Source organism: Rattus norvegicus, chromosome 2 (genome assembly GCF_021556685.1).
Source record: "Rattus norvegicus strain SHRSP/BbbUtx chromosome 2, alternate assembly SHRSP_T2T, whole genome shotgun sequence".
Taxonomy (NCBI): domain Eukaryota; kingdom Metazoa; phylum Chordata; class Mammalia; order Rodentia; family Muridae; genus Rattus; species Rattus norvegicus.
Genome location: NC_141535.1, coordinates 193,275,761 through 193,381,132, shown reverse-complemented (window position 1 = coordinate 193,381,132; position 105,372 = coordinate 193,275,761). Strand labels below are relative to the sequence as shown.

Genomic DNA, 105,372 nt, shown 5'->3' with positions numbered 1-105,372 from the left:
CAGGAGTCAGTCAGGAAAGGCTCATGGCATGTAAAATCTGAGATTTTTTAAACACAAAAGGGACTTAACCTTAGAGTAAATTAAAAGCCAGTCGTAGAGTTCTGGTGAGATAGAGAAAAATGAGTAATTCACAACTAAAGCTTGCTTGTTAAGCAGGATCTGTTCAAAATGAGGCCTTGGGTTTCTGGCCAACCAAGCAGGCATGCTCATTCAGTGTCTTAATATTTCTAGGGCCAGCCCAACATGGGGACTTTATGTTCTCTAAACAGTCAAGAAGGAAGTTTCTGTGAAAATATGCAAACGAATCTGTCCTGTGGGATTGAACATTTTGTTAATCTTGGCTCTCCAGGGAAATGAACTTCCCCATTCCCAATGGTAAGAGGAGAAACTCAAACGACTTTCCTTAAAAGGTATTATAGGATAGTCTAGAAAACATTTTGTTAGGTGAAGATCCAAAGAAATCAAGGAGGTATGAGTGAGGTCTAAACAATATAACCGGTAGAAAGGCCTGTTCTAGATCTATCTGATTCCTGTTCACAGGACACAGGTAAAAAAAAAAAAAAAAAAAAAAAAAAAAAAAAAAAAAAAAAATCCATGGTGGTAGAGAGTCATTTTTGGGGTTCAGACTGCTCCTGACTTTAGTACCTGTAAGATGGGACACATGAATTCTTTCATTCTCCATCTCCTCCTTTTTCTTTAAGCCAGGCCCTCACTGTGTAGACCAAGCTGGCCTTGAACTCACAAGAATTCTGCCTCCGGAATTCTGGGATTAAAGGGCTATACCACCACACCTTACTCTCTAAAACTGGTCCTCATTTTAAGAACCAACATTTTACACAGCGGAAGGCATATCAAGCCCCACAGAATCTCTTGAGGCTGAGTTGGCAACTGTCTACTAAGATAACCTAGTTTTCTGTGTCAGTTTTCTTAGAACATTATGCCCAGAGCCCTTTCCGGAATCCACCGCCTTTCTACCCTCTGTGGAGGTAGGAAAATTTTTGTTTACTGCATGCATCGAGTAGCTGAGTTCAGTTAAGTTATTTTATTTTCTAACAGATTCCACGACGGGAGCGCTTGAGCATACGGAAGCATCTAAATTTCTTATGTTGCCATGAAATCGACATCGCAGCAAACAGTTGGAGTATAAACCGAGATAATTCTTCACCCTCAGGGTCATCTCCAGTCAATGTCTCCCTGCGCTGCCCAATCGCTGGGATGTGATTGGGGTGTTGGGGGGGGATCACACTGGTTTGGGGTGATGTCACACTAGCTGAGATGACATCTAACTGCGAGAAACCCGACCGCCACCAAACGCCAGTTAAACCACCTCGGAGGCTGCTGTGCGGAGAGGACTGGGAAACCGGTCCCCACACACTGTCCACGCTGGCTCCCAACGGAGGCCCACCCACACCCGCGGCCGGCCGCAAGATGCAGTGATCACAGCCCTCCCGCTCCTCCGCACTTCCGCCTCAGTAGGTGTCATGGCGCTAGGTGGCTGAATGGTTCCGGCGAGGCGGGGCCGTCGGGATGAAGGCAGTTGCTCGGGGTTCCACTTGTCGGGTCTGGTGACAACGGCGGCTGCGGAGCGAAGGGCCGGGCCGTGGCCCCGGACCGCAGGGGAGGCCGAGGCGGGAGCGCTCGGCGCTGAGGCGGCAGCGGGAAGGGGCCGGGTGGCAGGGCAGGCGGGAGGCTGGCGAGACTCCGGCCGCAGGACGGGCGCGGGGACGGCTCCGGGGGGCGGGGGCCGGGGCCCGGGCCGGCTCGTGCGGGGGGTATGATGACCCGGCGGCGGGGCCCCGGATCGCCTCTCCTCCGCCGCCTCCTCGCGGCGGCCCCGACTCGAGGCTGAGAACTACACACACCGGCGGTGAGTCTGGCTCGGCGAGGGGCTGGGGCCGTGGACTGCGGGGATCGGTCCCCCGAGGTGGGACGGGGAGAGCCGCGGACTCCCTGGGGTAGCCGGCTTGCGCGGGGCGCCTCTCTGGCCAGGCCCTGCGCGGCCCTGGGCGCCCCGTCCTGCTGCCTGGCCGCGAGCGGCCGGACAAGACTGCGTGCCGGGGAAAATGGGCAACTCCCCCTGCCTCCTGCCTTTCCCTCCCGATCCTGCTGTTGTCCCCAGGTGACAGGGTCCGTCTGGCATCTCCCCATCGTACGGGTCTCCATCCCAACCGCAGGCTGCGGTGGCAGGTTCTCTGTGTAAAGCTTATGCGTGTGCATGTCACCCCACTGCCTGTAGCTGTAGTTCGGGCGTATTTGTGCCTTTGGGAACTGTGAAACCGCATCTAGAGAAAATCGTTTTGGTCGGGTTGGTATGGAAGCTTTTCTGTTCTCTTGGTTCGTGTTCTGTAATCTTTGAGTATATAATTTGTGATGGTGGTAAGGCTATGTGGGGACAAGTCCACCTATATGTTTATCTCTGCAAGGCAAAGCTAGAGGTCTTTTTTCAAAGGGAAACTTTTGCAGCCCGTCGTTACTTTAAAAGCCAAGAACAACAAAATCCAAAACATTAAAAGAAAAGATGGAGACAACCAAAAGTCTTTGCTTAGGACCCACACTATAAACAGTTCTGTAGGGCAGAGTCCCCCTTTTGTGTTTGGCAACCGAGACCTGAAACTTGGTCTCCTGGAGCGTTGGTCTAGCCTCCAGTTTGTTGTGGTGACGAACCGTGAGCAATGGCCTGTGTGTTTATGCTGGGCGCGTTTTCTTTCCTGTTCGGGGATGGCTGCTGGGACGGGAAGCGGGAAAGGGGGGGTGGGGGCAAGCTCCAGTAAGTAAATCTTTTTTTCTACATAACCAGTGACTCAGTTGTAGATAAGATGTCTCTTTAGTGACACTTTGAGAATTCTCAGTAGTGTAATGCTGCCACATACTAGTTTCAAGTGTAGACTCGGTTGCCCCAATCCGCCCTTTATCTTGTTTCCTAGTAACTGATGAAAACAGCAGCGCGGCTTCCTGCTCTAGATGGAGTGGGGTTAAATTAAGTGGCGGATGGCCTCAGCAAAACCTACAATTTTGCTCTTGCTTGTGTAAAGCTATTTTTGATTCATGGTCTGTAGGTTTTGTTTTTTTTTTTCCCTAAGATTATAGAGAATGCAAACCATTGCCTTTTTTTTTTTTTTTTTTTTTTTTGGCTACTTAAAAGCCTAAAGCTTCCTGCAAAACATTTAAAAACCTAACAACTCATTTTACCTAATCATTCTTAATCTGCTTGTTATTTTGAGTCTTTTGCATGTAATTTTCTCAGGATTCTGTGTTGCAATATGATGGAGGCTTTTAGATACTTTTCTTGTCATCACAAGCATTTAATCCCAGCACTTAGGAGGCAGAGGCAGGAGGATCTGAGTTCAAGGCCAGTCTGGGTCTACAGAGCAAGTTCCAGAACAGCTAGGGCTACACAGAGAAACCCTGTCTCAAAAAAAAATCAAACCAACCAACCCCCTGACCCCCCCCCCCCCAAAAAAAAAGAGATACTCTTCTTGGCTTGAAGGATATTTTGGTAAAGTTTTTGAGATTGAAGCTAGAGGCTGCCAAACCGGTAAAGCAGCAGACAAAAATGTTGGCTCTGGTTGCCAGGTCGTTTGTGATAGCCTCCTGATCAGCTGATCTCTGGATATTGTGTTTTACAGATTTTAGAGCAAGCTGATCGGTAATGAGATTTAAAATCAAACCAGATCTTCCTCCTGAAAAAAAAAGTCAGAGTTCACATTTCTCCGGAAAACAATTCTTTCCTTCTTTGTTTTTGTTTTTATAAGCACGGAACTATTGGTGGTTTGTTGGTAGAGATCAGTGAGCCAAACCTGCCTGTGAACTTCTTACACTTGGAACTTGTGCAGCTTGTTACTTTTGTATTTTAATTGGTTCTTTTGCAGTTTGAATAATTTTGTAAGCCTGAGCAGCCTGGTCTGTCAACTGTCCTTTTTTGACTGTGACAACAATCTGTGTTTTTGTTACAGGCCTTCCCCCTACTACTTCCTAGCCGGTTTCTTCTCTTACAATTCATGCCATTTTGGACACAAATTATTCAAATCATTTCCCTGAACTAACACTTAATTTGATTTCTTTTTGTTATTTGTTGTGAAGAACACAGGCTAATGCTCTGTTGACCAGGCTTGGCCTCACTCCTGAGCTGAAGGGGTGGTCCCCCCTCAGCTTTACTGAAACTCCATGGTGCCTGGTATGGGTCTATTTTTGGTTTTGATTTTGTCTTTTTTTAGTTGTAGAAATTCAGCTAGTATATGCAGCATAATATATTTCTTAGTAGTGTATTACAGTGTGTGTGTGTGTGTGTGTGTGTGTGTGTGTGTGTGTGTGTGTGTGTGTGTGTTTAGGAAAATTGCAGGAACTGGTTTTCTCTAATGTGGGTCCAGGGGATAAACTCATTCTTTTAGGTTTAGCAGCAAGTGCCTTTATCCAATGAGCCATTTTGCTGGTCCTCTAGTGCCTTTTATAGTTTCATTTCATTTTATCTTGTTTTCTTTTGGGTGCCATATCACTTGAGCCTTCTATGGGAACTGTGGATATTGAGGGTACCTTTGGATTCTTTTTTTTTTTTTTTCCGGGGCTGGGGACCGAACCCAGGACCTTGCGCTTCCTAGGCAAGCGCTCTACCACTGAGCCAAATCCCCAACCCCATACCTTTGGATTCTTATTTGAGAACATTGTAGCTGTCTTCAGACACACCAGAAGAGGGTGCCAGATCCCATCACAAATGGTTGTGAGCCATCATGTGGGTGCTGGGAATTGAACTCAGGACCTCTGGAAGAGCAGTGCTCTTAACCGCTGAGCCATCTCTCCAGTCCCCCCACACCTTTGGATTCTTTAAAGGCACCTGGTTCTATATTTTCTTTGTTACTTAGTGAAAGGAGCCAGCATTTTGTTCATTAGCTCTGGGTAAAACTAATTTGGTATTTTTGAGTTTTCCTTTTTTCCACTTTAGAATTAGGGATTTAAGACTCTTTTAAAAGTAGCTATAAAAGTCCAGTATGGTTTTGTTTTTTTTTTCTTCTACTTTTTCTCCAGTCAAATACATTTCTTTCCTCTACACAGTCACTCATTTTCCATATCCCCTGCAGTCTGGCAAAATTCACCTCATTTTTTTTTTTTTTGAAGATCCTGGGTGTTCCTCCATCTGCCAAACCATTGTTACCTCATTTAAGCCATGCTTCCTTTAGATCTTTGCTGGCTGATCTGAACAGGGCTCTCACTTGGTATTATTTGTGTTTTATAGCAATCTCTACTTGTTAATTTGATTTTGCTCTTAGGCTGGAAACTCTTAGTGGTATCATTTTATTTCAAACTTTATAAACATTGTTGACCGTATCTTATATACATAGTAAAATAATACCTTCTCCTAATACTCTTCTTTTATTGCTATATATTTGTTATGCAGAACCAGTCTAAGCAGGTATTGAAACTTGGGAAACCACCTTGCCTGGAAGGAAAGCATCCTTTAGTCGGTTTACAGAACCATCAGAGCACTTTTTAAATGGCTGAAGGTACACAGAGCTATAGATGCTCTCCTGGCAGCTGATGCCACCTCTCCACGCCCAGTTTGCAATACCAGTCGGGAAACTCGCTGGTAACACGCAGGCCCACATGAAGGAGGGGGGTACTGCAAGGGTGGCAAACCTGTTATACAAATGCTGCTCTTCAGGGTTTAAGTCTAGTTTTTTGCTTCTGTGTTACTATGTTAAGAACAGTAATATTTTATTATAGACTGAGATTCCCTTACATTTATGTATGGAGCAGTAGAGTGATCTCTTTATAGTCAGTCATATTAGGAAGTAGTTGGCACATACTGTATGGCATCCATTATGATGGGAACTAGTGCTGCAGAAAAGAAAAAGAGAAAAATAACTATAATATCTCACTGCCCTGCTATTGAAGATTATACTTACAGAATTTAACCTTGAGAAAGAAGCTGGATTTTGCATTTTAGATTATTTTATACATGCACGCACACGCATACACACACATACACATACACACATACACACACATAAACACACATACACACATGCATGCACACACACATACACACACACCCATGTCAGCGGACAGCTCTCTTCTACTGTGGTTCTGGGGATTAATCTGCTCAGCTATCTCACTGGACTGGAAGTCACTTTTAAAATGTTTTCTTTCTTAGTTTTATTTGTATCTCAGTGTTTTGCTTGCATGTGAATATGTACCGTGTGTATACCTGGTACCTGAGGAGATCAGAAAAGAGTGACAGGTTCCCCACAACTGGAGTTACAGATGGTTGTGAGCCACCACGTGAGTCCTGGGAACTGAGCCTGGGGCATCTGCAGGAGGAACAAGTGAGCCATGGAGCTGACTGACTTCCACATCCATCTCCAGAAGTCAGCTTTTAAATAACTAAGTCTGAAGAGAGGCCCACAAGTTCTGGAAACTACCCCTGCTTGCCTCTTTGGGTTCTGCATCTGCTTTTTCCATTCTTGTGTTCTGTGTACTAACTGTCCTTGGCTATCATTTAGATCTTGGTTTAAATGCCAACACCATATGAGTATTTCCTTGACCACCATCTCTACTATAGATTATATTGTGTTTTCTTCATACCTTATCACTAGTTGCATATCTCAAATATCGCTGTGTCTCTTGTGTCTAGAATAGTTCCTAGTAGACAGGCAACCAGGTCCTCGATATATGCTGGTTAAGGGACTAAGTTAAACAAACAGGACTATAGAAAGTAGTCTGAGCTGTGGGAGTCTTTCAGGAACCTCACCTACTATCAATTAGCCCTAGTGAAGACTTCTCAGATTTTTGTCTGGCTAAATAATCTAGTAGGAGAAAACTGGTTTGTTTTATGTAACAGCCTAATTGTGAATGTTTTATGTCAAAGTGGTATCCCAGCTTACTAATCTGCTCTCTTGCTGCGTGGCCACCACTCACAGACCCGTGCTTCCTCCAGCTTCTACCATTACTTGGGGGTCATCTCAGGGTAGAAGCTTGGATCTCTCATAGCCTTATTTATGCATTGTTCTCAACTGGTGAGGAAGGCTGATCAACATAGTCTAGCCATGTGCCTCATAAAGGAGAAAGTAGATTTTTATACAAATTAACCAGCCCTAACACACTCAACTGAGATTTACATGGGACCTAGGGAAGGTAGACATTAGGAAAAGCAAAGGCCAAGAAGGGAAGTTCAGTTCCATTCGGGAAGAGCGAGCGCATTACATATGGAGTGACTTGGGCTGGAGAAGTCCAGGCCCACACATTCTTCCAAGCACTGAAACTCAAGAGAGGGTGCCCTGGGAAAAGAGTGGATAAAACAAATCCACAAAAGTAACAGTAGGTCAGACCTTAGAAGGTCTGCTAATAAAAAAAGAGAGAGCGCGCTTTCAGACTTTATCATGAAGGCTTAAGGTGGGACAGATGTTTATTATTTTTCCAGATGTGCATTTTTAAAGCAGCCTAGGAAGTGAAGAATGAGTTGGAAAAGCGAGCACTGACAAGTGCTTAAGAGTATAATTTGGGGAATACAGTTAGGCTGTTAGGTAGTTTGGAATTTTTAAGTTTTAAGTTTTAAGCAAGTAGTACAGGCAAGCGGGAGGAAGCCAAGTGCAGTGAAAGGTAGTTAGGTCTCTAGCAAAAGGATTTTCAAGATAAATTTTTATTTACTTTTATGTGTGTAGGTGAATGCACCCACAAGACTTACAGCTCACCTTTCTTGTTCTTTCTGACTTCTGGCTGGCTGGTGAGCTTAGCTATTCTGCCTCCAACTCCTCTCCAAGCTGACTGATCCAATCTGGCCCGTCTCTCTCTTGACCTCTGACCTCGGCTTGACCTCAAACTCTAGCAATCTGTTCTATCTTCTGGCCCCTTCTCATTCTCTGCATATTTTGTCTTTACCTGTGTCTGGCTTGTTCAGCCTGTCTTTGTAAAACTCCTGGTAAAACAGCCTGCCTCCTCTCTGCACTGCACTCTTAAGTAGCTTCCCTTTCCTTTCTTCTTGTAAGAGTTGGATTTATCCTATTCTGACAAGTCTTTCTCTGCTCTGCAACTCAATTAGACACCACTTTCAAACATCTCTGCTTGCTTCTACACACTAATTTGACCTTCATTGTTTGAGATTAAAGGTGTGTACTAAAGCCCTGTCTATCTTTTTTTTTTTAAAGATTTATTTATTCATTTATTATATATAAGTACACTGTAGCTGTCTTCAGACACACCAGAAGAGGGCATCAGATTCCATTACAGATGGTTGTGAGCCACTATGTGGTTGCTGGGAATTGAACTCAGGACCTCTGGAAGAGCAGTCGCTGCTCTTAACCGCTGAGCCATCGCTCCAGCCCCCAGCCCTGTCTATCTTACAGCCAGAGGGATTGAAGTTCTGAGCCACACCACGACTAGAAACAGGTTTTTCCAGTAAACACCACAATCTTAGTCTTCACAAATGTGATCAAATATCCTGTAATATACACTCACTAATAATATAAGTAATAAATACATTAAAGCATGTTCTTTTTCTTACCTGTCTAATGTTACGAATGTGTATCAAGTGTATATTGGAGAATATATACTTCCTGAACTAAGCCAGGACAGATGACTGGGAGAACTCAAAATAAAGTATTGGTTTTAGGTTATTTAGGTCATCGGTTGTTAAATTGTGCCAGAGGGGAAAGATAACATTGAACAAAAGCAGCATGAATTTATTATAGGTACATGGGGGTGGGGTGGGGGTGAGGAATGGAAGTTATATATGCCTTTAATCTCAGCACTTGGGAGGCAGAGGCAGGGGGATCTTTGAGTTTGGGGCTAGTTTTGTCTACAGAGTGAGTCTTAGGACAATCAGGGCTAACACAGAAGAAACCCTGTCTTGATGAAAGAGGACAGAAGCTTTGAAAAGATTATCTTTGCTGTGGTACCAAACCATTCCATGCAGTGTTATAATTTGTTAACTCCTTGTGGCAGGATCACCTACCTATAGTAATTGCAGTGTGGAGTATATGCCACAGAATAGAGAAGCTCTTAAATAACCATGTCTGAAAGCCTTTCATCCCAGCACGGTCCAGCTCTCTTGAGTAGTAAACACACACACTAACCAGTCTTGGCCTGTTAATTCTAGTTGGGATTATTTCAGGGAGCAAATTTGTTATTACATCACATCAGTTGTTATTGGAGAGTAAATTTTGAAATGAAACTTTGTTTATTACTAGATCCAAGAGGTGATACATTTTGGGAAGTTAGAAATAGCATTTGATTTATTGGGAGCTACCTTCATGTGCATTGAGAAGTTTGTGGTTTGTTTAACAATGCATTCTACACAGAAAAATATCCACAGCTGATAATTCTGCCCCATAGTTTTTGGGAAATCTTACCAAGGAAGAGAATTGATTCTCATTTGCAAAGGCAGATTTGTGGGGCAGTATCTGTGCCTAGAAATGGTTTAAAGTCTCATTTCAGAGTGAGTATAAATAACAGTGTTGGTTTTTCTAGGCCATTCTGATTCTGTGTTTTCTTCTCACCTTGTTACTGAGGTCTGAGTGAGTGTCAGCTACATGGAGTCTTGGTGGTAAAAAATATGTACCTGTGACAAAAGCTAGTGAAATTCTGGTTGGGTTTTTTTGTTTGTTTGTTTTTGGTTTTCTTTCGTTTGTTTGTTTGTTTGTTTTGCATTGTTTTTGCCTTGCATGGATTAGGTTTGTTTTTCTGAGTAAGTTATATTCAAAATGTCCTAGAACATGTTCTCTTTCCCTCTCTCTTTCTGGTGATGTTGAGTGAAAACTCGAAGTCATTAGTATTTGCAATTTTGTTACAGGGTCAAAAGTTGGTTATAACATCATTCTAAAGATGTAATGTTTTTAAAAGGATTTATTATATATATGTATACAGTAGCTGTCTTCTGACACACCAGAAGAGGGTACCAGATACCATTACAGATGGTTGTGAGCCACCATGTGGTTGCTGGGAATTAAACTCAGGACCTCTGGACGAGTAATCAGTGCTCTTAACCATCTCTCCAGCCCCAAGGTGTAATAATTATTAAAGACATTACAAAAAACATTACAAAAAAATTTGGCCAAGAGTGGTGGTGCATGCCTGTGAATCCTGCATTCAGAAGGTAGAGGGAGGAGAAACAGGAGTTCAAGGTCATCCTGGGGTACATTGTAAGTTTGAGGCTGGCCTGCACTCTGTGAGAAACTGTTTTAAAAGACGGAAACAATAAATAAAAGGATATTTTGTGAGTTCTATCCAGTATGACTTTATGGCCTTGTCATTTTTCTTTTAGGTAGGGTCATAAAGCCTATGCTGGTTTCACAATGATCAAGGCTAGCCTTGAACTACTGATTCTCCTGCCCTGCTTTTCAAGTTCAAGGATTTTAAGTATGTACTACCTAAACCTCTGTCCTTTTGTAGTTGCTGTAAACTGTAAATTTTATATTGCATAAATGTTGTACTCCATGTTTTGGTTGAATTGTTAAATTTCTATTTCAGTAGGGAAAACAAATTGGATGATTTACCTACTTTTTTATGTCTGGCTCAATTTTATGATGGCATGCAATACTTTGCATGTATTTTAATAGGTAAATTTAGTAAAGGAACTACTTGGTTTCAGGTTTTCTTTTATATTTGGGTTTATATAGGTGATGTAAGTAGGCCAAAATGCTTTGCATATTAATGGCCTTGTAAGTTGAAGTGCACTGGCCTTAGCTTTTAATTTGTGCTTTTTTTTTCTCCTTCAGGTTCATATAAATTATGGAGCCTCTTGCTTAGAGTAAATCCTTGCACCATTTTAAACATTGAAGGTTGAAGACATTTTTTCTTTGCAGCTGACTGACTCCACTGCAGAGAGCTTTAAGTTGTGATCAGGCACAAAGAAGTGCACATTTGCCCCTCCCCCCTTCTTCCCTATGTGCAGTGCCAGGGATCAAGTCCAAGGCCCTGTGCATTCTGGGCAAACGCTATTCCAGACCTCAGCTCCAGCCCTACACAGTGCTTTTTGATGTTCTGTAACATCCTTTGTCATGTTTCCTTCCTTTCCAATTGTACGTTTATTTTCTTATGACTTGTAAAATTGTACCACGCGGGCTGAGGCGGACACTTCACCCATATCTTAAGAACCATGCAAATGAAACAGAGGACAAGTAAAGGGGAAAAACCAAAGCCAAACATTTGGAAATACTACAGTTTGCATGAGTGACGTGCTGGTAATGAAGTTGGTGGCAGGAGTAAGTCTCTTCCAGCAATATTGTGTTTATATTACAGTGATAGCCTCTGGGAGGGTCTGGGTGATGGAAGTGAAGAGGCAAACAGAAGGACTCTATCCTCTGGAATTTATATTGTGACAGTAAATTTATAGTGGGAGGGATGGCTGTGGTGGCTGTGGGTGGGTGAGATGTTGGGGTGTGGGGGTGGGGAGAAAGAGAGAAGGAGGGAGGGAGGGAGGAAGGGAGGGAGGGAGGAAGGGAGGGAGGGAGGGAGGAAGGGAGGGAGGGAGGGAGGAAGGAGTTTTGTGTTAGGAGCCTGATGTACAGAGGACACGGAGTTGCTTTGCGGGAACTAAGAGGATAGTGGCATACATATGCCTGTAACCTCAGCCCTCCAGAGGCTGAGGCAGGAGACAGTCAGAGTGGGGATGCTGGTGAGAAAGGACATTTTGAGAGGTTTTGAAGAGGGTTTTAAGTCTGCGTGCACATTTGTGTGTTTGCAGGTACAGGTGTGTGCATGTAGGCTAGAGGTGGCTGTCATGTGTCTTGCTCAGTTGCTCTCCATCTATTTTTTTGAGACAGGGTCTCACTGAACTCAGTTTGCTGCTTCAGCTGGACTGGATGGCTACCTCAGGAGCCTGGCTCCATCTCCCCATGTTGGGTTACAGGTGCATATTGCTGTGCCTGGCTTTTTTATGTGGGTGCAGGGGGTCTTAACTCAGGTCCTCATCACCCTACTGATGAAGCCATCTTCCTAGCCTCTTGGTGAACATTTTTATACCCAGGCCATGTATCAATGCTTTGTACATGTTAAGCAATACAAGCTAAGCTCTCATTCTACTGCTGAGCTATATCCTCAGCTACCGCCACACCCACCCTTTTCTGTTAATGTCTTTCAACCTTATTATAAATCAGGGTCTCTCTCTAAGTTACTCAGATTGGCCTTAAATTCAGCCTGTAGCTTGCCTTCACCTTGTGATTCTCTTGTCTCTTAACCTCTTGAGTAGTTGAAATTAAAGGCCTGCACACAAAATCTGTTTTGAAGATCTTTAGATTTAATGCCCAAGTAATGGAAAACTTCTGGGGAAATGGAAGAGATTAAGAAGTTAGGAAAAGACAGTTATCTAGCCTGCTGCTTAAAGCCACGAAAGCAACGATGTCAAAGCTCACGCCCTCCGCAGCTACATACAGAGCAAGTTTGAGGGCAGCTTGGATGCTAAAGGTCCTGCCTTACAAACAAAACAGAAAACAGCCCCAGCAACAAATAGCAGCAAAGAATCCCTTGAGTGTTTCAGGCAGTTCCAAGAGGCAGCTTGCATTGTGAACTAGCATGGTGGCAAAATGGCTGACTTGAACTATACTTAGTTCAGCCAAGTAGTAGTTTGTGAAGGAAGGGAGAAGAGTGAGTCCCCATAATGAGTGTGTGTCAGGAGCTGCCACTGCGCCTGTGTTACATAGCTGCATTCTCCCAAGACTCTGAGAGATGGCTATAGCTGTTGCGATTGACTGATGGGGAAGCAGTTGCTCCCTGGTTTGTGACTTTCGTGACTGGGTGTTTGGTGTATTCCATAAGTGACATAGAAGATTGAGGGTGGAGTGGAGGCTTGTACATTTAATTTTGAACATGCTGAATTTAAAGTGTCTATTCTTATAATCAAGTGGGCATAAGATAAGATTTGGATAAGATTTGTAGATTTGGTGGGAAGGGTAGATAGAAAAAGGAGGCTAGAAGAGGAGTCTGGATTTGAGATAGAATTTTTTTAGATTTTTTTCTTTCTTTTTTTTTTTTTCTTTTTCTCTTTTTTGGCAAATGGCATGCTAGGTTATACTTACTGAAAAGAGGGAAAGTGTAGGGCTAGGGAAGGGGTTTATAGTTGAGCCTCAAGGTCTCTGAAGGTCCTAATGACAAGAAGAGAGCAGATGAGTGTGTGTTCTGTGCTGGATGTTTGGACTTTATTCATTTAATAGTCTTTTTGGCTTACTGAACTTGGCGGGATGTGTGGGATATTCAGGACAGTGGGACCGTTCTCACTTCCTCTCCCCATATCTTCTTTACAGCTCGTGCTCTCCCCCCCCTCTCTCCATCCCTCCCTCCCTCCCTCCCTCCCTCCCTCCCTCCCTCCCCCCTCTCTCCCTTTTCCTTCCCTCCCTCCCCCTCTCTTCTTTGACTCACTGTGTAGTCCAGCATGATTTCACATACCTGATGAGTATGTCATGGTGAGACTGTGGAGGCCATAGGACAACTTGTGGGAGTCACCTGTCTCCTTCCACCATGGGTGTCTGGGAAGAAAACTCAGGTTGTTGGGCTTGTCAGCAAAGCACTGAGCAATCCTACCACCGGATCCCATCTTGTTCTAAGAGTAACTTTCTGTAGAAAGTTTTCTTCTTCAGAAGATAACTCTCTACCTTTGTCATTACCTGCTTGATTTCTTTTGGTCAGTAGTAATCTTTCCTAGCATTGGAGAACAGAACGGTATTTTGTTTTTGAGAGGAGAAAAACTGTAATATGAGCTACACGTGTTCTCATATGCTGTTGGTGAGCTTTGCATCTTGAGCCCGTGTGGTCTCATTCTTCCTTTCTTTCCACGTAGGTATGGCATCACAGCTGCAGGTGTTTTCCCCTCCATCAGTGTCGTCGAGTGCCTTCTGCAGTGCGAAGAAACTGAAAATAGAGCCCTCTGGCTGGGATGTTTCAGGACAGAGCAGCAACGACAAATATTATACCCACAGCAAAACCCTCCCAGCTACACAAGGGCAAGCCAGCTCCTCTCACCAGGTAGCAAATTTCAATATTCCTGCTTACGACCAGGGCCTCCTCCTCCAGGCTCCTGCAGTGGAGCATATTGTGGTAACAGCTGCTGACAGCTCAGGCAGTGCCGCCACGGCAACCTTCCAAAGCAGCCAGACCCTGACTCACAGGAGCAACGTTTCTTTGCTTGAGCCATATCAAAAATGTGGATTGAAAAGAAAAAGTGAGGAAGTCGACAGCAACGGTAGCGTGCAGATCATAGAAGAACATCCCCCTCTCATGCTGCAAAACAGAACTGTGGTGGGTGCTGCTGCCACGACCACCACTGTGACCACGAAGAGTAGCAGTTCTAGCGGAGAAGGGGATTACCAGCTGGTCCAGCATGAGATCCTGTGCTCTATGACCAATAGTTATGAAGTCTTGGAGTTCCTAGGCCGAGGGACATTTGGACAGGTGGCAAAGTGCTGGAAGCGGAGCACCAAGGAAATTGTGGCCATTAAGATCTTGAAGAACCACCCCTCCTATGCCAGACAAGGACAGATCGAAGTGAGCATCCTTTCTCGCCTAAGCAGTGAGAATGCTGATGAGTATAATTTTGTCCGATCTTATGAGTGTTTTCAGCACAAGAATCATACCTGCCTTGTGTTTGAGATGTTGGAGCAGAATTTGTATGATTTTCTAAAGCAGAACAAGTTTAGCCCACTGCCACTCAAGTACATAAGACCAATCTTGCAGCAGGTGGCCACAGCCCTGATGAAGCTGAAGAGTCTTGGTCTGATTCATGCTGACCTCAAACCTGAGAACATCATGCTGGTTGATCCAGTTCGCCAACCCTACCGAGTGAAGGTCATTGACTTTGGTTCTGCGAGTCATGTTTCCAAAGCCGTATGTTCAACCTACCTGCAATCACGCTACTACAGGCAAGTACAAAATACTGGAGATGTGTCCTTGTGTTTAACATGCAGAGCATAGAACTGTAACTGTTCTACCCAGGAGTCCATCTCTTTCTGGACTCCAAGATGGCAGCAGGATTTGTTTCCACTTACATGTATATGTGGAGTTCCTATAAGTAATGCGCTTTCTTACTGGAACTATTTAGTACTAACAAATAATTCAGATTAATTCTGAAGGTTACTGGCTGAATTGTGCTAGTATCTGGTTCATTCTTGACAACCTTTATACCCAACTTTCCCCACTTGAAGGACTGTACAGAGATGATCAGTCTCCACAGATGCTCTTGCTTTTCCTCAGCTCATACCTTTGCATGTAAAAGGTTTTGGGAATATCTTTAAGGTTTAACCTTAGAAGCAGTTTTCTGTTTTTTTTTTTTTTATTTTTTTTATTTTTTGTTTTTTGGGTTTTTTTTTTTTTTTGATAGCAAACATTGTATTAGATGACTGCTGCGGTCTTCTGTTTGAACATTCTCTAAGATTTTAAACTTTAGTTATCCTAGAATAGCTTGACCTAAGTACATTAGAGATTTTTATTTCTAGATTAATATTTCTAATACAAGGTCCTTTTATTATATTAAAATTCTTGTAACAGTACTTAGATGTTGTATTCACAGTTTTGCGTGTACTATAACCAAGGCTTTAAAATATATTCTCATTTTTCAGATCTTTATTTTATTTAGTTATTCTTAAAGAATCTGATATTTAATTTAATGTATAAATTGAATATTGATCGTATAGTTGGCTATCAAGAAAAGAGTGTGTGTTGGGGTATGTAGTTCAGAGATACAGGGCTTGCCCTGCCTGTGTGAGGCTGAGTAAGTAGTTAACACAAAAGGCTTTCTTTTCTTCCTTTGAGGGAGATGTCTTTTTTGGAGACAAGGCCTCACTGTAGCCTTGTCTAGCCTGGTTCTATACAGACCAGACTGGACTTGAACTCAGATCTGCCTGATGTTTGGATTAGTAGATTTACTATCTGTTTGTTTTTTTGTTTTTTGTTTTTTGTTGTTGTTGTTTTTTTTTTTTTTTGTTCTTTTTTTCGGAGTTGGGGACCGAACCCAGGGCCTTGCGCTTCCTAGGCAAGCGCTCTACCACTGAGCTAAATCCCCAACCCCTGTTGTTTTCATTTTTATTTTATGTTTATGGGTGTTTTGTCAGTATATGTGTCTGTGTACCAAGCGTGTATCTGGTGCCCAGAGAGGCAAAATCCAGTCCTCTGACCCTGGAGTTACAGATGGTTGTGAGCTGCCATGTAGATGCAGCCTCTGGAAAAGCAGCCAGTGCTCCCAACCACTGAGCTGTCTCGCCAGCCCCATCCCTAGACCTTAGGATTTTGAGATTAATCTATTCTGTAGCACTTATCAGGATGCCATTCCTTCTTAGGTAATGTTTCATTGTGTATTTACCACATTTTGTTTATCCATCGTTGATAGGCACTTGGGCTGTTAGCACCTTTGGTCTTTGCGAATGATGCTGCTGTGAGCATTGCTGCTGTCCCTGTATTCTTGTTTTCAGTCCTGTGGAGTGTGGGCTAGGTTTGCTAGACTGGGGAATTGTAGTAGCTTTGAAAATCTACTAGACTTTTCCATTCCTACCAGCAGCACATGAGAGTCCCAGTTTCTCTATGTTTCCTCCAACACTTGTTATTTTCTATGTATTTTAAAGTAGTTCTCTTTTGAGTATAAGCGGTGTCTCAGGTCGTTTTGATTTACATTTTCCTAATTAGTGATACTGACAGTTTTTCGTGTCTTTATTGCTACCTTATACTTTGTTTGGAGAGATTCATTTAATTTCTTTGACCAAATTTCAGTTGGTTTTGTTAAATTTTAGAAATTAAATAAATCGTTAGACATTAATAGATGTGATTTTGAGATATTTTGTCCCCTTTTATAATTTTGAACCCGTGGCTAGTGTGTAATACACAGGTGTTCTGAATCTTGGTAAAGTCTGGTTCGTCTGCTTTTTTTCTGTTGTTTATTCGTCAGGTGTCATTGTTACAAATCCACCATCATGTAGTTTAACTCTGTTTGCTTCTACAAGTCTTGGACTTTTAGCTACTGCATCTAGCTATTTAATTTTGAAACAAGGTTTTGCTATATAACTCTGGTTGGCCTGGCACTCAGTAGCTCAGGCTGGCTTTGAACTCAGCACTTCTCTTGCCTTAGCCTTCTGAGTGCTTGGATTGCAGGCATGGGCTACTGCACCTTGTTCAACTTTTATTGTTTAAGTTGAGGCCGAATTTAATTCTTTTCCATGTGATTGTTTACTTCACACAATGACCTTTGCTCTAAAACTTGTTTGTTCCCTCATTGAATGGTCTTGGTACCTTTGACCATATATTTAAGAGTTTTTTTTGAGTCCTTTATTTTCTATGACTGTCTATAGGATAGATTTTTCTATTTTTTTCTTCAAAAAACATCAGAATTTTATAATAATAACATTGACATTGCAAATTTCCTGGGGTAGTACTGGTATTTTAATGATAGTCTTTTAATACATTCTCACTTCAAAAAATCTTCATAGTTTTATAAAACTATGACCTGTTTTACTTGAAAGGAACTTGGAGGACCTGTGGTTTCTGGTTTCATGCTGCTCTTGGCCACCTAGGCTAATTTTGAAAATTTCACTTCAGTTTATTTATGGCTTGGGATATTTAGGCTCCAACTACATTTGCTTCTGATCCACTCTGAGTACCCCTCCCCCATATAGTACAAGTGCACCATACGCTTACTGGTGTGTTGAAGGGCTGGTGCTGCCCCACTCTCTTGACTGGGGAGGTGAGAGGGACCGGCTGTGGCAGGAGCTTGTCAGCTGAGTGTTTTCTTTGTGTGTGCAGGTGTTCAGTAGCTGTCTGTCCTCTCAGAGACAACCGAGCAGCTTTAAAACTGAAAACGGCAGAGCAAAAGGAGATGCAAGTTATTTTTTGGCAGGATTTTTACATAAAGACTCAATGATTTGTGGGACAGATTATCCTGCACAACTTTCTCTAACTGGCAATCCATGTGACTAATTTTCAGTTTTAGGTTGCTAGTCTTTGGGCCTTTTTCCGTATTCTTTTAATTTGGGCTTTGATTTTATCAAAAAAAAAATGTTTCCTAAGTTTTAAAGTGTTCTTCAAAGCGTCTTACAAATTTGACTGTTGGCTGTAAGAATACTTTCAAGAGGAAGTAAGTTTACTTCTTAAAAGTTGATTCTGTTCCCACACCGTCACTGCATGCAGCTCAGCATGTGTGACTGGGCTTGGATTTACCTGCATGCTCTGCTGTCTCACAGTCATGTGGATACCAAGGCTGAGGCAGGTGGAAGAGTGGCTGTGCAGGCAGCCCTCGCTCGCACCTGCTTCTCCTCAGTGGGCTTAAGTGTCCTCATGTCTTTGTTGTCAGAGTTCACTAACACCTTATATTCTTGTCTTTTGCAAATCTCTGTGTAACCCTTTGGGGTGGTGAAGCTGCCTTCAAATCCAACCTTCCTACGCTACTTTTAAGTTTAGGCTGCGTTGTCCTGATGAAGTATGCTCGGCTATACCGTTAGCCAGAGGCATGGCGAAATGATCCAAGCTCTAGAAATGTTTCTCTAGTTACTGAATGTACACTGACTGCTCCAAGCAGAGCTCCTGTCTTTGGGGCTTGCGTTTTAGGGACCAAAATTCGCCACACTTAACAGTCCCAGTGCTTTTCTCTTTTAAACAAGCTAGCTAGCATTTATTTCAAGCTCAGATCACTTTGTTATTTATGGGCAGATGCTGCCTAGAAGAGAAAAGTATAGCTTAATTTATCCTATACAAACAATCTAATTTCCTGCAACAGTGAAACTACAGTTTCAATTTAAGCCACAGATGCAGAAAGTCGGACTTTATGTAACAACTCTAATCTGGTAAATAAGTAGGTTTGGTGCCTCAGATGGGAAGAAAGAAACTGAGTGTTCGTGAAAACAGCCAGAGAATGATTTGTGCTCAGCTTGCTCTGGATGCCAATGAACTGGAGCTTTCTGACCTTGGAGGAGCTTTTCAGTAGAAAGAAGTTGAAAGTGAGATGAACTGCAGGGCGGCTGGTTCTGCCACTTGGCTCTTGCTCCCGTGTTAGTACTGTAAGCATGGGGTTGTACCCCTAAGTTCTCAGCCTTCCTAATGCTCTGACCCTTTAGTACATTTACTCACACTGTGGTGACCCCAACCGTAAAATTAATTTTCCTGCTACTTCATAACTGTAATTTGCTACTATTATGAATTGTAATGAAAATATCATATATGTAAGATCTGATATGAGATCCCAAGGTGGTGATGACCCACAGGTTGAGAACCATTGCTCTAGGGGTCACAGGACAATTGATGGTATTTTCCTATTGAAATAAACACCATCTTGTTGGTCGCACCTCTAGCTTTCTCCTACCCTTGAGTAGTCTTTTCTTGCCTTATGTTTATTACAATTTTAGACCCGAAACAGATGAGAAATTAACTCTTTTTTAATTTAACTTTATTTTCGAGACAATTTCGGATGTAGCTGGGCTGGCCTTAAACTCACCCCTCCTGCTTCTGTTTCCTAAGTGCTGGGACCTCAGCTGAGTGCTTGGCTCGCCCACCTTATGAGCGAGTAGAACCAGGACCTTCATGTCCATAGAGGGTTTTCCTAGTGGTAAGCATCAAATCAAGGGCCTTGTGCTTGTTAGAAATGCTCCCTTCTCACGTCCTAGTAGTTAAGGTGAGCATTTTTATTTTTAGGTCCAAGTGATGAAAACACCCACTGAAGCTTTCTTTTTTTTTCTCCCTTTTCTTATTTCTTTGCCTGCCTGCTTGCCTTCCTCACCCCTCCCCAGTCCTCTTTTATCTGTATACCTTTTCATTAGCTAAGTCCAGAGGTTTTCTTTAGTCCTTGCCTTTGTGTACGGGAAGTGTTGCTGTCTTTGTGAGGTCTCAGAATCCTTAGCTGCTTTTGTCATTCCAGAACCAACCAGAACCTGGAGACTGGATGATTCCAGATTCCACCTAATCTTCCTGTGTTTTGTTGTTTGAAAAGCTGGAATTACTGTTAAGCTGTGTGTTTTGGCCATTCCCTCCTGATCTACTTTTTCAAACTGCCTTCTTAAGAGATGGGGGACTTAAAACCTCCCGCTGCTCAGTCTGTGCTTCAGAATGTTCTCAGCCCAGTTTTGTTTTGGCGCCAAGCCATGTCCATTTGCCCTGCCATGTCCATTTGCCCTGCCAGCTATTTCTGGTGCTGTCATGAACTTGGAAATTAATGTTGCTGCACACTGAAAGTAAGACTTTTTTCTTTTCAGTTTTAGAAAAGCTTTTATATTTTTTCTGGGTACTCTCATTTTTGGCTTTATTAATGTTCCTTTCAGGCTTGTGTGATCATAAAAACATAGTATAATGGTTGGAATTTAATTGAATTGTGAAATTCCATCAGTCGTAAATGGCTGCAGTTACTTGCAACATCACACACCACTTTTCTCCTTTGTTTGTTTGTTTTTGTTTTTTTTTTATAGACAGGTCTCAGAGCTACCTGTAGACCAGGGGGGCCTCACACTTGCAGTGACCCTCCTGCTGGAATTACAGGACCGCACAAGCGCGCCCAGTAGGGGATGGCTATGAGAGTTGGTTCGTTGTTTGTCTTTTTGGTTTGTTTGTTTGTTTTTGGTGAACAAAAAGTTCATATCAAATGCTACAGAAGCTGATTTTAGCTGTTCTACTCTAGCTGGCTAGCAGAATGAGTTTGAAAGGCCTAGATTTTCTACTATTTCAAAGTAAGGATCAGAAAATGGCTTAGAATCTCTGGAGTCTCCCAATCTACCTGTTTCCTAAAGATGTTGATATTTAAGTGCTTGTAGAGGATGCCTTTTGGGAAAATACTCTAGGCAAGTCATGGGGATGCATGCTGTAGTCCTAGCACTTGGGACACCAAGGAGAATCCCAAATTCAAGGTCAGCCTGGGCCATAGAATGAGTGTGGCTACGTAGCAAGACTGTTTCAAAATACTAAAACAGTATTCAACCAAAACCCAGCCACACTAGTAATCAGTGGATCTTTTACTGTTTACTTTGGCTGTTTTGTTTGTTTTTCCAAGGGCTTCCCTGTGTAGCCCTAGCTATCCTTAGAACTTGATCTGTAGACCAGGCTGGCCTTGAACTCACAGAGATCCATCGGCCTCTGCCTCCTCATTAATTGAGATTAAAGGTGTGTACCACCACTGCCCAGTGGGAGTTGAGATTTCAGTGGTTTTATTTGTTAGTTTTTTAAATTTGTACCTGGGGGAAACATGTCTATGGAGGTCAGGGACAACTTGTGGAGGTTGTTTTGCTCCTCCTCCGTTGTGGACTCTGGGCATAGACCTCGGGTATGTGACCTATGTTCATGCCACCATTCCAGATACATTTATGAGGATGCAAATATAGATAATTTTTATTTATTGAAAGTTAGCATGGTCTATTTAATTCTGGAGTGAGATTTCTTTTTTTTTTTTTTTTTTTTTTGGTTCTTTTTTTCGGAGCTGGGGACCGAACCCAGGGCCTTGCGCTTCCTAGGTAAGCGCTCTACCACTGAGCTAAATCCCCAGCCCCTGGAGTGAGATTTCTGAGTCACCTTTATCAATTATTAACTGTGCTTGTGCAGTTTCCTGCTCTATCAGTGGGAGCAATAACTTTATTTCAAGTGTGTTTGCCTATAGAGAGCTTTTAGTTTATAGGTTACTGTACTTGAAGCATTAATGAAAATGAAATTCCTAAAAGTACAGTTTCAAGACTCAAAATAATGGTACTCTAATAATAGTTATTTTATACCTAACATTTACATATGCTTATTATGGGCCAAACCCTTGCCCAAGACTTTATTAATTTACTTAAACTTTGTAGTGACCTTGAATGCTACTGTCTGTATTGTCTATCAGGAACCCAAGGCACAGAGTGGAAGTTAAATGGTGACAGCTAAAATGATGAGCTTAGCTTCAAACTTTCTTAGGATGGCTTCTGAGTCTGCTGCAAGCATCATCTTTTCAGAGATCATTGTTGTTATGAAGATATAGTAAGGCAACAAGGTATTCAGAGAAAAAAATTAGGATCTTTTATTTAGAATTCTAATTAAAAACAGATATTAATGTGTTCAGTTATGTGGAACTGTCATGAACTCCAGTGGGATTATAGGATATGTAGATTATGCTTTATATTATCTTTCTGCAGTTCAAAACTTGTGGATTCTGAAACACACCAGGCCCCAGAGTGTTGGCCGCATAGTTGTGTACTGATGGTTGGTTTTTAGTTCCCTTAAACAAATATGCCTGTTGCTGACACTACAGCAGAATTTAGTCATCATAGTTCATTTCCTCAAGTAATGCTTGTTGTTTTATCCTGCATCTTTGTGTTTTGCTAGAGCTCCTGAAATTATCCTTGGGTTGCCATTCTGTGAGGCTATTGACATGTGGTCGCTGGGCTGTGTAATAGCTGAGCTGTTCCTGGGCTGGCCTCTTTATCCTGGTGCTTCAGAATACGATCAGGTAAGCCTGCTTACTTGTGTGCACATGGAAGGCAACACACATTCAGACTGCGCAGACCACACAGCACGGGGACATTGAAAAATTAAGGGTGTCCTAAGCGCATCAAATAGATGTTGACAGATTGTCTACTGTATTATTACCTACCAAAAGTACATACAAACATTCTTTAAAAAATACTTTTTAGTTTTGAGATTATAATTTCATCATTCCCTTTACAAATCTAGTTTTAAAAGTCAAAGCTTTCCAAAAATGTACACTCGACCACCTGAGATGCCACCCTTTGTTTGGAGACCTGGTCTCTCTGCACAGCCCTAAGACTCACTCTGACTCTGTAGACTAGGTTGATGATAGCATTAAAGGCCTGTGCCATTCTTAAACAGAAACTCAAGCTAAACCCTAACTCGGTGTGCACTGTGCTATTATAGCCGCCTGGCAGCCACCTCTTGGTGTTGGTAGACTGAACACAAAGGCCTGTGAGCATCCGCTTAAAATTCTGCATGCTGGTAATTAATCACCTGTTTAAGTTTTGGTAAGGTTTCTACCTAACACTAGGCTATTGACATTTAAGTTTGGGGATCCAAAATGGGGGAGATAAAGCTTCAGTGACAGTACACTCATCTAACTAGCATATGAGAGCTAAATTTGATAACCAACATTGGCTTGGGGGAGGTGTCTGCAAGATTTTGACTGTAATACAGGATGAAACATTGGTGCCTTAACCCTTGTATTGTTGAAGGGTCGGTCAACTGTAGTTACTAGTGCAGTAGATTCTAGAGAAAGGAGTGTGCTAGCAAAGTTTTTAGATAGAGGAACAGGAGTCTACTTGTTACTGATGATTAAAAACTTTTTTTTTTTTTGGACAGGCAGTGGTGCCTGTCCCAGCACTTGTGAGGCAGAGGCAGAGGCAGGTGGATCTCTGAGTTCTAGGCTAGCCTGGTCTACAGAGTGAGTTCCAGAATACCCAGGTCTATACAGAGAAACCCTGTCTTGAAAGCTAAATAAAACAAAAACATTTTTTTTCTCTCTACCATTCGTTATGTTTTACCTCTGTAATAAACGAGCATTTTATTTTCTATTTCGTGTGATTGGCATTCTGCCAGCTCTGTGCTGATTAGCTCTGATTTAGTCAATTCTGTTTTATTAGGTCAGAGATGAAAGCAAAGTAAGGCTCACCGGGAGGTTGGTAAACTTTGGCTCACTCAAAACTCTCGTTACTTTATTACATGTTAGGTCCGGCTGCGCTGCAGGTTAGCTCGCTTCTGACACAGGCTTTCTGAGAGCCATCTGAGCTAGAAAATAGCTTTTGAACGTACTGTGTTGTGGAGACCAGCCTCGAACGCCTTAGCCTCTGGCCTCTCCCAAGTACTGGCCAGGATTCCATGTGTACGCCACTGACTGATGAACTGAAAAGATAACTACTGTGTAGGACAGGCTACCGTTTCTAAAGAAATCGGTCCATTCAATAAAGTTTGGCTGTGGAAATAATTTGAATTTCCATTTTTTTTTTAAAAGAATTATTTATTTATTTTAGATATAGGATACATTGTAACTGTCTTTAGAAGCACCAGAAGAGGGCATCGAATCTCATTACAGATGGTTGTGAGCCACCATGTGGTCGCTGGGAATTGAACTTGGGACCTCTGGAAGAGCAACCAGTGCTCTTAATCACTGAGCCATCTCTCCAGCCCGAATTTCTATTTTTTGCTCTTAAAAAAAAAAAAAAAGGCTACACAATATCGGCAGCTCTTTAATAGTAAAGACTTCCCATTTCACCAGTCTATCCTCAGCTAACATCACCCTTGACACATACCAGATACATACGTTTTTGTTTGTGTTTAAGAAATAGTTATTTGTAATTAGAAGGTTAAGAAAGGCAAAACTTTGTTCTCTTACCATAGATGTCTCCTTTTTGAACCAACTTGGAATGGGTTATGAAACAGGTTGTTCAAGTGACCAGTTTTGTTGTGCTTTGTAAGTTTTTTAATCTTTTCTACTTTGCAAGAAACAAACTGGCTTTCTGGTCTACAAGAAGAAAGTACAGGGATAGGAAATGATGCACAATCCTAATCTTAATGGACTCAATATTCTTAGTCCTTCTTAAACCCTCTGAGAATCCAATAGGAGCTGTAGACTCTGCCCACCAAATAAATATGACGGTGCTGACGAGCAGGATTGGGAATAGATTATTGTGGTCCATCTGGGCAATATAAAAGGATTCATATAGCAGGGTCCAACTGAGATATTTTTGTTTGCTTTTATAAAACTAATGTTAAGAGTTAGAATTTACATACTGCCAACTATTTGAAGTGTACAGATTATTTTTTAGTGTGTTTACAGGGATACACAACCATTATCAGTTTTAGAACATTCTGTCTGACATTTAGAATCCATTAGCTGATACTTTTATCCTCCAAACTTTTCAGTTCCTCTTAGCTCTATACAAGTACTAGTCTATTCTTTCTCTATATAAATTTGCCTACTCTGACATTTCATAAATATTCATCCATAGAAAGTGTGCTATTCTGTGACAAACTTGTTATGGCTAAATGATGTTCCATTGTATACACATACCACATTTTTTTTATCCATCTGTTAGTAGCAATATACACGATTACCACTACCTTTACCTATGGTAGTAATGCTTCTGTAAACAGTGAACAAATACCCAATATCCTCCTTTCCTTCCTTCTTCTCTTTTTCCCTTTGGTTTAATAGTGCTACATACAGCCTTATACATGCCAGGTAATTATTCTGCCAAATGAGCAGAATCCCTCCATTTGCATATTTAGCTTGGAGTGGAATTGTTAGGTCATAGTGACAGTAGTTACGTTTCTGAAGGGCCACTAAATATTTTAGACAGAGGTCTCAACATTTCGCCAGCAGCACCTGAGTGTTTAGTTCTTCCCAGGTAGACATCAGCTATCTTTGTGAGGTTGTTGTTTTGTTGTAACTTAGGTTTGCATTCCCTACAGTGATCTTTCTCCATGGCCTTCTTGAACACTTGGATGTTTTATGTTGGTTTAGGTTCATTGCCTATTTTCACTGTGGTTGGCTTTTAGTTGCTAAGTTGTAGCTCTTTCTATTCTAAGTATTAGTCATTGCCAGATGGGGTTTCCCCATGCTTTCTCCCACTCGGTGGACTCCTTTTTAGATTGATGATGGTGTTTGGTACACAAACATTGTTTTACTTTGAAGCATAGTTTTTCTTTCTTTGTACTTTTTGGTATTATATCCAAGAAATACTTGAAAAATCTAGTATCATACAGCTTCCCTATTAGTTTTCTTCTGATAGCATTCTAAGTTCTTTATTTTTTAAAGATTTATTTATTTATTATATGTAAGTACTCTGTAGCTGTCGTCAGACACACCAGAATCAGGTCTCATTACAGATGGTTGTGAACCACCATGTGGTTGCTGGGATTTGAACTCGGGACCTCTGAAAGAACAACCAGTGCTCTAAACCACTCAGCCATCTCTCCAGCCTGCATTCTAAGTTCTTACATTTAGGGTCTTTGATCTAGCCTTAGAGGACAGCCATTCTATTTGGATTAGTGCAGGAACTCAGCGATGAGTAAAACACGTAATTGTCCTCTCGCAGGCTGTGGATTAAGAAAGATATTTTAAAAAATTACATGCTGATAACTGCGTAATACAATTGATAAATTCCTTTTAAATTTATATAGTTTGAGTGTTTTGCCTACATGAATGTCTGTAAACCAACCACGTGTGCTAGTGGAGGCACCAGGTCCCTTGGAACTGGACTTAACAGTTGTAAAATGTCATGTGGGTACAAGAGCACCAAGTGCTCTTAACCAGAACCATTGCTCTAGTCCCACAGTCCACATGTAGTCTGCACGTGTGTTACGTGCTCACATCAGGCTGCACCCACGGACTGTCCTTAGCACCTGCATCTCAGCTACATCCCGGCTTTGCTCTTGCACTGCTCTAGGCTCCTCATTACGTTTTCTGAATTGGAAACTATTCTGCTCTGCCCCAGAAATCTAGTTTGTTTTTTTTTTTAACAACTTTTTATTAAAAAAGATTGCACTAAAAATATTTCAAAACTGAGTTTTGTTTAAAATAGTACTTCACAGTAGTTACTAAGTAACTATTTGGGTATCCCTATAGCTGTGCATTCTGGGTATAGATTGTCTATAGGTACATTTCCGTTGTGTTGATCAGAGTTAATTTCTTCGTGACACACCCCTTTTTGGCCAGAGTTAATATTTCAGTGTAAAGGCTTTTGATAATTTTTTCCACTTGAAATTGATGTTTGGTGGTTTTGGTGTTTCAGATTCGTTATATCTCACAAACACAAGGCCTGCCAGCTGAATATCTCCTCAGTGCCGGAACAAAAACAACTAGGTTTTTCAACAGAGATCCTAATTTGGGGTACCCACTGTGGAGGCTTAAGGTACGTCTTCCTGGTGTACAGCCCGTTTCTGTACTCCCCACCCCAACTTTGAATTTAGATATTAGTGAATAATTTCTTGACTTAGAGGAGGGAAAGTGGGGGAGGAGGTATGTTTGTAGGGGAGAACCTCTTGAAAAATTATTTTATTATATCTGTTTAGCCTCATGCATGGATAAAAATCAAGGTAATGAAGCCAGTCCAGCTGGTTGAGGCTGTGTTGCATAGTTAGGATCAGTAGTTGAGGGAAAACTGGAGAGTAGTGCTCAGTAAGTGGTGTGGGAACTAGACAAGTGTAGTAATGACTGTCAGAGAAATCTCACCTCTAACTCTCAACACTCAGGCCTTAGAGGTTTCCAGAGTCTTTAATTCTGAGCCTACTCCTTCAGTGTGAGAAATCAAGTAACCTCATGATACTCTGCCTCTGAGCCTAGTAAACAATTAGCATTGTGTATGTCCATGTCCAAGAAGCTTTAGAGAAGAATGGTAGCATCCTTGTCACCCGACCTTCGGTGCTGGGCAACCCTGTGCCAGCTGTTTTAGAATTGCTGAAAGGACGGCCCAATCCAATAGTAAGTTCACACCTCTCCTCTCCACTGCAAGCTTTTCAGAGGCTGTCTTTGTCCTCTGTAGTTGACAGTATACAATACAGTCTCAGTACTCTGGCTTCAGGTTAAATTAAAAACATGAAAATAACATGCTTTTAAAAATTCATGTTTCATAGACACCAGAAGAACATGAATTAGAGACTGGAATAAAGTCAAAAGAAGCTCGGAAGTACATTTTTAACTGTTTAGATGACATGGCTCAGGTAAGTGTGGCATGCTTCAGAGAGGCAGGAGTTTATATGATGCTTCCGACAGAGACAGTTTTGATAATTATATGTGCTAATATTTTGCCATGTATTAAAAATGTAAGGGTCTGTTGATACCCCAGACCCAAATAGTGTGCAGAAGCCAAAAACCAGCATGCAAGGGTCCCTCATTTCAAAATGGAGAGACAGCCAAATGAGCTTGCAGGCCAGGTTTAAAGCCTGTTAGGGGCTCCAGGGTAGATGACCTCCATCTTACCCCATCTTTGAGGACATTCCATTATTGGGGGCGTGGGGGCTGGAAAATGTCACTGGGGAGGTATGGCCCCTTGCTGACCATGTCCTTGCTTCAGGCTAGTGGTTGGGCACTTTCTAGTTTCTGACTAGCTTTCTGAAGCCTGGGGGTTTTTAACTGACTTGCCTGGACTTGCCTAGTTTTTTAGGCCTAGCCTGCTAGGCTGCCAATTAAAACCTGTTATGGAGTCAGACTGTCTCAAAAGATTGTCTGAATCCCAATAGTGGATACTGTGGTACTAACATCTTAAGTTTACCTTGACTAGCTGACAAATAAATGAGACGCAGACCATGATCATTTTATTTGGCTTTGACAATTTCTGGGGGTCACCCCTAGTCTACTCTGCTAACTGCTGGCCTGGTTGCCTCCCCAGCAGTGTACCCCAGATACTTGCTGTTTCTCTTGGCCATCTGCTCCTGGTTCCTCTCCCCCTGACTTTGGTTTCCTCCTCCTTCGTCATTCCTCTTCTCTCCCACTCCAGACAGGTCACTTCAAACCTACCTACCTCTAATCCTTCTAGTAATTGGCTAAAGTCATTTCCATTTAACCTACAGTTTTAGATCGAGGGACAAAGTTTGTGCAACAAAGGCTTGTAAACTTGAGACTCTTAGGCCTAGACTTTGGGGAATAGAATTTAGCATTACAATGCATAGCAATAGGCCAAACCTCTATAGGATACTTTGAAGATACTTGATTTCAGTTTTCTTAACCCACACACCATAAATCTGAAAGATGTTCTCAAATCTGTAGTTCTTTAAGCACAAGACTGTGCAAATATTCCAAATTTGTTGTTGTTGTTGTTGTTGTTTTGCTTTGTTTTGTTTCAAGACTGGGTTTCTCTGTGTAGCTTTGGCTGTCCTGGAGCTCACTCTGTAGACCAGGCTGACCTCAAACTCAGAGATCTGCCTGCCTCTGCCTTTGAGTGCTGGGATTAAAGCCATCATGCCTGGAACTTCAGGCTCTAGAATCTGAAACACTTCTGATCTCAGGTCTTTTAAACAGCAGCAGTCACCTTGTGACTGTTTCTCCTTTGCTTTTGTTTACTGATCTGCTATTTTAGAGTAATGTTTATAAAGGCGTCTTTTTTGTCTCAGTTTCTCCACTGAGTAAGTAATTGTTTCGGAGCTTATGTGGACTGCTGATGAAGATCACTAACATTCATTGCAGAGTTTTGTCCTGGGCTGACAAGATGGCTCCATCATGAGTAAAGGCATTTGCTGCCATGCCTGACCCCGAGTTTGACTCCCACAGCCCACATAGGAATGCTTACTGTATTCCAAATGTAAATACTTTGTACTATGCCATTTAATTTTTTCAAAAATAGAAATTTGTTGTATATTTCAATAATAACAAACATCTTTTTGCTCAACTTCTTTCAAAATTTTAATGCCAAGAATCAATTTGGCTCTATTGTACCACATAGGCAGAGAGTTTCCTCCCATGGAAATTATTATTCTGTAATTAAACTTAATTTTCCAAGTTTTCTCTTTTCTAAAATGCTAGTATAAATATCTGCTTTCTCTTGTTTGGAAAGAAAAGCAGACACAGTGAGCTCTTAATCTACTATTTAACTTAAGTCAAGAAATGCACTATTTCTAACTTCCTTTGCTTCCAAAGGTAAATATGTCTACAGACTTAGAGGGAACAGACATGTTGGCAGAAAAGGCAGACCGGAGAGAATACATTGATCTCCTAAAGAAAATGCTGACGATTGATGCAGACAAGAGAGTCACGCCTCTGAAAACTCTTAACCACCAGTTCGTGACAATGACCCACCTTCTGGACTTTCCACACAGTAACCAGTGAGTATGGAGTATCGGGGCCTGTGCCGTGCTGTGGCTCTCGCTTGAGTTGCCATCTTATTTAAAATGGGAGCTGTCGGGTTAGCAGTAATTCTGACGCCTGTGTCTTGACTCACTGATGCTTTTTTTTCTGAAAAGTTGTGGGACTTGTCTAATTTTTTCTTGTTATTATAAACACCCTTGGTTCTTTTTTCTGAAAATATTTGGAAACAAATACTTTTCCATGTTTGTCTTGAGTTTTTTGTTGTTTAAACTTCAGTATTCATTTGGTGAATTTCTAATCTTTTTCAGTGTTAAGTCTTGTTTCCAGAACATGGAGATCTGCAAGCGGAGGGTTCACATGTATGACACAGTGAGTCAGATCAAGAGTCCCTTCACTACCCATGTGGCTCCAAGTACAAGCACAAATCTAACCATGAGCTTCAGCAACCAGCTCAGCACAGTGCACAACCAGGTACTCAGCAACCAGGTACTCAGCACAGTGCACAACCAGGTACTCAGCAACCAGGTACTCAGCACAGTCCACAACCAGGTACTCAACAACCAGGTACTCAGCACAGTGCACAACCAGGTACTCAGAAACCAGGTACTCAGCACAGTGCACAACCAGGTACTCAGCAACCAGGTACTCAGCACAGTGCACAACCAGGTACTTAGCAACCAGGTACTCAGCACAGTGCACAACCAGGTACTTAGCAACCAGGTACTCAGCACAGTGCACAACCAGGTACTCAGCAACCAGGTACTCAGCACAGTGCACAACCAGGTACTTAGCAACCAGGTACTCAGCACAGTGCACAACCAGGTACTCAGTGAGCGAGTGCAGGGCTCGAGCTAAGTGGGACAGAGGCAGGAAGGCACACCAGTCCTGGGTTGGTATTTCTGTTGTTTCTAAGTGTTTTCTTCGGGAGGGCCTGGGCAAGATGTCTCATCAGGTAAGAATATTTGCCATGCAAGCTTAGAGACCTCAGTTTGATCATGAGAAGTCACGAGAGAAAACTAATTTCCAAAGGTTGTCCTCAGGCTGTGGAACACACATGGCCACGCTCACAAGTATTATGCACATACACGTGTGATAATAATGAAGGCCAGTTCCAGATTCAGTCTTCTCTGTTAGAAAGAATTTTCTACTTGGTCAACTAGACATACCTGCCAGCCATATGCTGACAGCGTTTAAATTCAGGGCTTACTCCATATCCTTATAAGACCTAGCATATGTGGGCTTCGAATATTCAATTACTTGTTGTTGCCAGTTTTACTAAGCTTAGTCAAATAACTCACTCTTTTTCAATAGGATTTTATTTCATTCAAGGGTTCTTTGACCAATGATCTTAAAGGGTGGTGGTGTTGGGGATGGAGCTGTTAGGAGCACTGACATCTCTTCCAGAGGTCCTGAGTTCAATTCCCAGCAACACATGGTGGCTCCTCTGTAATGGGATCTGATGCCCTCTTCTGGATCTGAGACAGCTACAGTGTACTTATATACATAAAATAAATCTTTAAAAGAAAAAAAGGGAGTATTATATTTGCTTGCTAATAAGAAAAATCTTATTTTGTTGTTGTTTCTAAAAACGTAAGATCAGTTTCTTAGTTTGGCCTACATTTTAAAAACCGTAGGTGTTTCCGAGTGTGGGTGGAATCTCCCATGAAGCGTACTGTTGAGAAGAGGCTGAGTTTTGTGTAGTCACATCCCAGCCAGCACCGCATGACCATTTGTCACTCTTCATGTGCTTGCTCACCTTCATATATGGTTTTCTTGTTGCTTGTTTCTGGTTCTGGAAATTGAATCCCAGACCTCTGGTTTGCGAGAAAAACACTGCATTACTGAGCTGTGTATCCCCAGCCCTGGGAGACTTCTTGAGTAGAGAGTCATTTCGAATAGCTAACATTACATTGAAGTTTTGTTCTGGGCTGACAAGATGAGTAAGGGCCCCGCCCCACACCCTGAGTTTTACTCCCAGAACCCATATGTTTGGAGAGGAGCTTTGACATCACTTGAACATGGGGCAATAAGTAAATAAATGCCTTAAAAAAAAAAAAAAAAAAGCCGGGTGTAAAGCTGGGTGTAGTGCTGCATACCTTTAGTTCCAGGCAGAGGTAGACAGACACGAGTTCTAGCCTGGCCTGCTCTACATAATGAACTCTAGGCCTTCCAGAGCTATACAGGAAGACCTTGTTTCAAAAAAAGTAAACAAACCTTTTGCTCTGTTTTAATTTTTACTTTTTAAGGCTAGGGCTATACCTCAGTTGGCAGAGTGCTCCTTAGCATGCATAATGGCTACATTATATCCTCAGCCTTGCATAAAGCAAATATGGGGGCATACCAAGTCCCACACCCAGAGGGCGAAGGCAGGAGGATCAGCAGTTCAAATGTCACTCTATAAGGAGTTTGGTGCCAGCCTGGACTACATGAGGCTCAGCCTCAAAAGTTTTTCTTTAAAAGAATGTTTTGAGAGCCAGGAGGGCAGGGTGGGCTTGTAGTTGTGCATGCCTTTAGTCCCAGTACTTGCGACTATTTTTTGAACTTGGAAAGGAAAAGATAGGTGGATCTCTGTGAGTTCAAGGCCATCCTGGTCTACAAAGTGAGTTCTAGAACAGCCTTGGGTGCGTGTTGCTTGTTCCTGTCTCACAGTGCTGTAACCTTCTGTTTCAGGCCAGTGTTTTAGCCTCCAGCTCTACTGCAGCAGCTGCTACTCTTTCTCTGGCTAACTCAGACGTCTCGCTGCTAAACTACCAGTCAGCTTTGTACCCTCCGTCCGCAGCGCCCGTTCCTGGAGTTGCCCAGCAGGGTGTTTCCTTACAGCCTGGAACCACCCAGATCTGCACCCAGACGGACCCATTCCAGCAAACATTCATAGTGTGTCCACCTGCCTTTCAGAGTGAGTGCAGACTCCCTGCCTGGGGCATTGCGCTGGACTCACCTGCTCTAGGGGACAGTTGTTCACTTTCCATCTTTTGGTAAATTTAAACTCCGATGATGTAGGTGACTGAAATTGGGAGCTGTCACAAAGTAGATTTTTCCCTTTTCATTAATTTTCTTGACTGAGTTGTTTTGTAATGTGTTTGTTTCCATTGAAGGAAAATATTTATCTTGTAAAAGCATATATACCACAATATATATAATATATACATCTAAATGTTTTGTATTGACTCTAATCTCACTTTATACTAAAGTAAAATGTTTTATGATAGGATATAGTTAAGAATATAGAAACTAAAAATTTCAGTCATACAGATTGTTGCTTTTAAACTGAAAAATTCTTAGAAGCTGAAGCACTTGTAGGGAAGGCATTAAGACATCACCAAAACCTGTGATTCATAGTCTTCAAACTCCATCCTCCAATAAGATTAATTTTCACAGGCCATGTTTCCTAATTTTTCATTATTGTTTTGCAATAGTCGGTTCAATTCTTTTTTCCCCCTAAAACTTGGGAAATGTGTGTTGATTCTTTTGGTACGCTATTTGGAAGGTTAAATTATTGAGTCTTTTCTGCCAACACACTTAGCTTTCTCTCAGGAAGTCAGTGTCAAACTGGCCGTAGCGGCTCATATCTCTAATCCAGCAGGATGACTGAGGGGCTACTCCGGAGTCATGTAAGACCTGCCTCCAGAACCACGTAAAAGTAAAACAGTGAATGAGCCCGACTCAGATAGCGAATGCCATGCTGTCTCTTCCTATATGTAATATATAGTTTTCTCTTATAAATGTGCATTCTGTGACCATGCATGCCTGAGTGTGTATGTGTGTGTGTGTGTGCGTGTGTGAGTGTGTGTAGATCATAAAGTCAGAAAGGGTATTGTGGCAGGGGAAGAAGAAATCTTAAGGGAGGTGGAAATGGGCCAATGGAGGACATGTAATTGGAAAGCAGAGGAGGGACTGACTGCCTTAGGTAGGGTTTTACTGCTGTGAACAGACACCATGACCAAGGCAAGTCTTATAAGGACAACATTTAATTGGGGTTGGCTTACAGGTTCAGAGGGTCAATCCATTACCATCAAGGTAGAAGCATGGCAGCATCCAGGCAGACGTGGTGCAGGAGGAGCTCTATGTCTTCATCTCCTGGCCTCTAAGAGAAGACTGAGTTCTGGGCCGCTAGGAAGTGGGTCTTACAGCCTATACCCACAGTGACACACCCACTCCAACAGGGCCAGACCTTCTAATAGTGCCACTCCCTGGGCCGAGCACATACAAACCATCACAGGGACTCACTGGGAGAGGGAAGAGAACTGACTGCAGGAGTGGGGAGGAACAGGACACTAGGAAAGGGAATGAATGAGACCGAGTGTCATGGCGTGTCTGAGGGTGCTATGATGAAACCCACTGCTCTGTAGATAAACTTAAAACCCTTAATTTTGAAAAGAAAGAGAAAGAGAAGCTTGGTATCACTGTGGGAATAGACCAGGATCCAGGCTTCTCATAACATTTTATATAGAAGCAGGTAGCATTTTTATCATTTTACTTAAGTTACTTATTGATTGTGACTTTTGTTTGTTTGGTTTCTGACAGAGTCGGAGCAAGCGGAAGGAAATGAGGGGCTGGGGGAAACTGAGAGCTTACCGGGAGGCCAGGAGAGCGGTAGCCCTGTAAACCAGGGAGAGGCCACAGGGAGAATGGAGAAGATTCACAATCCGTAAATGCAAATTTAGCCTAACTTACCAAATTATTTTCTATATATGCGTCATAGGAATAGATTCTGTACTTGGGCTGTTCATAAACTGATTCGTCTACAGACTGTAGTAAATTAGCTATCCCTCTTCCCACTCTTTCTAAAGTAAATTCTGTGGGAACAATTTCCAGATGTAAGATTCTGAGATTCTCTGCTGCTTCTCAGATGCTACTGAGATAAAATAATAAAAGAACTTTAAGAACAAAATGTAAGCTGAGGCAGCGTGGGGTGTATGGGTGAACTCCTATGATATAATTTGATAAACATAAGCTGGAGAGGCTCTTCCAGTTTAAGACGTCTAGATAACCCAAGAGGCTAATAGAATAGACTTAAGAATGTTGGCATGAGAGGGGATTTATAATAAGACAATGATGGTGATACCTGGAGTCCATTATCATGTATGCCAGACAGTCCTTTTACAGGTATCAGTTTATCCTAGGCGGTGGGTCATATCAATCCATTTTATAAATGATGAAGTCTCATGTCAAAAGTAGTATAGTAATTTATGGTAGACCGCTTAGAGCCTAGGCGTGGGGGTCTCATCACGTGTATATTGCAGTATTCCCACTGCCTTTCGGGATTGGTTGTATAAAGTTGTTGGTTAACTTACCAACCTCAGCCATGTGCTGATTTGTCCAACAGTTCTCTACTCCAGGTTGCTCTCTTTTCTCTCTTCTTTTATAAAATGGCTATACCTAAGAATATCAGGCAGTTTTAGCCTTCTTTCCACATTTCTCTAGTTCTCTATATTTAAAGAAAAATAAAGATAACAAAAATTACCCTCATTCTCTTAGCTCAGGATTCCAGGACAAACGAATGCCCTTTGGCAGTCTTTGTTTTTGTTTGTGGTAGAAAGAAACGACTATTGTGCCTTAGCCACACTGCTGTGCTTCAGCCTAAGTGGGTGCAGCAGGCAAGTATTTGTAAATCTCTTTCCACACTATTCCGTTGACTAGTGTAGCGCATATGTGCCCAGTGGGGGCTAGTCTGTAGTTTTGTCCCCTTTTATTTTATCATTCTGGGAGCCGTAGATGAGCTACCATAGTGAACGTTCCTCCCAGAGCGTGCTTCCTAAGTCCTACAGGTTTTGGGAAGCTAATATACAACACTGTCCTGGAGTTAGTCATTGTGCAGAGACTAGAGAGTTTTGTGTGACTTAGCTTTGTCAGCTCAGGGCTGACAACTGTTAAATTTTAATATCTTCAAAAGTTTTAAATCTGATTTTACTATTCCCTCTTTGAGCTTTTCTACAATACATTTTTCTTAATCACAGCTTGTTCCTAAATTCCTCATAAGTTACTAACAGACAGTTGGAAGGTGACTGAAAGCAGCAGCACTGTGCTCAGGTGACATTATAGTGATGTGCAGTCGGCCAAGGGTGGCACAGGCCTGCAGTCTCAGCACCTGAAAGGCTGAAGCATGGACAAGGCAGGGAGGGAGTAGGACTGGCCAAAGCTTTTAGGCGTCTCCTAATTAAAATGACGTGTCTCCATTTGGCAGAATTGCAGGCACTAATAGGCAGGAGGGAGGCAGGACAGAAATGTAAACCTGGTGAGAGTGTGGGCAGGAGGGTAGGTGCACAGCAATCTTCCTGGCTCTGTAGGCTTGACAGGAAGAACTGTGTGGGGCCCTTTCCCCAGAACAAGACAATGCCCTTTACAGGAAACTTCGTTGTTTATGCCAAAAGCATAATCAGTTGAGGTAAGACCCAGGCACTGTTTACAAGCAGCAGCTCATTTTCCCAGCTGCCCTTTAACTCAGGAGCGTTAGATGAGAAACTATAGAAAGAGCCACTTTGTAGGTAGGATAAGACTAGGTTTCTCTAAGCCAGTGTGCCTGCTTTTTATTCTAGGCATCATTTCTTCTTTGCTATTGACCTTACCTTTTCTGTTTTTTAAACTCTTTTCTTTAGCTATGACATGTAACTAATTTTTGAGCTAGGTTATATTTTTTGAGGAGAAAAATGTCCTTTAAGACATTCTACACAGGAGGATAACAGTATAAAGTATTGAGTGATGTTCAGTTCTGTTTCGATAGTTTGCAGTTGAAAGCACTTTCTTCCTCACCCACACTCCCTTGGTGAACTGCAAGGTAAATGTGACGTAAGAGGGAAGGTTGTCTGGCTTTTGCCTGTCTGATAATGGGAATGGAATAAGTATTATAACTGTAAGAGTTTATATTCCCTGAAGCCACCCTTCCCTGTATTAAATGCCTTCCACTAATTTACCTTAAAGGGAATAGCCTACCTTTCTTAACTCTGCTATCTTTTGTGAGTTTAAAGGCTTTGTCTCAAGTGTCTAGAATTAATTAAAACCTATGCAGTGAAAACAAGCTAACAGACCCCTCCCACACAGTAACAGCCCACAGGATATCAAGACCCAGCCAAGTGGTTTTAACTGTGATCTTTTCTCCACCAGCTGGGCTACAAGCAACAACAAAGCATTCTGGATTCCCTGTGAGGATGGATAATGCTGTGCCACTTGTCCCCCAGGCGCCCGCAGCCCAGCCACTGCAGATACAGTCAGGAGTGCTCACACAGGTAAAGCCGGGACAGCGCGTGCAGCAGTGCTGAGCACTGCTGAGAATTAGATATTTGTCCTGAAAGAAAAAAGTGGTATTTGCTTTGACCTATAAGATCTTTCTTGCTCATGATTCAGACATCTTAAAATGAAATATCCCTAACAAAACAGAAGACTTATTCCTGTCTTTTACAACTCTCCCATTATCTCCTTAGACTTGTAGAGATGGCATTCTGTACATTGAGAAATGGTCATGATAGTACACAGATGTAATTTTTTATCGTAAAATGTATGGTTTTATTCACATCAGTCTACCTCCTCCATGTGTTTAGTAGAAAACTTTAAAAGGTTATATTCTGAGAAACTAAGGTCATAGGCAAAATTATGAAGGTTTTGTAAAGTATACAACATTACACTTTGAATTCCATATGTAAATGTTTGTGGTCCACAACGTACAAGAAATTCTGAAATCCAAAACTTATTTTGTGAGTAGAAGGAAGATTTCTTCATAAATGAAGTGCCTATGTTTTATAGGATGCTCTCAGTCTGGTCAAGAAAGACCCCTATACCTGTTTTTACCTGACATCATTGACTTTGGCTTAGTGGGCTAAAGCCACCACAGCTGAAAGAGGAGCAGCTGTGTTGGCATGTGCACGCAGGTGATAGGAAGTTAGTTCATTGTCAGTAATAACTTGGGGGGAATGCGAACCCTTCTGAACCCAGATAACCTGCCTCGGTGTTTGTTTCACTCACCTGCCTAATCTACATTTCAGGGAAGCTGTACACCACTAATGGTAGCAACTCTCCACCCTCAAGTAGCCACCATCACACCGCAGTATGCGGTGCCCTTTACCCTGAGCTGCGCAGCCGGCCGGCCGGCGCTGGTTGAACAGACTGCTGCTGTACTGGTAATTCCCTCACTTGATTGTGTTACTAACGGAGTTCCTTTGGTTTCTTTTTTATTTTTTTTCCTGTTTGTTTTTGTTCTGTTATTCTGGTTTTCTCATTAAAAACACAAAAAAAACCAAAACCAAGACCCTAGCTTAGCTTTGCAGAGGGCATGGGAGCATGTGCCGTCTCGTGGCTGCGTCTGTAATGTCTTATTGTTTCCTCCCCACATTTGCTGAAGTGCTGTTTGACTCTGAGGATCAGTGTGGTTCTTCTTTGCAAGCCCAGTGTGGGCAAAGCTCTCTGTGTAGTTGCAGGTGAGCTTCAACACCCCCGCCTGTTTCCTGTCCTCTCTTACCCTTGTCTTGTGAGATGGAAGGAAATGGCCTTCCATTTGACCCTGCCAAGGTATCCAGATGCCAAGATTTGAACTCCCAGTCAAGCTAGTTGCTCCCTTTTGTTATTTTAATCTCCTAAAACTTGTGTATGTATAGAAATGTTTAAAATGGTCTTAGCGTATGGCTTTCTCATCACGTGAGCTTCCTTCTGTGACTGTGAAGATCGTGCTTTTGCCATTCATGATCCTCTTCCAAGTGAAGATGGTCGGTCCCTTTAAAATACGCTTAGATCGTTCTACTCATTAGAAGGAAAGCCGAACCTATTTGTAGGGATTGGTCTGAGAAATTGTTACAAATGCATTGCAACACAAGATGAAACTGTGGCTGACAAACTTGCGAAAACAGCATCTTTGCTGTTGGAAGTCCCGCGGGAAGCCAGTGCAGACTGCAGTGGTGGGTGTGTCCAGCTCAGACATGGAAACGAGACAGCTAGCTGGCTTCGAAGTGTATTCTAGGATTTGTAACCTTCAGCGTGATTTAGTCTGTGTTTTGTTTCGGTTTATTTTGGTGAGTTAGAATTGTTTATTTCAAATCCAGCATTTCATTATTTGAAATTTAAAATTAGGTAAGCCTCTGCAAACCTAAATGATTCTTTTGGATCTCATGGTATTCATCTTTCACAGTGGATTTAAATTTCCGTTATCTCTTTAGTATTCATGAATGAAAACACTTTCAGAAACACACTTGCATGGAACTTGCTTGGTTTTCAGTTTAAAAGTCTTTGCCGCCTGTGGATTGTTTCTCATAGGCACAAACCGGATGCTAGGGAGTCAGGTGTAACTCCAGCTTGGCTGGCCCACCTTTTGACTTGCTCACTTAGAGTTTTGAGGTTGCAAATGTCATCTGACCTTTCACCTTTGCTGCTCTTAAGTTTGCTCTAGCCATTTGTTAAGCTTTGCATAGTTTTGTTCTTCTTCTGTCAAAACAGTTCGTCGCTTGGAACGCCCGATTTCTGCCTCACATTGGAATGTCTCTTCTTGCTCGTATTAAACCACACGCTTTGTCTTGCGCAGGTGTTGGCTTATGGAAAGACGCATGGTGTGACTTAACATCTTCTCTTACTTTCTGTTCTGTTTTGTTCTGTTTTAAATTCTGCCTATGGTAGCAGACGTGTTTGCAGTTTCTCTGCTCAGAAGGCTTCTTGTTTGGAACCGGTATTTGTAACAAGTGGATCTGTTACTTGCAGAGATCTTTTTGAAACTGTTTTGATGGGCTTGCAATTTGAAATGTATGAAACAGAACCATGTGTGCCTCAGTAGGCTAATTGCACTACTGAACTCAGGTGTAAAAGGGAACTTGCTGTTACATAGTTTTTCATAAAGTGCCACTTTCTGTAAGAAGTACAGAAAAGGTATTTTGTTGCTCAGTCTATCCCAAGCACCATCATTGTTTCGGAAAAACTCTTCTATTTTCCTGTAGTGATTAGTTTTGTGCTAAAATGCATTTCTACAAATGATACATAAAACATATGCTTTTAGCAACCTTTCAAAACAATTTGGTGTATTAAGAATTACTTAGAAAATTTTTTATTTATTGACTTAATTTTTAATTCTATCATATAGCTAAAAGTAATGTTTTTAGTTCTCTTTTGCTGGTATCAGCTTATTTACCAAAGCATTTGATATTCGGTCATCCATGTCTGCTCTATTTTCTACCCTTCTAATACAGGGAACAATTCTGCCATACATTGTATGGGTTGAATTGATCTGTTGTCTTAATCTGATTGGCATTCAAATTTTAGAATTTCTATTTTCTGAGTCCTCCTAAGTCTTTCAAGGGATTTGTTTTATAGGCTTTTGTAAAAAGAATATTATTTCACTAGGGTTTACCTAAACCTCCAGGTTCCCTTTCTTGACAGCACAGAAACTCATACCTGCAGGGACCTTTGGTTCTTACTCCCCTGCTGCTCAGGCTATGCTGATGGCCAAAGGACACACCTCAGCATGCCTGCCTAGTCTCCTTCACAGCTCATGCAGCCTTCTGCACTCTCTCTCTCTCTTTAAATCTCTGCAAGTTAACAATCTACAAACATTTTTTTTTTAAAGATACAACTTTTTCTTTCATCTGAAAACAAAATGAAAAGCTAAGAATGAATCAAGTCTGGATCTTTTATGTGTTTCCTTGCAGCAAGCTTGGCCTGGAGGAACCCAACAGATTCTCCTGCCTTCAGCATGGCAGCAGCTGCCTGGGGTCGCTCTACACAACTCTGTCCAGCCTACTGCAGTGATTCCAGAGGCCATGGGGAGCAGCCAGCAGCTAGCCGACTGGAGGCAAGCACAAGCAGCCCCCACCTCCCAACACCCTCTCTGGGAATGTGTATGGGTTGGAGCCCATAGAGTAGGAATACTTAATATGAAGAGACCAGAAAGAAGGAACTTTTATATTTGGAGTCCTTTGAGAAAAAGAGTCATCAGTCTAGAAAGAGTCATAAGAAAAATAGGAAATATTTTGTAATGTAAGAAAATGCAAGTTCTGTGGTCTGGAATCATTTACTTCATATTTAAACAGAGCCTTAAGTGATCGAAAAGAACACAATGAGATTAAAGCCAGTGAGATTAAATCCCAGTGACTGACTGTATAAAAAGTAAAACATCACTGTGCTTAATTGTGCAAATACCCATTTGGTCCAGTATTTTAGTGGTTGAGGGAGTCACGTTTCTGTTTCTGTTGGTACAGGAATGCCCACTCTCATGGCAACCAGTACAGCACTATCATGCAACAGCCATCTTTGCTGACTAACCATGTGACGTTGGCCACTGCGCAGCCTCTGAATGTTGGTGTTGCTCATGTTGTCAGACAACAGCAGTCTAGTTCCCTCCCTTCAAGGAAGAATAAACAGTCTGCTCCAGTCTCATCCACGTAAGTGTATGTTAGGTCCTGCGCTGAAAACGCTGTCGCACGTTGATTGTCATAGTTTAGGTATTTTAGGTTTGAAGTAGCAGGTACCTGCCAAATTGAGCATGAGCTGATCTCCTCACCTGGGCGGTGTGTCCTCCATGTGGGCATCTTTTGTGTCTGCTGTCACTTCAGATCCAGGCCACCTTTAAAATGTTTGAATATTTTTTGTATTTACTATTTGTATATGAGGTAAAGTAAGTGTGTGTGTGTGTGTTGAACATGCCTTGGCAGATATATGTAGGTCAGAAGATGATGTCCAAGAGTCAGTTCTCTCCTACCATATTAGTCTCTGGGATTGAACTCAGGTTATCAGGTTAGGGTGACAAGCACTGAGCTATCTGGCCAGACATGTTTTCATTTTTCTTCCTATTTATAGAGTAAAACTGAACCCGGGGACAGAGGTGCATAAAAATGTAAACTTTTATATTTGAAAATATGTTCTTCTCCTTGGAAACGGTAGCCAGAATCATTAGTTTTTTTTTATTAGAACTTTATAGTTAAGTGTATTAGTGACCAGATAAAGAAGAACCAGAAAGCAGTTGGAAAGTCAGGGAAAGGCTGTGCAGTCGGAAGGGTGGGGCAAAGAACAGCTGTTTTAACTTGTGAACTTTCCCACAGATCTTCTCTGGAAGTTCTGCCTTCCCAAGTTTATTCTCTGGTTGGAAGTAGTCCTCTTCGTACCACATCTTCTTATAATTCCCTAGTCCCTGTCCAAGACCAGCATCAGCCAATCATCATTCCAGACACTCCCAGCCCTCCTGTGAGTGTCATCACTATCCGTAGTGACACCGATGAAGAAGAGGACAACAAATTCAAGCCCAGCAGGTAAGTGGGCCCGAGGTTGCCAGGCCTTTGTAATGTCAGCACACCTCCATCCTTTGGCTGACAGCTGTATTCAGGTCAGCAGTTTTGTCTGAAAACAACAACAAAAACCCCAAAGAACAGACAGAAAAAGGTAATTTGTAAGTATAGCCTTGAATAAGTTAAACACAGAAGTTCTCACAATTAAGCCTTGTCAAGTTTTCTTTAATGCTATTCATCAATTAAATCAGGTTTGATATGGCTACTCTGGCTTGAAGTACATGTTAAACTACAGACATGGTCCTTTCCTTTAAAGGAGTGTATCAAGAGCAGCTCATTGTAGTGAACTAGGTAGATAGATTCTTCTGTATCTTATTCTGAGAGAGCCTCCTTGGGAGAGGTAGGACACTTCCCCTATGTGCTCTGAAAGCTGGAGAACTGAATAGCAGCTTGTCTAATCTTGTCTAGCATTTTTGCCAAGTGTATTAGTTATTTTCTTGTTGCTGTGTACAACATCTTGACAAAAAGCAGAGGTGAAGTGGTACATTTTGACCTAGAGGGTCAGAGAACGTAAATATGGTCGGTCTCATGGTGGGGAAGAGGTGGAAGCAGGTGTGTGAATCTGAACTGACAGGAAGCCGGCTGAGCACACTTGATTTACACTGAGGAAGCAGACAGAACAGGAAGTGAAGCCAGCCTGTTGGATCTCAAAGCCTGCCCCAGTGGTCTGCTTTCTCTAGCAAAGCTCTACCTCCAAGAGCACTGACACCAACTGGGGACCAAGTCAGCTCATGGGGACTCTTGTCACTGTCCTTACTAACTAGGCAGTTTACTGAGAGGGTACTGGTGAGTTTAAGAACTATGCAGGGTGCCTTGATTGATCTGTGCGATGTTCTTTACTGAACTTCTGTAGATGTCACATATGAAAGGGAATTAAGAGACTTTACCAAATTATGACTAAGTGAACTTTAAAGATTTGTTAGTTTCCAAATGTGGTGGCACACGCCTTTAATTCCAGTACTCACAAGGCAGAGGCAGGCAAATGTATAATGAATTTGAGGCCAGCCAAAGTGGCTATATATACAGTGAGGTGCTGTCTTAAAAAAAAATAAACAACTGAGTAAATAAGATACAGATTTATTATTTACTCTCATGTGCCTATGTGTTCGGGTAGCTGTGGGAGCTGGAGGACATGGGGTCCCTTGAAGCTGGAGTTAGTGGCTGTAAGTTACCTGTGATGGAAACTGAGCTCCGGACCTCTGAAAGAGCAGCCAGCACTCTTACTGAGCCATCCCCAGCTTGCTAAGTGCAGTTTGAATGAACTCAGAAAAACAAAGTTAGAAAGCATTTCAGGCCTTTTAGGTGAACTTACAAGTCAGGTTTTGAAGATGCTCATTGAACTGGGAAGAGAAAAAATGAAAGTGACAGGCTAATAGCAAAAATTACATGTAAGGTGTAGTCCCCATGATCTCCTTGACTGGAGCCAATCCTATTAAATAAGGGAAGCTGAAGACGGTAAAGTGAGAGTTATGAAGGAATCGTTTATCAAAACAGTGAAGCAGGGCATGGTGGTGCAGTACACCTGCTATTTCAGTATTTGGGAAGCAGAGGCAAGAGGATTTTGAGTTTTAGGCTGTACTTGGCTACATAGCAAGACACTGACTCAAACAAATAGGAAACAAAACCAAAAGCTATAGTGAGAAGTTTGATTAAAGACAGGAGTATTTGAATCTAAGGAGATGATAAAGGAGAAAAGCAGCACTTGAAGACTTCCTGTCAGAACTACAGGTGAGAAGAGCTCAGAAGCACCATGGCTAACTGTGGACTCCAAGATCATTTTGTCCTGGGTCTCAGTGCTGTCTTCACCATTTATTCTTTGTATGACCTTGTATAAATTCCTTGACTACAAAATGGGGTAACAGTGCCTATTGTGCAGGGTCAAAAAGATTCCCTGGCTGGCTGGTCACAGTGTGTGACAGCAGTGCCTGATGCAGATTAGTATGTAGCCTCAAGCTGCTGTGGTGTTTGTCATCATTGTTAGCAGAGAACTACAGGCCAAGTGAGACCCATTGCTTAAAGGGCAGTTATAATTGTCTGTATTTTCTTCTCCTCAGCTCGAGCCTGAAGGCGAGGTCTAATGTCATCAGTTATGTGACTGTCAATGATTCTCCAGACTCTGACTCCTCCCTGAGCAGCCCATACCCCACAGACACTCTGAGTGCTCTGCGGGGCAACAGCGGGACACTTCTGGAGGGACCTGGCAGAACTGCAGCAGATGGCATTGGCACCCGTACGATCATTGTGCCTCCTTTAAAAACACAGCTTGGCGACTGTACTGGAGCAACACAGGCCTCAGGTAAGGAGGGTCTTCACAGTTAGAATTGTATTTTCCTTGAATTCATATATATATATATTTAATATTTAGTTATACTATGCCACTGGTTAAAACTAAGCATAGATTTTTTTTTTCTTTTTTCTTTTTTTCGGAGCTGGGGACCGAACCCAGGGCCTTGCACTTGCTAGGCAAGCGCTCTACCACTGAGCTAAATCCCCAACCCGATATTTTTAAATAGTACTTAATTCAGAAATCTGTTCCCCATAATAAGAAATTTGCTTGATCAAATTTATCTTCCCATGTTTATGGATTAATATGGGAATGAAGTCATGTTTAGTGTCAGCAAAGTGTTTTTAATATATTTGACTCTGGTGGGGAAGAATTGATAAGACACCCTTCAGTAGTAGGAAGAGTCCAGTAAGCAGTTTAGCTTGTCACACCTGATTATCATGGATTAATTATGTAGAGCAGAAAGGACTGGGTAACACTAAAGATGGCCGTGAGCTGAAGATGCTGAGTTAGTGGTTAAAAGTGCTTGCTATTGTTCCAGAAGACCGGATTGGTTACCATTGTCCACATGAGGCAGCATTCCACTACCTGTATGACTGCAGCTCTAGGGGAAGCAAGACCTGGACTCTGGGCCTCCTCAAACATACACACACATACACACATGGATAAACATAAAAGAAATCTCTTTAAAAATGACTTTAGACTTTCAGCCATTGCAGTAATGCTTTTCAGTTTGAGTTTTACCTAATTACTTCACTTGGCTGTTGGACACTATGCTCAGGGTCCTTAGTATAGTTGTGTGTTAGTTGAGCAGTACTGGCGCAGTAACAAGTCCCAATGTCATAGTTTACTTTTACTTGTATCACTTCCCACTGCAAGTGTCTCTGGTTGCTAGGCTTGCATGGAGTTAAGGACCAGAACCTTGGAATTCTTAGCATCTATCAGAAGCTTGGAGTGGATAAACCTTTCTTAACCTCTAGATGCGGAGAGGCCTAGGAAAGGCAGTCTTGTTAGGCAGCTCCTTCCCATTGGCAACTTTACTGCAAAGGGAGGGAGGCAGGGATGGTTTTTGGTGTTAGAATAGCCACTGGGGTCTTACACTTAAATAGTATTTTATTGTAGGTCGTGCTACTTACTGCCTATAGGCCATAAAAGGTTCTAATTTGAGAACACTTCTGTTCAGTCAGGGTGCTTCTCCACAGAGATAGTCTGCTGCCTTGAAGACAAGGTAGAACATCCCGATACCAGGTTTCTGAATATAATTATTAAGACTTATGCCTTTATAATGTACTCCACATTCCAGTTTCCCTACTGGGAACATAGAAGGAAGCAGCTTTTATATTCTACCGTCCTTTAATTCCTTAGAGTGTGAAGCCAGTACATACCCCAAAGGATAGAAGCTTGCCTTCATTTTAACCCTTCGGACCTTTAAATATTCTGAGAATTACCAATGAGAATTTCAGCTTCTTGTCACTTATTTAACTTCATCTGGCATAAACTGTGGGCTCATGGGGGCATGGAGTGTGTCCTCTGTCTCTGTAGTGTTTCCTTATCTGTAATAAGACAGTAGATAGGTTTACTGGGGTTGCTATCTAAGGATCTCTGTGAGGTTTGCGGCAACACAGAAAAGAGATGGATAAAGTAGTTTTTGTTGTTCTGGTACAAATGTAATTGAGGATGCAAGGTATACCGAGACCTAACTCTGCAAATGACAGACAATATGGACTAATGTGATATCTCAGGGTAGATCCATGCTTCTACGCCTTGACTCTTTCTAGGTCTCCTTAGCAGTAGTAAGACCAAGCCAGTGGCCTCAGTGAGTGGGCAGTCATCTGGATGCTGTATCACTCCCACAGGGTACCGAGCTCAACGAGGGGGAGCCAGCGCGGTGCAGCCACTCAACCTTAGCCAGGTAAGCGCTAGGGGCTGCTACCTTCTGTTTGAGTTGTTCCCTGTTGTTTCTCTTTGGAGAGCCCTGCTTCTGGCTGGACTGCTGAATAAAGCCAAATGAAGCTCCTTTTGTGTCAAACATCTAGTGTTCTGTGGCCGGCGTCATACCTGCATGTGCTACGTCTCTTCATTTGATCAGTGAGTGTGTTGGGAATGTACTGCACCACCATACATGCTTTGAACTTAGATTCTCTTCCTTTATCCTTAGGTCATAAGTAACTTGAGCCTTGCCCTGTTTACCTGAGTCAAAACAGAGAAAGCCACTTATTTAAATCAGCTGGTTCTAATCCTAACTGTTCCTAGAGTTTGGGATGTACCCTGCCCTGCCATCTGATCCTCTGATGGGATAGTGAGGGGTACTGGATTCCATTTCTGTTCCCCATTTTCTCAGCTAAAACTCTGGGGCTTGTGTGATTTCTGTCAGAAGTGAGTATCAAAATGAGGGTTTAGCTGTGTACCGGAGAGAGCCAAGAGCACGCAGGTGCAAATGGAAGTTAAGTTAATGTGCGTCCTTGAGGTTCCATACTTTTAAGAAGAGTGCTGTGGAGGGCTTAGAGGAGAGCAAAACAAAACAGTAAGGAAAGTTGGTTAGTGAAAAACCACGGATCCCAGGACAGGATGTTAGGTTCCTAACCCGCAGGTATGGAAGGTTCTCCACTTGCTCTCACACTTCTATACTTGGGAGCAAACTGTTGCTTTCTCGAGCTCAGTTAGAATCTGTCCTTCCAAGAGGCAGAGGCAGAGTTGTCTCCGTTAGCTTCCATTGCCTGACAGGCGGTCCAGAGACAGTCCATGTCAGAACCTCAAGGCCTTTGGCGCCATGAACCAGTGTGACCTCGATTCCTCATTCCCTTCTTCCTCCTTCCAGAACCAGCAGTCATCGTCAGCTTCAACCTCGCAGGAAAGAAGCAGCAACCCTGCTCCCCGCAGACAGCAGGCATTTGTGGCCCCGCTCTCCCAAGCCCCCTACGCCTTCCAGCATGGCAGCCCACTGCACTCGACGGGGCACCCACATTTGGCCCCAGCCCCTGCTCACCTGCCAAGCCAGCCTCACCTGTATACGTACGCTGCCCCCACTTCTGCTGCTGCATTGGGTTCCACCAGTTCCATTGCTCATCTTTTCTCCCCCCAGGGTTCCTCAAGGCATGCTGCAGCTTATACCACCCACCCCAGCACTCTGGTGCATCAGGTTCCTGTCAGTGTTGGGCCTAGCCTCCTCACCTCTGCCAGTGTGGCCCCTGCTCAGTACCAACACCAGTTTGCCACTCAGTCCTACATTGGGTCTTCCCGAGGCTCAACAATTTACACTGGATACCCGCTGAGTCCTACCAAGATCAGTCAGTATTCTTATTTGTAGTTGATGAGCACGAGGGAGGCTCCTGGCTGCCTGCTACTAGCCCTGAGTTCTTCATGGGCTCTGCTGAGAGCCTCCATTGTCTCCTCTTGGAAGTTACTAGCCAGCAGCTCGTTGTTCTGCAGGGGCCCACTGAAGCAGAAGGCTTTTCTCTGGGAAACAGCTCTCAGTCAGTGTTGACTGCATTGTTGTAGTCTCCCAAGTCTGCCCTGGTTTTTAATTCTTTATTCTTGTGACAGCAATTTTGGACGTTGGAAGAGCTCAGAAGCCCGTCTTCTGCAGTTACGGAGGAAGAAAGGTCGCTCTGAAGTCACCTGTCATACATTTGGTCTCGTTGACCTGGTTTTTTATAAATGTTTTCAGAAGAAGTAAAGCCCTTTATGAGGGAAAATGCTGATAAAAGATTTGAAATCTTGTAACAGATGAGAAAGAGTCATTACTTTTTGTTTGTTTAAAAAAACTAAAAAAGGAAGACTTCCTTGCCTTTTGTTTTAAAAGCAGCTTCGGCAAGGCTGTACTTTACTGTCAGGCATTTCTCCTCAAGAGCTGATCTTTGCTCGTGGCACATCGACACATATATTGCTTTAGTTTTCGTGTTGTGCTATCCCTGTCGGACAGTTGTCAGGAGTTCAGTGGCCCTAGCCGAGCCCTGGGACCTGAACAGCAGCTGCTGCACTCGTTAGAGCAGCACTGAAAAGCAGCCCAGTGCTTGCTGGTGACTCGTGCGAGGACTGTGCCCACCACGATTCATTTTAAATGAAGCACCGTGAATTCTTTCTTAGATTATTGTTTTAAAGTCCTCCTTCTCTCTCTGGTTTAACTTATCTTGTACTAGAAAAGCCAGGGAGGTGGTAAATGTATGGTGGTGTTTTGCTTACAATAGTTCACAAAAATCTCTCTCTAGGATGAGATGCTGGCACTGACGAACATTGCCTAAGATTTCTATGAATTTTGAACAATACACTTCTGTGTTTTCCTCATCTCTCCCTTCTGTTTCATGTGGCTTATTGGAGGGGAAAGCTAAAGAAACTAAAACCAGATAAGTAGTGTATAGCTTTTATACTTTAAAGTAGCTTCCTTTGTATGCCAACAGCAAATTGAATGCTCTCTTACTAAGACTTATATAATAAGTGCATGTAGGAACTGCAGAAAATATTTTAAAAGTTTATTACTGAATTTAAAAATATTTTAGAAGTTTTGTAATGGTGGTGTTTTAATATTTTGCATAATTAAATATGTACATATTGATTAGAAGAAATATAACAATTTTTCCTCTAACCCAAAATGTTATTTGTAATCAGATGTGTAGTGATTACACTTGAACTGTGTATTAGTGTGTATCTGATCCTGCAGTGTTACCCCGGAGATGGATTCTGTCTCCATTGTATTTAAACCAAAATGAACTGATACTTGTTGGAATGTGTGTGATCTAACTGCAGTTCTGTTAGAGCGTATTACTGTAGTGCTGAGTGAGGGGCATTGCCGCAGAGAGGAGACCCGTGGGGTTGTTTTGCACAGGTGTGTCTGGTGAGGAGTTGTTCAGTGTGTGTCTTTTCCTTCCTCCTCTCCTCTCTTCCCTTATTGTAGTGCCTTATATGATAATGTAGTGGTTAATAGAGTTTACAGTGAGCTTGCCTTAGGATGACCAGCAAGCCCCAGCGGACCCCAAGCTGTTCACTGGGATTTACCAGAACAGGTTTAGTAGCTGTGTTGTGTAACTGCGTTGTTCTCAGTCTCCCTACCGACAGTGAGACATCAAGGCTGCAGCTTTTCTCCTTTCCTGCCACCTCTGTCCTGGTCCACTTTGGACCTTCAGCTCAGTTCTCACAGAAGCATCCCCAATATGGCTCTCTCACTGTGCCTTGCTACCTGGCTTCTGTGAGAGTTCAGGAAGCAGGTGAGAGCAGTGAAGCCAGTGCTAAATATGCATATTTGAAGATTTGTGCAATCACTTAGGATGGGATTCCTCTTTCTCTTTTCCATGTGATAGTCCTTTTTGTGCATAGTTGGTTGTTGTTACTGGTAAACTTTGCCTTTTTTTTTAAAGCATGTAACAGATGTGTTTATACCAAAGAGCCTGTTGTATTGCTTAATATGCCCCCATATTACAAGAAGGGTTTTGTAGAATATCTGGTGACAAGAAGCTCACAGAGAGGTTTCTTAATCAATGACAAATATGACAAAGAAAGCAAAGCCTCTTGAGTCACCAAGACTCCCGAGGTTTCTTTGTAACATGTATGTTCTTGGGGCCCTTCAAGCTGTGAAATTGTCCTAGTACTCAACTCCTTCATGGATTTGGGTCAAGTTGAAGGTACTAGGGATGGGGACAGTCTTGCCCATGAAGGATTTGTGGGGAGAAGGTTAACCCTAAGCTACAGATGTGGTCCACCTGAACTGAAAACTATATTTGAGTGGTAATTCTAGGATTGGTGTTGTGTAGAGATGGTGTCAGGGAGGTGCAGGATGGAGATGGGGGGTTTCATGGAGCCTGGGCAAGGAAGCTCTGAACCAGGAGAAACACCGAGGAGCTGTCAACGAACTTGGAGTTTCTTCATCATGGGGAGTAAGGGTTTCCAGGGCAGGGCAGGTAGTCAGTACAGCCTGCCAGGAACATGGTGTGTGTTGTTGTCTTTCCTTTAATCATTATATTAAGCTGTGCATTCAGCAGTCTGTTGGTTGAGATAACCACGCATCTGTGTAGTTCGTCACTAGTGTTGTACAGTTTAAGTCAATCTGTGTGCGATCTTTGTGTCTTCTTCCCCCCAGCATTCTGGTTTTCCTATTTAAATACAGTTCTTGTTTCTAGTCAAACATTTTTTTGTACCTTATCTTTTCTCTACAAGGGACAAGATTTATTATTGTTTTTGTAGGAATGAGATGCAGGGAAAAAACCAACCAACCCTGCCCCTGCCCCCTAACTCATCCAATAAGCAGTTATTGAAGATGGGAGTCTTAAATTCATGGGAAAAGAGGATGCCTAGGAGTTTGCATCATTCCCTGAAGCATCGGCTAGCAGTGCCTGTACAGACTCTGAGGTTGTCACTCTGTAAGTGACATCTCAGATTCCTAGATAACCCACTGTGTCTGCTGAATGTGTATGTGCCACACATGGCTTTACATTCATTCCGTCCTGGGGCTTAACATTCACTGCTTGCCCTGATGGCATGGAGGGAAACCCTATGAACATAGCGAGTGGGTGAGCTGGGTCAGCATTGCCTGACCTTGGAACTGCTTAAGGCTTTAAACCCTCTCTTAGAACTTGCATTTCCAGTTTCTCCCTCCCCAGGTGAGAGAGGCAGTGGAAAGGGTTGCATAGCCGCACCAGGACACTAAGTCACTGCAGAGTTCCCTGTTGCAACTAGGAGATGGTTACCCTTGTCATGTCCCGCTGAAATGCCACCCCCTGGAATTAGAACCCCATTTCAAACAATTCTGGCCATTCACAGCCTGCTTTGTGGTTTCTCATTCACCATCCTCCACTAGAGGGGCTTAGCCAGGCCAGCACGGAACACGTGTTTTATTCTGCAGAAATCTATTAGTTGAGATGGTTTGTTTTAGGGTAGGAAATGAAATTGCCCCTCGGTGACAGGAATGGCCAAGCCTGCTTTGTATTTTGACTTTTTTTAACTGATGGATGGTGCAGCATGTCTCCATGTTTCCATGGTTGTTTGTTGGTAAACTTTATATAATGTGTGGTTTCAATTCAGCTTGAAAAATAATCTCACTATATGTAGCAGTACATTATATGTACATTATATGTAATGTTAGTATTTCTGCTTTGAATCCTTGATATTGCAATGGAATTCCTACTTTATTAAATGTATTTGATATGCTAGTTACTGTGTGTGGTTTAAACTTTTTTCTTTCTCCCTTTTCTGGTTGTGTGCTTCCTTTTACAACAAGCTTCTAGAAACAGGTAGTTCTGAGAATTACTGATCTATGTTCGTAATGCAGGTGTACTTAGGGAGTATGTAAAATAATCATTTTAACAAAAGAAATAGCTATTTAAAATTTAATACTAACTGGGAAAAGGGTCCATTGTGTAAAACATAGTTTATCTTTGGATTTGTTGTTGTCTTTGGTTTTACAAAGTAGCTTGTATTTTCAGTATTTTCTACATAATATGGTAAAAAAAAGTAGAGCAATTGCAATGCATCAATAAAATGGGTAAATTTTCTGACTGTGGCTGTTTTTAATTCTGTGTTGGAGCATAAAGGGGACCAATAAATGGCTAAACACTCTGTTTGAACTCGAGGAGAACACTGTCACGTTAGAACACCTTGTCTGCATCTTCATAATGGAAATGAATACAGTTTTGTAGGAAGTACTTCCCGAGATGTCTCCGAGGATGCTGGACTCCTGCCTCTGACCCCTTGGAAAGAATGGCCGGAGATAAACAAATTAACTTCATTTCCTAGCTTGTGACACCAAACATTCAAATCAGCACAGTGGAGATGAAACTTACAGGAAGATGTTTTTGTTTCTCTCCTTTGGCCCTCTTAGAGCTGTCACCTCTTTAAAGAAGAATCTGAGCCTTGAGAGATGGCTCTGTGGTAATGCACTTGCTGCTCTTGTGGAGGGTCTGGGCTCCATTCCAGCCCCCAATCAGACCTCTCACAAGTGATTTATAACTCCAGCTGCAGGGCTCTGGCCTATGTGGGCATGAACATGCATATCCACACAGACACATAAACGAAGTCTTTAAAAACAAGGGGGACCTCTGATTCAATTTTTCTTGATTCCAAAGTGCACAAAATTTTCTTCTGAAAAAGAAACAGCAACTTGTCTAGATTAATCACAGCAGATCCTGAGTAAATGCTGTCTGACTTCTCTTGATATCTGTTCTGCCTAACTCTCCTGCAGCTTTAGCTGGGTAGGAGCTGGAGAGAAGGCTCAGTGGTTAGAGTGTACTGCTCTCTCAGGAGAGGAGCCAGCTCAGTGCTCAGCAACCAGTCAGGTAGCTCGGTCTCCGGTCAGTAACTCAGCTCTGGAAGATGTGATGCCCTTTTCTGGTCTCCACAGGTACCTGTGTTACATGTACATGCCTGTATACAGACACATAAAAGTGTATGTAACTAAAAAATAGAAGTTCAAGAAATGAGAAGTACCTAGAAACACCCTCCTGAACCATCACCAAGAGAGATGATTAACAGTCTGTTCTCTCCCAGTGATGGGAAAGTCAGGATATGTTTTGGCTTAGTCTATGTCATACATTTTGTTTCGGGTTTCTCCCCTAAATCCATGTTTTGGGAATACCTAGAAAGTCAAGGAGCCCTCAGGTCCTAATTTAAGTCAGCTAGCTTGAAAAAACTAAAAACCACCTCCACTTCTCAACAACCTCCGGGTTCAGTTTTATATTCCTTTCCTTGGGCTAAATCAAGAGATTTGGTAGTCTATAGGGAACCCACTTGGGTTGCTTTGGTAGAGATTTTCCACAGTCCTAGCCTGATTTCTTTGCCATGGGAGATGGCCCCAGATGCTCAGCACAAGGTGGCGCCAATGAGCTATAGACGTTTGACTGCCTTTTGCCCCCAACCCCCACCCCCTCAAACCTCATCTCCTGTGTTTCTAGCTTCACTGAACAAGGCAGAAAATCCGTTCTGTTATTGCTGGAGAAGGGATGGGTTAATGAAGGGTGTTGCTTTCTTACTAAGTCAGCACTGGGAGCCCTCTCCTAAAACGAATGGGTTTGCTGAGTTTTCCTGGGGTCTCAGCTTCCTGCAGCTTGCTGTTTTTCCAGAAGGCCTTTGCCTTCAGATTGCCTTCTCTTGCTTCCCCTTCCTGAGGAGCTCACAAGTCTAAGCTGCTGGTAGTTAGGGCTTCTGGCCACTGTGCAAAGGGGCCATCTGTGTTTGATCAGTCCAGGCGGGAAGGAGCGGGTGGGGGGTTGTAAAGAGACTGAAAGCATTCCAGAGTAGTGAGAGATGGGAAAGAGGCCCCGCCCCCTCCCCGCCCCCAAACCTAACGGGCTGGAGAGAAAGAGGCCGAATGCACACTCCTACTCTGGCCTTACTTAAGGCTGCCATGGGGCCCAGTGCTCCTCTGCTCCTCTTCTTCCTTTTGTCATGGCCGGGACCCCTTCAGGGACAGCAGCACCACCTTGTGGAGTACATGGAACGCCGACTAGCTGCCTTAGAGGTGAGGGACTTGTTTCTCTTCTCGACCGCCCGGGATGATTCCACGTCTATAGGTGCAGCTAGTTGTCAGGGCTCTGGGAGTGACAAGATCGGACTGTGTAAGAAGTCTTTAATGACGAGTAAGCCTCCTAATTACAATTATTTCCCCAACATAAAACAGTTGTCCAGCAAATAAATGCAACACATTTCCCTCAGGATTAGATGGAATAAGGGGACGGGAAATGGGAGTCAGAATCGGGCTGCATCTAAGAACTGTCTGGCTATATTGTTCAAGCTTCCCAGGCAATCTGCCTGCAACTTCCTGTCTGTTTCTTCCCCGCACCCCACATCTGCTCGCTTTTGAAGAGTTTGAAGTCTGTAACATCCTAATTTCCAGGAGTCTCAGTTCACTGAGAACACAGGCTGAGGTGAATTAAGCCAGGTTCTTTGATAGGGATGGTAGTACTGACTAGTCTCCTTTGCTGTGGGAGCATGGCTGAGCTTGTCCCTTTCCTGGTTCCATCTCCCCGGTAGGGCCTTTGCTTGCCTGGGAGTTATAGCCCTGCAGCCCGCCCCTTCTCTGGTTTCCCCGGCCCGTCAGGAGCGGCTGGCACAGTGCCAGGATCAGAGCAGTCGGCATGCTGCTGAGCTTCGGGACTTCAAAAACAAGATGCTGCCTCTACTGGAGGTGGCAGAGAAGGAGCGGGAAACACTCAGAACCGAGGCAGACAGCATTTCAGGAAGAGTGGACCGTCTTGAACGGGAAGTAGACTACCTGGAGACACAGAACCCAGCTTTGCCCTGTGTAGAACTGGATGAGAAGGTGACTGGAGGCCCTGGAACCAAAGGCAAGGGCCGGAGAAATGAGAAATACGATATGGTGACAGGTAAGTGACCTCACAGAGGTTCAATCTCAGAACTCCCCTTTCCTGCTTTTCTTGTTTTTAAAAAGATTTATTTATTATATATGAGTACACTGTGGCTGCCTTTAGACACACCACAAGAGGGCATCAGATCTCGTTACAGATGGTTGTGAGCCACCATGTGGTTGCTCCGATTTGAACTCAGGACCTCTGGAAGAGCGGCCACTGCTCTTAACCACTGAGCCATCTCTCCAGCCCCCTGCTTTTCTTCTTGTCCCAAGCCACCATAGCTCTATCTTTCAGAATATGCTTCAAGGAAACCCCTAATGACAAATCCATGGAGAGTTTCTAGAGCTCCATCCTTTATTGTACACCATCTCTCAACCCTCCACGAGTGGACACATGCACAGAAAAATGTCTCTGTTCTCTAGATGGCCCTCCCTGGGGGAAGTTCCTGATATACATGTCTAACTCTTGGCCTCTACTTCCTTCTCCTGCCTTTCCTCTTCCCCACCAGACTGTAGCTACACAATCTCTCAGGTGAGGTCAATGAAGATCCTGAAGCGGTTTGGTGGCTCAGCTGGCCTATGGACCAAGGATCCACTGGGGCCAGCAGAGAAGATCTATGTGTTAGACGGCACGCAGAACGACACGGCCTTCGTCTTCCCGAGGTTGCGTGACTTCACCCTCACCATGGCTGCCCGCAAAGCCTCCCGAATTCGGGTGCCCTTCCCCTGGGTAGGCACAGGACAGCTGGTGTATGGTGGCTTCCTTTATTATGCTCGAAGGCCTCCTGGAGGAGCTGGAGGGGGTGGTGAGTTGGAGAATACTCTGCAGCTGATCAAATTTCACTTGGCAAACCGAACAGTGGTGGACAGCTCAGTGTTCCCTGCAGAGAGACTGATACCCCCCTACGGGCTGACAGTAGACACATATATCGACCTGGCAGCTGATGAGGAGGGCCTTTGGGCTGTCTATGCCACTCGGGAAGATGACAGGCATTTGTGTCTAGCCAAGTTAGACCCACAGACGCTCGACACAGAGCAGCAGTGGGACACGCCGTGTCCCAGAGAGAATGCAGAGGCTGCGTTCGTCATCTGTGGGACCCTGTACGTGGTCTATAACACACGTCCTGCCAGTAGAGCTCGTATTCAGTGCTCCTTTGATGCCAGTGGTACTCTCACCCCTGAAAGGGCAGCACTCTCCTATTTTCCACGCCGATATGGTGCCCATGCCAGCCTTCGCTATAACCCCCGTGAGCGCCAGCTGTATGCCTGGGACGATGGCTACCAGATTGTCTACAAGCTGGAGATGAAGAAGAAGGAGGAGGAAGTTTAAGAGCTAGCCTTGTGCTTTTGATTCTTATGCCCAGACATTTATATTCCTGTGAGATCTCCTGAAGATCATTCTTCAAAATGATGGCCAATGGTGCTGGCTCATTTACCCTAATTTTTAAACGACAGCCAACCAAATTCTCATAGCCCCTCTGGTTTATGCAGAACTCCAGATCTTGAGTAGTTTTTAGAAGTAAACAGCAAACACCTTAAATCTTCACTCCTGCTCTCTCCTGCTCTGTGTCCACAAAGTTTAGTTCCAAACTGAGAGCCCTGTCCTTTGGTTAGGGTCAACCCCAGACAGCAGGCGACAGTATTCTTGCCCTCAGTGTGACCCAAGGGGGGAAACTCAGAGACAACACTGCCCTCCCTCCCTCAGCCCTCCAGTGTAGGGGCAAATGGGGCTTTCCTCACATCACTCTGTATGGCAACATTTTGCATTAAAAGGAAAACCCACCACTCCTCTCTCGTGTGTTTGGGATAGCCCAGGGATCAGAGTTCTCATGGCTCTGCTTTTCTCCTCCTGCCTCTAGTCTCTACTCCTTAGCCACGTTAGGGCTTGGCTGGCCTCTCTTGGCTCCCTTGGGAACTTCTCTAGTTACTGTGGGGCACTGTAGGAGGTTGGACAAAAGGCCTCCCCCTCCACGCCCACTGTGCTCTACAGCAGCCACAGAGAACCAGCAATGGCGCGCAGACTCTAACTGCTGGACACTGGGGCGCAGAGCCAGGGCTTCCCATTCCAGTTCTCGGTGGATTTTCAACCAGAAAGTGGATCTTACTAAAGTCTAGTGTAAAAACTAGTGTGCGGTACACACGTGTGTCTAGTCTCACCTTTGAAGAGGATTCTGTCTCTGAGCCCAGGTCCTCGCTCCCACCTCCAGCACTGACTCTTCCTGGGTCTGGGTTGCACAATCCTTGGTCTGAGCCGCTCCGATTTTCCTGCTGCCACAGTGTCTGCGGTTTGGGCAGGGAGGAGGGGCAGTGACCATCCCAGATGTTGGTCTCACCAGTTCCCTAACACATCCCTACTTTCCTTCTCTCCACCCTCAGCTGCCCACCCTCCTACCCCAGTCCTGGAAGCTGGAGTCCTGGAAACTTAACCCCTGCTGGTCTAACAGCCTAACCTTGTGCACCGGACTGCAGGGGCCAATCCAGGAAGGATTGGAGGAGCGATAGGCTTTGGACTCCATCTCTGGGAACCTGCTGGTCTCTGCATGATGTCCCTTCCCAGGCCTCATCTCCATGTTCAGCTCACAGTCGTATGAGGCTTGCTGATGGATAAAAGCCCTGGGTTCAGTGGGGGAGTTTACCTCAGGCAGCCCTCGGGGTTATTACCCGGGGAGGAAGGGGGACAGGAACACAGCCTTCTCTCCCAAGTAGAGCCCTCCCTCCTTCCACCCCAGGATGGGGTGGATCAGTCAGCACTCCTCCTTTTGTCTGTCTTTCTTCTCTCCACAGGCAGAGCTGCTCCTGACGTAGGTTGGTGAGGAAGAGGAAAGAAAGGCAGCAAGGCACATCACAAAGGCGCTATTGTAGGGAGCCTGAGGCGGGTGGGGGCCTCTCCCATTCAATTCTCTCCTAATGTGGGGCTGGCGACAGTAATCACCACCTGTCAGCCCACAGAGGGGTCTGCCCACGGAACATCTGGTTGCAAAGCAGGGCATATAGGAGGGCCGTGGAGGAGGGAGTTCTCCGTGGAGGCCTTGAGAGCAGGTCCAGGGGACGAAAAGGTGCAGTGTGGCGCTGTGGCACTGCGTGCATGTGTAATGTGTGTGCGCGCATCTATGCGTCGCTATGAGTTGGCTATGGCTGTGTGTGAGACTGGGGTACCCTGAGGCTGCATGTGTACAAATGAATGGCTCTATTAGGCTGTGTGCATGTAACCGTATGGGATTGCGTGTATGAGAAAGACCGAGAAGGGCACTGTCTGGAACTCTGTGTGTGTTGTGTGACCATATGCAACTGCGTGTATATGTTGACATGGCAGTAGCACTTGTCTCCTTCCCAGTGGGCTGTGTGCCTAGAGGGTGGACCTGGGTCTATGGAGTTTGGTTGATATAGGGGTGGCTTTTTGATGCCCCTAATGAGGCTAGCTCAGGTGGTGTCTGTAAACAGTGTCAGTGTGGGAAGAAGTGCATGGATTTATCTTTAATATCTCACCCGTTTGCTACAGCCTGGGTCCTTCGAACAGGTGTGTGCTTGTGATGTCTTTGTTTGTCAGAGTCCTTAATGGGAAAGAAAAAAAAAAAACACTGGCATTTGTTTTTTGTTGTTGATTTGTTTGAAAATTTCCTTGGAAAGGCTTGCATAGACTTATGTGAAAGGGCGGAGATGGTCTCCCCCCATTTTGGCTCTTGCAAATGGCTGGGGGTTATTTTGGAAGTCGTTCAGAAGCTGAGAGGTAGTGTGTGGGTAGATCTCGTGAATTGTCCAAATTCATTAAATGAAACTATCTGCTGCTCAAGGAAACAGTCTTGGTGGCTGAATCCCATCAAAAACAGCCTTTCCCACCCCCAGACCTCCCAGGCCTCCCCTTAGCTGAAACAGGCTGTAACCTCTAGTTGGCTAAATGAACATGGGAGACAAAGACCCTACTGGAGAAGAGTGAGGTTGAAAGCCCACAAAGAAGTTCCACATTTCCCCCAATCCCAGGCCAGAGAATACCTACCATGAGAAGTCAGGAAGGGTTCCAGCTCTGGAGACACTGTACTTTTGACTATTGGTCCAGCTGTGCTCTGCCATCAGGAGTCAGGGCTGGGAGGACCTTCTCATCCCACTCCAGGGCCCAAATTTTCTGCCTCACCATTTAAAGCTCTCCTTTTTGTTTTCATTGTGCTTGCCTCCTTGGTGCCTACTAGAGAGAAGGAAATACTTGTCCCTTCCAGTTGCTGGAGGCCCGAGAACCCCGGGTAGTGGGGAGGGTGGGGCAGAGACACAGAGAGTGACATTGAACCAGCTGTCACTGTTTCTTCTGTGAGGTGCCTGAGCTAATCGGGAACCAGAGTCCTTTCCCTCGCTTCCTCCTTCAGCCTCAGATTTTCCAGGCCCTCCTTCCTGTCCTTGTTCCGGTGCCTGTTCTGAGGCTCTGGGAGTGGCCCTTTCCACAGTCTCTTACTTTCTAGCTGGCTTAGGTCAACATAGAGCCTTCTGAGAGCTGCTGAGACTACTCTAGTATTCCTCCTCCTGGCCTTTCCATGGGGTCTCTAGGGCTTGCTACCCAGCCTGTCTGGCTGCTTTACAGCATGCTCTTGGTAAGCCCACCATTTCTTCAGCTAGAGGGCAAGACCTACCTACCTTGTAGTTCTTGGTGCCAGCAGCCTGGGAGAGGATGGCACAACCACTGCCAGCCACCGAAGCTGGTAAACACACTCTCACACACCCTTCTCTTTCCTCTTTCATTTATGTGTGTGGATGGTTTTACCTGGGTGTATACAGTGCATGCCTGGTGCCCAGAGTCCAGAAGAGGGTGTTGGACCTCTGAAACTGCAGCTACAGATGGTTGTGAGGTCATGCGGGTGCTGGGAATTGAATCCAGGTCCTCGCCGAGAGCAGCCAATGTTCTAACTGCGGCGGCATCTCTCCTCCCCCTCTTTAATGCCTAGACTCACAAGGCAGAGCTTCGGAGATTAAGTCTTTATTTATGGATTTAATAACTGCACAGAAGAATGAAACGTAGATGCTGGTGTGTATCATCGAAAGGGCAGCAGAGGGAGAAGGGAACAAGGGAGCACTCCCAGCCCCAGCTCACCAGAACCACCGACGGCCACCTCCCTTTGCAGAACAGTTCACGGGGCCTCTGGGGTCTACCCCCCTTGAATATTTGCCTCTCTGAGAACAGATTCCCTGACCACAGCTCAGATGCTCATGGAGGAACAAGTCAGATTCTCCTTTCTGGGCACTTTAGAAATGACAGATCAGAGAATTTAGATCTGGGCACTCTCCCTCTCCAATTTAAAAAAAAAAAAAGTCTTCTGTTTGGAGATGCTTTTGTCTACTGCAGAGAGAGGGTCAAAGCAAGTCTGCAGGCCATTTGTAGAGAAACAGGCAGGGAAGAGGGGCTGGCCCTGGTCAGTGGTCACAGCCTGCTCACAGTCATCTCTCTTGGGGGTCGGGGTGCACAGCACATGCTACCTCATAGGTCCCACAAAGTGTCTGAATACCTCCTTGTTTCGGTTGGCTGGTTGTTTAAGCCAGAATGACTGTGTTTGTTTCCTACAATCCAGTGGCTTATCTTCATCCTGTCTCCCAACAAACAGTAGTTCCATGCCTGAGCTTCCAGGAAAAGAGCCACGTCCCTGGAGGATAGTCTCCCTTGAGCATAATCCAGGAAACTAACTAGAATAACGAAAGAACCCGTGGCGGGCCTGTGACTCGCCCTGCCCAACCTCACTCAAGCCATGCCTCCTCCATGGTGCCTTCCACACAGCCAAGACTGTTAGCATTCTGTCTAAGCTCCACCCCCACAGTTACCTGGCAACAGCTGGGTATGCTCCGCCCCACAGTTACCTGGCAACAGACAACTGTGCCTGACACTGCTTGTCCCCTCCTCACTCTCTTGCTCTCTTGCTCTTGCCCTCTCCCCCTTCCCCAATCCCCTTCCCTCCACGTGCTCATGGCCGACCTTTACTCCTCTTCTACCCTTCTCTCATTAACCCTCTCCACTTGGCAACCATGTTGGCCTGGTGTGGTTTGTCCAGTCGCGAGCCGAGATTTCTGCCCCAACAAAGACACTTGCTCTCCTGTTCTATTCCTTCACGACTGTTACAGTTTGGATCTTTAAAATTTGTTTTGTTTTATGTAAATGGGTATTTAGATTGCGTGTTTGTCCGCGCATCGTTTGCATGCCTGCTGACCTTTTGAAACCAGAAGAGGGTGTTGGAGTCCCTGGAATTTAAGTTACAGAAGGTTGTGAGCCACCAAGTGGGTGTCGGGAAGTGGAAACGAGTCTGGAAGAGCAGCCACTGAGCCACTCTAGTCCATGCAGTTTGCATCTTGAACGGCCCTGCAAAGTACTGAAGACTTGGTCCCCAGATGATGTCACTAGGAAGGGCTTTGGCACCTTCCTAGTTCAAGGAGGTGAGTCTGTGGCATTAGCCTGTGGAGAATTGAGCTCCAAGCCCCTTCCTCTCTCTTCTCAGCCATCTCAAAGACTACTTTTACTCCACCACATGACCCCCACGCGTTGCCTAACGAAGCCAGGCTACCTTACCCTGGACCAAAGCCTCAGGTATTTGGTCAAAGTGACAAAACCTAATATAATGATGGTGTCTTTTCATTCCATTGTAGCTGGAGTTTATTGTTTTCAGAGGCGACCCACACATTACAAAATCTTTGAAGTCAGAGAACCTTGGGGAGAGTTTCAGGTCAGAATCTGCCCTTTGATACAAGTTATTTAAATCAAGAAAATAATATTCACTCAGTAGGATTCTTCCTGTGGGGTAAAGACAACGTATGTAAACTCAGTAACGTGCAGATGGTGTGGTGGTTCCCCGTTATCCCCTCCTTTGGGTGTTCTTTCTGATCATTTACACTCTGTCACACGGGTCAGGTGCCTTGCTAAGATCACCTGTTCACTCTGGAGCCTGTCATTTGTCCATCTTTGTGTCCTCAGAGCCTACTGCAGAACCCAGAGAATGGAACGAGTAAATGTTTATGCATATGGACTTAGCGTTCACAGTACACCGTGAGCCTTTGAATTCCCAGAAGAACACGCTATCCCTGGAACTGAGAACCTGACTCAGGAGTGGCACGCTGTGGACAAGCAGTAAGTGCTCTCGGTGGACCATCAAAGTGATACCAGCTACTGCAGGGGCATGCCTGTCTACCCATGGTGGTGACACCTCAGGGGACACTAACCGGTCTATGCCCTGTGGCTCCAGAGGAGGAAAACAGTGACACAGCAGAAGTCAGTGGGAATCGATGGGGCTCTGAAGCCTGGCTCCACATGGTCGGCCTTCCGCTCTCTGCAGTGTGACTTTGAAGCAAGTTATTCCAACTGAGTCTCACTTCTTCCTCTCCACAGGGAGACGTCATTCCAACCTGACAGACTGTCATGAGAATTAAGTGAAGAAATCTGGAGCAGTAGGTCCAGGACCCTGCACACACATCTCGTTAGAATTGTCATGTGCAGGGTCTTGGAAAATAGCCAAGTGTTCATGGTTTTCTTCTTGGATCCTCACCGTAATCTCAGGAGGCAGGCAGGTCCGACCAGAAGAATTAAAGTCATTTAAGATTATGTGGATGATCATCATGGGGGCTGGAATCCGTCTTGCAGGTGTGTGCTGGAGTGTAAACAGCTGGAGTGTAAACAGCTGGAGGCCTGAGCTTGGGTTGAATTCCTATCTTTGCTCTGCCATGAGCTAGCCCTGTGCTCCTGTGCAGATCCTGTCTGTGTGCATCATGGGTATTTCCTGTCTTACAGGTCAGTTGTGAGGAGTGGATGAGCTAGTGCTAATTAGACATCCAGCAGAGCATCCAGTGGGTGCTCAATAAACGTTCATGCCCAGGCTCATGCCACTTGCTGTCTTGCTGTTGGGCCGTGTGTTGGTGGTCATTTCTGTGGGGCGTTATACTCCATCTGTGCCACACCCACTCCAGTAGAGTCTGTGTGACCTGAAGCTCTTGTGGTTCGTTTCTGTCCAGAACAGAGGCCTCCTGGAGTTCCTGGCCGTCTCCCTGCAAAAAGATGACAACTAGGGTCTATGCTTGCGGTGGAGGTGCCTTCTGTGTTCTAGCCTTGGTGATCTTAGCAACTTTAAGCCTGTCAACAATATCTGATTTTAAGAACATAGCAGGGTGGGAAGATGGTCATGTACCTTTAGATGTCTCAGGAACTGAAAGTTCGGAGATGGAAACGTCTCACACCATCATGATCCTGATAAACTCAACGGCCGCGATGAATTCAACTGCTGTACCCATTAGCTCCCAGCAAATAGGAGAGAAATTAATTGCAGCTACTAACAATATGACTGTTCCAGAAAAGCCTTTCCCCCGTTTTGGAAAAGTTTTGTTTAGCATGATTCAAAACAGTAATGATTCTTTTAAAAAGATCATAGACAAGTTCCAACAAGTTGAACAAATTTATCAAGAGTTAACCCTGTTTCCACTGAGAGTGGAAGTGATGGCCCTTGTACCAGCTATCAGTCAGGGAAGAAAGCAAAGGGGTCATCTCTGTGCCTGCACCAAATCTGCTAGAGAGGGGTGTGTGTGTGTGTGTGTGTGTGTGTGTGTGTGTGTGTGTGTGAGAGAGAGAGAGAGAGAGACAGACAGACAGACAGACAGAGACAGAGAACGTGTACATGTGCATAGGTGTGTATGGTGTAGTTTCATAGTTTTCCAAACCTGGCTTTTTCTGTCTACATCATTTTCTAAGATATTTCGGTTGTTCAGTGTGTGTCCCTGTGGTCATCACTATTGACTTTTTTGACTTAATCCTGCTGTTGGTTTTGACAGATCTTTTAATACCATTATAGCTGCATTTCCTCTTACAGATGTTTATTATGGGCCAGGTGCACATGACTTTTGTTTTGTGGCTGTTGAATTTTTGCGTTTCAGACCTGCAGTTATCAAATGAGCTGTTCTCCATCTCTCCTGACTACCTTTTCAGGAGAGAGGGAATTAGTAGAGAAAGAGCATATGGTGGGAATAAGGTGGTCTTTCTTTTTTAAAATAAATTTTAATGTATTGTTGTTGTTGTGTGTTATGTATATAGTGTGGTGTGTGTGCGTGTGTGTGTGTGTGTGTGTGTGTGTGTACTTATGGAGGTCAGAGGGGTTGGTTCTCTCCTTCCACCTTACTGATAGAAGACTGCTTTTGTTTCTGCAAGCTCCCACTGATTCTCCTGTTTTCCCATTTGACCACAGGAGTGTTGGGATTGCAGATGGCACCACCACATCCAGAGATCAAACTTAGGTCCCAGGCTTGTGTGCCAGGTGTGCCAGGTGCTTTTAACCATTGAACCATGTCCACAGGCCTTCACATAGCTCCTCTAGGTGACTGGATCATACATCTGAGGGCTCTGGCTCTGCTCCTCATTAGCTCCATGACCTTGAACAAGATGCCCACTCTTCTGTGTCTCACTTTGTTCACTTGCAGCCTGGGTGTTATCACCAGGACTAGCATCTCTCAGGACTGTTGGCTGTTATGCTTTGAAGTGGAATGTCCCCACAAGCTCACGCTCATCACCTGCCCCTAGATTGGACCACTCTCTGCTTACTATTCTGTAGCCATATGAACATGGCCCACTGGAATGATGAGCCCAGTACGTCTTTCCTCCCATAAGGTGTTTCCGTCAAGTATTTTGGCTACAGTGATACAAAAGCAACTTTTATGTTTCAAACCCTAATGCATGAAACATCCTGAAGTCTTGGGAAGGGCTCTCAGAGATCACCTGCTTTGGTGCCCTCATTCTTTTGTTGTTGAAGCTGAAGTCCACAGAACCCTCTGAGGGCAGGGACCATGCTTCATCCATCTTTCCTCAGACAGAATCGGGTGCATTCCATGTGTGAATGGTGTTTCGTAAATGAGTTGATAGCCAGATTCCAGGGACAGAGGCGCAGTTTAACTTTCCTTGATGATTCAGTGGTTGCCAAGTTCCATTGCAGTTGCCATGCCACCACACTGAAACCCCGTCGGAACTAATCACACCGTGTCCGGCATGGCTTCATGTGCTTCCGCTCTTCAGCACCGTGTTTCCTCCTGTCTCTCTCTCTGTCACCTGCCAGCCCTCCTTGTTATCACGAGCTCGGTTTAGAGGACTTTCTCTCTCTCTTGTTTGTCACCAGCTGTCCACTCTCCTCTGGGGCAAAACTGGAGTGAGAAGGATTTGAAGGATTTAAAGTTGACATGTATGCCAGGTGTCTTTATTGATCACAAGAAGGATGTGAGTTTTCCAGAGACAAAAGTGTCACCTGTTTTAAGCTGGAAGATGCCTCAAAGTCACTTGGACCACCCTGTCCCTTCAAGTCCTGGGAATGTATCCTAGCTCCCACACTGTGTCTGGTTCCTTCTGCGTGTGGTATTCATTTGCTCTTGACTTATGAGGCAAGCTGTGTGCTTTATGATGGTAACGGCTGAGAACACAACAGTTTCCAGCCCCTGGAATCGCTACCCAGTGACCTGGATTTGTAAGCATTCTTCCCTCCCAGCACAGGGGAAGTAATGCCCACAGATGTGGGTCCCCCACTACTGTCTAATTATGACATAGCAATTCTGCTTCTCTTTCCTGCTCTGTCCTTCCCAGTCCTCTTTAGTCTTAATTGAAGTGAAATGTTTTTACTGTCGCATGTTTGTTAGACATCTACCGCAAGCGTAAAAGACGTAAACTGGGAACACTTGGGATAATTAAGTAGTAAGGGGAGGCGTGGGGGGAAATACTAATTGTGTCAGTGGATTTTTAAATCGAGATAGGAATAATCTCATTTAAACCCAACTCCACTACTCACTTGAAAGCCTGTAAATTACAGGCAAATTATTGGTCATAAGTTGTGATTTATGTTCTGAGGGTTTTTAATGAGGGCAAGTGAGGCAGAAAAACACAGTTACCAATTTACAGTCTGGAAAAGATCAAGCTGAGTTTTCCTCTCTGGAAGACTGCTTGAGCCTGAGTCTGTGGTTAGCCTGGACGACATAGGAAAAATTCTGTCTCAAAAGAAGAAAAAAATCCAATCATTGACTTAAGTTCATACCCCATGTGGCATGCATGTGGCAGTTACGTTACAAAGTATGACAGGTGTTGCATGGAGGGACAGTGTCTTACTCCTGCTTTGCCGGGGGGAGGGATGGGCTAAGGAGCCTCACGAAGACTCCTGCTCACACCATTGCTCTGAGGTGGACTGAGCTCCAGGTTGGCCTTGCCAAGAGCCTCCTCAAGCATCACTGCTGTCGTCTACAGGTACAACTCTCCAGGCTCGACCATGACCTTGTCCCTTTCTGTGGGGAAGCATTCTTATGCAGTCTGAGATAATAGCATTGCTCTCACTCTTAGTGCCCAGTGGTCCGGCTTGATAATGGCTGAATGAAAAGGACAGAAAAGGCCTGGGAGGCACAGAGGATGGGAGAAAGGGTCCTCGGCTCCCAGGAGCTGTCTTTTCCTTCGGAGGATGCTCCATGAGTGTGGGAGGTGAGCGCCTGGCCACCATGCTTATGTTCTTTTAGAAACATCTGATTCTCCCTGAACCGAGACAGCAGGCAGAAGCCAGGGGGCAAAACCCAGCAGGGGTACACAGAGCCCCATTGTGGTTGCATGGTATTTTTTTATTTTGTTTATTTGTGTTTTGGTTTCTGATCTTTCCCCCCATATTTACATCCCTGGACATTTTGAATTCACCTGTGAATTCATCTTTGCCTTGAGCCACAGCTTCTGTAGGGCACTCACCGCTGGCCCCAGCCACTCCTTGACACAATGAACAATAGCACCGTTCGCTTTTCTGAGCCACTGGACACACTGCTGTGACCCAGGCCTTGCACCAGACCTCTAAAGCAGCTGATCCCCCTGCAAGCATTTGACAGGAGCCGGGCTCTGTACTGGGGGCTGAGGAAGACTCAGGATGGTTCTCTGCCTTCAAAATCTTACAGCTCAGAAAACGGATGAGTTTAGGGGCTTGTAGTGGGGTGATTTTTAAAAAGTGCTTGAGCCATTGGTGTTCTGTTCAGGAAATTGTCTCCTGTATCAATGTGTTCGAGGCTCTTTCCCACTTTCACTTCTGTTAAGTTTAGTGTATCTGGCTTTATGTGGAGGTCCTTGATCTCCTTGACTTGAGTTTTGTGCAGGGTGATAAATATGGATCAATTTGCATTTTTCTCCCTGCGGACATCCAGTTAAACCATCATTATTTGTTGAAGATGCTTTTTTCCCCCCACTGTATGGTTTTGGCTTCTTTATAAAAAAACAATCAAGTGTCCATAGGTGTGTGGGTTTATTTCTGGATCTTGGATTTGATTTCATGGATCAACATGTCTGTTTCTGTACTAATACCATACAGTCCCCCCCCCCCCATTATCGCTCTGTAATACAGCTCGATGTCAGGGATGGTGATTCTTTTATTGTTCAGGATTGTTTCGGCCAGTGACTAGAAATCTGCAACTGACAGAAGGGGGGAGGTAGGGGGCATCTTCAGGATGTCACAGAGACCTGGGATAAGGGAAGCACCTATGACTCACGGCATTGGGGATATGGGACTGGAAGAGGCAGGAACCCCAGTGGAGCAATAGGAAAACCAATCTACCCACAAGACTTTCAACCTTAAATGTATCCTGTCTACAAGAAATGCAGGGACGGGAATGGAGCACAGACTGAGGGAATGGTCAAGCAATAACCGGCCCAACTTGAGACCCATCCCATGGGCAAGCACCAATCCCTGACACTGTTAATCATTCTCTGTTATGCTTGCAGACAGGAGTCTAGCATGGCTGTCCTCTGAGAGGCTTCACCCAGCAGCTGAGGCAGACAGGTGCAGACACCCACAGCCAACAGTGGATGGAGCTTGAGGAGTCTTAGGGAAGAATAGGAGGAAGGCCCTGAAGTGGATAGGAACTCCATAGGAAGACCAACAGGGTCAATTAACCTGGACTCTTGGAGCTTTCAGAGACTGAACCACCAACCAAAGAGAATACACAGGCTGGACCTAGGCCTCCCCCTTCATATGTAGCAGATGTGCAGCTTGGTCTTCATGTGGGTTTCCAACAACTGGAGCTGGTGGGGAGAGGAGGCTATCCCAAAAGCAGTTTCCTGTATGTGGGATATGTTCTAGTTGGGGGTACCTTGTCTGGTCTCAGTAGGAGAGGATACACCTAGCCTCGCAGATTTGATGTGCCATGATAGGGGGATACCCAGGAGAGGCCCTGCCTGCTCAGAAAAAAAGGGGAAGGGAGCTTAAGGGAAGGATTTTGGGAGGGAAGGGGGCATTGAATGGGATGTAAAGTGAATAAGTAAAAGAAAAGAAAAAAAAAGTGTTGTTTCTCTCGGTAGTTTAAGAGAAGTTCCCTGAGAAAAAGATAGCATGAGGTGAGGTTTCTATGGAGGAAAATGCTGTACACCAATGAGGGGTATTTGAAGAGGCCCCACAGAGTCTCAGAAAAGAAGCACGGGGTGTTCAGGAAGAAGGGTGAGCATGCACTGCCAGTGGGGTGGGTTAGTACAGCACGGTAAGGAAACAGAACTAAGTTAATTTCCTGGGACTATTAAGCGGCCTCTAAGGCTGTAGGTAGAAATACCCCAGCAAACAACAGCAGATGAGCCGATAGCCACGGAGCCTGTTCTACTGTAGGGACTCACTTGCATCAAGGCGTTTACCTTGTTTACACGGGAACTGTGAACATCAAGTGAATAGCTTGCCTTGTTTAACACTTACCACAAGCTTACAGATGAGAAGACAGGCATCTGACCTTGCCGTGTATCCCAGGCTGCACAGTATTGCCTCTCATAAGGGCTCCCTCCAGAGGCAGGAGACACTGTCATAAATTGTATTTTTAATTATGAACTATTTTGCATATACAGAAAATAATATACCTGGAGATTATGGACTACGACTCAGACTCATTGTGCTAATGCAGGGGCCTTGCTGCAGACTTTCTCTTAAACAGTTTCTATATCAATTTCTAGATATAGCTAACGTTTTCCTCATGCCCACTCTCTTACTCTCCTCACCAACAGTGTCCATGTCCTTAAGTAAGTGTCATCCCAAGTCTTTTGCATGGGGTGTGTGGTGTGTGTATGTGTGTAGGCCAAAGGTTGGTATCCAAGCTTGGTATAGGTGCCTTCCTCTGTCCCTTTTTAGTTATTCTTCTCTCATATATTACATCCTGACCACAGTTTCCTCTCCCTCCGCTCCTCCAGTCTTCCACCTTCGCTCCCCTAGATCCACTCCTCCTCCATTTCCCTTCAGAAAAGAGCAGGCCTCCCAGGATGTCAACTGAATACAGCATAACGAGTTGCAATAAGACTAGGCACAGACCCTCAATATCACAGCTGAGTGAGGCAAGCCAGTAGGGTTCAAAACAAAAGGGTTCAAAAGCAAACAAAAGAGTCAGAGACAGTCCCTGCTCCCATTGTCAGGAATCCCATAAGAACACCAAGCGCTCTCTCTCTCTCTCTCTCTCTCTCTCTCTCTCTCTCTCTCTCTCTCTGTGTGTGTGTGTGTGTGTGTGTGTGTGTGTGTGTCTGTCTGTCTGTCTGTCTGTCTGCGTGTGTGTACAGAGAGGCAAGTCTCAAGTATCCCAGTCTGTTCTGGTCCTGTACTCAGTAGCAGAGAATGGACCTTTAACTCTTTGTTGGTTGGAGGCAGAGGGGACATGAGTTTAACAAAAGCTTAGAGTTACATATTAGGAAAAGAACCAGGAAAAACCAGAACAAAGAACACTTTTAAAAATTTAAATCAAACCCCTTCATATGCTCACAAGAGAAGTTTTTTGAGAGCTGCTTTAGTGGGCTGCTTGTCAGGATTTTTTCCTCAGGCCTCAAAAAACTGGACTCAGAGTGAAGAAACCAGAGTTCACTATTAGGCACTTTGATAGCTGTTGGAGCGGCTAGAATCATATTGTGAGGTTCCTTCCCAGTGGGTTCTGTATTCGGGCAGTTAAATTATTATATTTTTGTTAGTTCTCAGGCAAGCCACAACACAGTCCAAGTCTTCATGTGTTACGTTTTGTATAGAGAATGATCTACGGTTGGTTGTGGTCACCTGTTCTGTTCTCAGAGGAACATCTGTAGGGTCTCTTTGTGGCCATATGTTACTAGAAATGTGGGGAGCCCCATGTTGGTTACTGTATGTTACCAAGGAAACTAGAGTTCTTTCCTCCTCTAGATGAAAGAATTTAGAAATGGATTTGGAAGGAAGCTCAACTTCCTCTCTCCGATTGTGTAGTCCGGGGATTCTAGGCAGGGAGGGGCACCCAAGCAAGCCCAGAGACGCATTTCCCATGTGTTGTTTTGTGTTTTTGAAACGGATTAGTCTTGAACAATTCTCCCAAGGCAAAAGGAGGGATGCTGAAAGCACCTGGAACTAGAGAGCTCGCCTTGGAGAACCCTGGTCATGCTGGGAAAACAATGGGAGATGATTTACTGGAGTAAAGATGGGGACAACTCACAGAGGAAGAGGAGGGACACAGCTCAACCTGGTCCAAGAAGGGAGAGGCTCTGCATCTAAGTGGATCCTCCTCAAGTCTCCTCCTCCTCTGGAATTGCCAACTGAAAATGCCAGTCACATCCTCAGGCAGTGGCATCTTTCCAGCTCATGACCCCTTAGATTATTTAAAGCAGGGTGGGCTAGACAGCAGCTACGAGCATATACCGACTGCTCCTGCAGAGAACCCGAGCTCAGTTCTCAGCACCCACTTGAGGTGGCTCACAACACCTGTTAAGCCAGCTCCAGAGGGATCCAACTTCCTCTGCTTCCCTGTCCACTTACACACACGAGAGACACAAGTGCGCACACAACTACACAAAGACATACATCATTAAAATAAAATCTGTACAAAAGACTTAAAGCCAGGCATCTAACCCTAGCACTTCAGGAACATGATGTAGGAGGACTGGGAGTTTAAAGCCAGTGTCCACTGCATAGTAACCTGAGCTCCCTGAGAACCTGCTTAATGAAGAAGTGGGAGAGGAGGAGGAAGAAGAAGAAGAAATAAAAGCAAAGAAGGCTAAGTAGGCTAGGTTTGCTTGTGCCCAATTGCTTTGTTACTCATTGGGAGTATACCTCCTAATCCTGGGGTGAATACTGGTCAGGGCAGTCTCGAGGAGACACCTATGAGTTGAGGAAGGTGTCTTTTTTTTTTTCTTTTTTCTTTTTTTTCAGAGCTGGGGACCGAACCCAGGGCCTTGCGCTTCCTAGGCAAGCGCTCTACCACTGAGCTAAATCCTCAACTCCGGAAGGTGTCTTAATTAAGGTTGCTATTGTTGTGATAAAACACCAGGACCAAGAGCAGCTTGGAGAGAAAAGGATTTATTTCATTTTACACTTCCAGTAAGAGTCCATCACTGAGGGAAGTTAAGGCGGAAATTCAAACAGACAGAATCCTAAAGGCAGAAACTGAAGCAGAAGCCATGATGGGTGCTGCTTACTGGCTTGTTCCTCATGGATTACTTAGCCTGTTTTCTTATAGTACCCAGGACCATCAGCCCAGGTGTGGTACCGTTCACAACAACCACCAGTCAGGAAAACGTACCAAAGTCTCACCCACAGGCCAGGCTGGTAGGTGCTTTTGCTCAACTGAGGTTCCCTTCTTTAAAATGACTCTTGCTTGTGTCAAGTTGACATAAAACTAGGCAACTCAGAGAGAAACTAGACGTCCTTCCAGCATTCTGATTTCCTCTCATTTTCAGTAAAACAAAACTAGTAGAGGTCAAGAATGCAGTGTGGAGCCGGGGAGATGGCTCAATGGGTAGGACTGCTTGCTTCAAGAGCAAGAGGAGTCGAGTGCAAATTCTTGGCACTTATATAAAAAACAAAACAAGCAAACCCAAAAAACAGAATGCTTTACAACTCCAGCATTGGGAGAGGGAGAACAGAAAAATTCCAAGAGGCTGCTAGACAACTGTTTTAGTTTGCTTCTTATTGCTATGGTAAACATCATGACCAAAAGCATCTCGAGGAGGAGAGGGTTCAGTTCAACTTACAGTGCATCTTACATGAAGGAAGTCAGGGCAGGAGCTCAAGGCAGGAGCCCAGAGGCAGGAATGGATGCAGAACCACAAAGGGATACCGCTTATTGGCTTGCTCTTTCTGGCTTGCTCAACTAGCTTTCTTATACCACCCAGGCTACCCAGTGGGTCTGGGCCTTCCCATATCAATCTTAAGAAAAATGCCCCCCCCCATGCTGGCCTAAGGCAATCTGGTGGAGGCAATCCTTCGACTGAAGTTTCCTCTTTCCAAAATACTCTAGGTTTGTGTCAGATTGACAAAAACTAGCAATCCAAGCCTACGTGGAGAGCCTTTGGGCTCAGATGTCCTGTCTCAAGAAAAGAAGCCAGAACCAGGTGTGGTGGTGCACACCTTTCATTCCAGCCCCAGGGAAGCAGAGGCAGGTGGATCTCTGTGAGTGTGAGGGTGGTCTGGTCTACATAGAGCTGCATAGTGAGAGTGAGATCCTGTCTTAAAAAAAATAAAGATTAGACATGATAGAATGGGGCATTTGCTCACACACCTGAACACAAATGGACACACACACACACGCACACACACACACACACGAACATACACGCGCGCACACACGCACACAACACACGCACATACATGCACACACACGCACGCACACACACACGCACATACACACACGCACACACACACACATACACACACACACGCACACACACACGCACATACACACACGCACATACACACACATACACACACACGCACACACACACACACACATACACACACACACGCACATACACACACGCACATACACACACATACACACACACGCACACACACACGCACATACACACACATACACACACACGCACACACACACTCGCACATACATGCACACACACGCACGCGCACACACACACGCACATACACACACGCACACGCACATACACACACGCACACACACACACGCACATACACACACATACACACACACACACGCACATACACACACACACACGCACACACACACACTCGCACATACATGCGCACACACACACGCACATACACACACGCACATACACGCACATACACACGCACACACACACACTCGCACATACATGCACACACACGCACGCGCACACACACAGGGGTTGGGGGGAATAGGTTCACAGGCGTTGGAATGGTGGTCACCATACAAACCTCCAGTGTTGCCTTTAAGAAAGCAGAGAAGATTCTCAGTGTTGGGGTCAGGGCCACCAGAGGTTCCATCTGTGCTTGGCCTCAGGTGAATCTTTCTGGAGAAGCCAGGGAAGAAGTTCAGAGTCTGCATTTCTGCTCAACCATGCTTTTCTCACCAGCCCTGGCTGGGTTTGAAGCCGATTTGTTTGTGTTTTTGTGGCACGCAGCACCTCGCCTGGCTGCAGAGGGAGAGATTTGCTTTGTATATAATTTAATCTAGGGGTGAGGTAATGAGATTTCTCCCCTCAGCCGAGGGGCCTCCTCCAGCCTTTCTGAGCAGGGTTAGGAAGCTGCCCTGTGGACCTTGTTAGATGGCTTTCCTGCTCACGTGATCACAACTGAGGGCTGATTTACAGTAACTCTTGATATTAAAACCTCTGAATGAGACAACTACAGTGAATAATGCTCTGTGGTGAATTTGTTAATGAATTTCTCTGCTAAAAACGCATGGGGGTGGGGACTAGATTTGGGGGAAACAAAAGAGTGGTGGGCCAGGGAAAGACCATGAAACTCAACAAATCAAGGTTCTTAAGACTCTGGAGAGAAAAATAATTAAACCACTTTTTTTTTTTTTTAAAGACACATCCTGTTCTTGGCTAAGGATAGTCATTAATTTCAAGGTAGAAAGTGGCTTAACATCCTTTTGGTATTCTTAAAATAAATAAATAGGGTTGTGATCCAGGGTTTAACTAATCTCTCCGGCTCTGATTTGCATGTCTGTGATAAAGCATGGCCCTTCTGGAGGTTGATTGCTGGAGAGTTGAGCTCATGCAGAATGCAGATGTGTGCAGAGGGACAAGTCAAGAGGCAGCAGGGCTCCTGTCAGTCTCTTGGTGCTGTATCCACCCACAATCCCTCACCTTCTGGGCCAGGGTGTCCTGCATCAGACCTGGTTTTCTGGGCACGTGAACCATACATTTGCATGTTTACCTTACAAGGACTCCAGGTTTACTCTCTTGGGATTCTTACTTTTTGAAAATGGGAGCCCATCTTCTCACTAGTAGCCCTGAAGGGACTCTCGTGTCCACAGCTGCACCCTGTTTTCATCTGGTAACTGCCAGATCTGGCCTCTTCTCAGGAGGCGACATAATGAAAAGTCTGCTCTGAAAGAGTGTGTGCCCCATGCAACAATATGCCTTCCTAGTCACTCTATACTTATTTTTGCTTTATTTACATACATACCATTGGAAATATTCAGAAACAATGTCTTGGAAGATGTTTTTAGATATCTCTGTACGGTAGGAGAAAATTTCCCACATCAGTAATTTTTCTTCAAGAGAGTTTTATGGCTGCCTAGTGTTTTGCTGCATAAGAATCTCATCATTACTCCGCGGCCCATCCCTGACTGTGGGGCATTTATGTTTACTGCAAACAACACTCTGTATTAGTTACTTTTCTCAGAGCTGCGATGAAGTAGCCAACCAGTGCAGCCTGGAGAAGGAAGGGTTTATCTCCGGTCACATCCCAGAGGGGAAGGCTTGGTGGCGGGTGACGCTGTCTGTAATCCGGAAACAGACATGAACGCTGGGGCTCAGTTCACGTGCTCCACTTCATTTGTTCTGGGTCCCCAGCCAACAGGATGGTGGCACCCTCCTTGAACATGAACCCTCCTTTCTCAGACCTCTCTGGAGGCTCTCCCGGGCACACCCAGAGGTTTCTAGGTGACTGTGATCTAGTCAAGTTGACAAAGAGGATTGAGCATTACCCACTGAAGAGAACATATGTGTTCCAACAAAACCAGCCAGACTATCTTCTCGGGGAAGCGTCCTGGAAGTCTAGTCTAGCGCGACCTCTGGCGTACATCGTCTAGCTGCCCCTTGGAAACTCTTCCCTTCCCGATAGGAAGGAAACTGTGGTTCTCTGAGCTCTGCCTACCATCAGTGCGGCTCCTTTCCCTTCCAATACGGATGGACTGTGCTGGGTTGTGGTGATTTAGAACACAGCTAATTCGTCCACTAACCTCACACTTTTCTGGGGCTGTTTTGAGCCTGGTCCGCCTCCACTAGCTCCGTGAACCCACAGCCCACTGATGAGCGCCTAGAGCAACCCATTCCGTTGCTGAGGGGAGAGCGGCTCTGTGCCCCTGCACAGTCACCACTGGGTACATTCTAGAATGCTGGGCTTGGTTAACATCATTTCATTTTCTTCTTCTTTTTCATAGTCTCCTGGGGTGAGAGAAATAACATTCAAGTTCTACAGCTTCTGTCAGCTGCATCTCCAGTGGAGAAAGAGCTTCCGGGAGGCATCCGGAGGCAAGGCTGCTGCTGTCTCCCAGATTATTCCCACATGTCGCTGATCCCTGTTCATGTTTGCAGAATGAGTCTGCTCATTTCCTCATGAACATTTAGGCTTGTTTTGGGGAAAGAGAATGGTGGACAGCTAAGTTGTTTACTACCAAGACGACCCCCCCCATCCCGTGTGTGTGTGTGTGTGTGTGTGTGTGTGTGTGTGTGTGTGTGTGCGTGCTTGCGTGCGTGCGTGTGTGTGTGTGTGTGTGTGTGTGTGTGCGTGTGTGTGTGTGTAAAGCTGTCACATGTTACTTGTAGGGAGGGAGCCCTGGGGATCTCTTTGAGCCCAACGATGGAACTATCTGGATGGTTTCATTGTAGGTCTGTGTCCAGGGTGACTCCCAGAAGCTGGCTTCTGCTAGGGAAGGGGAGAGACCAGGAATGTGGTTAGAGGCTGGGCTGAGACCTGGCATTAAAGACAGGTTATGTGCAAACCCCAGAGGAGCCTTGGGTTGCAGAGAACTTCTTTTGCCACTGTGGGCCTGGGGCAGTGGTGGTGGTGGGGGATACAGACTGTCTGTTTAGGTCTCGTCTGCAGTGGCAGGCTTTTTTTTTTTTCCTTTTTTCTTTTTTCTTTTTTTACTGTGGTGATTTCTCCAGATTTCAGTGTTAGTTGTTTTCTCTGGACCAAATTTCTCTCTCTCTGCCCAGGAGGCCTCCCCTTGCCACAGCCTGTTCCTCTCCATTGTGTGCAAAGTGCTCTGGTTTCTGGGGAGTGGTGAAGCATGTGTACAGCCGTGGGTTGGCAGAGTCACCAGAGACAAAGTGGTGGCCTATGGCTCCTGCAGCCATCACGGGAGGAACAAAAGGCTGAGGTCTCTGCCGCCCACAAAGCCACATTAAGACTGTCTTCAACAGGACACTCAAGGCCAGTGAGGGCAAGGGCCTTCTGCCCCTGTTCATCTTCCAGCTCAGTAAACAAAAGCTTCTCAGGCTGGGGCCAGACAACATGTCTAGGTTATGCAAGTTTTCCAGAATTGCTTCAGCTTTGACTTTTCTGTGTTAGAAATGCTGGGCAAAAGGAATCTTATTCCATTTATACCATGATACTTACTGCTAGCCAAGGTTTCCGTATATGCATCCTCAGGGATCCTGTGAAAAACTCCCTCTTTAAAAGGAATGAATTTTACACAAGTTTGAGGAATATTCCACAGCGCTTCTAATGAGAACAACTGTCTTTACAGAGCCTGTCATCAGCGGCAATGCTATGCAGTGGCTCATTTCCCTTCAATGGCACCAGAAGCTGGGCATCGTCATTGCCAGGTTCATTTGGCAAAGTAGGGAAGAGAAGCTTAGAGGCCAAATGACTAACCAATGCCACATGGGACAGTTAGCCACGACCAAAATGGCAATCTGAACCCTTAGATTTATATGAATTACCCTTGAGAGGCATCATGCTAGGCAGTGAAGAAACAAGAATTGAATGTGGTTATACAAATGAATTTCAATATATATCTATATAAATATAGATATGTAGACATATAGATATATGTGCATATAGTAGACTATAGACCAGAAAGGGACTTAGCCTGCACACACAGAATCAGCAAGGACTGGACTGAAGCAGTGAGTGGGGAGTATGCCAGTAACAACAGCACTGGAGGATCTGAAGCAGAAGGATCAGGAAGAAGCCCCAGGCCACCTAGGCTGGATAACAAGACCCCGTCTCCAAAGTACTGGAGTGTGACAGTGGCCAGGGGAGCGCATAAGCACAGGGGTGAGACCATCTCTAATGGTTTGGGTTTTGCAAACAAGGAAGACAGAATTGGCTCCTAAAGTGACATTTCATTGAGTTTCTAGTATGTTCTTTTATTGAGTGCTAGAGATAACAAGAAAAGGGCACGGTCTTGTTTTTCAAGAGCTCTTCTGGAGCAGTCTCGATAACCCAGGAGACATGCATAGAATGGGAACCCCTGCCTGTGGAGGCTCCTCTCCACCCGCGGCTGCAACGATTGAACAACTAAACAAAGGGACAAGGAGTGCTGAGTTCAGACGAAGCAAGCGGACTGAGAAAGCTCCGGGTGCTTCAGCCCACCCGGAAGTGAGGATTAGCTTCACATTTCTCAGGGCAGGGAATGTTGCTCCGATGGTATAAGAAAAAACCGAGTGGCAGGTCTAAACTCACATCACAGACTTTTAAAGTTCTCCCTGAGAAATCTGCACAACCTCTGGAATCCCAGGGGAGGTATTAAGAACAGGCGTTGTATTTTTTAAAAGCTGAGTCTGGCAGCTGGTGGTGGGTCAGAGGTCCCAGGGAGCTAGAGAATGGCTACTGCAGCGACAGGGATGAGAATGGGAGGGCTCAGCTAAGAGTCTCCTGGAAGTAGAAAGCAGTGTGATTCCTGAACCCAAGAGAAATCGCACAACTATAGATTGGTGGGAATAAAAAAGCTTCACTTTTGGTGCTGGATAGTGGTTTTACAGCTGGAGAGAAGTGCAGGGTAAGGGCTCCCCACCACTGCCACTACCTTACTGTGCTGACATTGTCACAGCACTAAATGAAGGTTAATAGTCATCGCTTCATTCACCAATCAGAAAGGAGGGAGGAGTCTGAGGGGGCGGGACTCAGAAGACCCCACCCACTCAGGCCCAGGCTTCTGCAGCTGAAGACCACAAGGGTGAAGCTTTGATCTGATGGCGGACTCCACTACTAGGCCAAAGGCCTTATAAGCAATGCCAAACCAATAGAGACTGATTGCTGAGGAAGAAACATTCACAAGTATATGAAGATCACAAACAAAAGGCATAAATTGGGGTAGGGCAGCCAAGTCATCAAAAAACTAGTTGGCTGAGGGTGGGGACCATGCAGAGCCGTGCCCCATCTGAAAGGCAGCTGCCGCCAGTGGCTTGCCAATTCTCCCCACCAGGGAATGTGGGCTCAGAGTTGTCTTATTTCCCCAAATATTTTAGAAGCCATAAATCTGATTCTGTGTGTGTGAGATCTGACTTCTAAATATTGGCAAAAACTTCCAAAATACAGTGAGGTCCAAACAATACCCGTGGAGGACCTCATCTGGTTTATGGGCCTTGATTTGGGTCCCTTGACAGAGATTTTTAACCTCCCTGGGTCCTGAGAAGCTGATAGAAATGCTTCGGCATTTTTCAGGGGGATGAGAAGCAGATAGCAAAGTTTATGCAAAAATCTTTGGTGCAATTTCTGGCTGTTCCTTTGCCTCTGCAACCATCCTTCTCCAAAGGTACAGCTTACAGTGATAAAAGGACAAGGGATTCTAACGAGGAGAGCTGAAGTCTTAAACAGAGCAAGCGGAACTGTGAGCAAATGGATACTGCATAGGCTCTGTTCGAAAGAGACCGTGGCTCGGATCGGGGTCAATCGCTCTACCTCTGGGTCCTCTGGCCACCCACTTTACTTTCCTACCTACTCAATTACTGATTAATTATTTTTGCCACAGAGTCTTGCTATGTAGCCCAGACTGACCTCAAACTTAAGATCCCCCTGCCTCAGACTCCCACCCACTGGGATTACAGATGCGCCTTACCACACACAGCTTCATCTCTGTGAATTCCCTTGGGTTAGGAAGTTTCCACGAGGAAGAGAGTGAGAGGCTTGGACACTGGTTTGCATGGTGAAGGAAGAGGAGTAGCGGGGTTGCTTGAGCACTGGTATTTGGACGGTTTGTAGACATTAACCAGAGGGAATGGATTGTTTTTCTGTTCTTGGCTAAAGAAAAGGGGTGTGGATTTAGGGTTGGAACATCGTAAATGCCAAGGCTCTCTGTATCTAGGACAGGTACTCCTTGGAAGAGTTTCTTCTACCAGCCAAACAGATGCCCTAGCCAGGCTCCTGAACTTTCGTAGATGGCTGGCAGCCCACCTCCAGCTCAGCCTATTAAAGAATACTGTCTGCCCTTAATTGCTAACAGGGAGGAGCTGAACTCCATGTACTTGTCACATAGCAGAACATTGAGATCCCTGCAGCTCAACATTCACCAAATGCTCAGTTGAAAATAAAGGCATTCCTCTACAGTCCATAAACTGAATCGCACAAAGTCAGCCCTTAGGAGAATGGGGTGCCTATGTACACACTTTGGGTCTAGGTTTGGCTAGGTCTTTTGATTAAGATATCTATTGTGTAATTGTCCTAATTCCTTATGTCCTTGTCATTAAGAGTGTCCAGAATTGAGGTTGGAGATGGTCCAGTGGGTAGAGCACTTGTTGCTCTTACAGAGGACCCAGGTTTAGTTCCCATCACCTGCATGATGGTTCCCAACTGCCCGTAAATTTATTACAGGAGGTCTAATGCCTTCTTCTGACCTCCCCAAGCACTAGACACCCATGGTGCATACATATATTCCGTCAAACCACCCACTCCATCAAATAAAATAAATACATCTTTAAGAAAGAATAAAAGAGTGTTACAGATGGTTTTCAAGGAACCAGGCAAGTTTCTTCCTTTTGAATATTTGCTATTGACCCTAATAATTCCCGTTTCTGAGCAGCTTATATCTTTGCATCGTCATGTCCCCACCAAATAAGGCCAATGCACGTAACTGATGCGATACATATACATACAAATAACACTGTGACTTCTGAGGTGAGGGCTGTAGCTTAGTGGTATGGCACTTGCCTAGTGGGCAAGAAGCTCAGGGGTACTAGCTTTGATTCTTAGGCTGCCCTCCCTTTCACACACACACACACACACTCACACACACACACACGCTTACACACTCACATACTCGCACACACACACGCGCAAACCACACACACACACACACACACACACACACAGAGTCACTCACTTACTCACTATGGTTTCTACCATATTTTTTTCTTATATTGTCCACTCTGGCCAAAGTTAGTGCTGTATTGTCAGGACACTCAAGCAGCACCATGGAGAGGTCCTTGTGACAAGGAACTGAGGTCTCTTGTCAACAGCCAACAGTAACTTGCCAGCCATGTGGGTGAGCTATCCTAGCAGCAGATCTCTAGCCACAGCTCTTTAATGTGTTGTTTTGTTTTCTGAGACAAGCTCTTACTATGTAGTCCAGCCTCAAACTCAGGGTCTTGCTGACTCTGTTTCCTTAGTGTTGGTAGTGTAAACAAACCAACTTTAGTAAGCTTTAATCGTGTATGTATGTATGTATGATGTATGTATGTATGCATGAATGTATGCATGTAATTTTGTATCTTTCCTATCTCTAAATAACAAGTTTAGATTGCTAGGAGTTGTTTATTCCCAGAAATTAACCAAAGGAATGAACTATTTTTCTGTTCTTGGCTAAAGAAGTGGAATTAATTTTGTAAGCCTATATTTATTTATTTACATGTGTAAATATATATGTATCCTCTTCATCTGTAATAACAAGTTTAGATCATTACTCGTTGATTTTTGCTTGAGACATTATTGATTTCCCACTTTTCTATTTTTATACTGCATTGTAAATTACCCAAGATTTAGTGTAATAAAACAACAATGAGTGCAATCTCACAGTTGCTTTCTCCTCCTCCTATTTACAGCTCAAGGAATGTAAACATTTCTAGTGAGCCGTTACCAGCGCTGGGTGAGTGCATGACTGTGACTATGTGAACAGCACTTCTAGCAGCAATTTTGGTTCACCTTCCTGTACTCTTTTTTTGGTTTTTTGTTTTTTTGTTTTTTGTTTTTTTGTTCTTTTGTTTTTTTGTTTTCGAAACTGAGGACTGAACCCAGGGCCTTGCACTTGCTAGGCAAGCGCTCTACCACTGAGCTAAATCCCCAACCCCTTGTTTTGCTTTTTTAAAACAGGGTTTCTCTTTGTAATAATCCTGGCTGTCCTGGAACTCACTCTGTAGACCAGGCTGGCCTTGAACTCACAGAGATTGATCAACCTCTGCCTCCCGGGTGCTGGGATTAAAGGAGTGCACCACCATGCCTGGCCTCTATTACATGTTTGTTTTTTTTTTTAAAGATGTATTTATTTATTATACATAAGTACACTGTAGCTATCTTCAGACACACCAGAAGAGGGCATCAGATCTCATTACAGATGGTTGTGAGCCACCATGTGGTTGCTGGGATTTGAACTCAGGACCTCTGGAAGAGCAGTCAGTGCTCTTTACCACTGAACCACCTCTCCAGCCCTATTACATGTTTTTATTTTTTTATTTTATTTTATTTTTTTGTTGTTCTTTTCTTTTTTCTTTTTTTCGGAGCTGAGGACCGAACCCAGGGCCTTGCGCTTGCTAGGCAAGTGCTCTACCACTGAGCTAAATCCCCAACCCCTATTTTTTTGTTTTTTAATGCTGAAGTTAACTGTTGTCTCAATCACATGCTTAGTTTCCATGTATTTATCACTCACTTATGTTTAAACTTTCTCCAACATTCTCAGTCAGAACACTCAACTCCAATGGAGACAGCTCTTTAGAGATGGCCCTGTGTGCTTCTGCTGTCCTCAAGGCCTGGTATGATCGGGATGGGTCCTTTCCTTCACTCCCACCCTGGAGGCTCTCTACCTCTTTTTGAATTTTGAATTTCCTGGTTCTTGTGTTTTCAGTTCTGAAGAAAAAGCAAAAGCACCACACATTGCAAATGGCATTGTCTCTCTCAGCTCACAGTGCCTCCTAGGAAGCTCGGAACGGAATGGATGACTACTTAAAATGAAATGAGAGCTAATGCAGGCTATCTTTGGCATTTTCACCATATTGTTAGGTTTATCCCGTTTTTCCCTTTAACTTTGCTTCATTCCTACCCATTGTCTCATTTTTAGGAACTCCTGGTGTCCACAGTGTCTCAGCCAGGGTCACTATTGCTGTAATGAATCACCATGACCAAAAGCGACTTTGGGAGGAAAGGGTTTATTTGGCTTACACATCCACATTATAGTCCATCACTGCAGGAAGTCAGGACAGGAACTCACACAGGGCAGGAAACTGGAGGCAGGAGCTGATGTAGAGACATGGAGAGTGCAGCTCACTGGCTTGCTTCTCCTGGTTCGCTCAGCCTCATTTCTTATTAAAAAAAAACCACAACCACCAGCCCTGGGATGGCACCATCCACAATGGGCTGGACCCTCCTCCCATCAATCACTAATTTAAAAAATTCTCCCAAATTTTCAATTGAGGTTCTCTCCTCTTAGGTGACTGTAGCTTGTATCAAGTTGACATAAAACTAGCCAGCACACACAGTCAATATGTGTTTGTTAACTCACTCAAATCCCTATTTGAATAAGGAGGGGACATTACTATACGAATGTGTCTGTCCCACCATTATCAAAAGCTACAATATAAAATGCAGCAAGACAAAATTCTTAAGCAGGAGTCAAGAAGGAAAGTTCAGAAATAAGAAAAAGACCCTGAGTCCCAAGGCAGGACAATTGAGTAATGAGAGGTAGGGATGGGGAGGTGGCCTGGCAGGTAAAGTGCTTACTGCACAAGTATAAGGTCCACAGTTCAAATCCCCAGCACCCATGTAAATGCTGGGCAAGTGTGGTGCTCTGCCTATAAGCCCCACACATGGGAGGTAGAAACAGGGGACCCCAGAGCAAGCTGGCTAGTTAGACTGTCAGACTCAGGGCTTAAACGAGACATCCTGATTCATTATAGAAGGTGGAGAGTGGCCATAGAAGACACTCAGTGTCAATCTTGTCCCCATATATACATACACATGAGAACCTCCCCAACACACACACACACACACACACACACACACACACACACACACACACACACACGAGAGAGAGAGAGAGAGAGAGAGAGAGAGAGAGAGAGAGAGAGAGAGAGAGAGAGAGAGATCCAGAGTTGGGAGCTGGGGACAGTGAGAACAGATTGAAAGTATAAAGCTGGAACAGTTTTTAGGCTGGTGGCCTTATGTTTCAGCAGAGCACTGAGTTCAAGTTAGGAGGACAGGCGTCTACGCAGGCTGGGTTCCCTTTCCCATCCCCCTCTACTGACTCTTCACTTTGGCCCTCCATCCTGGTTCTTTGGCATACAGTGTTCTTGCCATTGGAGGAAGCTTGGGAGAGGAAATGAGAAATGCTGGAGTGGATCTCCTCAGCCTATGCCTGTGTCATTCAGAGGTGCGGGTAGCGTGAATGGAGTTCCGTTTAGGACAGCCCATTGTACCCAGGGAAGAACTGTTCCTCCTCCATGCACACATCCTTCAGCATGCATCCTTGTTCCTTCCCAGCATCTTCCGTCCACTGTCTCCTCTCATCTATGACTCCCTCTCCCCTAGTCTTCTTACAGAAGGTTAAATATCTTTCTTGGGCCCTCTTGCCATGTTTCTGTCCCGAATGACCCCTCTTGGAAATTTTGTTCTGCTCCCGAAGCCCCAGTTTTGTTTCTCAGGACTCGGCGGTGGGAGCCATTTCCTACTGCCACCACTGACTCTTTGGTCTTACAACCTCTGTCTTGATGTTGACGTGGATTACATGCGTCAGTTGTTAGCGCTGAGCCACGGACAATGCACAATGCATCAGTGTCACATTAAAGGAAGAAACAAAAGTGCCTCCCTTTGGTGTCCGTTAGCCAAGGGTGAGTCCAGATTTTAAATCTTTACTTCATGCGCCCTGTGTCTTCTGTCCTCCTAACAAAGGACTTCCGCTCTGCAGTTACTGAACTGCACAGAAAGCCTTGTGAGGGAAGAAATGAGGGCTACTTTATAGACATTCTGAACAGAGTTTTACGAGGGATTAAGTCACTGGCTCCGACTGACCCCCAACTGACCCAGACAACAAATGTTTTTTATCAACCGATATACAGATGTTGTGCTCAACATTTATGGCGGATATTCATCTCAGAATATTCATTTCCGAATATCCATTTCAGCCTCCATACTTGCTGCTTTCAGAAAGGATGCACAGTCATCGTTCTGGGTCAGCGGCATGGAAGAGTATGCAATTTAAGATTACAGCTATGGGGTTGGGGATTTAGCTCAGTGGTAGAGCACTTGCCTAGCAAGCGCAAGGCCCTGGGTTCGGTCCCCAGCTCCGAAAAAAAGAAAAAAGAAAAAAAAAAGATTACAGCTATGTATTAATTTAGGCTGTAAAAGCTGATTACAGGGGACTCCAAGGCAGGTAAGGTTAATTGTTACTTTGGAAGGCAGGTTAAACAACGGGCCGAGCACACAATAGTCTTAAGTGATTTACTTCAAGGTGTATTGATAACTCTGCCTATGAGGCCCAACAAAAACTTCCAGCCTCTTAGAATGCAAGATTTTTTTTTATCATAATGCATTGCAATGGATGCTATCTGACTTGTCCATGTTACCCGCTGACCCCTGGTTCCCCCCGTTAGACCTCTCTCCTCCTCGATTTGATGGATTGGTTACTCATTCAGTACAAGGGGCTGATCTAAACCCTTGAACCTTGTGTGTGCTGCTATTCCAGGTGTGCACCCTCCACCTGGCTCACTCATTCTGATTTCCCTCTCTCACGACCCTTCTTTCATTCTGCTCTTCTTTCCTTTCTTTCTAGAGTTCCCATTTCTCCATGGTTTCATGTGACAGTGCCCTAGACGCAGGTATTCCAGCCCAGAGTCCCCTCTAGCTGTGCACATGTGTGTGTACTAACCCTGCTTTCCAAACCACATCTCTCCCAAATTGCATTCAGTGGGCACAGTCCTTCCTCCCGCATTTCTTGTTCTGGAGATCCTGAAAGACACTCAGCCAGACACTGTGAGACTAATTCTAGATTCTGCCTCCTATTCTCTTGGCCTTCTCTGTCTCTAACCTTACACTTGAATGTACTGAGCAGAGCTCCTACAGCTCTTAGATGGGCTCCCTGCCCCCATTCTCCCCTCCTTAGCCTTTTACCACCTAGTGCCTGGGGTGGAGGCTTGAATGACTATTTGAGCATGATGTTTCCATTAGTTTGCTGTAACTTTCCCTGTCTTTAGGGGAAATTAAACTCCCTGTCTTGTTTTCCTAGGTCCTTCACAGTGGGCTTATGCCCGTGTCCCTGGCCCAGCAACTTCTAGGTTGCATGGTGGGGATGGGACAGCACAAACTGGTTCTGAGTCAGAATGGGGTAGCACTGACCAGTTCTGAGACCCTACTTTTCACTCAGTACACTGAACTTGTGATTTCCAGTCCTTCATGTGTCTGTCCTCACTTTTTTTTTTTTTCGGAGCTGAGGACTGAACCCAGGGCCTTACACTTGCTAAGCAAGCGCTCTACCACTGAGCTAAATCCCCAACCTCTGTCCTCACTTCTTTTCCCCATTGCTGCTTACGTACCTCATTGTCCACTCCACTCCCTTCTCAGGCTACACCAGCATCTGTCCCTTTGGTTGTTTGTCTAGACTCCAGACTGTTATGGTTGGAATCTCTAATGCCCCCCATGAGCTCAGATATGGATGATTTTCCCCCTTGTTGATGATGCCTTCGGAGACTATGGAACCTTTAGGAGGCAGGGTTGGCTGGCAGAATTTGGCTTGTAAATGTTACCTCTTCCTTCCTAGTTGCTGCCCTATGCTCTCTGATCTAGGTCTGCTCCGTGAGAATAGCTCTTTTCCCCACAAGCTCCTGCTGCCACAGACTGAGCTGTTCCTCTCTGCCCTTACCACTGAAATGGAATAAAACCATGAGCTAAATTACAATCTTCCCCCTCCTAGCTTGTTCTGCCCAGTGCTTTGTCACACTGACACAAAAGTATCTAGTACTGAAAACAGGCACAGGAAATGAGTTCCTGAAGTTAAACCCCACTATATGGTTTTTTAAGCCCATGGAACTGATTTGCAAAAAGAGTATGAAAAACTGCAGAAGTGCGGACTGGGAAGCCCTTGAAGCTGCAAAGTGGCGCTTATAAGTCTGGTGGGAATGGGGAAACCCCAAATGCCAATAGACAAGTGGCTAGTAAAGACTGTTCAGGAAGATTGAACTGTTAAGACTGGGAATTTTCTTCCCTAATAGTTGTTTTCATGTTATGTTTATGAATGTTTTCTCTGCACATATATTTATGCAACACAGGTAGGCCTGGCACCTTTCAGGAGTAGGTATCTGTTCCCCTGGAACTGGAGTTACAGACCATTGTTAACTGCCATGTGGGTGCTGGGAACTAAACCCAGGTCCTCTGCAAGCATGGGCAATTCTTTTGACCTCTGAGCATCTCTCCAGCCTGAGTGGGATCTCTCAAAATTGTACTAACTGCATTTTCTTTTCATCGGGAAAAGGTTGTGAACCTTTGGGTCATGGATGGAATGTCAGGGCTTGATTCTGAAATGTCCCCTGACATCTCGTGCTTGTCCTCTGGCCGGTTTTGGAGGCTATGGGACTTTGGAGGAAGTGGCAGAAGTAGATTACTAGGGGTGGTCTTTGAACATGAGCTCCCACCTCCAGTTCCTGCCGGCAGTCTCTGCTTTCTGGCTTGCTGCTATGGAAACAGCTCTCCTCTACCTCATCCTCCTGCGGCCATGAACTGAGCTGCGGCTCTGCCTCGTCTTCCCCACCATCTCTGTCAGGCATTTTGTCACAGTGACAAAAAAGTAACGCACACACAGACGCTACCTCGTGATCATTTGTACCCTTGCAAACAAGAGAACGTAGAGAAGAGAGTTAAAAAGAAAAATGCCTCCACCTTCATGCACAGATGTTGAGCAAACGTTTACTCAATAAATAAATAAGTAGATGGCTACACCTCAAGATTGTCTGCTCCCTTTACTTTATAAAGCTGATGCGCAGCAATAAAAACACGGCTCCTGCCTTGGGTCTCTGGCACACAGGACTCATGTCATACTATGCCACTGGTCCATGCAAGACGCCTGTCACTCACTCACTTACTTTATACCAAGTCCTTACCCCATCTCTATTGTATGTATGTAATGTTGACTCCTCAAAAAATGATTTTTATAAGTATGCATCTTAATTCTGTGTGAATAGTATTGCGAGATAGGTCATTGTGCTATTTTATTTATGTGTATTAGTGGGTCTATGTGCGAGTATGCCACATGTGTGTGTGTGTGGCCACAGAGGCCAGAAGAGAGCTTTGGACCCTCGAGTGCTGGAGTTACAGGCAGTTGTGAGCTGCCCAGTGCGGGTACGGAGAACTAAACTCAGGTCCTCTGAACGAGCAGGAAGTACTCACCTGCAAGCCACCTCTCCAACCCTTTACTATGTTTGTTGAGTTTTCTATTCATGGCCATGTTTGGAAGAGTCAACTGTTTTTCTTTGTGTATGTCTCTCTGTACTAGCTTCTCTGTAGCTGTGGTCCAACACTAACTCAGAGCAATATGGCGAGGAAAGGGTTCATTTCATCTTAACAGTCACAGTCCATCCTGGAGAGAAACCAAGGCAGAAACCTAAGGGCAGGAACTGAAGCAGAGGCCATGGAGGATGTCTACTTCCTGGCACATTTGCAGGCTCCTATTCAGATACTGTGCTAAATAGCCCAGGTCAACAGCAGGCTAGGTCTCCTCTACCAATTAGCAATCAAGAAAACGCTGCCACAGACATGCCTACAGGCCATCTCATGTAGGCCAGTCCTCAGCCAAGGTTTCCTCTTCCAGGTGATTCTAATTTGGGTCAAGTTGAGAAAAGTAACCTGTCTGCTACACTTTTCTGAAGATACCTCTTGACCCCAAAAAGACTGAAAAATAATTTTTTTATATTTTGTCACCAAATGAATAATACACCTGGAGATCATTTAAAATATATATTCAACCTGCTTTAGTATGTAAGCCTGTTTAAGTTTAGCCTGCTTTCTTTTTTCCCATTAATTTACTTTATACTCCAACTGCTGCCCTACCAAACTATTAATTATCATGGTTTGAGACAAGGTCTCAGTCATTTTTTTTTTTAAGATTTATTTATTTTATGTGTATGAGTACTCTACCTGCAGGTACACCTGAGTGCCAGAAGAGGGCATCAGATCTCATTACAGACGGTTGTGAGCCACCATGTAGTTGCTGGGGATTGAACTCAGGACCTCTGGAAATGCAGGCAGTGCTCTTAACCACTGAGCCATCTCTCCAGCCCTGCTTAACCTGCATTTAAGAGAGCAAATGTAACCAACCTTGCTATGCCTTAGATTTTCTGTGTACTCAGATTTTGCAAACCAAGCTAAATGCCTGGCTTTAATCATAAGATGATACTCTTCAATATCCCTGACCCAGAATAATGTGTGGGTGTGGATGTGGATGTAGCCGAGAGTAGCTAACAGGTTTGAAGCAACCTTTAACAATGCAAACATCCTATAAATGTTGACAGCAACTTGTGGATGCAGGTCGATAGCATCTACGTAGAATTTCAAATGCTACTGAGGGTCAGCTGGGGGCAGTGAAGTAATTTCTCTTATAAACCTCTTTTAAAGATTTCTGTAGAGGGTTCTTTATTCCTTTCCTATACTGTGTTTTCTGTATTGTTGAAGAAACACAGAACAAAGCCCTTTGTTGGGGCCAAACTCAATTCTCATGCATCAGGCACAGACTTACACAACAGACAGATTACAGTCAGGCCAGTAACTACAAACTACACACAGGAGAAGTGGAGAATGCAAATCTGGGCCCACTGTTGATGGAGCTAATTCAGGAAGAACCTGGTTTATTTTCATTCTTTACTGTGTTATTGCCCTGTAAACTGGCTTATTGCTTTTATCTCTCTCACTGGTTACCAATACCAGACATTTAGATAGCATCTTTTTTTTTTTTTTTTGGTTCTTTTTTTTCGGAGCTGGGGACTGAACCCAGGGCCTTGCGCTTCCTAGGTAAGCGCTCTACCACTGAGCTAAATCCCCAGCCCCTAGATAGCATCTTTATCCTTAGGGCTTTTCAATTGTTCTTGTTTCAATCTTCATATTAACAGTGTGAGCAAATTGGGGGAAAATGGTAGTTTCTCCTTTTTACTAAGGAAGACACTGAAGTTCCAAGAGATTAAGTGACTTGCCAGAAGTTATTTGGTATTTTTTGTGGCAGACCTGTGCTTCAGGTTGTTAATTTCTGGTCATACCTATGAAGGATTGTCTTAATTAGATTCACTGAGGTGGGAAGACTCACTCAACAAGTGGGCAGCACCATCCCCTAGGCTTGAGCCATGTGCTGCATGTAACAGAGGAAGCTGGCTGGAAGAAGCATTCACTGCTCTCTGCTTCCTGACTGCAGATGCACCTTGACCACCTACCTCAAACTTCTGCTATCAGGGAAATTGCCTTGATGGACTGGACCCTGAAATGTGAGCCAAAATAAATCCTTTCTCCTTTAATTAACTTAATTACTTCTAATTAATTTAAATTTAATTACTTTAATTACTTTTATCCAGGCTTTTATCATACCAATAAGAAAAGTAGCTAAGACAATCTGAGTATGGGTGTGGTCTGGAGCTCGGGATGTGGAGGTCTGAGCCTGCCTTTGTAGTGCAGGATCCCAGGGCTCCCTGGGGAATTCTCACTTGTTGTCCTCTTTCTAGGAGCCTTCTTGCCTCCATGAGTTCAGGAGACAGTGAGTGGATGGGCCACTGGGAGTGGGTCATAGTTTGGGGCATGTAATTCATCTGGGTCAGGATGGGGAATGATTGGTATCTCCGGGTGATAGACTCTAGCCCTTTCCTCCTTCAGTTAGCTTCGTGGATGACACACAGAGGATGCCTCTGTCCCCACACAGTCCAGACCCGGGTTCTGACCTGTTCACATCTGCTCAGTCCTGTAGCTGCCTCTCCCTCAGGTGCACATGTGCTCTCTAGGCTCTGGTCAGTGCGTTATGCGGTTTTTGTTTTAATTTGTTGTCTCTGTTCTTTTTTATTTTTCATGTCAGGGTTTCTCTGCATATCCCTGGCTGTCCCAGAACTCACTCTATAGACTAGGCTGGCCCCAGACTCAGAGGTTTGCCTGCCTCTACCTTCCAAGGGACCATGAGTGAGTCTGTCAAAGAATGTAGATGAATCCACTGCACATTCCACCTGGGAATGTCTCCAGGGCCCCACCCCCACTGGCTTTCGCCTCTGTGCTCTCCCTACTGTAAGAAAATCACACAAGTATAATCACAACTAATACTTGTGATCGCTCAACAAATACATATATAAAAGTATGTATTATGACATTTCACAGAGCTCCAACACACTATCTCCACTATCCTCTTCCTACAGATGAGAAAATTGAGGCTCAGGGAGGACAAGTTACTTTCTCAAGGTTGCAGAGCAAAGACAGCCCCAGCATCATGAGTCAGATCTAGACGCTCTGGTCTCAGATGCCTTCTGCATCACACCCCATCGAGGGCAGGTGTCCTACTTCTCTGTAGGAGAATCCCAGTCTGGTGTCCCAGTCACAGCAGGAAAATGATTCTATAAAGAGAAATGGCTCATACTCACCCGGTGAGCACACTACCTGGAGCAACAGTGTCATCTATCATTCAGCAACTGTGCCCTGAGCCCCTGCTGGGTGTGCAGCCAGCTCTGTGTAAGCGAGAAGCTTCCAGGCCTCCTTCTCTCTCCAGAGGGATGCAGTCCTCTCCCAGTGATTCATTGATGACTGAAATGCAAGCTCTCTTGAGCTGGCTGGTTCATCCTTCCCCAAACCAAGCAGTGGCTGGGGATAATATAGAGACAATGGAGGTGGGGGGGGGGGAGAGAGAGAGAGAGAGAGAGAGAGAGAGAGAGAGAGAGAGAGAGAGAGAGAGAGAAAGAGAGAGAGAGGAGAAGAGAGGGGGGAGAGAGGGAGATAGAGAGGGGGAATAGGGGGGAGAGAGAGGTAGGGAAGGAGGGAGAAAAAGAGAGGGAAGTGGAAAGGAAGAAAGGGAGGAAAAGAAGGACGTAGGGACTTGGAGGGGGAGGGGAGAGACAGAACCTCAAGGAAAACAGAAATTTGGATATCGTTTTTGCACTGGTTATCACTTTATGTTGTATGGTATTTGTGTCTGATCCTGTTCAGCCCTCTGTGGTAAGTCTCTGCATTTTTTGTGGTCCCCAGGGCCTCAAGCAAATCAAATGTATGTTCTACCACTGAGCCACACTCTCATTCTGGCCAAGTAAAATATTATTACGCCCCCCTTAAATATTTTAATGATGGAAACAAAAATATACCTAAAGTCAGATTTTGGAAAAACCGTTTGTTCTTCCCTGTCTTGTATCTTTTCTCAAGTTGTCCTTGGCCTCTTGCTTCCTACATGACCTTGCATTTTAGAGCTGCAAAGGGTCTCTAAGACATCTTTGTTGACAACAGTTTTGTCTGAAGGGATATCCACAAGAATAAATTGTGGGCAAGAGGTACTTATACATATCCACAAAGAACTTGATCTTTGATCTCCTGGTGATTTTTCTCTTGCCTGTTGCAGATGCCACTTTTAGGCGGTAGCGGTCAGTTCCAGCCACCAGAGCATGACTGTAAGCGTCTGAGGTGCCATCCTCGATGTTCCTTGGGATGATGGCTTTGCATCTGGAGTAGCATCCAGCCAGGACCGCACCACTTCCATGAACTTGCCCGTTTCAACAGCAAATAGTGGTGCTCAACAGAAAGAAAAGAAGGCTCATTCATTATCTCACTCTGCCCAGAGGGAGCTAAGATTTTGGAGATTTAAAGATTGTTTAACCTTGGAGATCACTTAGAACTGAAACCCCTTGAGTTTCATTGCCCAACAGACCTGAGCTTAAGTCAGACTCTAATTACCAATACCCCCCAGCACCAAGAGTCTCAGGTGTGCCTTCATTTTTGAGGATGCTTAGGGCACTAATCCTTTGGGGTTGTGATAAGGATTAAGCATGGTAACCCATGGCCTACAGACAGAGCTCTATAGATGATATCTTGTTTCCTCATTATTGATCCACTAATGTTACAAAGTATTTGTCAGTGTTGGTTCTGAATGCAGTCTATCATCTAACAAAATGTCAGTTGCCTCATCCCAGTCTCACACATAACTTTCCTAAGGGTCATGGCCAGTTACTGCCCCAGGCAAGCTGATTTCAGTGTACCAATTTATAATGGGCACACATCCACAGCATCTCATCCCTCTACGTAGCTTCTTAAAAATGTCATTAGATGAACCATAGTGTATGTCTTCACATCTAAAAGTATCTCCACTTTGAAAAGGGTATTCGGATATCTTTCTTTACATGTTAAGCCTTTATTTTTAGTGTGTGTGTGTGTGTGTGTGTGTGTGTGTGTGTGTGTGTATGTGTGTGTGTGTGTGTGTGTTGCCTGTATGCATGTCTGTGCTTCATGTCCATGGAGCACACAGAGACCAGAAGAAGGTGTCAGGTCTCCTGGGACTGGAGTACACATGTTTTTGCGTGGGTCCTGGGAGTGGACCCAAGGTCCTCCATAAGAGCAGTCATTGCTGTCATTTCACCAGCCCTAATGTTCATGTGTCTTAAGAGCTGTTGTTTAAAATACTTGGTTGTCCTCACTTCTAGGGGAAGGCTGTATGAGTCATTTGTATTCTAGCCTGGTATCCCAGGAGATGATATTCCTTCTAATTCTTTTGAAGTTTGGGTACATAATCAATTCTGTACACACAACAAACTAAGAAGCCTGGATCAAAAAAAATGTGTAGAAGTTTATGTTGAAATTAATCTTAAAGCAAAGTTAATCAACACATAATCATCTTTGTGCTACATGGTGATTAGCTATAAATGAAAGCTATTTGTGTAAATGAAAATAATCAGTAATATTTTGTGTAATCAAGCTAAGCACTCGCAGAGACTTCTAGGGGTGATCAGCAATTCTGAGTGGGGTGAGTAACACAATTATCAGATGCTTACTATCTAGTGCACTAGCCCATTCTCTCTCTCTCTCTCTCTCTCTCTCTCTCTCTCTCTCTCTCTCCCTCCCTCCCTCCCTCCCTCTCTCTCCATGTCCATTTCTTCTTTACTCTCCCTCTCCTGTTATTGTTGTTGATACCATCACAATATCTTAGCTTTAATAATCTCAGGGCCACTCTCTCAGCACTCTCTCAGTGCTCAGAGAGTAAGCATTAGGGTCCAGGGGTTTGAAGACCCCAGTCCAGGCTTCCAAAAGAACAACAGCAACAAGTCTAATGTGAGGAAAAAATGACTTTAGGATTCATTAGACACACCTAGTAAAAATGATGATTTCTAGGGCTGAGGAGATGGCTAAGCCATTATGAGCACTTACTGCTCTTGCAAAGAACTCAGGTTTGCTTCCTAGAGGTTTACAACTGTAAGTCTAGCTTCCAGAGTATCTGACGCCTCTGGCCTCCAGAGGTGTACACACGCGCATGATGCTCATAAACTCATACAGGGACACACCCATAGACGTTGATACTTTTCAGATAAAACTAACAAAGGACCACCCATCTTCTAGACACTTTTAACACTCCAAGTTTAGAAGCATGGGAACAGCATAGCAATCAAGGTATAATGACAAAATGGCTGAAAGTGGGATTGGAGAGATGCGTGGCTCAGTGGTTAGGGGTGCTTGCTGCTTTTGCAGAGAACCAGAGACCAGTTCTCAGCAGCCAAGCCAGGTGGTCACAGCTGCCTGGAGCTCTAGCTCTGAGGCAGCTGACATTTTCTTGTGGCCTCCATGAGCATTTACATGTATCTGTGCACTTGTGCATGCTTCCACCCAGACAAGTACTTAATACAATAATTCCTTTAAGTGGCTGTATGTCCAGCATGGCGATGATACTCTGAGAGAGTGCTGCCTATTTAAGTCCTCAGTAACCTTTGCCTGAGAACTGGGGCGGTTTCCCAATACACATTGAAGTTTGTTGGTCTGGCCGGCAGTGAATTAGATCACGAGTTGACCTATGCTCAAGCTGAGACCTTCAGAGTCTTCTTCCTCAGCACAGAACTGTGGTTCATGTAAGGTGAAAGTCCGTGTGGGCTATGGAATTAGAACATTTGAACTTGGGGGTTGATTGCTAAAACTGCAGAGAGAAGTAGAGACGGGAGTCTTTATTACTTTTCTCACAACTGTGACCAAACACCTAACAAGAAGCAATCTAGGGATTGCGGGTTTACCTTGGGCTCACAGTCTGAGGATACAACCCAATAGGGCAGGAAAGGCAAGGCAGGAACGGTGTGTTTCCTCCCTCCTCTCCCTGGACCAGAAACAGTCCAGATTGGAAGCTGGGTATGGCTTTAAAATATGGAGGCCCGCCTCCAGTCAGCCACTCCCTCTAGTGAGGCTCCACCCCTAAAGGCTCCATAGCCTTTCATTTGTCACCATCTGCTGGGGACCAAACACTCAAACATGAAAATGAGGGGAACATGTCACATCCAAACCTATCAAAGGGCTGATGTGATCCTAGAGTGGCAGGCAGGGAAGGGATGGATTGGCTGGTCTCCTAGTGGACGCCAGTTCTGGAACGTTCCCGAGACCACATCACCTCCCTCATCCTCGGATTAATGCGTTGGTTGGTTCCTCTTGTTTTTACACAGTTCATTTTTCTATCTTGTGTAAGGCAAGTGGGTTCTGTTATTTGCTGAAGAAGATAGAGAACCCCGACCAAAATACACAGAAAGGCGCATTGTTTCCCACTGCCTTTCACAAAACAAAGAAGCATTTGGAGGGGTTTGCTGAGACTTACTGCTGCCCCAAATTAAGACTGTTGCTTTTAAGGGGTGAATGCCAACTTTCTTTAACCTTCTATAAACCATTCCCCATCCACTTCCTTGGAGGAATTAAGCCCAAATGGGAATGGATGAATGGAATGGGGCAGGGATATAACTTACCCCAAGTGCCTTATAGTTTCAGAACAGCAGTGCCCATGTCCAGGCCCCATCACCTAAGGCTTGGCTTCTCTAAGCACACTGCTTCCTGTGGACTTTTGAAGGGTCTCTAGAAACCCACTTTCATGAGCCTTGTTGGTTGGGCCTAGACTCCCTGCACAGTGGCTTTTGAGTTAGGGACAGGGGTTTCAAAGTCAGTAGTCCAGGGCTGGCAAACCGCTCAGAAGACAAAGGCGAGTGTAAAGATCTGAGTTGGATTCCCCGAACCCACGTGGAAGGAAGAGGTCCTCTCCTACAAGGTTGATTTCCTACCTTCACACGGGTGTCATTGCCAATAAACAAACAAACAAACAAACAAACAAACGTAATACACAAATTTAAAGTCAACCTCTGGCAAAATAGGGTGCTGGGGAGAGTGAAGAAATGAATTTCAAGAAATACAAACTAACTTCCATTTATTACAAAAGATGTAATGCATCTGTGAATAATACCAAATACAGACTTAATTTTTAAAAATGGTCTTGGTTCTTTTTTTTTTTCTTTGTCTCCTGTGGCAGAAAAGCTCATTTTCCTCAGCAGTTTGGAATGGTAAGAAATGTCAAATGGCTGGCAAGGGGCTCCAAATGTGTTCTCTGTGTTGGAAGTAATTAAAAATCCAGGATGTATTTACATATCTGAGTTCAGTTAGCCAGGCAGGTCCTATGTGAGGCAGGGCAAAGGATGACTCTGTTTGCTGGGTGGAGATATCCTCTATAGAAAAGAAATTGGGGTATATGTGTATTTCTGAATCTTTCCTGGGTGTATGTTTCTGAGTGTAAATTCCTTGAACCACCAGAAAATTCAATATCCAAGAAGAACAGAAACTGGAGAAGAAAGACCTCTCTGTGTAGCTGTGGTCATTTGAATAGGTCTGGCCTCCAAAAGGCTCATGTGTTTGAATGTTTGGCCCATAGGGAGTGGCAGTATTAGGAGGTGTGGCCTTGTTGGAGTAGGTGTGGCCTTGTTGGAGGAAACACATCATTATGAGGGCGGGCTTTGAGGTAGTCTATGCTTAAACTGTGCCCAGTGTGACACAGTCTCCTGCTGCCGTTAGATCAAGATGTAGAGCTCTCTGTTCCTCCAGCACCATGTCTGCTTGTAATACTGACTGCCATGCTTCCCACCATGATGATAATGGATTAAACTTCTACAACTATAGGCCAGCCCCAATTGAATGTTTTCTTTATTAGAGTTGCTGTGGTCATGGTGTCTCTTATAGCAATGAAACCCTCACTAAGCCAGCAGACAACAAGCACTTGATGAATACTTGTTTGGGCCTCAATGCTGGACAAGGAGCAGCAGAAGACGGAAGAGAGACGCCAAATAGAGAACCCCGACCTTAGGCTCAAGGGGGAACCTCAAGTTTCCTTCTTGAGAAAGCACCTGTGGAGCCAGACTCTGGGCATTAGAATAAGTGATGAACCAGGGCGGAAAAGACTCCGGTTCTCATTGAAGGACAGGAAAGGCAGACCAAAAAGGAAGGTTACAAATGCAGGCTAAGTTTTTAAAGAGTGAAGGGGATGAAAACAGGCAACAGGATGGATTGGGTCTAGGGATGGGGCTAGTTCAAGTCTAGGGAAAGACCTCTGTACCTGAGTAATGAGGAGGAGGCAGTCAGATGAGGCTCTAGATAGCACAAGATTTTCATACCATAGATCCAAGGGATGTTCAAGGACTACAGAAATGACCTCCTGTGAGGCCACAGGTTAGGGCAGAGGTGAGGCCAAAGGAAACTCACGGACCATGGAATAAGTTGTTTCTTTTGTTCTTTCATCTTTCCTTCCTTCCTTTGTCCTCTCTCCCTCTTCCTTCTTTCCTTCCTTTCCTTCCTTTCCTTTCTTTCTTTCTTTCTTTCTTTCTTTCTTTCTTTCTTTCTTTCTTTGTGCTTTTGAGATAAGATCTCATGTGGCTCAGGCTAGCCTCAAACTCCATATGTAACTGAGACTGACCTTGAACTTGTAATCCTTCTGCCTCGGTCTTCCAAGACCTGGGATTGTAGCTGTGTACCACCATGTCCAGTTTTATGCAGTGCTGGGGCTTGAATCCACAGCCTGTAAATGCTAGGCAAGTCCTCTACTGACTGGACAATGGCCCTGCCCAAAAGTTGCTTTCACTCAAAGTGTGATGACAAGCCTTTGGAAGGTCCAGGCAGGAAGATTTCACTGAGCTCGGAGTAGGGACCCTGCATGCTAGGGCCAGGGTAGTGGCAATGGAGACTGTGATCTGTCTTTGGATTTAATACATAGCCAAGGATTCGGGATTTGAAGTGAGAGGGAGTCAAAGAAAAGATGACTTGAGTCAGTGCACAGAGTCACCAACTATGGCGGGAGAGACGGGGGAAAGAAATGTTCTAATAGGAAACTGAAGTTAGAAAGGAAAATGAAGATTATGGTTTCAGACATACTGATTCTGAGGCATTTTACAGCTTTGATAAACACATTACAATCAAGCAAAACGAAAAAGCAAGTCTAGAAGTGGGTGTCCATGGAAGCTTCAAATAGCCAACCCCCTTCACACTAAGATTCTTATGACAGAATCCTCAAATTTAAAGTTTAACTCTTCCCCTGACTTGGTGATTGTGGGTGTATTTGTATATATCCTCACTTGTAAAATGTGGCTAAAATATTGTTGACCCCACGGTTGCCATAAAGATTCAGTGAGCTGGGGTTGGGGATTTAGCTCAGTGGTAGAGCGCTTGCCTAGCAAGCGCAAGGCCCTGGGTTCAGTCCTCAGCTCCGAAAAAAAGAAAAAAGAAAAAAAAAAAAGAAAAAAAAGAAAAAAAAAAGATCCAGTGAGCTGCAGTCAGAGCAATAAACGAAGTTCCTGGTCTTTAGTAAGCATTTGATAAACACTACAGCTATACTCATTTCCTAAGTCTGCTATAACGAGTACTACCAACTGTGTGGTCCAAAGTTGACCATTGATGCCTCACAGTTCTAGAGCTGGGAAATCAGACGTCACGGTAACACTGGGGCTGTGCTCCTCCTACAGCAGGACTCCTTCCAGCCTCTGAACTATAACGACTCTGGACTCCCGGGCTTCGAGCTACACCCTTCAGCTGATGCCTCTGTTGACAGCTGTCTCCCCCGTGCCTTTGTCTTCACACAGTACTCCATCTCTGTCTGTCTCTTTCTTTTTTATCAAGACACGGCCGCTTTATTTAATTATTTTTCATAATTTATTTCTTGGAGACAGATTATTAATTAACTTTCTCGTTGATGTAATAAAATGCCTGACAGAAGCAGGGGGGAGGAAGGAAGCTTTATTTTGGATTACAGTTTGACAGTGCAGTCCGTCATGGTGGTGAAATCGTGGCGTGGGGACATGACACGGCTGGCCACGCTGAATTTACAGTCATGAAGGGAAGAATGCTAGGGACCATGGTTTTTCCTGTTTTCCTCTTTATTAGCTCTGGGACCTTAGTTAATGAGGTGGTGCCACCCATTCACTAATCATGGTGACCTCTCTAGAAATATCCTCACTGGCAGGTGCCTGGGATTCTAAGTCCAGTCAGAGTGACAATTAAATAACCATCAAATAAGGTTTCACTGTGTGTCCCTGGTTGGCCTTGAACTCATTAGGTAGTGTAGGCTGGCCTCAAACCTACAGAAACCTGCCTGCCTCAGTGCTGGGATTACAAGTGAGCTACCAGGCCCAGCCAAGACATCATTTTAATTAAAGGTTGACCCTACTTCAATATGGCCATATAACCTTGTCTTAACCAGTTATATCTGCGGCAGCCGTATTTCCAAATGAGATCACAGTCTGAAGTTCTGGAGATTAGGAAAAAGAGCATGATCCCAACCCATGATAACAATATTAACACGAGGGGCAGCACTAACCTTTGTATCTCGGTAGAACAGAACTGTCCACCTCTGCTTCCTTAGATTTGAATGGCAGTCTTTTTCTCTCATATCGGACATGATCACATGTGCTTGACATTTAGTTTTTTTTTTTAAAGGTTGAGGCGATCTGTTTATATTTAGAATCATGAGATTTTTAAAGTGAATCTGAAGTGACCAGAAATAATTTAGTTCAATTCCCATATTTCATGGTTGAGGAGACCGAAGCCTAGAATTGTGATGTGATTTGGCAGAGGGAGCCTATCTGGATAGTGGCCAATGCAAGTTTAGAAACGTTTTGTGTGTGTGTGTGTGTGTGTGTGTGTGTGTGTGTGTGTGTGTGTGTGTGTGTGTGTGTCTGGTGTGGTATATGTGTGGGGTAGGTGGAGTATGGTGGGGGTATGGGTGGGGTAGGGTGAGGGTGGGGTGGGAGTAGGGGGGTTGAGGTGGAGAAAGTTCAAGCATCAAACTCATTCTAAACGAGCAATTCCAGTTCAACGACAACAGGTGGATCTTAAACTTAAGATTGTCCGAGGATCTTTTCAGCAGCGCACAGAATGCTGATGGACTAGAATTGGCTAGAGCAGCCAGGTGACTGCTAGCTCATGGTGTGAGAACATTGGAGGCTGGCCATCCAGGACTGCTTAACTTGGTTGTGCTACCGGTAGTTTCTCGGAAACTGGCTTCTCCTATGGTCATAAAATGGTTGCAGCAGCTACAAATGCTTTGTCCCCTGGGGGCCTTGCTGTCTCTTAGACACCTTCTAAGGCTGCTCACCACTTGCCCAGGTTTGTGCACAAATCAAACAATGCAGAGTCCATGCTCCAAAATACTGTTTTTAAATCAGGCCTTTCCAGCTCTGAAAAAAAGAAAAGGAAAAAAAAAATCAGGCCTTTCACGATGTAGAGGACTCCCCCCACCCCCAGTTCCTATCCCTTCCTGAATGCCCATGGGGCATCCCCAGGTGGATCTAGACAGTGTAGCAGATTGCTTTCTCTAGAAAACTGAGAACAAACTATTTTTTCCCAATGGCAACTATACTTGAATAGTAAAACCTAAGTTCTCAAACAGTACAAAGCCATGAATGGATATATAACAAGATTACGTCTGTTTTCTGAAGACTTTCGGCTGAAGTTACTTGGGATGTCGGGTAGACAACTATATTTCTGTCCTGAGCCCTAAAAGACTACGAGTTGGCGGAAAGAGGAAAACCAAAGGGATGCAATCAAAGGCTTTCCGGGATGCACACGCTCCCCACGAGAGCCGAGGATCCCAGCTGGATTTGGTGAGTGGCTCAGATGAATTGGACCTTGGTAGGGACAGCAAACAGGTGTACTTGATGTGAAGAGAGTGCTTGACTTGGCCAGAGAATTTTATTTGGTTCTTGGCTCTTAATCACTTCCCTCGGGAATGGAGCAGACTTGGGAAGAAGTCGTCTCATCCAATGAGCCAACCTGGCTGTGTGCAACACTCTGATCCCTCCCCTCCTAGGAGTCTTGGTTGCAGAAACAAGATGCTGTGACAAGAACAGTGGCTCATAAGATCTATTTCTGCCTTCTGCTAGTGACTCACTGGATGACTCAAGGTGAATCTACCAATCTCCGAGTGCCGCCCCCATCCCTGGGGAACAGAGCATAGCAGTTTCCCCTGCACGCAAGGTCAGCTGTCTGTAAGGGCTGGCCAAAGACCACCAGCCTGTCTTCCCTGTGGCTCAGCCCCTCCTGGCCTTTCTGGCTGGTCCTCTCCTCCCACTCCCCTGCTTTATTCCCTGCCTTTTGCTTTCTCAAATAGCTCTGCTCCTAAGTAACCCAGGCACGTGTCCTGGGATGGCTCTGCAAACTCCCGCAGGCTCCCCCTCATCTGCGCGGGGGAGCAAGCCCGTGATTGCTTGCTGTTAGCAACTCGGTTTGCAGGATAAATAATGTGAACCTGAGTGCTGGCCCCTGTGGGATAGGGCAAATTTCCATTTTGCAGCGGGTCAGCTTCCGAAGCATCTAAGCATCGGGGCTTCCGGGCTTCGAATGTTAATCATAGGTTCTCTCCAGGCACCCCTCTCCAGGCTTTACTACAACGGGGCTCTAGTCCTGGTGGGACTTTACATTAGAATCCGACAGAGAAACTATTGCTCTTCTCATTGTTTTCCTTGCAAATTAGTTTTCTAGATTTAATGGCTCTGGTTGCTGAGCAGAGTGAAGAAATTGGGGCGGATGGAGCTGGAGAGCCCATTCTAGGCGCTTGGCTATTGGTTAGGCCCAGAACTTTGAGGCTTTGAGATTTGGGAAAAAATAATTCTCACCAGAGTTGGGGGGAGACTGTGAAGTGGGAGTGAGCTTTCTCTTTCCCCGGAAGGAATTTTATTTGTTGTTTTTGCATGTTTAAAAATTTTAGAGAAATCGTGGTGTCACAATAGAATAGATTGCGGAGGTTCTCCATGGGATGTGGGGGTGTGTTGGATGGCTCAGTTGTGGGCAGATCTTGTTATAGTCAGACCTGGGGATTGAACATTGCCTGAAGATGGCTTCATTAGTGCCGCTTGGCATAAAAGTGAAAGCAAAACAAGTAGGGAAAAACCGAAACCTGGGATGCCCTGATCTGGAAATGTGAGCTTGGGTACATTCCTGGTGGGCAGATGGGGACAAGACGCAATTATAGTTCCAGGAAACCAGGGCTGGGCTGGGCTGGGCTTGGCATTGGAGGAGGTCAGCAGGCCTGGGAGATAGATGGCAGGAGCTGGTGACCTGGCTGATTCATCTTTGAGTTTAGGACGTGTTAGTCATCTGTGCAGCGAGTCGAGAGCAGACAGTCAGTGCCTTACAGGCTGGACAACAAGGCTGAGTGGGCGTTCCCACAGGGGCTGAGCTTCACGGGAGGAAGGGGGAAGTGCATGGTGGGATGAGCAGCAAGAAGAACAGCTATTAGTAAAGGGGAACCTGAGGAAAGGGAAAGTGGGCCCAGGGAACGGCATCATTAGCCTTCTGCTTCAGGTGGGAACCTTTTTGGGCTAACTGGGTGATATTTGGCAATAAAAACTAAGCTGATCAAGATGCAAATGTTCCTGTAGCATAGAACTGGGGTAAGTTCCCAAAGTGAAGGATCAAGGCTGTGTTGATGGGAACACTATGTGTTCCTTATCTATCCTAGGCTGCAGTCTTTGGAAGGAATTCAGTTGTTGTGGTGCTTGCTTCCAGGTCATCAGGGAAAAGCAGACTGTAGCATTTGTTATGGGGAAACCCAGAGATACAGTGGGAACAATTCCTTGTGCCTCCTCCCTCAACCCACAGGAGTTGTTCTCAGCTGAGAACCCACTGCTAAGAAGACCTCCGCTCGTTCACTCAATAAGTAAGTAACAGGACCAAGAAGAAAATGGGTGAGTCTTACTTCCTCCCGAGATGAATGATCTCCATTGTCAAGTTGATTGACTTTAGGATCACCATGGAAACATGCTTCTGGGTCTGATCATGAGAGTGTTTCCAGAAAGGTTAAATGGAAGAGAAACAGCCCACCTTGAATATGAGAAGGATCATCCCATTGACTGGGGTCTCAGAGTGAGTCAAATGGAGAAAGTGCCCTGAGTACTAGCATTCATCTTTCTCTGTTACCTGACTATGGATGTAACATGCCAACCACCTCACACACTGACAGCCATGCTATCCCCACCAGGATAGACTGTATTGCCTAAACTATAAGCCACAATAAACCGTTCCCAACTTAAGCTGCTTCTTGTCTGGTTTCATGGTCACAATGGTGAGAAGAGTAACTAATACACCATGGGAGGGGAAGGACAGCCCAGCTGTGGTGGTTTGAATGAGGATGGCCCCCATAGACTCATATGGTTGAATACTTGGTCCACAGTTTATGGAACCATTTGGGAAGGATGAAGAGGTGTGGCCTGGCTGGAGGAGGTGTGCCACTGGGGGCAGGCTGGTCAGGCTTTGAGGTTTCAAAAGCCCACACCATTCCCTGGTAGCTCTTTCTACCTTGTGGTTGTGGATCAAGATGTGAGCTCTCAGCTGATCATGCTGCCATGTTTTTGCTTTGCCACCAAGAGTGTGGCAGAGCAAATGGACTCTAACCCTCTACAACAGTAAGCTCAATTAAATGCTTTCTTTTATAAGTTGCTTTGGTCATGGTGTTTTATCATGACAATAGAAAAGTACCTAATGTACCAACAGAAGAAAGGCTTTTTAAGGAAGGTATAGAGGGGGCTAAGTGGGACAAAGAAAAGGGTCAGAGAATGAGGGATGCTCACTTGGTCCTTGTCTTCCTTTATGTGCAAGGATAGTAGCTGTTATTTATTTGAGAACCTACTCTATTCTAAGGTCCTTTACACGGATAGTCTTATTTAACCCTCATAATAATATTGAGGAGGCACCAAAGAATTAAAACGTTCTCCAAGTACTAAGAGGTGGTGGCAAATATTCATAATCCTAGCACTTGGGAGGCTGTAACAGGAAGAGCACAGTTTAAAACCAATCTGGGTTATGAAGTGAGATCCTGAGAGAGAGAGAGAGAGAGAGAGAGAGAGAGAGAGAGAGAGAGAGAGTTCGTTCTGTGACTTGCCCAAGGTCATTCCTCTTGTCAGTGGGGGAATTCTAGATTCTAGATTCTGTGATTCTAGAACAGAACTCAGGCTTCCAAGCACACACACACACACACACACACACACACACACACACACATGGTCCTAGGGAACAGAGTGTGGTAGTTGAAGTTCTCTGAAGACAATGTTAAGAATATTAAGAATCTGTCAGACTACTTGACATTGGACTTGACCTTGGAGACATTGTGGCTGTGCAAACATGAAATGCTGTAAGTCCAAGTCAAATGATCTTGGACTATCTTAGGACCTCTTTTAGCCAATTACTTTAACTCTTGTATCTGACCTAACGTTTTCATGACTGACAGATAAATTTTCCAGAATGTATTATGAAGCTTAACCTCCATGAAGCTTGAAGCTAACAGTGTTGTAAGATAACATCTGAAGCCCGGAGAGGAGTGTTACGGTTTTGTAACTGGAGTTTTGCGGAAAAAAACCTAAGCTTCAACATCCTCAAAATGCTGACTGGGCCTCCCATCCTCATATAAGCTTTTTACAAAGATAACTAATGGTGCAAAGCAGGGAGAAGAGATTTAGTCACGTGGTACACTAGGAGGTGGAGAAGGTGATGGGGTCTAGGGACACAAACTTTAGGCTTTGGTAGAGAAAACAAATTAGGGTAAGAGCTGAAAGGTCTGCATTGTTAAAGAGTCCTGGTTAAGGTGTGGTCTGACACTGCCTCTGTACTGGTTGTGTGAGGTGGTTCTGAAGTTGTTACAGCCATCATTCCTTAATGGAGTAACCTAGCTGGCTCTCAGAATCTTCCTACTTCTGCTCCAGGCCGCTGTCTCCTCAGCATGCAGAATTGGCTCCATTTTGGCCTACCTGTTCTGGGAATCCAAGGTGTGACTCAGGAGAGAAAGTTAAGGACAATGGTTCACCTCTGCCTTTTCTGCCAAAAAAAACAAAAAAGGAGGCAGAGACACAAAACCTAGACGTTGGTGTCAGATGTTTGTCCTGCTTCAGTCACCGTCGTCAGCCAGGCCACACCACTTTGTAAAGCTCTTCTGATTTTGTTGAATTATGACAATTCCAGAAACAGAAGTAATTTGATTCCTAGAACTAAGCAGCTTGCATCTGCCCTGCCTACCCTATCAACCCCTAGGCCTGCCAGGAAAGGTGTTTATCCATCGCTTGTTGTTCTTAAACTCACCATCCGTTGGTTACTCCTAGCAACAACCATCAGCAGGCCAATAAAGGAAATTTCTCAATCTCTTTTCTCCCCTCCTTTCTCCCAAGCCTGTAAGAAGGGGACCTCAACTCTATCACAGGGGCCTAAACTCTAAGGGGTCCCATCATGCTGCTGTCTGTCTGTGGAGTTAATAACTTCTAATAAATCTCTTACCCACCTACCTCAGTGACCCCCTGGAAATGCAAACCCAGAACCTTCAAACTTGTCAGTAAGAGTCAGTGCCTTACAGCAAAAGCAGTTTCTAAGAGCGATCAGCTTGGATGTAAAGCATCCCTCCCACCCCTGCACCCCTCCCCCTCCATCTCCCTGCCCTGAAGTCTCATGAGATGAGGGCTTAGCTGCCAGGTGTTGGGCTTGGAAGAAATAATGGGATCTTAAGGGCTCTGACCTAGTCAACGGCTAATTTCCACGTAGATTAATAATCTGTCGGTAATATTTGGAGGTAGGTGAAAGAAGGAGGCAAGGATGGTCCCAGGAAGTAGATCACTTGGGACCTGGCCTGGAAAGATAGATGTGTTTATTTGCGTTCTGCATGCTGTGAGGTGAACAGCTCTTTCTGACCAAGTCCTACTATGGCGAGCCTCCTCCCCTGAAGCCCAAAGTCAGCTAGCCATGGCCTGAAATGTCTATATCTGAGTATTTCCTCTGGTAAGCCACTTCTATCAGTAGTTTTGTCACAGTGGCGAGAAGGTAATACAAAGAGACTACTCTAATCTGCTGCCACCAGCTTGCCTGACACGTCTGCTCCGGAGACTGGTAAACATATCTGATTTAAGACTTTCTCCTGTTTGGATAGCCCTTTCTACGGTGACTCAGAGTGACTTCCATATGTATTCCTGGACCATCATCCCTCATATTTGGCTTAGAATAAACTGTCTTCTTATTTTTCTGAAGTAGGATCATCATTAGAGTGCTGGGGATTGAACATGGGGCTTTGCGTATGCTTAGGCAAACACTGTACCCCCAAGCTACACCCCAGTCAGTACCTGAGTTCTTAATTTAGGTCAGCACTAGTCACAACCTTCAGTGCTCTGATGAACTGCTTTACCTGCTGTTAGAGGCGGGACCATATGAAGAGCAGCTGTGAATAGCAGTTAAACCGTCAGGAAAGGGGGGCAGCCATGCTCATGCTCATCCTGCACACCTGCATGGCAGCTTTGATTAGCCACACAGAGAGGATGACAAAAAAGGCAGCTGGTCCCTTGTTCTTCGGGGATCTGAAG

The 105,372-nt window shown here is 44.6% G+C and overlaps 2 protein-coding genes and 3 long non-coding RNA genes across 42 annotated transcripts; 3 read left to right on the top strand and 2 right to left on the bottom strand.

Moving 5' to 3' along the window:
• Positions 1–1,268: 1,268 nt before the first annotated feature.
• Hipk1 (homeodomain interacting protein kinase 1) lies at positions 1,269–51,666 on the top strand. Of its 23 annotated transcripts, XR_015666923.1 has the most exons (18): positions 1,269–1,472; positions 13,760–14,837; positions 22,228–22,351; positions 26,646–26,765; positions 27,487–27,573; positions 29,486–29,670; positions 29,962–30,124; positions 32,324–32,549; positions 34,178–34,301; positions 36,755–36,876; positions 37,630–37,764; positions 40,270–40,412; positions 40,819–41,001; positions 41,659–41,865; positions 43,956–44,197; positions 45,964–46,097; positions 47,004–47,197; positions 47,729–51,324. XR_015666923.1 is itself a non-coding variant. In XM_087629171.1 (16 exons), the coding sequence occupies exons 2-16, from the start codon at positions 13,762–13,764 to the stop codon at positions 47,490–47,492; spliced, it is 3,456 nt and encodes a 1,151-aa protein (XP_087485297.1). In that variant the 5' UTR covers positions 1,269–1,472; positions 13,760–13,761; the 3' UTR covers positions 47,493–51,666.
• On the bottom strand, positions 5,690–19,787 carry LOC108350077 (uncharacterized). Its single transcript, XR_015676694.1, has 4 exons — positions 19,699–19,787; positions 17,599–17,752; positions 13,369–13,448; positions 5,690–5,829 (listed from the first exon to the last, which is right to left on the bottom strand). It is a non-coding gene; the product is annotated as an uncharacterized LOC108350077 (long non-coding RNA).
• Positions 50,366–60,245, bottom strand: LOC102547265 (uncharacterized). 12 transcript variants are annotated; one of them, XR_015676691.1, is made up of 9 exons: positions 59,963–60,245; positions 59,224–59,455; positions 58,471–58,656; positions 57,963–58,027; positions 56,927–57,073; positions 56,634–56,756; positions 53,503–53,700; positions 51,955–52,252; positions 51,658–51,861 (listed from the first exon to the last, which is right to left on the bottom strand). It is a non-coding gene; the product is annotated as an uncharacterized LOC102547265 (long non-coding RNA). The 12 variants fall into 12 exon arrangements; XR_015676685.1 differs by having other exon boundaries at positions 51,955–52,534; positions 59,963–60,236; XR_015676686.1 differs by lacking the exon at positions 59,963–60,245 and adding an exon at positions 59,551–59,700 and having other exon boundaries at positions 51,955–52,534.
• Positions 53,434–56,263, top strand: Olfml3 (olfactomedin-like 3). Of its 2 annotated transcripts, none has more exon segments than NM_001107708.1 (3): positions 53,434–53,627; positions 54,207–54,492; positions 54,986–56,263. In NM_001107708.1, coding segments are annotated over 3 exon segments (1,257 nt in total). In that variant the 5' UTR covers positions 53,434–53,477; the 3' UTR covers positions 55,807–56,263.
• On the top strand, positions 57,383–63,490 carry LOC147996468 (uncharacterized). Of its 4 annotated transcripts, XR_015676699.1 has the most exons (5): positions 57,383–57,532; positions 60,616–60,878; positions 61,089–61,165; positions 61,414–61,566; positions 61,825–62,309. It is a non-coding gene; the product is annotated as an uncharacterized LOC147996468 (long non-coding RNA). The 4 variants fall into 4 exon arrangements; XR_015676698.1 differs by lacking the exon at positions 61,089–61,165 and having other exon boundaries at positions 57,432–57,532; positions 61,825–63,490; XR_015676697.1 differs by lacking the exon at positions 57,383–57,532 and having other exon boundaries at positions 59,519–60,878.
• The last annotated feature ends 41,882 nt before the right edge of the window (positions 63,491–105,372 follow it).

Bases quoted from the DNA above. Each gene is read 5' to 3' on its own strand.
- Hipk1 (XM_087629114.1), top strand. From the start codon at position 13,762: ATGGCATCACAGCTGCAGGTGTTTTCCCCTCCATCAGTGTCGTCGAGT. The intron at 22,352-26,645 runs GTAAGCCTGCTT...TTGGTGTTTCAG, and splicing joins GTGCTTCAGAATACGATCAG to ATTCGTTATATCTCACAAAC. The intron at 41,866-43,955 runs GTAAGTGGGCCC...TCTTCTCCTCAG, and splicing joins AACAAATTCAAGCCCAGCAG to CTCGAGCCTGAAGGCGAGGT.
- Olfml3 (XM_087624514.1), top strand. From the start codon at position 54,276: ATGCTGCCTCTACTGGAGGTGGCAGAGAAGGAGCGGGAAACACTCAGA. The intron at 54,493-54,985 runs GTAAGTGACCTC...CTTCCCCACCAG, and splicing joins GAAATACGATATGGTGACAG to ACTGTAGCTACACAATCTCT.